Genomic DNA, 144,179 nt, shown 5'->3' on the forward strand with positions numbered 1-144,179 from the left:
TAGATCAGCTGCCAGTTGTCACACAGCACAGTTCAGCTTTCAGTAAGTGTGGTGAAAACCAAATAAATGTTAGACCTTGACACTTATTTTTAACAAGCGTTCTCAGTTCTTCAGTTACATAGTGTTGTAAATGTACAGATTGCTTTACAAAACAGTAAGAGATCCCTCATCATTGGTATTGTACATTATGAAACTGTCACACAACTGAAAATACTCCAGACACTAGATAATCCCAGTTCCATTTAAATTATCTGTTCATATTTCTGAAAGACATTGCATCAGATTTTCAGAGGTGCTGAGTATACACCATTTCAAGAGAAGGCCCCTCCTCCTGCCAAGACTTGTGTGCTTACTTAGCTTTATGTAGTTTCATTGATTTCAAAAAGATTTACTCACTGACCATAAAATTAAGCAGGCATGAAGGCTTTTGCAGGATTGGGGCCAAAAGGCCCAGATCCTCAAATGTATTTAAGCACCAATGGACACTTTTGAGGATCTGGGCCAAAGTCAGTATGAGTTACGGAATTGTTCAGTCTCTGAAAATCAACCCAGTTACGCTTATCACGTACAAAAGATACTTGACTATAATGCAATAATCTGACCCAAAACAAACACTATTCTTCCATTGAGAATATCAAGATACAAACAGGTCAAAAACATCTCTGGAAAAGAAAAATTACACAAGTACACGTTCATATGTGTACATTTTACTATACGATGATAGTTACTTTTCCTATTAAATTACAGTTAATGTAATTTTAAAAAAATCTACTGTCAGATATATTACCTGGTTAGTGTTTCCCAATCAACAGCATATGCCTTAAAAGAAAATATGGAGGTGCTGAAATTAAGATAAAAACTAAAGAAAACAAAAACAAATCCAAGGGGCAAAGTTAAGTTTGTTGTTGAAAATTTTAGTTTAACATTTTTGGTGGTGGTGGTGGTTGTTTTTTTACGGATTTTTTTTCAAAATAAATTAATGTAAAATGTTTCTGTTTACAAATATTTCAGTGCAATTTTTTCAAACTTTTCATTCTCTAGTATTCAAAAGATCATTTTTTGCAATAGTATTTGGGAAATATTTATTAACAAATAAAACTTTACTGAAATGGTTATTAAAGTTTTTCATTTACCAAAAATGTTTTTTGTAAGCAAAGTATGTGAACAACATTTCTAATAATTTATCCAATGAGAATTTTCTTTTTGGTTCCATTTTGAACAAAAAGAGGTTCAAAAAATCCAGAAGTAGCTCTAGTATTTAATAAGAATGTGACTGTGATGATGATGATAGGGTAAGATTTAAGAAATTCTTAACTATTCATTTCTTGCTTTAAAATACTTGTGGTTTGTAAATGAGGCAATAGATAATTCTGTTCCATTCAGGTTTATATACTATACCCATCCCACTATTATCTGAGCATTCAGTTGTCCTTCAACAATCTTAATGGATTTAGAAACTTTTTTCTTCTTTTTTGCACTTTGAAGTTACATTGTCTTCAGTAAAATGATCTTAGAGATAAATTTGGCTTAGCATAACTAGAACTTCCATTTCACAAACTCAAGTGTTTCTTCCACAAAATCAGAAAATAAACTAGGATTTACCAACAAATATCTGTTTAAACTGAAAAATCCAGAATTTCTTCTCTCGCTCAGCTGTTTTAGCTGAATATCTCCTCACTGTAATACTCTACTACTTCTTGTTGTCTTCTTGTGTGGCAAAGCAGACTTACTATGGCAAGTATTACTATGGCAAGACTTACTATTCTTGTGGCATAGCAGACTTACTTCTTGAGTTTATGACCGCGATGCACTGAACTTCATTTCTTGTTCATGACTTAGAGACTCAGACTTTTCCTGGTATTCCTAAAGAATTGTAGATAGAACTTTTAACACTACTTCCAGCTACCCATGAGTAATTCAGCCACTGAAATTTGTGAACATCTTAAAACACCACATCCCCTAGTAGTCTAAGCTGATAGATGTTCCTCATATACCCTCATGCTAATTTACTAGTCCAGTCAGTTAATTAGCTAAATACTGGGATTGTATAAAACCGCAACAGGTAGGCCTTTGCTGTTTTTCCTTTCTTCTTTTCTTAGAAGAACTAGGTTGTGGGTATGAAAGAGGTTGTAGCCTAATTTGAGTGTGGTCTATTGTGAGAAAAATAGCAGAGTGGTTTGAAATTTTAGATGGATTTTAATTGTGCATTTAAGACTTCAGACTTTCGGGGACCTATGACTAAACTGGGAAAATAATGCATATTTTAAATGTGACTTCTTTTTACAATAGGAGAGTGGGGAAGATGTGTGTATTTCTATTCTAGGTGGTGCTTAGTAACATGACGATAGAGATCTCTAATTGTTCAATTTGGGTATGGTTTTTAAAAGTCATTCTCCGGTAGAGAGGGCTCTTTACTGAAGTCCAGGTCTTGGATTGGGAACTGTTACCCCCCAGAATTAGTTTTTGGAGGTCTAACAATGAGCAATTTTGAAGTGGCTTCTACCTAAGTGCAATGATCAGGAAGGGAGGGTCGGCATGATTGAGACTTCCATCGGAAAAGGGGTTCAAATTTAGGATTGTATCTTGGTATCAAGCACTTAACTATATCTTTCTTTAGAGATGAGCTTTCACTCTGGTGCTTAGAGGTGACCTTATTTTATACTCACTGTGATCATCTATTATGAAGGCTTAGTTAACTTTCTTCTAGTGTTCTTGAGTAGCTAGTGTGAGTGTTGCAAATTGGGTTTCAGTATCCTCTGTAAATGCAAGTTTTGTGCTATATCTTCCAGTTATTACTTACTTAAATACCCTTTCCTGGCATTGCAGTGCTGAAACGCTATCCTCCAATTTTTTTCTTTAAAAAGACCTCCTTTGGCAATCCTATTTTGGGGTGTCTACCTAGGGGATGTCATGTCCCTCCCTTTAGCTAGCTAATGTTAAAATGAAGTTTCGAGCTCATACAGAGCTCTTCTGGTCTGGGAAATGTACTCAGAGTGCCCCAGACTCTTCAGTTTCCCAGACCTGAAGAGCTCTGTGTAAGCGCGAAAGCTCAATCTCTCTCCCCTACAGAAGTTGGTCCAATAAAAGATATGACCTCACCCACCTTGTCTCTCTCTAATATCCCAGGACCAACACAGCTACTGCAGTGCATACACATTATTCCATGCTATATTTTCTAATCTAGTTCTAAAAGTTGCAAGTAATAATGCTTGCCTCCCAGCCCTATGCTTTCTCTGTCAGAAAGTTTCCCATCCCGATATTCAGCCTAAACATGCCCTTTCTTAACTTATTCCCATTATTACTAGTTATATCCCTCATGTTTGTGCTGCTGTGTAATATTGTTGCCCCATGGCTGTGCAGAAATGAAGGTTTACCACCTGCTCTGCCTTTCTGAATGCTGTCCAAACCTGTATCAGCTCTTTCTTTTGTCCCTATATCACAATACAAATGTAGTTCTACTTGGCTGTCACCCCCAGATCTCTTTCAGCATTAATAATTCCAGGTGTCTCCCTCCTTTTGAATATGTATGCTGGATTATTTTCCCCAGAAGTAGCTGAGTATATTTTTCCAAGTTGCTTCCTAGATTTTGTTTTCTGCCCATGCATTCTAAGGCCAGACTACCTGCATAATATAGGCCATAGAATTTAATCCAGTACCTCCTACATCAAACTCATAACTGCTCATGAATCTGACGTGTATCTTTCACAAAGACATCCAATCTTGATTTTAAAGACACCAAATGATGGGGAATCCACTATATCTCTTGGTAGATTATATATTAATTCTGTACCTTGCTCCATTTCTTTATCTGTCCTGTCAGGTTTTAGAATCTAGAGGACTCCCAAATTATCATCTGTGAATTTCACTAGTGTGCTGTTCACACCCTTTTCTGGATTATTAGTAAGACATTATATGAGACAGGTTTTAAGATCTAAATCTAAAACCAAATCTGACTTGCTTGGCTTTAATTTTTAAAGCAGTTTCTAAGACTCCTGCTCTTGGCTAAGGACTCTGCAGCTTGTATCAATGAGGTGTGCAAAATATCAGTCTGATATTGCCTGTGTGAACTTACTGATGACGGCATCATTGGTGCTTTTCCTTACCAAGTTAGTATGAATTGGAAGGGTCTTAAAGGTGTCCCACCTTACTTTAAGGAATGTTTTGCTTCCTGAGCACTTGAATGGGTATCTCTAGATGCTGCTGTGTCATGGAGCTCTTGTAACAAATCAATGTTGATCTTTGTATGCCTTTTTCCTCCCTTACACAATGACTTTAAGGGGAATAATTCCAGGAGAGGCCATTAGAAAGCTCCACAGGGAAGTATGTATTCTGTTTCCCTAGTATGCACTTGATTTTTGGTTTGGTTGCAAACTGAAGCACAGCGTCAGAGAGATCCAAAGACTTTTTATCATTTTTCAAGTGATAAAATAGCAAGCGACATCAATCTCTTGTTGGCCATCATCGACCGAATATATGTTTTAATGAGCCTGAGCTTCGAAAAGTAGCGATCACCACTCACGACTGTGACTGGCGGTGTGAGCAGAATCCTCAAAGCTATCCACACATTTGGAAAAGTGTGCTTCAGCTCTGCATCATGAATGAATTGGAGAACCTGGGGTGGAGAGTGCTTCCCGTGTTGCAAAATGTGACAGGTGTTGTTCAGTTCAACGTAGAGATCTTTATCATTGACATCTGAACATTCCATTCCCCATGTGTCCGTGTCTGGTGAAGGTCTGTACAACTGTTCAAGAACGTTACTAAGGTAATACAACCCCCCGCACCTCCACCCCCAGGTCCTTTTGTGGTGCTTCATTTGTCCAAACCTTTCTTCAAGGGACACTAAAGCAGTGTAAACGAGTGAGCAAAAAACCTCCCTCTTGAATTTTTCTTCCGAGCTTCCCATTACCTCATCTCTTCCCTCATAACCAAACTGTCTCTTCTGATGAATACAAGTTTCCTTGAAGACAGGCTCAACTCCTAAGTTTTCCGCCATTTCTTTGGCAGCAGTGATGGCACCTTCAAATCCATTATCTCTGTAGGCCACGATGAAATTAAGTCAGCTTCTCCTTAAAGTAGTAGTGGTCGCAATGTCCATCAACTGAGTTTGTAATGCTTTGCTTACAATGTTTACTTGGAACAGGATATTTGAAGTCAGTGATCTGGTTTTCCAGGCTTTGCACCTTGTGTTGGATTCTGGCCTTGGCTTTACTTGACTACAGCAGTTCCATGAGGGTGTCATAAACCTCAGACACTCGGTATTTCACTGGCCTTTCACTGTCAATGCGGCTCTCCCAGCAAGTGTCACTAGTGGCTTCAGAGTCAGATTTGTAGCATTGTCCATGACCTACAGGATTTTCCACCTGATAGTTGATGCTGAAAACAGGATGTATATCCCTTGCAGTACTTTGAAGAGAGATATTGAATCTAAAGAAGACACTGCATCTGACACAACCAGGTTGAGGGAATGACAACCACAAGGCATGAAGAAAGCTTTTGAATTCAGCATAAGGATTCTTGCCAGGACACCACTGTTTGCTCCCTTCATATTCATGCTGTTATTGTAGCCTTGGCTGCGGCAGTTGTGAAGCTTTATTTTATTCTCATTCAAAACGTTCATGAAGAGTTCTGTTAAGCCTTTTCCAGTAGAGTCATCCACTGACTGGAAACAGATTAAGTGTTCCTTTACTTGGATACAGCCATCCTTGTCATCAGCAAATCTTACTGTAAATGACATCTTTTCCGTGTGACTAATGTTGGGAGTGCAATCCATTATTATGGCATAGTAATTCACTTTTCCAAGCCGCATCAATATGTTATCAAGAACCTTCCTTGCCATAAGGTCAATCAATTTGTTTTGAATTTGTAACCCTTCTGCCAGGTGGAGCCAGCAGCAATCAGGGCGGGGTTCAATATCTAGGGGTTCCTTTTCAACAATACAACACAGAACTGGCTCAAGCCCCCTCCCAGTAACCTGGGAAAATTACACACCACCCCTGGACACCTCTGACAGGCAATACTTTCCCACTTGCAAGCACAGAGTCTGAGTGTAGAAAAGAAACTTTTAATGAAAGGAGGGAACTCACCTGACATTAATTAGGGAAAACGCCACAAGGAGGATTCATAAACATAAACCTGTAAGCAGGATACCCACCCCAGAGTGTGTGGGGCAATTTCTTCTGTCTCATGTTCTTGAGTTCTACAACCAAAACTTCCTTTACTGTGCCACACCTTCCCTTCTCCGCCGCCCCTGCTTCCTCACCATACCCTACTCACAGTGGTTGACCTTGGTCAGTGAGGACCAAGGGTTCAGAGGTGCACCTGTGTGAGTTCACCTCACACCTGGGGAAGAAGGTGATTGCTCCACCATCTGAGTGCTTGCTTTGGCTGGCTGCCTCGCCAGCCACTGTTCCTCGCTGCTTGGCTGCCTGGCCATTCTGCCAGCCGCTATTCCTAGCTGCGTCTCGCTGGCTGCTCCCAATGACAAGCCACCTCCCGCCAGCTGACTGCTCGCCTTCTGCTGCCATCTGCCTCTCTGCTGTGACCTCTGCAGGTCAGTCTCTTAGTGACTGTCAGCTCTTAGGTTTCAGAGTAGCAGCCATGTTAGCCTGTATCCACAAAAAGAAAAGGAGGACTTGTGGCACCTTAGAGACTAACAAATTTATTTGAGCATAAGCTTTCATGAGCTTTCGTGTAGAGCTTTCTTTTTGTCAGCTCTTAGTGATTTTTAGCTCTTAACAGGCTGGGCAGAAACACTGTCCCTGCACAAGTGATGTCAGCTCTTATTGAGCACTTAAAATAACAAAAGGTTCCTAATGGAGCCTATTTAGCTTTATCTTTGAAAAGTGGGGAGGAACAGGTTAAACCAGACCGTGGACCCTTAGGGAGAGTCCACACCTCCTAGCTGGGAAACATGTCTCCTCCTCACCCCTGTTACTTTCATCGGGGTCTGGCGTTCGAGCCCCTGGCTTAACGAGGTCCTTTCAGCTGAGGGTGACCTCCTTATTTGGGACAGGTTAAGCACAGTTTTGCTCCCCTTTACTCATACAATAAAGACAATAACATTAATAGAATCATAGGACTGGAAGGGACCTTGAGAGGTCATCTAATCCAGTCCCCTGCACTCATGGCATTACTAAGTATTATCTAGACCATCGCTGACAGGTGTTTGTCTGACTTGCTCTTAAAAATCTCCAATGATGGAGACTCCACAACCTCCCTAGGCAATGTATTCCAGTGCTTAACCACCCTGACAGTTAGGAAGTTTTTTCTAATGCCCAGCCTAAACCTCCCGTGCTGCAATTTACGCCCATTGCATCTTGTCCTATCCTCAGAGGTTAAGAAGAACAATTTTTCTTCCTCCTCCTTGTAACAACCTTTTACATACTTGAAAACAGTTATCATGTCCCCTCACATTCTTCTCTTTTCCAGACTAAACAAACCCAGTGTTTTCAATCTTCCCTCATAAGTCATGTTTTCTAGACCTTTAATCATTTTTGTCACTTTTCTCTGGACTCTCTCCAATTTGTCCACATTGTCCTTCCTGAAATGTGGTGCCCAGAACTGGACACAATACTCCAGATGAAGCCTAATTAGCACAGAGTAGAGCAAAAGAATTACTTCTCGTGTCTTGCTTATAACACTTCTGCTAATACATCCCAGAATGATGTTTGCTTTTTTGGCAACAGTGTTACGCTGTGGACTCATATTTAGCTTGTGGTCCACTAGGACCTCCAGATCTCTCTTTGCAGTACTCCTTCCTAGGCAGTCATTTTCCATTTTGTATGTGTGCAATTGATTGTTCCTTCCTAAGTGGAGTGCTTTGCATTTGTCCTTATTGAATTTCATCCTATTTACTTCAGACCATTTCTCCAGTTTGTCCAAGTCTCTCCTTTTCCCCAACTAGCTGTCAGGAAAGAACTCATTCAGACCCTGCTTACAAATTGTTTTGCTGTAGTAATGGTCGATAGCTTCTTTACGAACTACTCAATGCAGGTGCTCACGCATGACATTGTCATATTTCCCAAGGAGCGCTACTAAACTGAGGAAATTACCATTATGTTCCGTGAACAACTTATCCAAACCCCAGAAAGGCAAATTATTCTTTGCAGGGAAGAGGGTAATTGAGATCAGAGCTTGAGCACGTTCCTTCAAAGCTGGGTTTCTACATTAATAATGCGCTGGTTTTCTGGATCTACGCATTTATTCAGCTTGAACCTGGACTGGAACGCCATCCATTTGGAGTAGGCCATAAAATGGCCAGATGCCTTTTCATGTTGCTTCAAAGCATCAGCTAAGTTATGCCAGTAATTGTACCCCGAAAGCACAAGCAATCATTTGGCATTCTTGTCAAATATTTTGCAATAAAAACAGAACACGTTGTCTATTGATTCTGAGTAAACTAGTTAATGCCGATTCAGTTTCTTAGCATTCTTGAGCACTCTTTCACAGTGTGACTTTGAGAAGTGTCGCTTCTGCTCATTTACTGGAAACATCATATCCTTGAATTTGCCCAGCCCCTTCAAAATTTTATGATCAGTAGCGGCAGAGTTCAGGATTTCTGGCCATAAAGCAGGACCTGATGTATCGATTTGTGGGGTGTAATTTTTCTCACTGCTGTTTCTGTCATCATGCGAGGCTGATTCTTCTCTATTGTTTCTCTCCTTTTCATGTAAACCAGATTTTTCTTTATCATCACTCTCCTTTACATCGCCAGGAAAACTGGACGATTCTTCATCACTTTCCTCACATTTCTATTCCTTATCAGGTAAATCTGCTAATTCCTTAGTAATAAGACTTCCATAATTTACACTTTGCTCCTCAATTTCTTCTGCACTGGGACGCTCACTATTGCCTAAAGCAGGGGTGGCCAACCTGTGGCTCCAGAGCTGCAAGGCTCCTCAGACGTTAATAGGTGGCTCCTTGCATATGTGCTGACTCCAGGGCTGGAACTACAGTTGCTAACTTTCCACTGCTCAACCCTAGGCCCTGCCCCCACTCCACCCATTCCCCCAAGGCCCCCACACCTTCCCCTGAGCCTGCTCCTCCCACTCCTTCCCCCGTGCCCTTGCTCCTCCCGCTCTATCCCAGAGCCTCCTGTACACTGCGAAACAGCTGATCACGGTGGGCAGGAGGTACGGGGAGGGAGGGAGAGGTGCTGATCGGCAGGGGTGCCAGCGGGCAGGAGGTGCTGGGCCTGGCGGGGTGAGTGTGGGGTCTGCTCCTGTATTACTGTGGCTCTTTGGCAATGTACATTGGTACATTCTGGCTCCTTCTCAGTCTAGCCACCCCTGGCCTAAAGCCCAGTCTGTGTTGTTCTGTTTCAGATATTTTCCCATCAAATTTGCCCCTTGCTTCAAATGAGATCGCAGCTGAACTTTTTGCTTCCTATATTGAGCATGTGAAAGCTTCTTTGGGGTCATCTTTTATTTTCTATGGGGAAAAACAGACCGTATTAGGGAGAACAAAAGTCTATATTCCGCAGTCTTAGAAAGTTATCAAACATTATGTGTTAAGCATGGCAAAAGGAGTAACAGTATTTCTTTTATATTGTTGCTTAGATAAGGGTTCAATAGTTATTTCTGGTGTCTCATTAAATAGTCCTTTATTAGTCTGTATTTACTCTCTTCAAGTCTTAAACCCCAAAGTACTTTCACAATTACACAATATTGCAGCTGGGCTCTCACTTCACTCCGTATCTCACTGACTGACTGGCAGGGTCCTGCCCCTTACGCACCCACGAGGCTCTGGCTGACAAGATTCGAGGCGGTTCAAAGAAAATGTCGATCGCAAAAAATCTGGAAGGTTGCACGAGATACTGCAAAGGTCCGGAACGTTCCGCAGCCGGAACCCCTGAAACATTTTACTTCAAACATTCTGTTTTCCCATGTGTCGCTAACAACACAGAGGGCACCTCCAGCCTGGCCCTGCCTGAGCCTGGCGGCCCTGGACACCCCCCGTGAGCATGGGGCTGCAGAGTTAACTGGTTTGTGTCTAGCCCGTCTCTTTCAGCCCCATCCATCAGGGGCTTGCCAGGGCTGCCCTGCCTTGCCAGAGGGTGATACCAAAGCCCTTCCCATGGGGCCCCAGAGGGAGCTGACAGGTGAGGCTCCGGGTCTCTTCGAGGGGGGGAGAGAAGCGGGACTGGGAAGAGGCTCTGGCTCCCATCCCTCTGGACGGGACCCTAGGTCGGAGGCTCTGGATTACCCCCCGACTCCCCAGAGGAGCGGGGTCTCCCTGGTTCCTTTCCCCATGGGGCCCTGGAAGGAAGGGTTCCGGCTGCTCCCCCATCCCCATGGGGCCCTGGCGGGGGTGGGGGGGGGGCTCGGCCGGCTCCCACTCTTCGGGGGCCGGGCTGGGGGCGGTTCCCGTTCCTGCGGGGCAGGGGGGAGGCGCGGCGGGGGCGGGCCGCCAGGTGGCGCTGCAGGGGCCAGCGGCGGGGTCGCTCTGTGCGCGGCACGGCGCTCGGCGGCAGCCCGGTCCCGGCCGCCGGAAGTGACGCCGCGAGCGGAGCCGAGCGGCCTCCGGTGACATTTTCTCTCGGTGGCGCTCAGGGCGGGGAGCGGGGCAGGCGGCGGCGGCGGCGACCCGGCCTCGGCCCCCCATGTCCGAGCTGCTCCCCCGCGAGGGGGAGGCGAGGAGGAGCCGCAGTGGCGGCGGCGGCGCTGGCACTGGTGAGCGACGCGCGTTCAGCCGCTGGGGGCTCGGGCCAGTCTCGGGGGACCCGCCCGCGCGGCCTGCGCTCTCGGAGGAGCCGGGCTCGCTGCCCCCCCCCCCCGCCCCTCGCGTCAGGCCGGGCTGGGCGGAAGAGGCCCGTACACCCGCCCCCAGCGCGCCGGGACTGGCAGGAGGCGCGGCCTCGGGTGGGATCCGCGTCTCCCCCTCTCCGGGCCGCGGAGGAAGCCCGTGAGGTGAGGCCGGGCCCGGGCCCGGGTCCCGGCGCGCTGCAGCGGGCTGGGCCCCGAAGGGATGCCGGGAGGGGCCTGCGGCCTTAGAGTGCGCAGCGCGGGCTCAGTGCGCGGGCGGGAGGGGCCCGGCTCTGGTGCCAAGGCGCCGGGTGAATTCTGCGTGGGGGTGGGATTCAGGGGTGGTTCCAGCACCCCAGTGCCCGTGTGAAGGCCGGGCCCCCTGGCGGGAGGTCACATCCGCACCCTTGAGCTCCGGGAAATGCAGTTCAGCGCACCAGGGGGTGACTCTTAAAAACTTTATAGCTTCTGGGGCGGCTTTCAGGAGCCCTTAGGTGTATCTCTCTCTCTCCCCCCCTCCCCCGCCCATTCTACCACATGGCGGGAAGTGTGGGAGTGCAGCACCTCACTTCTGGTTTCAAGAGAAGCCCAGTAGAGACCTTTAGTGTGTCGGGATTTGTTCCAGTCCAGGCTGTGGAGTGCCGTTTGAAGTGGGGGCCAATAGAATTTGCTTCTCTGCCTGACCTTTCTCTTTCTCTCAGGCACCCCAGCAGCCTGGTCCTCTGGCCCATGAGTCCCTACACCCATCCTCTCCAAATTTTGAACCAGTGATGCTGCAGTCTGGCATGTGAGGTTGCAGCACCACTCAGGTTTGACCCAGTTGCCCTTCCATCATGATGGAGGGGCAACTGGGCCAAATTGGAGTGGGTGGCATTGTGACCCCGGTGCAAACTTGAGTGCTGCCGCAACCCCGTGTGCCAGGTGGGAATGCCATTCACTCAGATTTGGTTCAGCTGCCCCTCCATCATGACACAGGAGTGTCCTGAGTGGCGTTGCAACCTGGAGTGTGGGGTCAAAGCGCCCTCAGGTTTGGCTCAGTCAAAAAGTGGTCACGTCCTACTCCCCCCCCCACCACTCCAGCTCTGCTGCCTGTCATTCTAGTTATAAACTCTTATGCTCATCCCATCTACCTTTAGGGATCTTACTTACCATGTTTTTTTTTAATTAATATTATTGTGGACAGAAAGAATACATAGGGGTAACTGAAATAATGGTTCCTGGTGTTCAGGTTTACTAGGTTAGTGCCAGTGAGCATTGATGTGATGTTTTGTGTTCATTCATGTCCTGACTTAAAAGCTCAACTCTCAAGTTTTCCAGTTGCCTTTATAGCCCCATAATCTGTTGTAATTTGATTACTCTAGTTCACTGAATCTGTTTTGACAATGCTGGGAAGCACATTTTTGGTTTCTTAACTTAAATAGTTCTAGAAAGAAATTTACATAATCTAATACCATAATATGTTTTGTTTGAAAAGCCCCTGGAGACAAATGTATGCCTAATTTATGTAATAAATAATAGACCTATCTAAATTTATGCAAAAGTTCCAATTCGAGAGTTTATGATGAGTTCAAATTGTGTTTTCCTTACTTAGGCAAATCTCCCATTGACTTTAATAGGAGTTTCTACTGAGTGACAGTAGGACTTGTCACTGAAGCTTTAAGTAGAAAGACCTTTTAAAAATACTGTAAATAAAACTTCACTGTCCTGCTTGGTGTAAGAAAGACACTATGGCCATAAGTGCACACTACTACGTATGCCAGCAATTTATGTCAGTCAGGAGTGTGAAAAATAGCACCCAGAGCGACATAAATTATGCTGGCATAAGTGGTGGTGTGCGCTTCTCCTGCTGACATAGCTACTGCCGCTTGTTGGGGGTGGTTTAATTATGTTGATAGGAGAGCTCTCTCCCCTTGGCATAGAGTGGCTGTATGAGAGATCTTACAGTGGTGCAGCTGCATTGGAACAGCTGTGCCGCTGTAGCTCTCTAGTGTAGACATAGCATAAGCTGTTGAATATATTTCAGATGACATTTTCTAATGTTTGAGCTTTTCTTTTTGGTCCTACTCATTGTTATAAATTCTGGCATTTTTGGACAGACTTTTCCAAAGTTGTCTTCACTCTTATTCAGAATACTGAAGAATCTATTCTTAAATCTATCTGATTCTATGTAACTTAAATATACTTCTGAAATGTTTTTAATCTTTAAAGAAATCAGCCAAATAATTTGTGCTCTGAGAAGTTTACACATTTGCCTTTGTAGTCTTTTTGGGAAGTCATAACTCAAACAGCGTAGTTATAAAGTTTCAAACTTTTGATGATAGCTAGTGTTAATATATAAGTAACACACAGTTTCTGACTTTGTTTCAAAGACGGTTAGAACTCCTGTGTAGAAATGCTAGTGTCAAATGTTTTACTGGAATCAGTGAATCTTGGCTATTAAAGTCAACCAAACATAAATCTTTGCTGAAATACCTAACAGTGTTCCTTTAAATATATCAAATTTCTGTTATCTTCTGAAAAGTTTTGGGTGGCACAGGATTTTCTGTGATTTGGGTATAGCAAGCGCACAACCTTTTTTTTTCTACATGAAGTTTAGATCCATGTATAAGTAAATCGGTATCACCCAATCAGTGAGATGAAATGTGGTGCAATCAACACAGCAACCATTCCTAAGACTCTAATGACATGCTTGATCAACATGTGAGTGCTGTACTCTTGAGCAGTTTATCTGCTTGGTTAATGATCTGGAAGAGTCAGGTGTTTACAAAAGAAACTGATCCAGAGAAGGGTTTTATTACTTGGAGACTTGAATGGCTGGTAAAATATCAGATAATAATGCCAGTGTACTTATATTACCAGTGTTTTGTTAAGTGAATAATGAGGGGGTGAGGGGCAGAAAAGATGCTGGAAAATGATTGCTGAATATAGTAGCTGCATATGAACAGAAAGATTAAGATAACAGTTCAGATTCATTTTTATCTATCTCTATTTATATACACACTTGTATTTTTTAATTATAAGTGCCAGCTATCCCTATCTGCTTTTCAAACTAATCATTAGTTGGCTGACTTCTTATAGGCATCTCAGCAGAAATGTCTCGAGTAGAGATTCGAAAGAGGAAAAGATAGTGACCTTATGTTTACAAAAAGAAAAGGAGTACTTGTGGCACCATAGAGACTAACAAATAAATTGGTTAGTCTCTAAGGTGCCACAAGTACTCCTTTTCTTTTTGCGAATACAGGCTAACACGGCTGTTACTCTGAAACTTGTGTTTACAGTTACTTGTGTTTACTTGTATTGTGGTAGTACCTGGTCTCATACTAAAATAGGCATTGTAAAAAGTGCAGCAAAAAGACTACATGCTCTGAAGAGCTTACAGTTTATAAGATAACAAACAAATGGTACAACAAACAGATGATGAAGGAAATGCAAAGCAACAGCCAGGCAACTAAGAATAGCATGATAGTCAGTGGTCACAGCACATGCCATGTAAATCCTCCTGAATTGTAAAAGAAGACATGGAAGCACCTGTGGGAAGCTGACAGACTGGTAGATAAGGCTACCATCAACAATGCAGAGGACATGGGGGTTAATGAAGTAAGGCTGGACGAACAAAGAATAGAAACAGAATTGTGAATGGCCTTGAAGATTAAGTAGGAAGGAAGGATACAGTGGAGAGATCCAAAAAAGGGTATGGTTTAGTCAAAGCAGCAAGTAACATACCTGCTGTCAACTTCGCCTGTTGCTCTGATCACACCTCTCCTCTTTGAATCCCTTCACTGTCTTCCCAATTATACTGCATCAAGTTCAAGCTTTCTCTGTTTGTTTTTAAAGATCTTCATGGCTCTGTGTTCTTACTTGCCCATTTCCTTTTGTCTTATTGTGACCACTCCCATATCCTTTGCTCCACCGACAATGCAAGTTTCATCACAAAAGCATCTGTGTCCCTTGAACCTGTAGTTTCCGCAGATGTTACAGTATAAAGGAGTGGCTGCAGGTTGTATTTGCTTAAAGAAGGTGGTTAGAACTCCGTTGGCTGTGTTTATCCCCCCCACCCAGTTCCCCCCGTCTACACTGCTAACTGAAGGTTTTTGAAAAATTCTTGTAGATTTTAAAGGAACACAATGAACTTTTATTTCTCTGAACACTTTATTACCTACAGATACTAGTAACCTCTAAGGTTCCTAAAACTGAAAGGTCACAGGAAAAGTGTCTGTATTTTAATAAAAAGAAAAGGAGGACTTGTGGCACCTTAGAGACTAACCAATTTAAATTGGTTAGTCTCTAAGGTGCCACAAGTCCTCCTTTTCTTTTTGCGAATACAGACTAACACGGCTGCTACTCTGAAACCTGTATTTTAATATACTCTTCATTTGACCTCACTGAGTCTGTAACATAATAATATTAAAATGTGACCTAAAACTGCAGATACTGATAGGGGACTGCTGAGCAAGTGTAGTAAGTCTTTTATCTCCGTTAAGACTGACTAGACTTGAAGCTAATGGTGTTCATATTGCAAAACGTGTATCCACATTCAACCCAGAGGGCCTTCAGTTTTGCATTTAACTTTTAGCTGTATTGAAAGCCCTAGGAGTTGCTGAGCTACCACAGCACTAGTGCCTGCTCCAATGAAATAGTGTTATCTCCCTTAGTCTATTTATAGTGATGATGATTTCCATGGTGGACTGACAAACCAAGCTGTTCAGTTCTCACTAATATATGTGTCATTAATCACATGATCTTAAAAGCAAGTCAGTAAAATTAGTATTTTCTTCCCTTAGTTAATTGTACTGTTATAATTGAGAGGAGTATAGGGGTTTGTATAAAAATCCATAACAAAAAATACTTGGTGTGTAGCATTAGATAATCTTCAGTATTGGTAACACCTTCATCATAGAGAATTATTATCCCTATGTTAGGTAAGAAACTGAGCTAGAGAGGTTGCAACTGAACTGGTGGCATAGATGAAGTCCAGGCCAGTGTTATAGCCAGGATTAAAACTAAATAGTTCCTTGCTCCCAGTCCGGTGTTCTCTTAGAATACGTTCCCCTGTTCACACGCATCTGTAATACATTTTTCATAACTGAAGAGGCCAACACAATTGTATTATTGTTACCTTATTTCGCTTAGATTTTTGACGCTTATATAGTAATTTTACTCATTCAAGATTAAAAACTAGGCACAACATCTGAGTTAGTGAGATGTTGCTCTTACTCAATTACAGATGGGTTGCCTGAGGCACAGGAAGGTCAAATAATACGCCCATGGGCATGCAGTGGGTTGAGTTCAGATCCAGGGTGGTCCATTATCCTCTGTTTTCTCTGAATTTAATTGTGTAGCTGCCTTTCAAACAGAATATGCATAACTCACTTAGCATAATATATTTACTTTCACAGATATACTATGCCTCTCTTGATGCTCAATCTTTGTGGAGAAATCTTAAATTGTTATGATGTTTACATCAGGCTACTTTTAATCACAAATAACAGGTATTTATTTAAGGCTAGATGTAGGTATCAGTGTGTGTATTTAAGACACTTTCAAATTTACATTTGCACCACTTTAATTTCAAGAGGTTACTGAAATTATGGCTTTGGGTATTTATGGTGAAATTCTCCTTTTCTAATAGTATCCTATAGACATTGTTTCTCTGTACCTTCTTAAACTTTCCAGAAAGGTGGACATGCGTAACCTGATCACATATGGGAAATTTAACTCCTATCCCAGCCTGCTCCATCAGTGTTTATCAATGGTCTTGAGTTTTAGTCATTGATAAAACTGTACAAGGCTTCCTTTCACAGAAGCTGACATTACTGTTTCCATTTTGGGTAAACTGAGGTGAAGCAGTTAAGTGACTTGCCCAAGTTTACAAAGCGAGTGGCAGAGCTGGAAATATGCCCAAGGAGGCCTGACTCAATCCACTCTAAATGATAGATTACAATTGCTATTGCACTCTTTTTCTAAGTTAGATAATTGTCTATTTTGCTTAAGCAATTATTCCAATATTTAAATGTACCCTATATTAGTTTGTCATAATGCTGATATCCATCTCTGGTAATGCTGGGAAATCAGGCTGACATTCGTTAGCAGGAAAACAGTTTAAGACTACTAGACTTCTCAGTTTTATCTTGGCTTTCTAATCAGTTGTCAGCTTCCAGTCCACCCACTTCACTCTGCCAGTTCTGTCTTTTCTGAGAATGCTTTCCCAGGGAATTCAAGATGACTGTATAGCAAGAACTGGCACAGCCTCTTAGGGAAAGAGGTGGTGAGTACAGGAGGGGGATTGGAGACTGACTACTGATTGCGTATGCTTGTCACTGTGGCTGAAGTTAAAATATTTTAAGTGAGCTCACTTAATGTAATATTTTCTATAAACTGTGTGGAATCTCCCACAGAAAAAATACAGGGCCTCAAAGCAGTTTGATCCAAACTTTCTACTTTATGCAGAGTTTCTCTTCTTCCTCTTTAGATGATCACTGATAAGGACTGTTGACATTGGGCATTGGTACAGGGCAATAATTTAAAAAACCCTAATACTACAAGTTCAGTACAAACAATATGCAAGTTGACTTTCAGTATAAGGCATTTTGGATAAACTCGTAACCTAAAGAGATGGTATGAGTTACCTGTTGAATATATAATACCATTGCTGTTAGATGGACTAGATCTAATAGGTTGCCTCCGTTAACACTTGTAGCCAGTCAGGCACCTTTGACAAGACTAGAGGCATTCAGCAAAATAGCTGCAAAGAGAAGACTTTTCTTTGTCTTTAGTGAAGCAGAAACTGACCTTTGGGGGGAAAAAACATGCTATGACTGACTTTAACATTTGATAAATGAGAAGTATTTAATATCTAAATTAACATATTTGAGAGGAGAGTGAGGTCAAGCACACTGCAGGCTAGTCTGAGGACGCTGACAGTGCCTGTAGCAAACCCTGTCTCCAGACTGTCAAGGTAGCACCTTTCACTAGCACTAGTTCACTTTAATTAAGAGGAAAAGTAAAGGAAGTATTGCAGTTGTTTATTCTCTTCTATAATATTAAAACCTTGGGGGTTAATGATAAAAGCACAGTGTAGCAATGCGTGTTAATTTCACTGAATGAAGCTGCAGCAATATTTTCATGCTAAACTCTGTAGCAGAGCTTGCAGGTACAGCTAGCAAGAAAGTTGGCGCGATTATAGTTGGCTGTTGCTCCCTGTGACAGACTGACAATATTCTGTATTATCCTGAATAAATTTTATGGAATTAAGGTAAAATTTATTGAATTAGGGTTAATATCTCTGAGGTACGTTGTATTAAAAATGCAATTATATATGTGTTGTGGCATTGTATATACCTTCCGTAGTCGGGGATGTTAATATACTTTCTCCTATCAACCTTTTGAAGCCACCCCTCTGGAGAGGTCTGCATATACTAGTTCAAACTGGATTCTCCAGGGCCCAGCGGGCAAAGAAAGGGTTTGTGGATAAATAAGCCTGGTTTTAAACTGGCTCAAGGCCTTCTTCCTCATCCAGCAAATGGACAGGACCCTGATCCATGGAGGGTCCCAATCCTTAGTGGAGGGTTGGAAGGGCCGGGTGCTTGTTCTGAGCTGAAGCTGTGATGAATTGGTAACTGCAAGAACTCCCCTTTGGTTGTGGGCAGGTGGAGAGGGGAAGGGTTTGAAGGACAGTTCCTATTAGAGCTCATTTTAGGGTTATTTTCATTTCAGTAGGTTCTTTCATTGTTTTCTATGTGTTTTCTCTGTAATGCTTTTTACCTTAAGAGGCTTGCATGGGAAGTGCTGTGTGGTGACTTATATCTGTAGCACCTGATAACCTTCTCAAAAGAGAAAGCAAGCAGGTGTCCTCAAACAACCTGACTGTACTGGGAAATATACAGTGAAGTCAGGGAACTGTGCAGCCTGGAAATAAGCTGGTCAGAAGGGAGAGGGATGCGGGTCTCCACCCAAGAGAGGTGGAAGCTGGAAGCCTGAGAAGAATAGGTGCCCTGGCTGGACCACTGAGGAGCAACACGGGTGCAATTGAACTGTGAAACTCCCTGGCCACAGAATACCTGTATTTTTCCAGGATTTACAATACAGTTTGATTAGCAGCATGTAAGCAGAACACCTGATGACAATATTTTTCAAGACATAAGGAAATGGATGCTGTATAATGTGGCTGATACCCTATCTATATCCATGATTTCATCCAATAAAATGTACTATATTTTGAAAACTGACTTATAGCCTTAATTAAAAGCGGTGTGCAGTAGCCCTTTGAAGGCTGTGGGTTGAGCCTGGCTGGATATCAATTCAGCATGGTGTGAGGGAATTCAGGAATGGTAGGTTGCTGCAAAACATGCTAGGACGGAGTGCCATGGAATTCTGGTTAGAGAGGAAGTTTTCACAACCCAATTAAAAAAAAAAAATTCTAGGGCTATATAGATACTATAGAGCCTATATAACTCAATTTTCAAAAATAATTTGAATTTAGAGTAGAGACTTAATTTTGTCACACATGATCAGAAAAGTTTTTTCTTCTGTTTTTCCCAATATGTGTAATAAATCTAATCTTTTTTGTCTATATACTTCTTTGCTGAAGTACGATACTTGGATAAGGGCATGCAATTAAGAGTGAGGGGATTTAAAAATACAAACTAGTGAATGCTGAATTCTTTTAATATTAGGGGTCTACTATAGGAGTGGGTGGTGAGGTTCGGTGGCCTGCAATGTACAGGAGGTCAGACAAATCAGTGGTTTTCAAACTTTTTTTCTGGTGACCCAGTTGAAGAAAATTGTTGATGCCTGTAACTCAACGAAGCTGGGGATGAGGGGCTTGGGGTGCGGGAGGGGGCAGGGGCTTGGGGTGCGGGAGGGGGTCAGGGCTCTGGCCTGGGGGTGCAGGCTCTGGGGTGGGACCGGGAATGAGGGATTTGGGCTGTGGGAGGGAGGCTCCGGGTTTTGCGGGGGGCTAAGGGCTGGGGCAGGGAGTTGGGATGTGGGAGGGGGTCAGGGTTTTGGGCTGGGGGTGCAGGCTCTGGGGTGCGGCCAGGAATGATGAGTTTGGGGTGCGGATTTGGGGCATGGGCTTCTCTCTGGCAGTTCCCGGTCAGTGGCACAATGTGGGTCCTAAGGCAGACTTCCCGCCTGTCCAGGCATCGCGGATTCCGCTGTGCCCTGGAAGTGGCTAGCAGCAGGTCTGGCTCCTAGGCGGAGGCACGCAAGCGACTCTTTGCGGCTCTCGCCCGCAGGCACCGACCCCCATTGGTTCCTGGCCAATGGGAGTGCAGAGCCAGTGCTCAGGGCAGGGGCAGTGTGTGGAGCCCCATGGCCCCCCCTGCCTAGGAGTTGGACCTGCTGGTTGCTGCTTCCGGGGCACAGCATGGTGTCGGAGCTGGTAGGGACTAGCCTGCCTTAGCTGGGCAGCACCGCCAACGGGACTTTTAACTACCTGGTCAATGATTCTGACCAGAGCCGCCATGACTGAGTGCCTTACATTTCGCAACCCAGTACTGGGTCGCAACCCACAGTTTGAAAACCACTGGACTAGGTGATCATGATGGTCCCTTCTGTCCTTAAAGTCTGAGTGAGACTATTTAAAGGGAATAGTGTTGTTCTCTAAACATGCTAGGTTTACCAGCTTCTCTACTCTTTTCTTACAGTGTGAGGGTGATATTACTATATTTCTCCTACTGCCAATTCAGTATTGCCTTATTCTTCTTCAAAAACAAAAAATAATCAATGCAGGTACCAGAGTACTCAGGAGAACAATCCTATGCTAGTGACTAATAAATTTAAAGTGCCTCTTATTTAGAGTTACCAGTAGTACCATTCAGTCCATGATGCTGCTATTACCAGCTGGAGGGGAGAGAGTGGGTTTGATCATGCATCCTAGAGCCTCCTTGAGCCAGAATAGTTGAAGAGCATATTGTCCATTTATGGAACCAAAGTGCGTGTAGTTAAAACGTAACAATCATCTGCTTTCATTCAGCTTTAGTTCTAAAATTCCTCCTCTCCTGCCTTGTCCTCATAACTTATCATAATTTACTACTTATCTACATCAACTGATGGGCAGAATATTATAATACATCTGGTGCTAAATAATCTTGGACTCCCATTAGCATCACAAGAAATTTTATGCAGTCATAAACAGAGCAACTGTGCTAGTGGTCAAAAGAATCTTCACTCCCACACCACCTGCAATATCTCAACCCAGACTGCAGTTGACAGCTTCAGACCAGAGTCGCTCTCATTGTGAAGAGCTCTCATGCCTCCTTTGTTGAAAGGATCAAAATAATTATTTTATTACAGTAGTTCTCGGGTTCTCAAGTCTGGTCAGTGTCCCATTGTTAAGAAGTGTATAAACATGGAATAAAAGACAGTCCCTACCCTGAAAGGTTTATAGTCTAAACTGAGAATTTGAAGTAGTCTTTTATGTGACCCAATTGTACAAATGGGAATTCTTAATCAGAAAGCTGTGATTTATATCAAATGGACTTGTTACCCCGTGGTTGTTGGAGAGTAGTTGGGTCCTCTATTGATCAACATTATCAAAGTTTCTCATTGTGGGCAATCGCACTGATCACGCTAAATTGCACAGTAACCTAGATAGTTCTCGAGCCAACTAGCAACCCCACTTTTGTCCCCAAAATTATCAAGAAAGTGGTTCTGAGAATAGTCCAGCAGAAGCTGATCTCAATCAATGTTCTTAGACACTTTAGTCAGGTTTCAGATGAGGATATGGCACTGGTACCACCTGTACTCACTTTCCAAATGGGTATATATATTCATCCTGCTGGGTTTATAAGAACGGCCATACTGGGTCAGACCAAAGGTCCATCTAGCCCAGTATCTGGTCTTCCGACAGTGGCGAGGTACCCCAGAGGGAACGAACAGAACAGATAATCATCAAGTGATCCATTCCTTGTCGCGCATTCCCAGCTTCTGGCAAACAGAGGCTAGGGAACAACACCATCCCTGCCCGTCCTGGCTACTAGCCATTGATGGACCTATCCTCCATGAATTTATCTAGTTCTTTTTTGAACCCTATTATAGTCTTGACCTTCACAACATCCCCTGGCAAAGAATTCCACAAATTGACTGTGCGTTGTGTGAAAAAACTACTTTTTGTTTGTTTTAAATCTGCTGCCTATGGATTTATATAGAGGCAATATATTTTCTGTCTTATTATCTATCCCTTTCTTAATGATTCCCAATGTTGTTTGCTTGTTTCACTGCCGCTGCACAATTGTGTACATGTTTTCAAAGACTTATCCCCACTGACTCCAAGATCTTTCTTGAGTGGTAACAACTAATTTTAGACCCCATAATTTTATATGTATAGTTGGGATTATGTTTTCCAATTTGCATTACTTTGCATTTATCAACATTGAATTTCAACTGCCGTTTCGTTGCATAGTCACCCAGTTTTGAGAGATCCTTTTGTAGCTCTTTGCAGTTTGCCTGGGACTTCACTATCTTGAGTAGTTTTGTATCATCTTCAAATTTTGCCACCTCACTGTTTACCCCTTTTTCCAGATCATTTATGAATATTCTGATTAGTACTGGTCCCAGTACAGACCCCTGGGGGACACCCCTATTTACCTCTCTCCATTCTGAAAACTAACCATTTAGTCCTACCTTTTATTTCCTATCTTTTAACCAGTTACCGATCAATGAGAGGATCTCCCCTCTTATCCCATGACTGCTTACTTAAGAGCCTTTTGTGAGGGACCTTGTCAAAGGCTTTCTGAAAATCTAAATTCACTATATCCACTGGATCCCCCTTGTCCATGTGTTAGCAGCAGCCTTCAGTTCTGTTTGATCATACTGTGCTGTAGACTTCTATACAAGAGCTAGCAATGATAGATAGACCCAAGTTTGAATCCATGCTCTGCCTGATTTGGAGCAGTGACCTGAACCCAGATGTATTCAAATAGCTGCTCCAAATTATGCAGATCAGTGGTTTGAGGGGTTTTGTGCAGCTCTGGTGAGTGCCCGAACCACTGGGCTATTAGCTATTATGGGGCAGATGTCCGTTGAGAGTGCGTGTATGTGTGAGAGAAAGAAAAAGGGCTGACCTGACTTAGGTGCCTAACTCCAAGAGGTAGTTAGGCACCTAACTACCTTTGACGGATGGTGCTTAGATGCTGCACCTCTCCTTGGAATTATTACTGGCTAGTTTAGGCAGCTCCCCACTCAGTGTGTTGGCTTCTGTGAATCCCTCTTTTAGGAACCTAACTCTCCCCATAAAATGCAGGGGGAGGCTGGGCACTTAACTTGGAGCTGTAAATACTACTGGCTGGCAGGGCACCTGAGTCCCTTTGTGGATCGAGTGTCTTCTGTCTCCATTTTTAGGAACAAGCAGTTTATAAAAATCCATTTCCCTTGAATTCAGAGGGAAGAAGTCTTGTAGATTTGAAAACGCCGGCTACTCACAACAATGGAATATAGACAGCCAGGCACAGTGGAAGGGAAACGCTTAACAAAGCGAACACACCTTAACTTCTGTCCTCTTTTCCTGTATATTTAACTCATGAATTTATTTTAGCAAGGAAAATGAGTTTGCTTGGTTCCCTTTCAGCTGGTGAGTGCGTATAGAGTGCCAAGTGCAGGCTCATGTCCTACAGGTATGTTTTGGATTATCTTGGCTGGTCAGTCTTGACTAGTTTTCTTTAATAGTCTCCCTTTTTCAAGTTCACCTATATTAATATTTTTAAATGGAGGTTTTTTACTCTAAATTCTTGCTTGCTTATACTGGAAAAGGACTTTTTTTTTTTTTTTTTTCTCCCAAGAATGCAGAGGTGTTTCACATACCCTCTCTACTGAGTCTTGGTTGGTTTGTATACACAGTCTGAGGGCTTAATAGAAATAGTTTATTTTTTAACCTCATTTGTTTATGCAAAACCAGTTGAAACAGAGCTTTAGTTTCATCCTTTCATCTCATGTTTCTGTAACCATATTGGTTGGAAAGGATGGAGTGTCCAACCTTTTAGGATTGCTGCTGGGCCTGAGTTATGAATTAACTGGCTAAACAGCCAAGTCCACTCCCCAAAAATGTTCCTTAGGTAGAATGGTGTGCTATTGAATCAGCTTTAGGAGAGCATTTTTCTAAGGACCATCTATATAAAGAAGTACAGTATCCAGAAGGTGGTGGTATAGTGGTGTGAAAAAGGCTAGACACTCTAAAGTAGCCCAGGTTTCAAATTCAAGCAAAGATGACTCCACCATCTTGAGTTAAACCGAGTGCCATGCAGTCTTCTGTTGTTTTATGTATATGGATATGCCTGGCATCTTCTACGAGCAGACAAAAAGATGTGGTGTTGGAGCTTGCAGAGTAAATCTGATCAAGAGCTCAGTAAAAATGACAGACTGTGGTGGGTGGGAAGGAAAACGTCCGTACTTGCACACCTGTCTTGAGGGAGGCTAGTATTTCCAGCAGAGAAAGGACCAATTGAATTGATTTAGTTTTGCTTGTTTTCCTTTGTTTACTTAGATATTTTTGTTGTTGAACATTTATATAAAACTTGAGTTCAGTGTTAGATTATCATTGATGGGCTTCACTGAAGGAGTAAAGAACGGTTTTGAATGGAGAGGGTGGCCTATTGGTACTAAAGGGGAGGGAGGGAGTTCCAAGCATAAAAGATGGCATGAAAATCATGAAGACCTATATATGGGTCTTTTGGATTAAATCTTAAAATTGGAGGGCATTAAAGGTCTCACAATTCTCTTTGTAAGAGTAGGAATTTGCTTCAGTGTCCTTTGCCAAAGCTTCCTCTCTTTGCTTTACTGTGCAGTAGTGCATCCCTGCACTTCAGAGGTGACTGTAATTACATGTGGTGGAGTATTTAGACAGTGTGCGAGCTTGTATACCTAAACATACTTGGGGATCTTTCAGTCTGCTACATAAACGTAAAATATATAGGCAGCAATAATTTTAGGCTGAGATAATGAGAATATAAACTTTCATCATATTCTTTAGAACGCTCTCGGCAGTGAGGAATAACTAGCGCAAGGCCTGGGCCTGTCCCAGAAACACCCCGGGGCCCTACCTTTCCACGAAAGGCAGACCAGGTGTGGGCAGGCTCCACCCAGCAGGATCCAAGTGTGGAGGAGCTTAGTGTGTGGGAGGATCCAGATGTGGGGTGAGAGGATTCTGTGTGGGGCAGTCTGGGTGTAGGCAGCTCAGTGGGGGTCTGGGTGCTGGGGCAATGGGATTCTGTAGGGTGGGGTCTGGGTGATGGTGGTTGGGCCTCAGCAGGGAAGTCGGGGGATGGGGCTCGGCAGGGGAGTCTAGGTGTGGGGGGCTCAGCAGCAGGAGGCTCAGCAGCAGCGTCTGGGTGCTAGGGGATTTGGGCTTGGTGGAGTGGGGGGATGGGTGCAGTTGGTTGGGGGTTGAAGTGTAGGGGGTTCGGGCTTATTGGGGTGGGGGTTGGGGTTCAGGGGACTCAACAGGGGTGATCTGGATGCTAGGGGCTTGGGGCTTGGTGGGGTGGGGGTCTGGGGGGCCTGTTGGAGGGTCGAGGTGTGGGGGTTCCGGCTTATTGTTGTGGGGGTTGGAATTCAGGGGGCTCATCAGGGGTGGTCTGGGTGCAGGGGGTGGGGCTCAGGAGCAGGGATTTGAGAGGAGAGGATCTCTGGATGCAGGGGATGAGGCTCAGCGGGATGGGGGTTTGGGTGTGGGAAGTTCGGTGGGTGGGGTTCTAGGTGTGTGAGGAACTGTCTACGGGGGCATCCAGATGCACAGGGTTGGGCATATGGGGGAGCAGCTCCCTGTCCAGTAGCCCCTCCCCCCATGGCTGAGGCGTGATGTGGGCAGGAAGTGGGGGTGGGGGGCCTGCAGAGATTCCTGCAGCCAGGGGAGTTTTCTGGGGGTGGATTTGACTTGGCCTTGGCTGCTCCTTGCAGGGGAAGAGAAAATCCCATCTCTCTTCCCCCCCCCCCCCCCCCGCAGGGACTAGCAGCTGAACCCGATGCGGGATAGGAGCACTGGCTGAGGCATCCATAGTCCCTACAGTGATTTACCTCTCTGTCGGCTGCTCCAGGTGCCTGAAATGGTGCGCACGTGCTGCTGGGGAGGGGCGCACGACTGTTCTTGCGGCTTCCCTTTGCTTCCCCCATCAGAAAGTCATTTTTCTGTGGGGAAACAAAGAAATCTGCTGGGGACATGAATTCTGCATGTGCGCAGTCGTGCACATTTTCCCCAGGAGTAATAGAGCAGTAGACTGAGAATCATGGCCTCTTGGTTTTATTCTTTCTTCTGTCACTGTCTTGGTGTGGTGTTTGGACAACTTTTTGTGCCTCAGTTTACCCATATGTAAAATGGAAACAGTAATACATGTATTACGGAGATCTTGTGCGGTGTAATTGGATTTCTGAAGTTCTTTAAGAGAACCTGATTAAAGGTTAGAAAGAAATGCTTAGTATTACTATGCCTGCAGTTAATGCATTGAGGCAGAACCCTTGAGTTTCGCAGTCCTTCTGGACCAATGCCTAAATTGTTCACAAGATACACTTTAATTCAAATAAAGGTGCACTATTTGACAGTGTGTAAATTAATATTGCATAAGTTTTTATTGCTTAAGTAGAAGTCAAAATGAGCCTATGAGTTGATTGCTGTGAAAATACTTTCTTCATAAAGATCATGTTAGATATTTAGGAGTATCTGACAGTGCTGTTTTAAAGAACTGTTTTCTTAATCTTCAGACAAACATTTGTTCACTAAGAAAAAGGACAAAATTTTTGTTTTGGCTGAATGGAATTCTTGGACATTGTGTAATTAAATATCCATTTGAGCCTGTGAAGTTTTACAAACTAGTTTTCAGTGCAGTGGTTTTCTGATTTAAGTTGCCTGCTTGGCTTTCTCTTAAGGTTACCTTGAGAACTTATGTAGCATGTTTCCAGGAAAGGGTGGGAGTATTTCAGCATCATCTTTTTGCTTTTCTTTCCTCTTTATATTTCTCAAGTAGAACTAAAATAATATTTCTTAAGATTTGTTTTTCCTTAGCTTCTCCCATTGACATAGCTACTGCCTCTCAGGGATGTAGATTAACTACGCTGACGGGAGAATCTCTCCTGTCATTGTAGGAGCATCTTCACTTAAGCGCTACAGTGGCACAGCTGCAGTACTGTATGTGAAGACATGCTCTAAAGCACCAGTCCTCATGCTTCTAGCTGGAGAATCTTTTTTTTTCTGTGAAGCAGCATTGTGCAGATGTTGATTTCAGAATGGAATCTTTAAAATCATCAATCTGCAAGGGGCATGTAGTGTGATTTCTGGGGTCTAGCGGTGATATGGTGGTAGCAAAATCTTCATGTTCTTCAGTTCAGGGGCAGAGGTGGAAGAATATCCACATACACCTGCAAAGATCAGGCAGCTGAATTTTCACACCTCTGCCTGAGATCTTCCCCAGGGACATAACATTTCTTTGATCCCAGTGAGAGGAAAACGGGGAAAGTTATGGTGCTCAAGAAAGAGTATCATGAAATCCAAAATTTCCATAAACACGATTACAAGATCAAGCTTTGGGATTTACAGTGTATTACCATGTGTGCAGGTAAATAGTGGAGAAGCAGCAGGCATCCGTATCAACGGAGATGAAGCATGACTGCTGAACATCATGAACCATTTGCCCTGTTGACTTCTGTATCCTATGTAAATCTCAAGTTCCCAGAGCTTTCCCTGGCCCAGGCATATACTGCTTCCCTTCTGACTCCCTAGCTCAGAAGGAAAGGAAATCATGGACTTGATCTCCACAAAATTTTCCTTAATTCCCATATGGTATAACTTCTCTAGTTATAGCACTGGAGAAAACTAATGTAGACAAAGCTTGGATGGACTCAAGGTTAAAAATGCCTGAGCCCACATGAGTCTTGTCTACTCTACTGCTTTAACCAGTGTTGCCAACAGAGAACTGCATCCATAGTGAATTACAGACAAAAAAAAATCTAATGTAGACAAAGCCTTGGGATCCATTTCCTGGTATAATACTATTTTTGACCTAGGGCAAGTCACTTAAACTCTCTGTGCCTCTGTTTTTCCATCTGTATAACTGGTATATTAATAATAATGAGATTTGCCAGTGAAGTACATGAAAGTATTCTAGTTTTAGGATGCTTTTACATCTCAGTATATTCGCTTTCCTAGTTATAAGTTTTTTTTTCTTTTTTGATGTACAGTAACACCCCGCTTAATGTCCTCTCGCTTAACGTTGTTTCGATCTTACGTCCCTTCTCAGTTACAGAATATGCTCCATTTAAAGTTGTGCAATGCTTCGCTATAACGTTGTTTGGCTGCCTGCTTTGTCCACAGCTGGCAGCCCTCCACCAGCTCCCCTACACCACCCCCCACAGCACCTCCCACCCGCCGGCAGACCCCACAGATCAGCGCCTTCTCCTTCCTCCCCCCGCTTCCTGCGTGCGGCAATCAGCTGGCTTGCGGCGTTTGGGGGGAGGAGCGAGGACTCGGTGCGCTTCCCCCCTTCCTCCCCTGCCTCCTGCCCATGGCAATCAGCTGGCTTGCGGTGTTCAGGAGGCAGGGGAGGGAGGGGGAGCCTGCACACTGTGTCCTCGCTCCTCCCTCCTGAACACACCACAAGCCAGCTGATTGCTGTGGGCAGGAGGCGGGGGAGGGAGGGGGGAGGAGCGAGGATGCGGTGTGCGGAGTAAAGGGGGGGGAGAAGAGGCGGGTTAAAGGTGGGGGCTTGGGAGAAGGGGTGGAGTGCGCGGGCCGAGGGTTGAGCCCCCCACCCCTGGTGCTTGCAAAGTAGGGGAAGCTGCCGCTGCTGCTGCGCAGTGTGCTTCTCCTAGCCTACAGCACCTTCAGCCTCCTTGCTTGTCTCATTGTCTCCAGTGCAAGTGGGCTGTGCCTGTGTGGGGTAAGGCGGGGGCACCTCCCAACTATAGTACTGTACTGTATGGCAAAAAATTTCCCTGGAAATTAACCCCCCCTATTTACATTCAATCTTAAGGAAAAATTGGATTCACTTAACATTGTTTCACTTAGTCGCATTTTTCAGAAACATAACTACAAAGTTAAGTGAGGAGTTACTAAAAAGAAAAGGAGTACTTGTGGCACCTTAGAGACTAACCAATTTATTTGAGCATAAGCTTTTGTGAGCTACAGCTTACTGTAGTCTGTTGTAACATTTGAAAAGAGGCAGAGAAAGTGGGTCTTATGCAGTTATATATTGTCTATAAGAATTCTCTTTAGAAATTAACAGCTTCAGACGGACCTTCTCCTATTTTGTTTCAAACTAGCTTTGCTCATTTGAAGTACTGTCAGATGCTCTTTATCTATATACATCACCATACTTGCTTCTTTAGCATTTGTAATTGTGATTCCCGCTTAGCAGTTTCCACTTTCTCATTTAGCAAACCTTGATTTGTAATACTTGTGTTTTTCATGGTGCCCAACACTAATATGGCAAGTTTATTTCCTTGTTGAAGTACATTTACTTCAAGTACAATTACTTGTTGAAGTACAATTAATAAATGTCAGCACAACGCTGTGAAAGTTTTGTTAATTTAAACTTTCCTTCCTTCACTGGTCTGACGGAAGTACATTTATGACCCCCCATAACTGTAGTGCCTGACACTCATGACACTTAGGGAGAAGTGAAATATATTTAAAAAAAAAAATCTCAAGATTTAGGAAAAAGAAAAGGAGGACTTGTGGCACCTTAGAGACTAACCAATTTATTAGAGCATGAGCTTTCGTGAGCTACAGCTCACTTCCTCAGATGCATATCGTGGAAACTGCAGCAGGCTTTATATATACACAGAGAATATGAAACAATACCTATTCCCACCCCACTGTCCTGCTGGTAATAGCTTATCTAAAGTGATTTCCAGCACAAATCCAGGTTTTCTCACCCTCCACCCCCCCACACAAATTCACTCTCCTGCTGGTGATAGCAGCAGGATAGTGATTTGTGTGGGGGGGTGGAGGGTGAGAAAACCTGGATTTGTGCTGGAAATCACTTTAGATAAGCTATTACCAGCAGGACAGTGGGGTGGGAATAGGTATTGTTTCATATTCTCTGTGTATATATAAAGCCTGCTGCAGTTTCCACGATATGCATCTGAGGAAGTGAGCTGTAGCTCACGAAAGCTCATGCTCTAATAAATTGGTTAGTCTCTAAGGTGCCACAAGTCCTCCTTTTCTTTTTGCGAATACAGACTAACACGGCTGTTACTCTGAAACCTGTCAAGATTTAGGATTATTCAAGGGATTGGTAACAGAATCTAGACCTTTTCCCAGCACCCTCTGGGGTAAGGAATACTATTATTCCCATTTTACAGAGAGAAACTGAGTAACAGAAGTACCCAACGTCTCATAGGAAGTCTGTAATGGAGCAGGGAATTGAACCTGGATCTCCTGAGTCTAGATTAGCACCTTCCCCATTAGACCATCCTTCCTATGGGGATGGACAAGGATGGTGTCCCTAGCCTCTGTTTACCAGAAGCTGGGAATGGGTGACAGATGAATTGCTTGATGATTAGCTGTTCTGTTCATTCCCTCTGGGGCACGTGGCATTGGCCTCTGTAGGAAGACAGGATACTGGGCTAGCTGGACCTTTGGTCTGACCCAGTATGGCTATTCTTATGTTATACAAGTACTCATTGTCTTTTTCTAGATCCTACAGAAATAGAGCCTTTAAAAAGCCCTCCCACAAATTAGAACATAGCACTGCATATTTTTCAATATAATGAATGTTGACAGTAGTAACTATTAAATTACTTTGTTTAGCACATACCAATTTTTAGGCCTAAACAAATTGTCCCCTTTAACTTACATATAAGTGGGAATGATAATTGAAAGATTTTTGCGTGGTTTTACGGTATGTTGAAGTCAAAATTAAAGTGTGGATGGAAGAAGATCTATGATAAAGGTGGAAGAATTAATGCTATTTTTATTTATAATACTTCGGAGGTGCTCAGACACTACAAAGGTTGGGGACCTACAAGTTAGCAGCTTTCTAGACAGTTTGATTTTAACATTTAAGATGGAACAGTGCTGATCAAACTATAACTTGAAGTAAAAGATGCGATTGAAACTGTGTGTGGATAGAAAGTGTTTCTTGTCAGAAGCTGTACCATCTTATGCTGTTCCCTTGACAGATCTTATCAGCAAAACCAGGTCAGGATGGGTCAATACTCATATCCGAGACCTTCATGGAGCACCTAAATGTTGTATGAAGTATTGTTAGTACTTCACTGTAAATGAACCATCAGTGCCACTTCTCTATGGGCTGGTACTAAACCAGTGCCTCAGCAGATTTAGTGCTACTGGAAGTGGACTGCTAACACTCATTGGGTTCCCACTGGCATGGAAACTGAACAATGTTGTCACCCGTAAAGGTGGCCTCCCCAGGTAGAGGACTTCAGGATTTTGGGGTTTCAGTATGTCACTTTTTACCAATACTGAAGTTTCCTTTAAAGTGTATTAAAAATTACTTCTAGATAAAAGTTCAAAATCTGCTTATATTGTATTAATTTAAACCTTCCAAAGTAAGAGTTTAGAAACTGCAGTTGTTTTTATTTCTGATCTGTTGTGATAACTAGCGCAGATTGAAGTGTATTTTGTACAATGATAGTGCCATCTTTCATTAAGAGGGAAAGCATTAAGCATGTCAGTGTAACAGACTGAGTTAACCAGGAAAAGGCAGAAGCTAAAGAAAAGTACCACAGCCAAAGTTGTAATGTACCTTACTAGCTTTAACTAAATAAAGAAGTGGTCTCACTGTGTGAAATTGTGGACATGACCAAAAAAGTAGAAGTGATTCTGCTATTTGAGTAAATTGTCATTACTGTTCTGTTCTTATGCAGGTTGCTTTGCTGTTGAAAACCTAATCTAGTTCCCCCAGTCCTCTAGACTCCATGCTTTGAGACAAGGAGGAGCTTGGAATTCTGAAATGAAGATGGAGGCAGTGGGAAAAGTAGAAGAACGCATTGACTCAGAAGTCTCACCAAAACTCTCTGAAAAACAAGAGACAGCTCCTGGTGAAGATGGACCTATAGAACTAGACACGTGTGCTCAGAAAGATGGTGTGCCCATTGTAGCAGATTCTATGGTGCTCTCCTCAATGCCGTGCTTACTGATGGAACTGAGACGGGACTCCTCGGAGTCTCAGTTAGCATCAACAGAGAGTGATAAGCCAACAGCAGGCCAAATTTATGAGAGTGACTCTTCTAATCACTGCATGCTTTCCCCTTCTTCCAGTGGGCATTTGGCTGATTCAGATACGCTGTCTTCCGCAGAAGAGAATGAGCCCTGTCAGGCTGAAGCTCCTGTAGAGGGAGACCCTTCTGGAGTTTCTGGGGCTGCAGCTGGGAGAAAATCCAGACGGTCCAGGTCTGAAAGTGAAACATCAACTATGGCTGCCAAGAAAAATCGACAGTCTAGTGATAAGCAGAATGGACGAGTCACCAAGGTAAAAGGTCATCGGAGCCAAAAGCACAAAGAAAGAATCCGGTTATTAAGACAAAAACGGGAGGCAGCTGCTCGCAAGAAATACAATCTGCTGCAGGACAGCAGTACCAGTGATAGTGACCTGACCTGTGACTCAAGCACGAGTTCATCAGAAGATGATGAAGAGGTTTCAGGGAGCAGCAAGACAATCACGGCAGAGATACCAGGTAGAGGATGTTTTTTAAACTGAACTGTAAAGCGCCTGACATCGTTTCTCAGCTGTCATGCTAAATTAGATGAGTGACACTTGAGAAAAACCAGGAGAACTGCAGCTCTGTGTAAATTTGAAGACTGCAGTGTATTAACAAGACATGGCAAATTTTAAACTCTGTTCTGAGGTTTTCAGTTTGCTTTTGCACAACAGCAAATTGTACAGGTAAATTGTAGAAGGGACTATCTTGGAATTTTCAGATTTTTCTTTGTAAACCTATATGAACTCTTATCACTGCTGGTTAGATGGTAATAATCATAACAGCATATTTAGCCAATACATTATTATAAGTGGGCATCCGCACTTTAATATATTACAATAGCATCTCTGCATCTGTGTTTGGAAAAAATATGGCATATCTATTGCCCATTTTACCATAAGGCCTCATTCTCCAGTGTTGCACTTATGCTGTGCTTTCCAGCTCTACATTTCAAATAAGTAGTTTACTTAACCTTTTTGTTCGTTACATTCATGCAAATTGCAGCTGGCCACTTACTTTAGGGCATACATAAAATTATTTGTACGTGCCCCAAATTGTCCCCACTCCTGGTGTTTCAAAATTTTAGGAGTAAGCCAATTCCATCCTTCTCTGTTACATGAATCTATAATTTTTATATTTCTGAATTCTCTGTTATATCCATGTTGACAAGCTGGGTGCAGCAAATTGGGGCATTCTCATGATTTTTATAGCAGAAGAAAGATAACTTCTTAAAGTTTCTCATCGGTTAGACTTCATTATTTAATTGGTGCAAATACCATGGTCAGGATTATGTGTGAACTATTTTTCCAATATACTATACCTCAAAACCTTCATCGTATAGCAACGTTAAAAAATAAAATAAAATTTAAAATAAAGTTTTTGGTTTGCCAGTCTTTCCTGGGTGGATCTGCCTTTTCCCCCTTTCTGCTAACTAAAGAGGATGTTTGGGGGATAAACTGTATGCTAAATAACAGCATATTTCTGTAGTTTAAAGGAAGATTTAAAGGAAAATGGCAGTCTTAATAACTTTGACAGCTAAAATGAATGAATATATAAAAAAGATGAATTTACCTACGATTTTACAAATAGTTGTAACTGTTTCAGCTTATTTTAATAATGGTGAATGGTGCTGGTCTGTCTGTTTGAAAACTGCTATTTTGCTTATACTCTGTAAGGCTGCATCTCTTTGCTAGGATGTAGACTGAACACAGGAAATGCAGTTTATCATTGGAAGGTATGGGAAAGGTACAGACTTCCATAATTATGTGGTTGGTTCTGTTCTTTTTGTTTTTTTAAAAAAAGAGGTTTATTTAATAGTGGTTCAGTAGCTATATTTACCAGTTAAAATAGTACAATGTGACTGATAACTTTGACAGTCACTTGTCTCATTATTTATTATTTTTAGAGTGCCCTCAGCACTTGGGGCCTGATTCAAAGCCCATTGAAGGCTCCCATTGACTTCAGTGGGCTTTGGATCAGGTCCTTCAGAACAAATAAATAGACCAGGCCAGTTTTTCAAAGGTATTTAGCTCCCGAAAGTTGCAGATAAGCCGTAGTGGGGTTTTCAGAAGCACCTACACACCTAGCTCTCATTGATGGCAATGGAAGTCAGGTGCCTAGGAATTTTTGAAAACCTCACTAGACGCTTGGCTGCATCTTTAGGTGCCTACATACCTTTGTAAATCTGGCCCTCAGTCCTGGCCCTGGAGAGCTTGCATTCGAAGGACCTGATCCGGTGCCCACTGAAATCGATGGAAAGACTCTCATTGACTTCAGTGGACATTGCATCAAGGCCTAATTTTACATGTGACACAAGGAGTGAGCACACACAACACTTGGGGACAGCACTGACCTGCATATCTTCTTTCATACCCCAGGTGTTCTGATGGACTCTAAACAGTGGGTTTCTCTTTGACTGTTCTTTTTTTTTTAAAGTGATGTTTAAGACATACTTTGTCTTTTTAATGAATCCTTGCTAATTCTTTCACATTTCAGTTACCCTTTAAATGAGAAGGGTTGTGAGAGAAATGATCCAGAACGATCCTATTGCTCTGTGTAGGCTAGTGAAAATTAATAGATTTAATAGGTGTACTTGAGCCTTGAATCTGACCTGAGTTTCTAGCTCTCCCATTGTAGATGGATCGCTAATGATCTGGCCTGGCTACTTTTACTTAAAATAAATATTTAATTCTGCTTGATCCTTCTTTGAATTGGGTGAACTGGTTGTGTTAAAGTCATAATTATTTGACTTAATAGAGAGCATTGAGAAAGCATAGCAAGTTGACATTAAAAAGAAAAGGCGGACTTGTGGCACCTTAGAGACTAACAAATTTAAATTTGAGACTAAAATAAATTTGTTAGTCTCTGAGGTGCCACAAGTCCTCCTTTTCTTTTTGCGGATACAGACTAACATGGCTGCTACTCTGAAACCAAGTTGACATTGTGTTGTGAATAGGACCCTCAAAAGACTTAAATGAAAGACCACTCAGACACTAGTACAGGGTGGCCCAAAGTGCAGCCTGAAGGCCAAGTTCAGCCATATTTACCCCTATTGGTGATAAAAGGGTGATAAACTGCAGGCTTAATTGCTCCTGAACTTCTCTGCATCTATCAAGGGATATATAAGAACGAGCAAATGTGTTCACTTATTTTGAAAAATTCTGTACCTCTTTATGCAAATGACTTATGACACTAACAAGAAGCCAATGTAACCCTCAGTGTCATAAAGCTTGGATGCTCTTGCACTAATGAGTTAGTTTCAAGATTGGTTCAGCAGCTTACCATAGATGCTGTTTTGCAGACATGTCAAGCATAAGCATGAAAAATAGCTACGCCAGCAAAGATGTTCCAAGATTATAACTTTGCTATAGGTGTTTTTTTAGCACAGATACGAAGAGATGCTGTAAAAAAGAATAAAATATTCCTGCTGTCAAACGTGTAAAATTATTTTAGTTATATGGAAAAAAAAAGTTTGTTTTAAACCTGTGGGTAGTTTGAAAATTAAAGTGATGTACTTGGTAGGATACAATTGGGTCTTTAATGCTAAAGGATTTCACTGGACATCTTCCATTTTAAGAGTGCAGATAAATAATTTTTGAACCCCACAATATGATTGCTTTTGCAATGAGTTTGGGATGATTATTAAGAAGACAAATGTCCCAATAAATGCATAATGATGCCGTAAACATAAACAATCTTACTAACTTTTCTGCTTTCACTCAAACACACGATTTCTGAACCAGACTATTTTGCAATAGAATTTCAATTCTCAGTGCTAATCTGCAAACCTGATAATTTTCATTAAAATATTAGCAGTCTTATTTCACATCTCAGCAAAGGTTGAATAGCAAAATGTTATGATGAGGTTTCATTACTAATACTTCATTACAATTATAACTAGATTAGTGGCATACATGACAAAAGTACATTCTGTGAGGCAGTATTCCTGAATGTTTTATGTTGTTCCTTTACGTGCTATAGGCACTATCCCACACCCATTGAAGTTAGTGAGAACCTTTTCATTTTTCTCAGTGGGCACTGAATTGGGCTCCATCCAGTCCAGTAAACCACAATGGCTTGCTAATTGATGCAAATTAAGATGCCTCTATTGTATTTTAAAGATTGAGCAGCAATATTGGCATACAAGATTCCTAAGCAATCCTTGGATATATGATGGCATTCACTTTGGGCACTGATAAAATATGGTACAGCAGCTTCTACGAGCACTTCTGTTATTGTTTAGGGTTTTGTTCTTTGTTGATTTCTGATTTCACTCTACAGACTGGCTTTGGATGAAGAAAACTTGGCATGCAAAATGATCCTAGGAATCAATATTTGGCTTAAAACAATTTGACACTTCTTAAAGTATAAAATATAATATAATATTGTTATTCCGCACACCATTGTGCTATCCTATAAGTCAAAAACAGTTTTGAATGTTAAAAAGGGCATTAATCCGTGTTTTAGGCTAATATATGGGGGAATATTGTTAAAAGCTGAAATATTAAAGTTGGAAAAGTTACATATGTGAAATGGCAAATTACCTGTATATTAATAAGGATTTTTAATATGTAGGCCTTTCTAACACATGGTGTAGAGGGCCAGCACAAAGCATTTGAACCATTTCAATTTCACCTAGGCTTCGTGCCTAGGTCTTTTGTTGGCCCTCTGCCAAGGAATGAATTTTAACTGAAGAGAATAACTGAGGATGATTATTCAAGAGCAGATATATTTAAAAATCTGTTTGGAAGGATAAAGCTGTAAAGTATACAGTTTTTCTTAAAAGTACTGGGCTAGTGTATCAACAAGTGAGAGACCCACTATTAATAGCTGGGGACAAGATGCAGCATACCATTTTAAACTGATCTTGCCAGATCTCATAAATTAAACAACATTGATCCTAGTTGTTGCTAGGGTGGGAGACCTAAAGAATGCACACAGTAGATTCTGCTTAATAGCAATCCTGATATTAGCAACTTCTGGTTAATAGCAACATATTGCCAGGAACCAGTCCTATCCCATTGTCAGTTTGGATATGTGCAGAGTACCCCCTGCAGGCACGTTTGTGAGGCTGGAAAGGAAGTACTGGGACTTGCCTTCTCTGGTTACAGCCCTGCAAAAATACAGCACATCCTAGCCCTTCCTTCTGGAGCTTCAGCCTCTCAAACTTCACACGGGAGGTATGGAGCTGTGGGCTGAGCAGTAGCAGGAAGAGGGGCTGCAGCCTGTATGCTGGAGCTGTGGTACTTCCCCATGTGCTCTCCAGGCTGTGCCATACCAGGGATCCCACACAGGGAAGGAAGCTCAGGGAGAGATACTGTACAGCTCCATGGGTCCCAGCACTCCTGCTCCTTATGGAAAGCCCTGGTACAGCAACTGATGGGTAACAGCAACTCTTTGCTGGCAACCAAAGGATTGCTAATAAGAGGAATTTGTTGTACATAGACAGTGTTGGTGATTTCAGTAGCTGGTGCTCTAATCTCTTAAATCAGTGTTGAAACCACTGCCCCACTGCTGAGGGATGTTATTCTGCTGGGGCTGCTATGTTTCAGACGAGGCATAGTGTGTATATACTGATCCCTTTATGGTCACTGAAGATTCCAAGGCTGTTTGGTATCCTAGCCAAATTCAAAAGCTATAAAGTTTTCAGTTTACAGACTGCTGAGAGATCTATTAGATAAATGTTATTGTTTTAATATCATGCAAAAAGCACCTTGAAACCAGACTTTATGGCACGGAAAGCTGCCGATAAAATTGAAAGTTTGACTGAGGCATGTTGCAAACAAGCCTCCTGTAAAATTTCATGTACAAAATCATACAACATCTTTTACTTAGAAGTGCAAAAGAAGTATCTCAAACTGTTTGATATATTTGCTGCTACTGTTAAGTTAAAGTGTAATTATACCCTGAATAGTGCCTCTTTAAAAATGATGTAGGATTACATATTTGTGACTCAACAGCTATCATATCAAATTCCTTCAGCAGACCTGTTAAAGAAGCATTTTTTTTCTAGCTTCTAGCCCTGCAAACTCATCCAGAGTTTTGAACATCAATCTGGATTATTTCTTACCCATCATCACCAGTGATAAAAAAGGATTGTGCGATTAGAACTTAGTTAACAAGTTGTTGGGATCTGATCCAAAACCCTTTGAAGTCTCCCATTGGTTTAACTGAACTTTGGATCAAGCCCTTGATGAGCAAGCATAAATAGAGTTCAGCTTACTCTTATTGTATTGGCCTGCAGTAATACTTAGGAGTAAAAAGAAGAAAATGTAAGTTTTGTCAGTAAATAGATTTGCTTCCTGTGTGTATATTCAGGGTCACATCTGTTTGAGCAAGAAGATGCCATTTGTAATTATACTTTCTAATCAAAACCTTGTTTTAAATAAAATGCAGCCAACTCAATTGAGACCAAATATTATCAGGGTATGTCTACACTACGAAATTAGGTCGAATTTATAGAAGTCGTTTTTTTAGAAATCGGTTTTATATATTCGAGCGTGTGTGTCCCCACAGAAAATGCTCTAAGTGCATTAACTTGGCGGAGTGCTTCCACAGTACCGAGGCTAGAGTCGACTTCCGGAGCGTTGCACTGTGGGTAGCTATCACACAGTTCCTGCAGTCTCCGCTGCCCATTGGAATTCTGGGTTGAGATCCCAATGCCTGATGGGGCTAAAACATTGTCGTGGGTGGTTCTGGGTACATATCGTCAGGCCCCCGTTCCCTCCTTCCCTCCGTGAAAGCAAGGGCAGACAATCGTTTCGCACCTTTCTTCCTGAGTTACCTGTGCAGACACCATACCACGGCAAGCATGGAGCCCGCTCAGCTCACTGTCACTGTATGTCTCCTGGGTGCTGGCAGACGTGGTACTGCATTACTACACAGCAGCAGCAACCCATTGTCTTGTGGCAGCAGACGGTGCAATAGGACTGGTAGCAGTCATCGTCATGTCTGAGGTGCTCCTGGTCGCCTCTGTGAGGTAGATCAGGAGCGCCTGGGCAAACATGGGTGCAGGGACTAAATTTGGAGTGACTTGATCAGGTCATTCTCTTTAGTCCTGCAGTCAGTCCTATTGAACCATCTTATGGTGAGCAGGCAGGTGATACGGATTGCTAGCAGTCCTATTGCATCATCTTCTGCTGGGCAGGCAAGAGATGAGGATGGCTAGCAGTCCTATTGTACCATCTTCTGCCGAGCAGCCATGAGATGTGGATGGCATGCAGTCCTTCTGCACCGTCTGCTGCCAGCCAAAGATGTAAAAGATAGATGGAGTGTATCAAAACAAGAAATAGACCAGATTTGTTTTGTACTCATTTGCAAACCCCCACCCGCCCCCCGTCTAGGGGACTCATTCCTCTAGGTCACACTGCAGTCACTCACAGAGAAGTGCAGCGAGGTAAATCTAGCCATGTATCAATCAGAGGCCAGACTAACCTCCTTGTTCCAATAAGAACAATAACTTAGGTGCACCATTTCTTATTGGAACCCTCCGTGAAGCCCTGCCTGAAATACTCCTTGATGTAAAGCCACCTGCTTTGCTGATTTTAACTCCCTGTAAGCCAACCCTGTAAGCCGTGTTGTCAGTCGCCCCTCCCTGCGTCAGAGCAACAGCTAACAATCATGCATCTGAGTTGAGAGTGCAGTCCAGAGCAGTCACAATGGAGCACTGTGGGATAGCTCCCGGAGGCCACTACCGTCGAATTGTGTCCACAGTACCCCAAATTCGACCCAGCAAGGCCGATTTAAGCGCTAATCCACTTGTTGGGGTGGAGTAAGGAAATAGATTTTAAGAGCCCTTTAAGTCGAAATAAAGGGCTTCATCGTGTGGACGGGTGCAGGTTTACATCGATTTAATGCTGCTAAATTCGACCTAAAGTCCTAGTGTAGACCAGGGCTCAAACAGTTTGCTATTGAATAGAGAACTTGAATGCTGAGTTTTAGCCTGTTTAGTATGAAAACAGATAAGTGATAAGCCCTTAAAACCGGGGCTCATAGTGGAAATGCCATGTGACCCTTAACTATAGAGAAAATAAGAACAGAATAATCTTAAATATTGGTAATTATCCAAAATGTAAGGTTTCTTCTACGTGTCTAATTTAAATGGCTCCTCAAAAGGAATGTATTGATTAAATGACACTGTAATTTCCTATAAGAGATAAATCCCCAATAATGTGTTACTACCATATCTCATTATCAGTAAATTCTTGGTCTAGGTCGTCCAGTGATTTCTCTGCATTTTAAGGTATTTTCTGTTGTTCTTAAGATATGATAGCCTATGGATATTGTAAACAACAATGTTTGTTTACTAAGACACCCATACCCTATAGCAAGTCATTAGGTTTGTAAAGAAAATTGTAAACAGCCAAACAGACTCTTCCAGAAATTTAGCTGCATGAAAAAAGCCACTTAATTAAATTTATTTATATATAATTTATTAGTAAATACTAATTTAAATGTAAACTCCATCGGTTAATTACCTGTTTTTAATAGTTTAATGTGATCCTTGTCTAGTTGTGAAAACATCTAAATAAAGTAACTCTTTATGTATTAGAACAACATAACTGTTCTAGGTACACGCTGTTGACTTCCAATCATACAGGTTCAGATCCTCATGTTACTATCTTTTTTTGAGTTGGCATTTTTGAGGAGTTTGAGCACCAAAGCATAGGTTACCACTGCCTTTCTTTTTTGTTTAGAAGCTAAAATAAGCTAGGATGAGCGCCTCTGTTTAGATCAGGGGTGGGCAAACTACAGCCTGCAGGCCACATCCGGCCCACCAGCCAATTTTATCCGGCCCTCAAGCTCCTGCTGGGGAGCAGGATTGGGGCTTGCTGCACGCCAGCCGGGGAGTGGGATCGGGAGGCACTCCGCGCAGCTCCCAGAAGCAGCGGCATGTCCCCCCCTCTGGCTCCTACATGCAGGAGCAGCCAGGGGGCTCCGCATGCTGCCACCACCCCAAGCGCCGCACCCGCAGCTCCCATTGGCTGGGAACTGCGGCCAATGGGAGCTGCAGGTGCGGCACCTGCAGATGGGGCAGTACACAGAACTGATTGGCCGCTCCTCTGCGTTGGAGCTGGAGGAAGGACATGCCGCTGCTTCCGGGAGCTGCTTGAGGTAAGTGCCGCCTGCACCCCGACCCCCTCCCGGGCCCCAACCTTCTGCCCCAGTCCAGAGCCTCCACCTGCACCCTGAACTTCTCATTTCTGGAGCCCACAGCCCCAGACAGAGCCATCACCCCCTCCTGCACCCCAACCCCAATTTCATGAGCATTCATGGCTCACCATACAATTTCCAAACCCAGATGTGTCCCTCAGGCCAAAAAGTTTCCCCACCCCGGCTTAGTTTGTTTCTGATCCTTCCAATGACGGTCATTTTAGCACCTCACTGAGAAAGGAGAGCAAGCAGTTTCCTTCTCACTGGACCCAGGAAAGAGGGTCTCCTAGAAACAAAATGCCATTTTTCTGATACTGTGGAGAATAAGGATCAGGTCTTGCTCACATTTGAGTCAATGGGAGTTTTGCCATTGATATTAATTTGAGCAGGCTTGGGCTTTGCATGGATTACCCCTGTGGTGTGGTTAGTCTTTCCTGCCGTCAGAAACAGAAGCTGTTTTACTCCTCCTTCCCCCATATAGCAGCATGGTGTTACTTACGTACTACGTGCAAGATCAGGGTTTTGTTTGTGACATTTTATTCTTCCTTTAGTGTCCAGTGTTTTAGAAGTAAAGACTAACAGGGCTAAAATTTGGGATTTGCTACTTGAAATAGTACAATTTTAGTATCAATCTCTATCTCTGTTACGTGTACAGTTGTGTGTGTGTTTACCCATCCCTTGGTGGGGAGGGAGGGCACTAACCATTTAAGTAATATGTGTATAATTATTGAGTTTATCCATTAAAATCTATGATATTTTTATATTGCAGTTTAATGGAGGTATTCATTATATCATTAAATATTGTACGATGTTTTGATTTTGAATCAACAGTGAAAGCATCTAAAGTTTCTATGGGGATTGGACTAAATTTGGTTTCCAAAACCTACAAGCACATTGTGACGGAATAGTTACCAGAAAAATCTAGAATGAAATATTTTTAAAGCCAAGAACTTGAAGTAATAACTCTGTGGTGCCTGGTGGGTTTTTACTTTGAAGTAAATGCTTCTGGTTAATTTGGAGGCTACAGATTGGTCTCCCAATATTGTATCCATCTGGCCACAGTTAGAAAAGTTTATACTGTTTTCCTGAGTTAGCATGCCTTAATAAACACTATAATGTTCTTACTTAACGTTGTCTTATCAAATGGCCTCAATGTCTTTAAAGCTGGCTACAGTCGTGCTGGGGGATCTGGAGGAGCGACCAGGGAAATTCCAGGATTGCTTGACAGGGGCACCGTGTGGGATAGGAACTGCATAGGCAATGTCCTGGAAGAGGCCATGAACTGCTTTGCCGAGATGCAGAGGCAGACAGAGGAGAAATTTCGCATGTGGATAGAAAAGCTAACTCGTCTTGACACAGATGAAGAAAGCAAGCAACAACTGGAGCCCAGGGAACCTAAAATGCAACTAGTTGGCCAAAGAATTCCCCCTACCACACAGTCAGGGGCATACACGCAGATGCCTGATAGCCAAGTACTTCCTCAGCAGTCCTTTAATTCTTATGTGAGCTATCAAAATGTTGACACTACATTAGAGTTTCCAGCGACTTTTAATAACAATATTCCAGCTGTGTTTCCAGAGAATGGGAATATTGCAGAGCATGATTTAAATCAATCAAAAACTTAGTCTTTAAAATCTTGACATTACCTTGGATTGTGTTAAGAACAAAATTTGCTTTTCTCCATGCAAGTATTTTTTTTTCCGTGATGGGTTTTTAACATTATGCTGTAAATCTTTTATTTAAAGAAAACTTATGTGGTTTTTTAAAAAACAAAGCAAGCAAAACACACACATAAACACACATGCAAAACTCAAAACAAAAACCTCCTGTCACCAACGTTTGGCAAGATGTAAATTAGAATCCTTGTTACATACCCTTGGAATGGTAGAGCTATGTTTGTTATAGTAGAAGCAATCAGTGTATTCATCTATATGTTCCTCTTGCATGCCAAAATGTTTATATAGGGAAATATAAGTTTAAAGACTTAAGGAATCTTAGTGAACTTGACTACATAATAATAATTAATACATACTTAAATGTCTGTTCATACCTAAATTCTGCAGCTTAAACTTGTCTATATATTGACCCTCCTCCTTTTTTTTGGCAGAAGTCGTAAATAAGCCTACCCTAAAAATTAGCTATATATACTGAATGTGCTCAGTAGTTGATATTCATGTCCCATTTGGTAGTTAATTTTCTCACAAGAGCTTCTATTAATGACATTGCTATATTACATACAACATTCATATTTAGGGGAAGCACCAATTTTGTATGTATGCTTGCATATATATAATTATGTATACACATACACTTTTGTGTGTGCGCGTGACATATGCACACAAATAAAACATTGATACTTTCGTGTGTGTGTGTGTGTATATATATATATGGTCAGGCTATGTCTTTCATGCTGAAATAAAAAGAGCATTGTCAGTTCTGAGATAAGCAAACTTTGTAGGTAGCTTTGAGTCTTGGGCCAAGAACTTAAAACCGAATGTCTGACATTCAGATTGGTAAACACCGTGGTGGACTTAATGCACTGTTTGCTTGTGGGTCTTAAAGCAAGAGCATTTTCTGAGCCACCTCTCTGACTGCCATTGAAATGATTATCTGTGATTGGGAATGCCATAGCATTAGTTTTGTTTAAATAATATAAGAACTGTCTACTGTGTGGGTTTTGTTTTAATTGTTATACTGATAATTAGTTATTCTGAGTAATCAGGCTTGAAACTTTGATGTTTAAATTAGGATTAAGCTATATATTATAGAAATAACTAATTCTCACCATTGCCAGAATACATGTGGTTTTCTGTTGCCTTTACAGTTGGGCCTTCATGAGAGAATAATTTCCCCTTAGTTACCAAAAGTATACATTTATATAGTTTATTTCACCCTTGTATTGGTGAGATGTTTCTAATGCAAATAAAGTCAAAACTGTAATAATGGGAATTAAAAGTCTCTACCTAGATGTCTTTTGAGTAAAGAAAATGGAAGAGGTCTTTTGGGGCTCTTAGAATTTCAGTTTTTAAGCCACGGTGGTTTTATGAATTTTTATTTAGATCATTTCAGTAAAGCTTTTTCTTCCAATTAGAAGTACCATTGTGTATCCTACAGGCCTGATACAAAGCCCGATGAAGTCACTGGGAATCTATCAATTTACATAGCCTTCTGATCAGGCCCTCCATTAATAACTAATATTTTTTACTTGTTTTAAAAATAAAAGTAACCATGATGTGTTTAATATTTTTCCTATACCAGCCAATTTAACAAACTTGTCCTCATCTATTTAAAAGTTAAGATCTTTCAGGGAAAACTGATTGCTGATTTAAAAAAAATCTTTTTAGTATTCATAGATTTTAATATATAATATATACATTTAGAATTCTAATATGAGCAGCATATTTAAAGCATGACAACTCTACAGTTTTCCCCATGCATGCAAAAGCTGCTTCCAGCAGTGACTGGTTACTTTTATATAGAACAGGGTCACTTATTCAGTATGTTAAGCATGCTCTGAAACATTACTATTTTTAAAAAAATGGAGCAATTAGGCATCTGAAAACAAATTGCCTTAAGAATTGAGCAGAATTTGTTCATCTGTTATACAGACTTTTATATACTGATTAGAAATCTCTTGTAACTGGATAATAACTTTGCAATGGTTGTAGTCAATTAAATTTCTCTCTAACTTCTGTGCCTTGTGTAGGTCATAGGAACCTTGAAAAAAAATCTTTGCATTGAAGCTGGATGGGATTTTTTTTATTGAAACTGACCTTTGAAATTTAAGTGTTAATAAACAGCACTCCTAGCTTTGCAACAACAGAAATATACTTTCTGCTTCATAAAACCTTTTCACCACCAATACATTACTTGATTTTATCTTGTAAATTACTGTGAATGTTAACAAATCAGAAAATAATAGTGGTGGAACATACATGTTTTGCTGCATATGGGGATGATGTTTTTTAAGATGGTGCCCTTTTTAGGATAGATTAGTTCAAAGGCAGCCAGTTGATTGTTAGGAAAATGTTTCAGATTAGAGATGTAGAATTTAACAGTATTTCCATATATGAACTACACAATATTGAAAACATATGAATGTGTAAATGGTTTTAGTTTGGTCAGCTGCTCTATCTGCCTCCAAAACATATGGAGTCAGATCTTCTACTGGCACAAGTCAGTATCACTTCTTTGAAGTCAAATCCAATGTCATTTTATACAAGCTGAGGATCTGACCCATTAGCTTGTGTTCTGGTTTCAAGAATTGAATTCCTCCTGGGGGGGGGGGGAATCTCCACTTGCATTGGTTTGGTATAAATATGATATTTGAGACAACGAATGGTCTGTTTTTATGCTCCTGGAAAATATGCAATATTTTGGTTGTACACTTAAACAAAAGTATCTATCTTGCTGCTTTATATTATGTATTTGAATTGTTTATGCCAGCACTTGACATCTTTTTAACTGAATGGAGTTCTGGACTTCGCTTGCATTTCTGAAAAACTGAAAGTGTTTGTATTTTATGGTGGTATATTCATACAGCTACAGTTAAGGTTGTCACAGTTTCAGCTATAAGCTCCTATTTTCAAAGGTTTTGGCTTGAAATTAATATTTCCAGGGAATTAAGATTTGCTCTGAGCTGAAATTTTAGTATATAAGGTCTGGCCCCCACCTTGACATCCTGCTAGTAAAATAGTCTGGCCTTTTTTATTTTAAGAGTACGAGCCTTGTCTTTAAAAATGAAATTTAATTAACTGTTGTGTTTAATGAATACATTTGTGGGAGAGTCCAATGGGAATTCTACATACTGTATATACTCGTTCATTAGCCCGTTCATTTATAAGCCGACCCCCCCCAAGATGGATAGGTAAAAATAGCAAAAACTGTATGACCCTTTCATAAACTGACCCTATATTTCAGGGGTTGGCAAACTTTGGCTCCCGGCCTGTCAGGGCAAGCCGCTGGCAGGTCGGGATGTTTTGTTTACCTGGAGCGTCTGCCGGCATGGAGCCCCTCAGCTCCCTGTGGCCGCAGTTCATGTCTGCAGCCGCTGCAGGTAAACAAAACGAAAATGTATTAGATATTCAATTAAATGATTCCATAGAGTTTAAAATCATCATATTTTGGTGTAGACCCATTTATAAGTCGATCCCTGCTCTTTGATGTCATTTTTTTTACCAAAAATATTCGGCTTATGAACGAGTATATACGGTATGTTGGGGGAACAGCCTATTGGAGTCTAGATTACCTTTGATTGGCCTGTGGTTTTTGCTTCAGAATGGAGTAAAAAAACACTCTAGTTTCTTAAGAAAATATTACTTGCAGTCTTTCAGACTCCTGTGAAAGAATAAATATGGTAGGACAGATTGTCAACTTGTGTAAACTGGTATAGCTCCACTGAAGTCCGTGCCTATTCAAAACCAGATGAGGAATTGGCCATTAAATTTTATATGCTCGTTTATGCAAAATCTTTAATTTAAAAGACACCTAAAATACTGCAGACATTTATGCATGTGAATAATGAAAGTACACGCCTAACTGGAAATTCAGGAACTAGGAATTGGTGCATCTGTGCACTTGAAATACATTTACTTCATTTATGGTTTTTGTAACAAAGTGCAAATGAAACTTAAATCTTTGTACACTCTCTTAATTTAAGTGCCACTGAGGATGTGTGTCAAGCTGATAAATCAGGAAATTCAAAATTCAGATACCGGAACTGGTCTATGTGTAGAACTCCTTTGAAATATGTGGGGATTTGGAGTTCAGTTGATTGCAGGCTCAAGTTTCCCTGTAGGTCCTTATGGAGGCTTGGAGCCACTTCTCTCCCCCAGAAATGGGGTAAGTTAAGAAGGATGTGTTGGTTGTAATTATGCATTTCCTGTCTCTTACTTGTTTGTTACACAAGTCTTTTATTTAAATAAAGAGTTTCTGTTTTACTTAGCATACAAATGATAGTTTGACACTGGTTTAGTGTTTTATAAATTATACATTGTTCACATTAGAGCCCTATTTTAAAAGGTTTATAACTTTAAAATATTTTAGATTTTTTTAAAAATAGTACACAGCAAAACGAAGTGTAGTAAACTCTAACATAACCCAGAGTTATAAAACATAATAGTTGTCTCTAGGACTGAAAAGTATTTTTAAAGCAAGTTAGCCTAATCTTCAATCTCCATAATTTAGCTCTAAACATTTTACTCTGGGCTGAAATTTGTCATACATCAGCTTCAACTGAGGGCAATTTTTTAAACATCTGGTTTAAAAAGTTAATTTTAATACACTTGATAACTTTAGTGCTATTAGTTCCTATTCTTATCTTGCCAAAATAACATTTGATTTCAGAAGTCACATTTGACACAGGATTAATTTGGCTGAGACACTAAAATCTGACATGTGGCCTTGGTTGCTGCAAATTTACAAAACCTAAATTTAAACACAAAACTAATTAAATTGCTATGCATTTTTAACATGCATCCTTTAGAATCATAGAATATCAGGGTTGGAAGGGACCTCAGGAGGTCATCTAGTCCAACCCCCTGCTCAAAAGCAGGACCCATCCCCAATTAAATCATCCCAGCCAAGGCTTTGTCAAGCCTGACCTTAAAAACTTCTAAGGAAGGAGATTCCACCACCTCCCTAGGCAACGCATTCCAGTGTTTCACCACCCTCCTAGTGAAAAAGCTTTTCCTAATATCCAACCTAAACCTCCCCCACTGCAACTTGAGACCATTACTCCTTGTCCTGTCCTCTTCCACCACTGAGAATAGTCTAGAACCATCCTCTCTGGAACTACCTCTCAGGTAGTTGAAAGCAGCTATCAAATCCCCCCTCATTCTTCTCTTTTGCAGACTAAACAATCCCAGTTCCCTCAGCCTCTCCTCATAACTCATGTGTTCCAGACCCCTAATCATTTTTGTTGCCCTTCGCTGGACTCTCTCCAATTTATCCACATCCTTCTTGTAGTGTGGGGCCCAAAACTGGACACAGTACTCCAGATGAGGCCTCACCAATGTCGAATAGAGGAGGACGATCACGTCCCTCGATCTGCTCGCTATGCCCCTACTTATACAGCCCAAAATGCCATTGGCCTTCTTGGCAACAAGGGCACACTGCTGACTCATATCCAGCTTCTCGTCCACTGTCACCCCTAGGTCCTTTTCCGCAGAACTGCTGCCTAGCCATTCGGTCCCTAGTCTGTAGCTGTGCATTGGGTTCTTCCGTCCTAAGTGCAGGACCCTGCACTTATCCTTATTGAACCTCATCAGATTTCTTTTGGCCCAATCCTCCAATTTGTCTAGCCCTCTGTATCCTATCCCTGCTCTCCAGCGTATCTACCACTCCTCCCAGTTTAGTATCATCCGCAAATTTGCTGAGAGTGCAATCCACACCATCCTCCAGATCATTTATGAAGATATTGAACAAAACCGGCCCCAGGACCGACCGCTGGGGCACTCCACTTGACACCGGCTGCCAACTAGACATGGAGCCATTGATCACTACCCGTTGAGCCCGACAATCTAGCCAACTTTCTACCCACCTTATAGTGCATTCATCCAGCCCATACTTCCTTAACTTGCTGACAAGAATACTGTGGGAGACCGTGTCAAAAGCTTTGCTAAAGTCAAGATACAATACATCCACTGCTTTCCCTTCATCCACAGAACCAGTAATCTCATCATAGAAGGCGATTAGATTAGTCAGGCATGACCTTCCCTTGGTGAATCCATGCTGACTGTTCCTGATCACTTTCCTCTCATGTAAGTGCTTCAGGATTGATTCTTTGAGGACCTGCTCCATGATTTTTCCGGGGACTGAAGTGAGGCTTACTGGCCTGTAGTTCCCAGGATCCTCCTTCTTCCCTTTTTTAAAGATTGGCACTACATTAGCCTTTTTCCAGTCATCTGGGACTTCCCCCGTTCGCCACGAGTTTTCAAAGATAATGGCCAATGGCTCTGCAATCACAGCCGCCAGTTCCTTTAGCACTCTCGCATGCAACTCGTCCGGCCCCATGGACTTGTGCACGTCCAGTTTTTCTAAATAGTCCCTAACCACCTCTTTCTCCACAGAGGGCTGGCCATCTATTCCCCATGTTGTGATGCCCAGCGCAGCAGTCTGGGAGCTGACCTTGTTCGTGAAGACAGAGGCAAAAAAAGCATTGAGTACATTAGCTTTTTCCACATCCTCTGTCACTAGGTTGCCTCCCTCATTCATTAAGGGGCCCACACTTTCCTTGGCCGCCTTCTTGTTGCCAACATACCTGAAGAAACCCTTCTTGTTACTCTTAACATCTGTCGCTAGCTGCAGCTCCAGGTGCGATTTGGCCCTCCTAATTTCATTCCTACATGCCCGAGCAATATTTTTATACTCTTCCCTGGTCATATGTCCAACCTTCCACTTCTTGTAAGCTTCTTTTTTATGCTTAAGATCCGCTAGGATTTCACCGTTAAGCCAAGCTGGTCGCCTGCCATATTTACTATTCTTTCGACACATCGGGATGGTTTGTCCCATTCTCAACAGGGATTCTTTGAAATACAGCCAGCTCTCCTGGACTCCTTTCCCCTTCATGTTAGTCCCCCAGGGGATCCTACCCATCCGTTCCCTGAGGGAGTCGAAGTCTGCTTTCCTGAAGTCCAGGGTCCGTATCCTGCTGCTTACCTTTCTTCCCTGTGTCAGGATCCTGAACTCAACCAACTCATGGTCACTGCCTCCCAGATTCCCATCCACTTTTGCTTCCCCCACTAATTCTTCCCTGTTTGTGAGCAGCAGGTCAAGAAAAGCTCCCCCCCTAGTTGGCTCCTCTAGCACTTGCACCAGGAAATTGTCCCCTATGCCTTCCAAAAACTTCCTGGATTGTCTATGCACCACTGTATTGCTCTCCCAGCAGATATCAGGAAATTAAAGTCACCCATAAGAACCAGGGCATGCGATCTAGTAGCTTCCGCGAGCTGCCGAAAGAAAGCCTCATCCCCCTGGTCCAGTGGTCTATAGCAGACTCCCACCACTACATCACTCTTGTTGCTCACACTTCTAAACTTAATCCAGAGACACTCAGGTTTTTCTGCAGTTTCGTACCGGAGCTCTGAGCAGTCATACTGCTCCCTTACATACAGTGCTACTCCCCCACCTTTTCTGCCCTGCCTGTCCTTCCTGAACAGTTTATAACCATCCATGACAGTACTCCAGTCATGTGAGTTATCCCACCAAGTCTCTGTTATTCCAATCACGTCATAATTCCTTGACATCACCAGGACCTCCAGTTCTCCCTGCTTGTTTCCAAGACTTTGTGCATTCGTATATAAGCACTTGAGATAACCTGCTGATCGCCCCTCATTCTCAGTGTGAGGCAGGAGCCCTCCCCTCACAGACATTCCTGCCTGTGCTTCCTCCCGGTATCCCGCTTTCCCACTTACCTCAGGGCTTTGGTCTCCTTCCCCCGGTGAACCTAGTTTAAAGCCCTCCTCACTAGGTTAGCCAGCCTGCTCGCAAAGATGCTCTTCCTTCTCTTCGTAAGGTGGAGCCCGTCTCTGCCCAGCACTCCTCCTTCATGGAACACCGTCCCATGGTCAAAGAATCCAAAGCCTTCTCTCTGACACCACCTGCGTAGCCATTCGTTGACTTCCACTATTCGACGGTCCCTACCCAGGCCTTTTCCTTCCACGGGGAGGATGGACGAGAACACCACTTGCGCCTCAAACTCCTTTATCCTTCTTCCCAGAGCCACGTAGTCCGCAGTGATCCGCTCAAGGTCCTTCTTGGCAGTATCATTGGTGCCCACGTGGAGAAGCAGGAAGGGGTAGCGATCCGGTCCTGCAGATCTGATCTGTGTGAACAGACTCTTACCCCCATGTAGAGTCCCAGGAGGCATCTTGATATACTGATCATAGGCACATTTAAGAAATGGTTGACATGCCCAATGATACTACTGAGATATCTCTTGTGATTTCATGTGATGCATTGAATTCTGATACTTTTGCGTGGCTCTAATTGAAGTTAATAGAAGTCCATGCATCCATCCAAGGCCTGAATCTGCCTCTTTGTTCATAAAGTACCAGTAAACATTCCTAAACATACATTTACTTGAGCTGAATGCCTTCGGAAGAGTTCTTCTAGTATTTTAACTAACAGGTATTTTATTAGAGAGATGTCATCAACTTGAAAACTAGCCATTTAAAAAGAGACGCTGATAGTTTCAGATATTGCACCTGGCCAGAGTTCTTCTGTGAGTTTTGTGTTTTTCTATAACATATTTCTATTTATTTTAATAAAAAAATTCTCTCACGTGTTGCCTTGTGACTACACAAACAGAAAACTGACTGGCTATTGGGACTATACAGGTGAAAGCATGAAACTGAGTACACAAAATGCTGTCAGATTCACAAAGTAAAGAAATTGATGTCTGGTCTACACTAGAAAATTAGCTTGATCTAGATGCATCACTCAGGGATGTGAAAAATCCATATCCCTGAGAGTTAAGCCGACCTAAGTCTCTTTGTAGACTGCGCTAGGTTGATGGAAGAATTCTTCCATCAGCCTAGCTACCACCTCTTGTAGAAGTGGATTAGTTAAAGTAACAGGAGAACCCCTCCCATTGGTGTAGGTATTGCCTATACTGAAGCGCTATGCTGTAGCATTTCAAGTGTAGACAAGCCCTGAGAAAATAGAGGAAAAATATTTTGCTCAATACCTTTTACTTACACTGATCCTCAATGTGACTTGTAATAATGGTAGGTAAAAAAATGATTGTCAGAAATATCATTTTTTTGTCTATTATTATTTAATGTCTATGAAAGGAATATTTTGGTTATTTTTCAGAGCTGCTAAAGCTAAGGATGGATTATCAATCTGAATCTAACATTTTCTGGGATTATTTGTGGCAGTTGTTACAACCTTAAATGTATTTAAATGATTTTGTTGTTGAAGATATATATTGTCTTTTCCTGTATCACATACTGTATGTCTCTATAGGCCATTTTAACACAGAGTGTAATCCTGGTTTCATGGAAGTCAGTGGAAAAAAGTCAATTTCCATGGAACCAGTATTCAAACCTTATTTTTAATTATGATGGAGCTAATCCTGTAGTTCTTACTCAAGGATAACTCCCATTGTCCTTAATGGGGCATTTGCATGAATAAGGTCTGCAGGTCAGGCCCTGTAAGTGGATGCTTGATTAGATTCAGCATAACACAGGGCTGCAACATGACACTACAGTTGCAAGAAATCATTAGAATGAGAGTGCTGTGTGATATGTACTGTATAAGATAAATATTCAGGCTGATTGATAACGGTGGACAGTACCTAGCAAAAAGTGAAGTCACAAACCCACTTCAGTGTGTGTGGGTGTTAGGTGTTTTTTTTTTTTTTTTACAAATTTGATTAATCCCATGTAGTATTAGCTTGGGAAAATGAGGGCACATGGAAAATAGTTTCGTTGGCTGAAAGGGACTCAAAAGGTCAGGTGGAAGTTTACAGACTGGCCAACTAGAGTGCCTGGATATTCAGTTTTTGTAATGTTTAGCTCACAATTCAATAACAGTAGAAACAGAACATACCATCAGAAGATAAACATGCACTGTAAAACAATATGCACCACTTCCTAGAATCTTCAGGACATAGCCATGTTCCATGTGCCTTTATTCAGAGCACAACTCAGTGACTTTATCGCTTGTGTATTATCCAAAAAACAAAGCTATTTTCCATCTAGCCATCAAATAGCCTGAAAGTATGAATGTTGATCTACAAAGCTTTAACATCTGTGCATAGTATCTTAAAATGAGCTTGAATCTTAGCTCGGAACAGATACTCATCTACTTTTCTTCTGATTTTATTGCCATGGTGTAAATTAAATTAAGTATCTTGTTGAATGAAGGAAAAATATGAAAAACACTAATCTCAATAGTAATTTTTGTTCACTTTATGATTTTAGGGAGAATGTAGTTTCACTGTTTTTATTGTATACACAGTGTGTATCTTTTGCCTAACACTGTAAATTTTGAAATGTAACTACTGTAACCTAGAGTGAATAAATATAAATAGTAATAAAATGTTTCTTGTTAATAAATTCTAGACAATGGGCAAGATTTTTTTTCTTCTCATTTGGGAATCATTTTAGAGCTCAGCTAGTCTGGTTCAATGCCACTTGAACCATGCATGTGTTATGAAACTGTTGCTCTTACTCATGTCTTGAATAATATCAAGCTTGTATTGTGCTTTTTAAATCAAAAAAAGTATCCAGTCCAAACTCCTTCTAAAAAAAAAAATCCTTCTATGGAGTCAGAGGCATTAGTAGTATATATTGTCTAAAATAAATTTTGCAAGTCATGAAGGGCCATATTCTTAAGCATAACCTATGTTATGTGTTCTTTGGCCTATGTTATACAGGATGATTCTAATGACCTTTTGGTCTTAAAAACTATAAATCTATGAAATGCTACTTTTTAAAATTTGGTGTAACTCCACTGATGTAAACTAAGTTACCTTGGATTTATACCAGATATAAATGAGGCCAGAATCTGACCTTTTATTCTTGTGGGTTTTTTCTTTTAAATTTTTTAATATTCTCCTCACATGATAGATACAAAAAATTAAACTTCTCTGTTGTGGGGTAATGCAGTTCAAATACTACAAAGCATTATCAATACCCATAAATAAGATCCAAAAGTATTGTTGTATTGCAAGAATAAAGGAAGCCTTATCTTTATTGGTTTGCCATTAACAAAGTGCCTCTCCCAGTTCTTTGTCACCCTTTTTAATTTTTGTTTCAAGAAAATACTCTGAAGCTAATTTTTTTAACCATTAGTAATTTACTGTTCGGAACTGTCCCAGCATCCTGATTGGAGCGCTGGGCTAGAACTTGGGAAACTTCCTATTTCCAGCTTGGCTGCTGGTTGACTTTGGGCAAGTCACGGCTGTGTGCCTCAGTTCTCCAATCTATAAGATGGAGATCATGATGCTTACATCCTTTGTAAAGCGATTTGAGATCTTCTGATGAAAAGCACTTTGAGAGATTGTTTGTAATACCTGTTTTATATATGAAAATGTAGTGGCTAAATTTTCCCTATCGCGTTAGTTAGAGTTGTTTGCTTCCTGTCCTAAACTCCACTGAATGCATCCGATGAAGTGAGCTGTAGCTCACGAAAGCTTATGCTCAAATAAATTGGTTAGTCTCTAAGGTGCCACAAGTCCTCCTTTTCTTTTTGCAGTATTATAGTGTATCAATAAACAGCTGTTGGGTTTCATCACAAAGAGGCTGAATTTTATATACAACAATCATCATACACCTAGCTAAATCTGGCCCAAAGTGTTTTGGGATCCAGCAGGGAGAGAGGCACTGTGATTAGTAAACACGTAAGTGGTTAGTAAACATGAGTGAGATAGTGAACTAACTATATTGCAAACTTAAAAATATAAAAAATTGACAATTGAGGCCTGAGTCTGATTTTACACTGGTTGAAATTCCATTGACACTGGTGGAGACCATTCTGATTTACATCAGTGTAGGTGAGAACGGAATCAGACCCTTGATATTTTTATGCCAAGATGGCCTCTGCCTTTCAAAGGAAAAAATTGTCTGTTTTTTGCAGTTTTCAGAGTAGCAGCTGTGTTAGTCTGTATTCGTAAAAAGAAAAGGAGTACATGTGGCACCTTTAGAGACTAACAAATTTATTTGAGCTCAAATAAATGTGTTAGTCTGTAAGGTGCCACAAGTACTCCTTTTAATTTTTTGCAGTATTAATGTTAAATGTCAATAGCTGTATTTTGCTGCTGATGTATGTTAACTTTCAGACTTGTCTTTTCCCATGTGTTTGTTGCATTAATCATGGATTTAAGCTTTCCACCAATGAAGCTTTTTAAGCATTTCTCCTAAATCAAGTCTCAATAGGTCTGACTTTTTAAAAGAGAAAAAAATTGTTTAGCTTTTGTCAGCTGACTAAAAAACTTCCTGTTTTCTCTCATGTGGAATATCATTTTTGATTTTGCCAGAGTCTGCTTTAATAACTCTCTTTTGAATTCCTTTTACTCAATCCACTCCTTCAAAAGAGTAGCCTAATTCTTGTGAAAAAACTGGAAAAAGTAAGTGTTGAATTTTTTTTCATCCTTTTCAAAAGGATATTTGTAATGAAAACAATTTTTCTTCAGTAAAGTTCATTCTTATTCCCTACCTAGAGTCAGTGATCCTGATCTTTCTGGTGCTATGTGTTAGTTTTGCATTGCACCACCAGTGTAAACTGGCCCTAAAGCTGGCATAACTGGCTTGTAAGGAGGAGGCGGGGGGAATCCACCAATGGTATGGAGCCAGCATGTGAATCCATGTTGGTCCCAAGATATTAGAGAGACAAAGTGGGTGAGGTAATACCTTTTATTGGACCAATTTCTGTTGGTGAAAGAGAAGGTTTCAAGTTACACAGCGTTCTTCTTTGGTCATTGAAATCAGTGGGAGTTAGGAGCTTAAATACCTTTGAGGACCTGGGCCTCAGCCCTCAAAATAAAGTGTGAGGGGGATTTAAATAGTGCATAGGTCTTTTGTCCCTTTGCAGAGGGTGCACTAATGTCATCATTTGTGCTTATCAGCTGCACTGCAGGATCTAGCGCATAACTTTTTCTTTATCCAGATTGTGATGGCAGATGCCAAGAGAATTCTTTTTATCTGTTCGAAAGAAGTACTGACAGTAGCATTGTTAGCTTCCCCATGCTGCCCTGTTCCTTGCCATGTGTGAGGGCACGGAGTTCATCAAGGTTGCCATCAAGGATTCCATTTGTAATGGTGGCTTTGGTCATGTGTATGTCTGTCTCCTAGGAAATTGGACTGAAAACACCAGCTCTTTTAACATAGGCCACTGACAGCTATCAGATTTGCAACAACTTTCAGTCTGTACCAATATGAGCTGGATTTAAAACGGCTACCGAGACGGGAAATGCTATGTATCGCTGTACAAATCTTCTAAGTGCTCTAGTCCTTCTAGAGTTGTTTTTAATGAGAAAATCTTGGGTTGATTGTTTTTGGTTTTTTTAAAGGGGCATCACAGCTTTTCAATAGGGTGTATATTCTAGCTTTACGCATGCTGACAGTCTCAGGGTTTTGCTCCAGTCTTGTAGTCATTAAGTTGGCATAATCAGTCATTCACTGATGACGGGTTTAGATAGCCCTGATATTCACGGCACATTTTGTTTCCAAATCTGATTTTGAAAGACAAGGCTGAGAAAAGCAAAAATCTCTCTCCTTTTTGTGGATGGTTTGTAAATAGTCTGCTTGTGATTATGTGGATTTTAAAGATCCTTTAATGGTGGCTGTCAAATTGACCAAATTACTGTACAATAATGTAAATTACATTGAAGATATTTGTCTGTTTGATGTATACTAAATTTAAGCTAAGTTATAAGGTGTGCTGTTTGGAAGTGTGGAAGATACAAGAGTGGAGCTACAGATAACAAGTTTATGCTTGTATTTCCTACTGATGAAGACTTTCACACAAGTTATTTCTATGGGTAGGTGAAGAGAATATCACTCTGCATGTATATACATTTATTATACATTTTTGCATGATTATACATGTAGGAGTGGTACAATTTTGACTTGAGACTTTTGATGCCATTTTCCAACTATAATTTGACTCATGTAGACATGCCGACTTAATTTAAATTTGGCGTCTGCTCTTAGAAAGATTAGTAATAACCAAAAGAGAAACCAAACAATGAAGGAATTATACACAGCTCCTTAAATTTTAGATAACATCCTTACTGAAAACATGGTCAAATAGTCAATATTGTACTTGACCCTCGTATCTTCTGCACTCAAGTATTTATTTTTATAGATCACACAATATATTGATACCATATCACACTGAACTCTGATGATAAGACTGTGAAAACATGCCTTTGGATCATTAATTATATTGTAAATTCTACATGTAATTTAGTCCAAAATGTGCAAAAAAAAACCCCTCAAAAACAACCAATTTAATCATAAAGTTGGTAATCTTGTACTTTGGATTTGCCTTTTTAAAAGAAAACAGTTGTCTTTCCACTGGTCATAAGGATTTTTTTCCCAGTAATAATCATCAGTATTTCATGTTGTGACATATTTGCTCTCTTATACATTGGCATTTAACTACCCATTTATTTTTACGTTGGGTCTGTTCTGAATTTGTAATATAACAACATTGTTTTATGAAACTGATGTTGGGGGAGTTCTGACTTGAAATGGTTTGTGAATTTTTTCATGTCAGGTTGCAGAACTGATCTTCAGCACAGTTTAAGCAAGATTCCTTCATAATGTTGTGCTTTAGTGAAGTGAGTTGCTAACTGCAGAATAAGAATTCCTTAAAATTGTTGTGTTGGATTATTTTCTGAAGGATTAAGTAAAAACAAAACAAGCTCTGGTGGAATCAGCCGTGACCCAAGTTTTAAGCTTTAATTATACATTGATCTTTTTTTCTTCAGTGCCAAACACTTTTCATGTTATGCCCCTAAAGAAGCCAGAGTTTCCTGAAACAAATGTTTTTTAGAGAACTGCTTTTTTATTTGTATTTTAGTTGTTTTATAATTTAGATGGTTCTATACAACAAAAGTAGTAGTAGCCTTGTCAATGTATCCTATTCCTAGTGCAAATAAAAGCTATGCTATGCTGACATCAGCCGAGTCTTGGTCCAGAATATTCAGATATTTTTATATGTGCCACTCAAAGGTATGATTCCTTTGGAGGAAATCTTGGCCCTGTTGAAGTCAGTGGAAGTTTTACAGTTGATTTCAGTGGAGAGAGGATTTCATCCTTTAAAATGTCTTCCAAACTATCTAGATCAGTTAGAGCTATTAAGGGACGCAGCCTTTTTTTAATGAAAATGAGGACTTTCATAATGATATTTATTAATTATTCTTCTGCTTCCAAATGACCCTTTTAATTGAATTTGATTTTATTTTGAGGATGGGCTGCTTCTGGTACCCCATCAAACTATACGTTATTTTCATCTCTCAAGGATGAAAGAAAACGAAGGAAAGAAAAACACCGCCCCCCCCAAAAAAAAACTCTTGTAGTTGTTTTTCAATAATAGGCTGCAAAAAACTGAAGGTTTACATCTCTTCTCCCCCCCCCCCAATCCCCCCACCCCTTGGTGGTGGTAGACTCATACTGTGAAAACACTGCTAAAGGCATACATGTCGCTATGCTTTGCTTTCAACAGAAAACTCTGCCTGAAAGGGTATTATTCGCTTGTATATTTTTACATTTTTTTTTTTTGCACTTGTATATGAAAAAAAGCCACTGCAGTTTTGATAAATGCCAGTGTCCTTGGCAGGTGGATTTTATGTAAGGAAACTTGCCTGGTGTTAAATGTATTGTGTTTGGATCCATTACACACAAAAAAATAGTAGTTTTATCCAAATCAACCCCTAAAAAATGTAAGTTGTCATTTGAATTAGGTACAATTCCATAAACATTTTCTCTTGCCTTACTTAATGTCCCGTCATTCAGAATATTATTTCTTTCCTTAAACTGAAACGTATTTGTTTTAGTGTTATAAATGTAACATTGTTAAATATGTAGAATTTTCTGGGTTAATGTAAAGGATAATATGTAAATATCAGATATGAGAGGGCAAGCTTACATGGCTGGGTACTCTATATCTTTTCTATTTATGCAAAACTTAAAATGCCTCTGGTGTCAGACTTCCTTCCTCCAGTTGAAGTTTAATCATTAACGTACGTGCCTCTGACTGTTCCTTGAGGACATACTTAGGAAGATGTGGTGATCCTAGAGCTAGAGATTTATGTTTTAAAAGTGTCTGTCTTTCAAAACATGCATTCATCTTTTGTCCATTGCTTTTCCTTTCCTCCTCAGATGGACCTCCGGTTGTAGCTCATTATGATATATCGGACACAAACTCTGACTCTGAAGTGGTAAATGTGGACAATCTATTGGCGGCTGCAGTAGTTCAAGAGCACAATAATTCTGTAGGAAACCAGGACACAGGAGCTACCTGGAGGACCAGAGGTCTGCTAGAGGAACTGAATACTGATACAGGTTTGTCTACATTAACCTCCTTCTCTGATGCTGTAGCATGTATATGGCCTGACACCAGTTATAAAAAGTGTAGAATAGTACAGATCAGGTATAAAGGGTCATGTTGAAGAAACGTGTGTCCTGAATGTACTTTGTTTCTTGTTTAGGGACATATTCTCCCATTCTCTCTCATGCTGAGTAGTCTGTTACTCTGTGACTTGTTCCATTGAAATCAATGGACTCATCACAGAGTAAGGGACTGCCCATGCCTGGTCTGTACAACCAAATTACATTGACGTAAATCACCTTGCACCAACCTATTTGTGCATGTTTCTATGCTCAAATTTGCCTCTGGCTGACGTAAGCGCCTTGTTACAGTAACACAATAAAACCACCTCCAGGAATCCAAAAGTTGTGCAGCCACTGCTTGTCATCCCATACCCGCATTACAATGCGATCCCACTTGTCAATGCTCCTTTCTAGGGCCCAGAAGGCAGCGCTCCACTGTCTGCAGCTGCTCTGTGAATGCTACCATCAACCTTGAGTTGTTTTTTGCTGTGTCCCTCAGCAAACCATCCTTGGAGACAACCTCATGTCCCCAGTTGTTGTGGTGCTTCCTGCGGGTCTGCAAGTACAGGAGAATTATGCATCCTGTATTTTCAATGTTCATGAGAGTAGTGCAGAGCTCTGCAGGCTCCATGCTTCTGTCAGAAGTAGCAGAGACGGAAAAATGCCACACGGGTTTGTGGGATTTTAAAAAGTGTGAAAATTATGGGATATGGATGATTATGGGATGGAGAAAGTTGCATACTGGGAACTTACCCAGGGATCTAGGAGCTAGGGATTATGTCATTTTTAATCCCACCAACCCATTGCAAAAATTTCCCAAAAGGCTCTGCACTCGATGGTGGCACATGGCACACTGGGATATTTACCTGTGATGCACTGAACTTTACAGCCACACAAGCACTCCTAATGAGTAAGATGCAAGCTGGCAAGTGTGCACACACATGAGCAATGTACAAACTTAGGCAGAGAGATGCTGACATCATCATGCTTTGACCACAGATTGTAGCTTGAAAATGGCCTACCGACATAGGATGTGATCCGCTACAAATTAAGACAGCTGGAATCAGTTTCCGGGGGAAACTGAATCAGGCCTGTGAGTACTATGTTAGATATACTCCACACTATCTGCAACCATAAAGTTCAGATCCCAGCAGAGTCAAACTCAACCCTTCAATCTTCCAAAGTAAATAAAATAACTCCGATGAAATTTATTATGTGTAGGTCTTTTGGATGATACTTCTGAAAGCTAAGTACTCGAGTCTACAAGATGCTGAACACCTTTGTCCCAATCTAGCCAAGCACTTAAACATGTACTTAGCTTTAAGTACTTAAGTAGTCCTTTTAAAACCAATAGACTAATCATGTGATTAAAGTTAAGTATATGCTTAAGTGCTTGGCTGGTTCAGAGCCAGAGTGCCCAGCACCTTGAAAGGCTCAAGCCCTAAGTGATCAATTTTGAAAACACTTTTACTCCTACTTTGATTTTAAGAATTGGTCTACTCATGGTACTTATGCACTATAATTAGTCGTAAGAGTTTTCAGGTTTGGGTCCTAACAACCATGAATGCAGTGGAAGTTAGGTACCTAAATATCTTTTGCAGGTCTGGGCCTTAGATCCTGTGTGTGCTACATGGACACTAAAGATCCTAAAAGTTTGCCCCTATGTTTTTAAGCCAAAATTCCCCCTCCCCTCCCCTTACAATTCACCAAAGACCTGGTGGGAGCTTGGATGGAAGATGCTATGGAAATGCAACATCTATACCTTCTTTTCAGTCACAAGGAAAAATTTATTTATACTTATGAAAAATGTCTGACTCTGATTTATCTCATTGCAAAACTGCTGGGAATCTGTTCCCTTCCCTCTGCCCCAAACCACTGCTTGGAACCTTAAAACTGAAGTCAGCTTTTTCTGACATCCTGCTTGCAGACTAGCCTTTTTATTGAAGGGTTGGCTGTGTTGAGCTGTGACTTTTTTTCTCCTAAAAACACCAGTCAGCCAACGCAACATTGAATCATCTCAAGAATTGCATGGATCTTGCAAACAGGTGGAAGGTCATGGGGGAGTCAGGTTTTGGACCTACTCCTCTTATTGTCCCCTTAATATCAAAATTACTTATTCCCTCTTATCGCCCACCTTTCCAAACACATCACGGAGAATGGGTCACATCCACTTCAAGTAAGAGTGGGAAGTGTTGTTGGATGGGATGATAGACGTGAATGGCTCCCATTTCACCTCAATGGGCAGTTGACACAGGAACCTAATGATAATTTAAATGTCACCATTTACTGTTTCACTGCAGATCATTTTAGCAGAAGCAAGCTAATGCTTATCCATTGTTGTTGGATGTAGTGGTAGATATTTAGTCAGAGAGCTTACGGCCAGAAGGGACCACTGGATCGTCTAGTCTGTACATCACCACCCCCCCCCCCCCAGCACCCACACATTAAACCCAGCAACTGAAATTAGACCAAAATATTATAGCCCACAGGAGACTAGAAGAGATGTGCCACAGGGAGAGAATAGGAAGGAACTGAGGTGCATGAAAGGCAGAGGCCCTTGCAGTGGCAAGGACATGATTAAGTGGGATATACTCAGCTAATCCGGGCAAGTGACCTGCGCCCACATGCTTTAGAGGAAGGTGGAAAACCTCCAACGTCACTGCCCCCACATATAGCATTGTTAGATCCTGAACATGTGAGCAAGAACCAGCCAGCTTCGTGCCACCTCAGAGCCTTGGCCCACCCTGGCCATTTATGTTTCTGACACAATGCAGTCAGGCAGTTAGTTGCTGTCAGTATTTGCTGGAGAAGGTAATAAGTAATTCAAACATCCCTTTCTCTAAGTTGAAAGTCACCACTGCTTTTGCCTAAAAGGGGGATGGAAAGAAGAGGAGTATTCCTTCCTCAGTCCCAGAAACCTTAACTGCTTCCTGGGGACAGCTCCAAAATGTCCCAAGTTCCCATAGCCAACTGTCTCCTATCTAATTACTGCTAATTACCTCCAGCTTTTTCCCAGGCAAATTCAGTGATGAAGTTATCTTTGTCAACAAAAAATCTGCAGCACATTGAACATTTAGGGGCAGCATAATGTGGACTGAATTGACTATAAAAATAAATAATACAAGATGTAGTGGATTGGACTTGGGGTGTGCAGAGGGGAAAAACAGAGAAGGAAGAGGGTTTGGCGTAGGTAGTATGGCATAAATTCAGAATCCTTACTGCATATTTACGTCTTTAGCTGCACAGGACATGGGGACTTGGCTGTACTGATAGTATGAGAGTCTGAAGCTTTGGCCTTCCTTATGCAGTGATTTTAAAATGTATCGTCAAGGCAGATGAATACAAATGGTCAGTCTCTCAGCGCACAGTAGTGCAAATATTGTTCACAGATCCACCCATGAAGATGAAGCCAGTGAAAACTAGAAAATGTTGAAGTGATGTTGTCTGAATTCTGGTGGAAACATCCTATAAAAGCAATCTATTTTTTGTATTTAAAAAGTTGAAGATATTTTTGGACTAATCTGGGCTGACCGTCAAGGGCTTTCTTTTCTTTGTCCTAATAATATTTGTAAAACCAGCCACCTGAAGCATTTCCATCTTCTTGTGAGTCCTGAGCTACTCTGTAGTGTGTCTAAGGCTCCGGGAAAGGCAGCTGCTTGAAACTTCTCCAAAGAAGCAGGACTAACACAAGTGCATAAAATATAAGTTTATTCAAGTTGCAGTGGGGGAGGTTCAAGTTGCAGTGGGGGAGGTTTAGATTGGATATTAGGAAAAACTTTTTCACTAAGAGGGTGGTGAAACACCGGAATGCGTTACCTAGGGAGGTGGTAGAATCTCCTTCCTTAGAGGTTTTTAAGGTCAGGCTTGACAAAGCCCTGGCTGGGATGATTTAACTGGGAATTGGTCCTGCTTTGAGCAGGGGGTTGGACTAGATGACCTTCTGGGGTCCCTTCCAACCCTGATATTCTATGATTCTATGATTCTATGATAAGTTGGTTAACGTACACTCGTGATTAACTTAAGTTAGCGATGTCCACTAAAGCCCTTGAAGATGAGAAGACCGGTGTGTGAATCAATTTGACATTCTTTTCACTGAACTCAGTGGCTGGGTATCAAGCCCTTCATCTTCTTCTGGCATTAGTCTCAATTTTATGGGGTTGGCTCTTCAAGTCTGTCTTCTCCATTCCAGTCCATGTTGAAGCAGTTCCTTGGAAACGCCACAGCACGGCTGGCCTTACGTAGGGGCAAACTGGGCTTTGTCATATTGTGCTTTGTCATTCATCATTTAAAGTGGTACAATCAAATAATAGTATCCGTCTAGAATGTAACCTTAGCTTGTACTAATCTAAGCAATGCCAGTTTAAAAAACATTAGCTAAATGCATAACTTTAGACACAGGACAGATGAAGGTTGCTTGTTTTCAAATTGTATTTTTAGTTATATCTGTAAAAAACTTAAAATTTGCATGAAAGTAAATGATACCAATAGCAATGATGGAATCAAATGTTAGTGAGTCACATACATGACTCTGATTGGTAAACATAAATGCCAAAATAATTAGAAAAATTAATTCCCTTTCTTAATAAAAGAGAGAGAGAAAAAAACATTAATCACATGTTAAAATTATGTTTTTAGTGAAAAAAATGGACTAAAATAGAGTAGATAATGGCAGTAACACAGATTTTAAGCAGATTTTATTATTTTTTGTGTGTCCCTAATAAAGATAGCGTACAAAGTATCAAACGTGTTTCTGATATCTGTGTTAAAGCTCTAGAACTGATACCTCAAGGTTTGGGATTCGGAATATCTTGCTGTATTATCTCCTGATTGATCTAAATTTACGTATACATTTTAAACGTGTCTTTTGCTGGAGTTTGTATATATTTTTTCTTTCTTTATATAATAATTAGATACAGTTCTCCTGTCAGCTAATTCCTAAGTTATTTGCAAAACCTTAGAGTTTTCAGGTGCAGAAGTAGTCCCTGGAATCATGGTTAAAGTTTACTTCCTTGGTGTACTCCAACTCTTTCTAGAAACTTTTCACTTCTAACTGTGGTAACAGCACCTTCATACATGTCCTGGACAAGTGTGATGTAGTCTTCAGGTATCTGTTTCGTTTTCATACACTACCAGATGATTTCTCTTGGAATGTGGTCACAAGCTTTCTCAAGATTGATTAGTACTATGTGCAGGGTTTTTCGCTTTTCTCTGTATTTTTCCACGCACAATCTTAATGCAAAGATAGCATCCACTGGTGACTTGGCATGACACCACACTGATTGTCATACACCTTGACTTGTCTAGGGGTATGTCTACACAACGAAATTAGGTTGATTTTATAGAAGTCGATTTTTAGAAATCGATTTTATACAGTCGATTGTGTGTGTCCCCACTAAGCACATTAAATCGGCGGAGTGCGTCCTTACTACCGTGGCTAGCATCGACTCATGGAGCAGTGCACTGTGGGTAGCTATCCAACAGTTCCCACAGTCTCCGCATTGGAATTCTGTGTTACGCCCCCAATGCCTGATGGGGCAAAAACATTGTGGGTAGTTCTGGGTACATGTCGTCATTCTCCCCTCTATCCCTCCTCCCTCTCTCCCTCCATGAAAGCAACTGAAGACAAACATTTTGCACCTTTTTTCCTGGGTTACCTGTGCAGGTGCCATAGCATGGCAAGCATGGAGTCTGCTCAGCTCACCACTGCTGTTGCGAGCATTGTAAACACCTCGTGCATTATACTACAGTATGTGCAGAACCTGGCTGAGAGATGCCAGCACAAGGACGATTGTGATGAGGACATGGACACAGACGTTCCTGAAAGCACGGGCTGTGGCAGTTGGGACATCATGGCGGCAGTGGGGATGGTTGATACAGTGGAACGCTGATTCTGGGCCCGGCAAACAAGCACAAGACAACAGTCCAGCAAATTACTGTTGGGGATGTTGAAATGCCAATAGTTATCCTTGGAGACCCAGCCTACCCCTTGCTTCCATGGCTCGTGAAGCCATACACAGGCAGCCTGGACAGTAGTAAGGAGCAGTTCAACTATAGGCTGAGGAAGTGCAGAATGGTGGTAGAATGTGCCTTTGGACGTTTAAAAGCTCGCTGGCGCTGTTTGCTGACTAGGTTAGACCTCAGCGCAACCGATATTCCCATTGTTATTACTGCTTGCTGTGTGCTCCATAATATCTGTGAGAGTAAGGGGAGACGTTTATGACAGGATGGGAGGTTAAGGCAAATCACCTGGCTGCCAATTTTGAACAGCCAGACACCAGGGCGATTAGAAGAGCACAGGTAGGTGCGCTGCGCATCAGAGAGGCTTTGAAAACTAGTTTCATGACTGGCCAGGCTACGGTGTGACAGTTGTGTATGTTTCTCCTTGATGCAAACCTGCCCCCTTTCTTGATTTTAATTCCCTGTAAGCCAACCACGCTCCTGCTTCGATCACAGCTGGCAAAGGAAATAAAGTCACTATTGTTTTGAAACCATGCATTCTTTATTAATTTTTAAAAAAAGGGAGATAACTAATAAGGTAGCCCGGGTGGGGTGGGGGAGGAGGGAAGGACAAGGCCACATTGCTTACTGTAGCCACATTACAAATCAAAACTGTTTGTTTGAATGACAGCCTTCTGTTGCTTGGGTCGTCGTCTGGAGTGCAGTGGCTGGGTGACAAGAGCTGCTCCCCCCCCCCCCACACACACACACTCTTTGTTCTTGAGCATCTGTGTGAGGAGGCTTTGGAACTTGGGGAGGAGGGCAGGTGGTTGTACAGTGGATGCAGCGGCAGTCTGTGCTCTTGTTGGCTTTCCTGCAGCTCCACCAGATGGCTGAGCATGTCCATTTGCTCCCCCATTAGCCTCAGCATAGCATCCTGCCTCTTCTCATTGCGCTCACTTAATGCTTTCCTGGCCTTTGCCACTGAATGCCTCCATGCATTCAGCTGTGCCCTATCAGTGTGGGAGGACTGCATGAGCTCGGAAAACATGTCATCGCAAGTGCGTTTTTTTTCGCCTTCTCATCTGCGATAACCTCAGGGATGGAGATGATAGGGGGAGCATAGAAAAATTGCACCTGCAGGGGGAAAAAAAGGGAGGTTTAAAATTTAAGATGGTACATTTAAGATACATTTCAGAGAAAAAAAGGGAGACTCTTTCACAGTGAATCAAGCAATTCACAGCAGACAGCACATGTGCTTTAGGTACAAGGTTGCATTTTGCCTTTTATGTTGAGCGACTGCCAGTATGGTGACACATGACCCATGGCTGGGCAACAGATTTTGGTTTCCAGGCAGCCATGGTAAGCCAAAGGGTATGCGGTTTTGGCTTCTAATGCCTTCATAACATGTGGGAATGTTTTCAAACTGAAGCACCCTCCTTTCCGATGGCAAGCAATGCCGGTTGGGTTTGCCATTTAAAAGGAGGAGCTGCGGTTTTCAGGTGGGAAACCCCTCTGTGTGGCTATTTGAGATGATCCCTTCACCCCTCCCCCCGCCGCATGGCAATGGGATGATCCCTTTTAGCCAAACGCAAACAGCTCAGCATGAACGGGATCCTTTTACTGTTCCATTACAAAAATTCCGCTATTTCAACCAGGTGACCATGAATGATATCGCTCTCCTGAGGCTAACACAGAAAGATATAGACCGAATGTTGCTTGAATGCGACCAAAACCCAGGACCATTCGCTGCCATGCTTTGTGCTGCAATGATTCCAGACTACGTGCTACTAGCTTGGCGTGGTAGAGTGTCCTACTGTGGAGGACAAAATAAGGCAGCCCTCCCCAGAAACCTTCTGCAAAGGCTTTCAGAGTACCTCCAGGAGAGCTTCATGGAGATGTCCCTGGAGGATTCCCTCTCTATCCCCAGACACGTTAACAGACTTTCCCAGTAGCTGTACTGGCTGCAAATGCATCCCAAGTCTTCAGGGCAAATCAAACACTATTGCTTTTAAACCCTGTACCGTAGTTACAAATGTGCACTTGCCAGAGGTTCCTTCTCCGCCTTCAGGGTCGGGGATCCTGCTTTGGGTGGGTATTGGTTCCAGGGTGATGAAAAGGTCCTGCCTGCCGGGGAGAACGGATTCATTGCTTGCCTGCTGCGCGTTCTCCTTCTCCTCCTCCACCTCCTCTTCCTCATCCCCAAAATCCTCCTCTGTGTTGCGTGAGACGCCCCCCTTGCAGGTGTTCATGGACAGTGGTGGGGCAGAGATAGGGTCCCCCCCCTAGAATAAGCGGCATGTATGGGGCTCTGACCCAGAGCGACTGTTTGCCTCCTTTGTCTTTTGGTAGGCTTGCCTGAGCTCCTTGACTTTCACGCGGCACTGTGGTGTGTCCTTGTTGTAGCCTCTCTCCACCATGCACTGTGTGATTTTGGCATATATATTAGCATTTCTTCTTTTTGACTGGAGTTCTGCCTGCACAGATTCTTCTCCCCATACAGCAATCAGATGCAGTGTCTCCCTTTTGGTCGATGCTGGAGCTCGTTTGTGATTCTGGGGGGACTGCATGGTCACCTGTGCTGATGAGGTTGCTACGCTGACCAAACAGGAAATGCAATTCAAAAGTTCCCGTGGCTTTTCCTGTGTACCTGGCTAGTGCATCGGAGTTGAAAGCGCTGTCCAGAGCGGTCACATTGGAGCACTCTGGGATAGCTCCCGGAGGCCAATAACGTCGATTTGCATCCGTACTACCCCAAATTAGACCCAGCAAGGTCTATTTTAGCGCTATTCCCCTTGCTGGGGAGGAGTACAGAAGTTGATTTTAAGAGCCCTTTAGGTCAACGGAATGGGGTTGCTTGTATAGACGCATTCATTATAAAATCGACCTAATGCAGCTGAATTCGACCTAACCCTGTAGTGTAGACCAGGGCTTCAAAGTCTCTTATCAATAACTTGTCTCCCATATCTTTTTGTGGCTCAAGAGTTTAATGTCCCAGTAGTTACCACAGTCTTGTATGTTTCCTTTTCTTTTAAATATTGGTATTAATATTTTTTCACTAGGCATCTTCTCAGTCCTCATGATGAAATTAATTAATTCTGTCAATATGTTCATGTCTAATTGCTGCAGGCACTTCCATACTTTTGCAGGTATGCCGTAGGGGCTGGGAACTTTATTTTTCATGTTTCTCAGTGCTTCTGTAAAAGCATCTCTTAAGACTGGTGCCATGAGACGTTACTTGGTTTTATCATATGTCTCAGTTCTCTTGGATTCTCTTAATTCATAAGCCTTCCAAAGTAATTTTTTCACCATTCCTTAATCTGGTTTTCACTGATTAACGTATGCCCGTTTTTAATAACTTTGATCTCACCAGTGTCTTTAATTCTTTTATCGTGGGTCTTTGTCAATCTATATATTTCTTTCACATTCTCCTTTGTTTCAAGATGGGCATATAAGCCTTCTCTGGCTTTAGGCTTGGTGGCTGACACCTCTTACTTTGCTATCTTTTTTGGCTTTTTTTAATACTCCTGAAAATCCTGCTGTTGGAGCATTGTTTGCTGAAGTTTAAAACACTTAGTTTTTCTTCAGAGCCTCTCAAGCTTTCTCATTCTACCATGAGGTCTCATTGGGGAAGAAGACTTTTGCTTTTGTTTCACCAAGCAGGCTTTTTGCACATTCTAGAATGTAGCTTGCAATATGATTCCACCATTGATTTGTATTTTCTCTTACCCCTTCTAAAGGGATCTTCTGCAACATTTTTATTTTAAACTCCTTGTTAACTTCATTAAGCTTCCACCACTTGGTTTCCTGTACTGTTTTGGACCATTTTCTTCTCATATGCAATATGTCTCCATAGTCAAGAACCAGCATATGTTGAGTTGTAGTGCTTTCCCCTGAGATAACCTTACAGTTTTTTGTGTTCTTCTGCTTGGCTTGGATTATCAGGAAGTAATTTATCTGTACACTCATACTACCATTCCTATCCACAACAACTACACATCCCTGCATCACTTTCTCTAAAACTATACCAAGTCCATTTCTCTTATTCAACGTCCATAGTATAGTAGCATATAGCCTTCCTCAATATCTCTTGTCTTGTCTTCAAGAGACTTTCCACTTGGTCTCTTGAAAGCAGGAAATCTGTATTTTCCTTTTCATCAATGTCTGTACCAGCTCTGTATTTTTTTCCAGTTAATGTCCCAATGTTCAGGATATCAGTCGTCTTTTCTGGACTCTCTTCTTTGACTGCATCCAACAGGAATGATGCAGTATTCCTTTCAGTAGCAGAAGGGTACTCTGCTTCACTTTGGAGAAAAGCCCTAGTCATATAGGGCATATAAAAGACTCTTTTCTTGGATTTATTTGGTGTTCCAAGCCCCAAACATTTTGTAAGCTGGTTGTGTTCCAAACTCAGTGGTCTCTCTTTACTGTGCTCCAAGATTGGGAATTTGGAACACAGTCTTTTCTCCCCTAACTGGCTTTCATCTTCGTCCAACCCCCTCTTTATCTGAGGCCTTGTGTACACTACGGGGGTAAGTCGACGTAAGTTATGCAATTCCAACTACGTGAATAACATAACTGGAGTCGACGTAGCTTAGGTCGACGGGAGACACAGTCCCGTTGACTAACCTTGCACTTCTTTTTCTGGTGGAGTACTGGAGTCGACGGGAGAACTATCTGCAGTCAATTTAGCGGGTCTTCGCTAGACCCGCTAGCATGATCCCCAGTGCATCGATCGCCTCAACATCTATCCCTGGTAAGTATAGACATACCCTAAAGGCTTTGGATTTCTTTGGTTAAATACTTGCACCGTGCTTGCCAAAAAACCTAGATCCTCCATTGAAGAGAGTCCGAGTCCAGCAGATCATACATTGTGGGGTTATATGAGAAACTTTCTTTGTGTTTAAGTGGAAAATGTCTTCTAGGGAGTGGTAACAACTCTTTGATGGGGATGCAAATACTTTGGGTTGTTCTGCAAGTGTTGATCTTGGAGGGTAAACAAAATACCTTCTCTGTGTGTGTGTGTGTGTTTGTGAAAGTGAGAAACTTAACAGCCTAGATATGACATTTGTGTCTTTAAGCATTTGCATACTCAAGTCTGCCTCTGCACTTCAACTCTCACCTGTACCAAGCTTCTCATTGTAGTGTATTCTTGTATTTGCTGTGCTAATCATGCTTTCTCGGGTGAATTGCTGAGGCATGGTAATATATAGCCCTATTCTTTAGCACTTCCATTTCATGCTTCACAGTGTGCTCTGCCACTTTATTACATACGAAATATATATAACAAAATATTTGGAAGTTCTGACAGCCTGATAACAATTGTCAAGAGTTATTCAGTTGAACTTGAATTGTCAAAGTAGTTGGCCTTATCTATTACTCATTTAAAGTTTAACTGACAAGTCATCTTTCTTTTATAGTCATATTTTACTTGTGAGGTGGCAGGACCCACCCCACGTCTGAGCCCAGCACTTTCATACCTCTTCTGACCCTGATCAGAGGCTGTGCCAAGGCGGCAGCCCTCTCTTCCCAAAAGCAGTGATCAAGAAGGTTGGATCAGACTGAGTGGGTATGGTAAGGTGGACATTCATAGAATCATAGAATATCAGGGTTGGAAGGGACCTCAGGAGGTCATCTAGTCCAACCCCCTGCTCAAAAGCAGGACCCATACCCAATTAAATCATCCCAGCCAGGGCTTTGTCAAGCCTGACCTTAAAAACTTCTAAGGAAGGAGATTCCACCACCTCCCTAGGCAACGCATTCCAGTGTTTCACCACCCTCCTAGTGAAAAAGTTTTTCCTAATGTCCAACCTAAACCTCCCCCACTGCAACTTGAGACCATTACTCCTTGTCCTGTCCTCTTCCACCACTGAGAATAGTCTAGAACCATCCTCTCTGGAACTACCTCTCAGGTAGTTGAAAGCAGCTATCAAATCCCCCCTCATTCTTCTCTTCTGCAGACTAAACAATCCCAGTTCCCTCAGCCTCTCCTCATAACTCATGTGTTCCAGACCCCTAATCATTTTTGTTGCCCTTCGCTGGACTCTCTCCAATTTATCCACATCCTTCTTGTAGTGTGGGGCCCAAAACTGGACACAGTACTCCAGATGAGGCCTCAACCAATGTCGAATAGAGGGGGACGATCACGTCCCTCGATCTGCTCGCTATGCCCCTACTTATACATCCCAAAATGCCATTGGCCTTCTTGGCAGCAAGGGCACACTGCTGACTCATATCCAGCTTCTCGTCCGCTGTCACCCCTAGGTCCTTTTCCGCAGAACTGCTGCCTAGCCATTCGGTCCCTAGTCTGTAGCTGTGCATTGGGTTCTTCCATCCTAAGTGCAGGACCCTGCACTTATCCTTATTGAACCTCATCAGATTTCTTTTGGCCCAATCCTCCAATTTGTCTAGGTCCCTCTGTATCCTATCCCTGCCCTCCAGCGTATCTACCACTCCTCCCAGTTTAGTATCATCCGCAGATTTGTTGAGAGTGCAATCCACACCATCCTCCAGATCATTTATGAAGATATTGAACAAAACCGGCCCCAGGACCGACCGCTGGGGCACTCCACTTGATACCGGCTGCCAACTAGACATGGAGCCATTGATCACTACCCGTTGAGCCCGACAATCTAGCCAACTTTCTACCCACCTTATAGTGCATTCATCCAGCCCATACTTCCTTAACTTGCTGACAAGAATACTGTGGGAGACGATATCAAAAGCTTTGCTAAAGTCAAGATACAATACATCCACTGCTTTCCCTTCATCCACAGAACCAGTAATCTCATCATAGAAGGTGATTAGATTAGTCAGGCATGACCTTCCCTTGGTGAATCCATGCTGACTGTTCCTGATCACTTTCCTCTCATGTAAGTGCTTCAGGATTGATTCTTTGAGGACCTGCTCCATGATTTTTCCGGGGACTGAAGTGAGGCTTACTGGCCTGTAGTTCCCAGAATCCTCCTTCTTCCCTTTTTTAAAGATTGGCACTACATTAGCCTTTTTCCAGTCATCCGGGACTTCCCCCTTTCGCCACGAGTTTTCAAAGATAATGGCCAATGGCTCTGCAATCACAGCCGCCAGTTCCTTTAGCACTCTCGGATGCAACTCGTCCGGCCCCATGGACTTGTGCACGTCCAGTTTTTCTAAATAGTCCCTAACCACCTCTTTCTCCACAGAGGGCTGGCCATCTATTCCCCATGTTGTGATGCCCAGCACAGCAGTCTGGGAGCTGACCTTGTTCGTGAAGACAGAGGCAAAAAAAACATTGAGTACATTAGCTTTTTCCACATCCTCCGTCGCTAGGTTGCCTCCCTCATTCATTAACATTAACCTGTAATCTCAACAGGGATTCCTTGAAATATAGCCAGCTCTCCTGGACTCCTTTCCCCTTCATGTTAGTCCCCCAGGGGATCCTACCCATCCGTTCCCTGAGGGAGTCGAAGTCTGCTTTCCTGAAGTCCAGGGTTCGTATCCTGCTGCTTACCTTTCTTCCCTGTGTCAGGATCCTGAACTCAACCAACTCATGGTCACTGCCTCCCAGATTCCCATCCACTTTTGCTTCCCCTACTAATTCTTCCCGGTTTGTGAGCAGCAGGTCAAGAAAAGCTCCCCCCCTAGTTGGCTCCTCTAGCACTTGCACCAGGAAATTGTCCCCTACACTTTCCAAAAACTTCCTGGATTGTCTATGCACCGCTGTACTGCTTCAAATAATATCATAGAAGTTGGAGATGGAAGACTGATTAAGTCATTTAGTCAGTCCTGTTCCCAGTGCAGCGTTGTTTTCTACAGTGTATTCTCCGCTGTTGTGCTTTGTCTAGAACAGCTTTAAATATCTCAAGTGATATTGCTTCCAGTGCTTCCCCAAGGGGTCATTCCAGTATCTAATAGAACTCTTTACAATTAATAAAAACAATGAGGAGTCCTTGTGGCATGTTAGAGACTAGCAGATTTATTTGGGCATAAGCTTTCGTGAGCTAAAACCCACTTCATCAGATGCATGGAGTGGAAGATAAGGTAGGGAGGTATAAATGCACAGCATATGAAAAGATGGGAGTTGCCTTACCAAGTTGGGGGTCAGTGCTAATGAGCCAATTCAATTAAGTTGGAAGTGGGCTATTCTCAACAGTTGACAAGAAGGGGTGGAAATCACTTTTGTAGTGCTAATGAGGCCAATGTAAACAAGGTGGCCCATTTCAAACAGTTGACAAGAAGGTGTGAGTATCAGCAGGGGGAAATTAGTTTTTGTAGTGACCCACCTCTCCCAGTCTTTATTCGGCTTAATATGATGGTGTCCAGTTTGCAAATTAATTCCGTTTCTGCAGTTTCTCGTTGGAGTCTGTTTTTGAAGTTTTTTTGTTGAAGAATTGCCACTTTTAAGTCTGTTATTGAGTGTCCAGCGAGGTTGAAGTGTTCTCCTGTTTTTGAATGTTATAATTCCTGATGTCAGATTTGTGTCCGTTTATTCTTTTGTGTAGCAACTGTCCAGACTCCAACAAGAAACTGCACAACTGGAATAAATTTGTTGGTCTCCAAGGTGCCAGAAGGACTTCTCGTTGTTTTTGCTGATCCAGACTAACACGGATACCACTCTGAAACCTTTACAATTAATAGAATCCCATTAGAAAGTTTTTCTAGTATCCAGCCTAAACCCGCTCTTCCTAATTATCCTTTCCTTGTATCGGCCTAATGTGTAACCGTTTCTCAAGATCTTTTCAAATACTAGAGGTTATCATGTCCCTTCCTCCTCCTCTGTCTGTTTAGCGGGTGTTCAGCCAAGCTACATGTATACACACCCCTCCCTTCTTATCTGAGCGCTTTCCCTCTGGATGAGTGACTCTCCCACTGTGTAGTGCAGCTGTACTAGCTGTTTCCTCAGGCAGTTGGAAGAGCAAGCAGTCTCCTTCAAGGCTGCCCAACCTCTCCCGTCTCACCACTGTGCACTAAAAAGAGATATAGGTTTTAACTTTCCTTGGAGCGCTGGTAGTAGTTGACTTTTCTAGAGAACTTATCACCAGAGCACCTGAGTGCTTTTTTGGTCTGGTATCTATTTTAGGTGTGTTTTGTGGTTCTCTACACATCTTCACTAAAATATGCTAAAGATTTAGTGTTTTCCAATTCAAAGCTAGGACTTTACCTACTGTGTCATGGTAATGTGGTGTCTGGCACAGTATGTAAAACAGCTTTTAAAAACATCCTTATTGTTTGGTGAACCACTCAAGTGAATGTCCAGTGAATGATACTATTTAAAGAACAACTTTTCTGTACGCACCTGCAGATCTTTTCATGAATGTTTTTTCAAAAAGATTCCCTGATAGAGTATGTTTGTAGGCAGGAGATGCATTTCAGGAGAGTCCACTGACAATTCTGTATTTTTCAGACTATATTTTGTGTTCTTGGGGGCATCTGTAATTTAAATATCTGAATTTTGTAACTTGAAATTTATAACTACCATGTATTATCATTAACAACAACTACTGCCTCTTGTATTTAGCATCATGTTTCCTCTCAAATCCTTTCCCAATTAATTCAGTGCTAAGGACAAGGTACCCTTTCAACCAAAATTCTCATCATCCACATAGCTGATACAGAGGTAATCGCAGTGAACATTTGTCCACACTTCCAATCCCTCTGCTTTGACTCTGTTTGAAAGAGACCACCTCTGTGGGCAAGAGAGTAGTTCAGTTTTCATGTCCATTCTCTCTGCTGACACTAATAAAGGCCAGTTGTGGTGATGGTTTTTATGATGCAGTCAGTGGGAGTTAGAGACAGAGATCACCAACTCACTTCCTAAACCATTAGACAGCCTCATGTGGAACAAGCCTCTGCTGACCTTGGCTGGGTTTCGCTGACAGCCAAGAGGTGGCAGAATGTATCCTGTTCTCCAGCCCTTTCACTCATCAGTCACCAGAAAAACTATTTATACTGAAAACTGCCTGTTAGTCTGTGACAGTGAACAGACCATTTGGCATGCCCTGGAAGAGGGCCTTTTGCCATAACACATACCTCTCCAGCAGTCTCCTGGGGGAAGTCCTGTCCAGCAAGACAATGTCATGGGGCTCTGGGATGGAATCCTAGTAGGGGTTTCAGAGTCCCATCTAAGAGGTCCTCACTGATCTGAGGTACTGGCAATCAGCTTGTAGAGAAGAGCTAGGCTAGTTTCATGTGAGAGAGAAATTTGTTTTCTAGAATCCGATAGAGAACACTCTGCAGAGAGAAGAACTACACTACTTTATATTGGTTGCTTTATGTACATGTTGGAGTTTAAGGGTTTAAACTGCATGAAGAAGGGACTGATGGTTTGTATTGATTTCTGATTGCATGATTTCCTGCCCCCCTTCCCTGACTTTTAAAAAATAAGCCTGAAACACCACAGAAGATTTTTATTCTGCTTAACCTGTGACTCTTGATTTATTCACAGTAATGTTTCCTTTTCTGAGTGATGGGAGAGCTTGGGTTTATGACTATGGCACTGCTAATTCCTTGTCTAGTGATTTTCATACATTCATTGCTGGTGCTGGAAGTTACATACAAAAATAGTTCCTAGAGTAAATGGCTTAATCTTAAGAAAAGGTACAATAAAAACAATTGTTGTAAATTTCCATCTTGCTACTTCAGTAACTGACTGGAAGGAACTTTCTTTTGTCTAGGATGAGGCATAATTTGGCCTTCATATGACTTTTTCTCAGGGTTGGTCAGGAGCAGTCTGATTCTTAAGGCAATTCTGAAGTACTACAGGTGAAGAATCTAATTATTTCTAGAGTTGGAAAGCTCTCATAACAGTAATTGGGTACGACCTTTTGTGCGACAGCCCTATCACTTGAGCCATTCAAAACAAGATTGGACAAATCACTTCAATATACAGTATCTACCAGTCCTGCAGTAGGAGGGGGTTGCATGAGGTGATCTAATAGATTATCTCAAATTCATTGATCGTTTGTGGTTAGTTTGATGGGAAGTAACTTTCAGCATTGGTTTTCTGAGTTCTTTAGGCTCAGGTTGTGTTTGCATTTTTTCTTCTATGCAGGTCATTTGGATCCAGGTTTCCTAGCAAGTGAGAGAACCTCGTCTGGCAATGCACAGATCAATGAAGAAATTAATATTGCCTCTTCTGACAGTGAAGTGGAGATTGTGGGAGTTCAAGAACATGCAAGGTACTTATTATATTTTTTGCTTTATATTTTAATTTTGAATTCTTCATTTTATCCAAACTCTTAAATAGCCAAAATAAATTAAAAAGAAAAATGCTGACTGACTTCTGATGTTACAGTTCAGCCATGACCAGTGCCAAATATGCAAAATATATACTGTTTTATTAGGTTCTTATACTCTGCCTATCTTTTTTAGCCTATTAATGTTTTCAGATGTACACAGATTAAGCATGTGATTTCTATATCAAATATATTGATAGGCAAGGTATACTTGATACTGATGTGATGTGTTTATTCAGTGTACAACTGAACATACTAATAGGGTTACACAAAAATAGGTGTGTTTAAGGTATCCCACTGTGTGTGTACACAGTGCCCTTAAAAATGTGCACTTATTTCATTTAAGTATTGAAATGGTTTCTTGGATATTTAATTCCCCATTTTAAGAACATTGACCGTTAAATACTTGCATGGTCAATGTGATAAATGTAAGGATGCCCACTATGACACTCTGCACTCCATATTCACCATAGTGATCTGATTATGATATGGTTATAATAGAATTATGATGCATCTTGTACAAAATGTCATGTGAGGGGTCAATGGAAAAGTTATGGTTTGCTGAATATGATTATTCTATTTGTATGCATGTATCATTTTTGTATCTGGAGTTGACTGTGCATCTGTATTTCAAATGTGTTTGCTCCTGGGTAAAACCCACAAAGTTTGGTTACATCCAGTCTAGCCAGCACATAGTGAAGGGGCTATCCAAGGTAATGGCTCATCAGCGAAGACAGTGGGCCATGGGAAAAGCTTGGCCTTGCCTGATAAGCTTTGTGTGGATGCTTCAGCCAAAATATAGGTAATGGCTGCCATTACTCATCCAAGCATGCTAGGGCATGTGACTAGATCATGTGATACTGAACTTCATCTCATTGCTTGTACTTTTTCACAAATTGTGCTTGGGGGCTTGGCTTGAAACAAAAGTTGCCTCCACGTGGAAGAAGCTATAAAAGGGGGAGGTGACATGACTACTAGGCCTCCCTCCCCATAGAAGACAACACCTGGAAACAGCTAAGAAACTATGACTGAACTGGGGAAGGGAGGTCTCAGGCGGGAAAGAAGAAAGCCTGCCTGTGTATGGAAGCTTGGTGGACTGTTTGTACTATCTAACAGGGTGAGATTCAAATCCTATCCAGTTTAGAGAATTTAGACTGCATTTTTGTTTTATTTCTTATGATAATCTACTGTACGTTATTATAATCACTTAAATCTATCTTTTGATAGTTAATAAATTTGTTTTATATTTTTACCTAAAACAGTGTGTTTTGCTTTAAGTGCTTGGGGAATCTCAGGAACGGGGACTGGTGCATTGTCTTCTCCACATTGAGGGAGGGGTAGACTGGGTGGTATTCTTTACTGGTCAGGTTTTTGACCAGGGCAAGATGGTACAGCTCTGGGTTCCTAGGCTGTGGAGTTGGGCTGGGGAGGGGGAGGTTACTGGCTGTAGCCTCTCTATTGTTAGTTCATGAATGGCCGAGGAGAAGTGTTCATGTAACTGCAGCTGGGTGTGTCCCTGTCTGTGTAAGTGCAAGTCCTGGAGGGGACTGTAGCTTGTCACAGCGTCACAGTGTGACTGAGAGCCCAGGCCGGGGAGACAGATGGCACAGTGATATCCCAGTTCCAGGTTGCATCCCAGACGGGCCCATCACACCCACTGTAGCTTAAGAATTAGCCAATATGTTTTTACGAGTCGTAATTTGATTTCAGAACATTTCATGTGCTCAACCTGAGATGAGAATTGGGGAACAAAATCCTAATAGGTGGCAGGCCCACCATGTTTTAATTTATAATCTTTAAGCCTTACATATTTCTTGCATTGAATGCTGTCAAGGTTCCTCCCCCGCTCTGAACTCTAGGGTACAGATGTGGGGACCTGCATGAAAAACCTCCTAAGCTTATCTTTACCAGCTTAGGTCAAAACTTCCCCAAGGTACAAAATATTCCATCCTTTGTCCTTGGATTGGCCGCTACCACCACCAAACTAATACTGGTTACTGGGGAAGAGCTGTTTGGACACGTCTTTCCCCCAAAATACTTCCCAAAACCTTGCACCCCACTTCCTGGACAAGGTTTGGTAAAAAGCCTCACCAATTTGCCTAGGTTTCTACAGACCCAGACCCTTGGATCTTAAGAACAGTGAACAATCCTCCCAACACTTGCACCCCCCCTTTCCTGGGAAATGTTGGATAAAAAGTCTCACCAATTTGCATAGGTGACCACAGACCCAAACCCTTGGATCTGAGAACAATGAAAAAGCATTCAGTTTTCTTACAAGAAGACTTTTAATAAAAATAGAAGTAAATAGAAATAAAGAAATCCCCCCTGTAAAATCAGGATGGTAGATACCTTACAGGGTAATTAGATTCAAAACACAGAGAACCCCTCAAGGCAAAACCTTAAGTTACAAAAAAGATACACAGACAGAAATAGTTATTCTATTCAGCACAGTTCTTTTCTCAGCCATTTAAAGAAATCATAATCTAACACGTACCTAGCTAGATTACTTACTAAAAGTTCTAAGACTCCATTCCTGGTCTATCCCCGACAAAGACAAACTATAGACAGACACACAGACCCTTTGTTTCTCTCCCTCCTCCCAGCTTTTGAAAGTATCTTGTCTCCTCATTGGTCATTTTGGTCAGGTGCCAGCGAGGTTACCTTTAGCTTCTTAACCCTTTACAGGTGAGAGGAGCTTTCCCCTGGCAGGAGGGATTTCAAAGGGGTTTACCCTTCCCTTTATATTTATGACAAATGCCTTCTCATATCTATCTTTGGACCGAGGTATTATGAAGTAATTAACAGATTGAGGCCCACATAGAGACTTTTTTTCTACATTCTGGGAAACTAAATTGGAAAAAAAATCAGTCGTTATTGTCCACACAAAGCTACATTTGAAACATGCACAGCTCTGCTTGCTGATGTTGGGCGTGGGGAGATAGAACCCTGGCTCCACCTACTCTTCACCCTCTTTGCTCCTTCACCACTTATGGGCTGGTGGGAGGAGGGACGTATGAAGTACGCAGCACCCAAGATCTCAATCCTTTGTAGTCACACAGAAGGCCTTACTCAGTCTGACGCCATAGGATCCTGGCACAACCTAGACCTGTGGGATTTTTGGGGCGGGGACAGACAGACAGACAGATGGATGACATTTTGTGTGCAGATTGAGCCTTATCTTATGAAACATTGATAATTCTTTTAAAGACGATCTCACTTGGAATACGTGGTTTCTATATCCTGCAGATCTACTATTTAGAAGACCTTTCTCATTGTAAATTCTAGTTTGTGTAGATGCTAATACTAATCACATTCATGTTTCATCCCTTTCTTTCTTTTTTAAACTTTTTAAGTTGTTTGCCTCAGTAATACTTAAAATGTAAATCTTTCTAAATTCAATGCACAATTGCTAGTGAAAGTTAGTTTTAGTGGACATAGGCTTGCTAATGTGGAAATATTTCCTGCACTTCAAAAAGGAAGGAGAGAGAAGGTTGTTTTTCCAGCACATTTTTCTTAAGTCATCCTCAGCTGTGTTTTCCTTTGTGCTTATAACTATTTTGCCATCTTTGGGGAGGCCATCTCTCATCAGTTCTGTTTTGAAACTTGCACCTTTTGGTTGTTTGTTTCCTATTTAGAATTTTATTTCTCTTGCAGGTCTAGGCTTGCAGTTATGAAGTATTGATGGGCTTCTGGCAGGGTTGTCATGTTGAAAAGGTTTTAGGTTTTTGATCAGTATTTTTTTGCATGCTTAGTTTGTATGATTGTATTCAGTTCGCACTATATTTCTCTGCTCCATATTCTGTAGTGTTGCTGGATTGGTGTGGGCTGTGAAACTTGAGTTTGTCTTTTTTCATTTGTGGTTGTTTAGATTCTAGTGATTTGATGACATTTTTCATCATTAGAAATGATTTGGTATTTACTTAAAGCACTGAATCCTTTTGGTAGTTATTGGCTGTTTTTTGTTTGTTGAGTGGATTTCCTACCATGCATGTATTTAAAAATAAATCTTCCTCTGTTTCTCCTTTTCTGTTTTGGGTTTGTTGCATTTACCATGATGACGTATTGACCTCATGCTCAGGTTGTCAAGCATGTTTCCTGAGCTAATGTTTGATTTAACCTTCTGCAGTTGGCTGCCTTGTGTGATTTGTTCAAGGATATGAATTTTTGTTAGGCATCATTTCGACGTAGTAATTAATAGCTAGATTTTTTTCATCTTCAGGGTGAAAAGTTACCTTTAGTTTTGCCTAGGTCCCAAAGGCCAGGTCTACATTGGCGCTTAAGTTGATGTAAGGTACGTAGCTCTGGAGTGTGAAAAAATCACGCACAGCCCGAGCGATCTAGCTTACATCGACCTAACACAGTGTCTACACTACGCTATGTCAATGGGAGACGCTCTCCTGCTGACTTCACCTCCCCAAGAGGCAAAAGGTAAGTACTGAAGTTGACAGGAGAGCACTCTCCCGCTGACTCATTGTTTCTTCACCAGACCCTCTAAATCGACACCGCTGCATCAATTGCAACGGCGCCGATTTAGCACGCAGTGTAGACAAGCCCAAAGAGACTGTCATTTTACACTGGAACAATGCACTCTAACTATCATGTTCTTGTGGACTCAAGCATCATGAGATACTTCTGCTTTGGCCACTGTCTTGTCTTGTTAATTATTATTAAAGGCTTTTTTTTTTTAAAGAAAGAAATTTTAGTAGATCTATAGAACTCCAAAAGATTTGAGAAAACTGATGGAAAAGCCACCTTGAACTTTACATCTAAGGTTAAATAGCAGGCCGCAGGCAGAATAGGAAACATGAATGCAGTACTTTTAAAGAGCAGTAAAAGAAACATTAAAAAAACCAGCTTGGACAAGGAAGAGTTTTTCATCAAATAGAATTAGAAAATCCTCAGTCTCCCATCACAGAGAAATGTGGGGAATGTAACCTGAATAGATCTGGGAAAATTCATTTAGCTTTCATCATACAGAATTTTAAAAAATAAATTTGGAACACATGGAGTGGTTTGAAAGATTTACTAGCACTTATTTTAAGAAGGTTATCAGTGGCAAGAGATGTGACAATCCTAAATCAGTGCCAGTAAAGACCTTTTTACCACTCCATTTTGTAGCAAAATACATCTGTATATTTTTGCTTTTTGTTTTGTTTCTTCCTAAATATTACCAGGTACTTTATTTTGTCTGTCAGTAAGGCAGTATAACAATTAGAAGTATGTTGTAAGGTAACATATTTATGCCTCAGTTTAACAAAGCACTCAAGCATGTGCTTAACTTCAAGTCCATGCTGAAATCCCATTGTCTTTAATCAATACAAGTTTAATTGTTTTGCTGAATTAGTGCCTTATATTTGGACAGTTACAATATCTCAGTATTCACACATATGCAGGTAGTCTTGAGTTAATATAGTAGCCTGATCTATAGATTATGAATAAGAATTCCCAGTTATCACCTTAAGGTTAGACAGGTTCTTGTCTCAAGGTCAAGCCCCATATTATTACAATTATTTTATAATTGGGAATCCTGATGTGCACAGGTGCAACGCTCACACGATAGGAACTCTTTTATATTTACAAATAAGTCTATTAATACATTTAGCAAAATCACACACACTCTAACTCAGTAAGGTAAATAAAGATAATATAGAAAGTACATCTGAACATCCATACTCTCACCATCCCTTGCAGAACAGCCTGAAATGTTAGCCATTATCTTCCTCATCACCGTCATCTTCCTCATCTTCACCAGGGGCCATCATTCTGGCCCCTCCCAAGGGCTACATCTCTCTCCAACTGACCACATGCTGGGATGCCACTTCTATAATATGTTACACTGACGTTACCATGTCTAATGCGTATTCAACAGGGGTTTCTTCCTTCTTCCTTATTTGTATTTCCTCCCCTTACCAATGTTAACATGTCCTTCTATAGGTTACTATATTCATGATTTTAACTCATCATATATGTCAGTTCGTTGCCATGGCACTCTTGCAGTTGGCTATTCTGTTCAGAACCTTCCAGAAGCTGGTGTTCGTTCATGTTCCTGTGGTTGGCTCAATATTGCCCCCTACACTGTACTTCCAGTTCCCCAAAATGTATGAGTTACCTCAGTTTATCTATGCTAAAGTTCGTAGGCTTCAATCCTCCTGCTAACTGCTGAAGCCAATATCTTACAGGATACAAGCCTGTAGGTTCCTTGCATTACTGCTGAATACAATAAAGCAGAATGTAATACGAAGCAGTGAATATAATAGAGGTAAGTATGGCCCATTGGCATACAGACACCCTTCCCTTGTTAGGGTAATCGTTAATGAAGCTTATCACATACATTTAGGGCCTTACTGTATGCTTAAAACCTGTGCTTTACATAACCCAATAGATGATTGATAAAAGAGAAGTGCCTGCCCAGTTAGTATATGTGTATAAGTGCCTGTGGGGTGCAACAAAAATATAAACCTGTGACTTTGCACTCCAATTGACCATAAGAATATCTTGATATTCGGTCATTACCATACTGGCTATCTCCACTATACGTCACCCTTCTTATACATGCTACTCACTTGGTTAACCTGATAGGCTACCAACAACAATGACGACAAATTCTGTTGGTACCCTCCTTCTGGCCACGCAGCTGTATGTCCACCTTAAACATCTTGCATCCGCCAATTTACGGATACCCCCTACCCAGAGCAACAGGCTATCACTGGAATTTCCCATGTTGGGTGATATGCTACCAGAGCAGGTACATTGATGCATTTAATGTTGACGTTATTTTCAAGATGACCTACTGAGTGGATAGCTGCAAAGTGACCGAACACATCCTCATCTGGATTGAACAGAGGCAAGGAGGTGCCGTGATGTAATCTTAGTTAAATAAGACTCTTAATTAGGGTGCAGTGTCACAGACCCCATATCTGAGTTGTTCTCAATGGCACTTTTAAATAAGAATTAAAGCAAATGGCTCTTCCTGTTCCATATTTAAAAACAGTTTCAACAATATAATTTAGCAACTGCTAATCCTTGATTAAATGTGGGGCCTTTTCCAATTCTAAATTGTGCTATATGTGTGTACTGTATGCAGAAATTGATATAACAATTGTATCCATTACTACTCCTGGCATAAGTGTAGCCACCTACCACCCTGGCGTTATTGATTAGAGGGCAGACCTTTTTCCAGGTTACTAAAGGTGACATGGCTACATTTATTAGTGTATAGTTAAGGTTTGCCCTTTTACCTGGTATGCCCTTTACAATAGGCCCATTTTAGATACATATTGTTTTCTAGTACATATATACATTGATACCATCAGTTCAGGCAATAAATTCAATACTGTCCATGATAATTAGTCGTCCTTGAGTTCGGTATACTGCCATTTGGGGACAAAATCATATGACTTCAAAGATAGCAGTGCACCAAAGAGTAGGCTGCTGCCATTGATTCCAGACCACAGTTACTTCAGCCTTAGAGGTCATCATTTGGAGGTTTACTACAAAGTCTGTTTTCTTTGCTTCCTTCACATGGTACACGTACTGGAGCTTGAGAGTCTGCATGTAATTGGCCAGGTGCTTCCCTGAACAAACTGTCAGGACAGCAAGAGTGCTGCATTGTAGCTGTAATATAGCTATGAAACCTACATTAATATGATGGTGGTTTGCTCAGTGAACTTCTGAATTTTAATCTGGGTTCTGCCAAACTGGCCACATGGCTTGACAAACTCTAAATCAAAATTTTGTGTGTGTGTTATATACACATCGATTAGTTAGGTTTGTTTCAATTAATAATTTAATTTTAACTATCTTTGATTTCTGCAAAGATTGAACCACCCTAGCTGTAATATAGGGACACACCCATTGTAATTAGATTTTAATTATAATACTGAAATAGTGTGGTACCACAAAGAAAAATGTTTTACTAGTAATAATTTTATTATTTACATCTTTGCGCACAAAAAGATTGTTGCAATAAAAACAAAAGTATGAAAAATCCTAAACTAGTTACGTGACACAAAACATAAAAATAAATCCAAACAAGTAATCCCAACATACCACAAACTATACCACCAATGGATTAAATATTGCTGCTCAGAGCAAGTCCAGGAAACCTAAGGGTTGAAATTATTAAATGTCCTGGGTTTACAACCTTGGTTTATCTATAAAAGAAGTTTAATGATTTAGTCAGGAGCTTGCTTTTCTTTAATCTTTAAATCCTAGATTAAAACAGAAATGGGCAAAAAAAAAATAACACTTTCTTTATTTAGGAAATATAAAGGGAAAATTGCAATTAGATAGATTCAATGTTTTATTTTCATGAACTAGGACCTATAATAATAAACATGATTTATATTGTGGTAGCAAAGTTTTCTACCTGTCGCTTGTGAGAGGCGTCAATAGTTCCTTAAAAGAATAATTCCTGTGTGAAGCAGAAAGATTATATGTTGCTGACTTCCTTTACCATGTTGGGTAAGTCTGGAATTGCAACTAACATGATACCTATTTTTGGAATAATAATGCACAACCAATTAGTTAAATTAGGAATATATCTAATACAAACATGCAAGTAACAAAAAAATATAAATACTTAATGCTTGACTATTCCCTAAGGCCGTTACCTCACTCCTTTTTCTACTTTTTCTCATGGAGGATAGGTCCATCAATGGCTATTAGCCAGGATGGGCAGGGATGGTGTCCCTAGCCTCCGTTTGCCAGAAGCTGAGAATGGGTGACAGGGATGGATCATTTGATGATTACCTGTTCTGTTCATTCCCTCTGGTGCACCTGGCATTAGCCACCGTTGGAAGACAGGATACTGGGTTAGATGGACCCTTGGTCTGACCCAGTATGGCCGTTTTTGTGTTCTTATGCACTGCTTCCCCTACCACTTACAAGTTAGAGGAGTAGTAAACAGAGTTTGCTTTATCTTGTACATGCACATTTAGACAAGGTTATGTCTAGTCTGTCTAAAAGATGCTGAACCTTCTCTCTTAATTTATGGGATATGTTTTTAAAATATATATAAGATGTTTTATGGGTCCCTACTCTTTAATAATATGCTGCCAAATTCAAGTTAGAAGCAATTTTCTTTGCCTACTTCCCCTTTTCCTCCTAAGCACAGAGTGCAAAAGTACTTCCCCTTTCAGTAACATGTTAGTTGCTGGTCAAAGGCTAAGTGATTTTGCTGCTGAGGATTACTTAAAAATTACAAGCTAAAAGCACAGAGCCTGTTGTCTTGGTGGATTACAGGGTATGGGCTAAATGCATAGTTACAAGGTCTCTAAAATGAAGCTTTTGGTACTTTCTGGTAAGTAAGGGTTTTTCCCTTGTTCCTTTGATACTTTTTATTCAACCATTCCTTTATATTACCGTTTAATTTAGTCTCCTGGGATTTTAACACCCTGGTTTGGTGAAAATTGGATTTATACTAACAGCTGTGCTTAGACAGTCTTGTTGCTTCTCATTTCTCCATTTGAGTCTTTAACCACTGATGAGCATTAGTTGTTACGTTACATTAGACATATGATCATATGAACAAACCCACAAGTTAGGTTTCAGAGTAACAGCCGTGTTAGTCTGTATTCGCAAAAAGAAAAGGAGTACTTGTGGCACCTTAGAGACTAACCAATTTATTTGAGCATGAGCTTTCGTGAGCTACAGCTCACTTCATCGGATGCATACTGTGGAAACTGCAGCAGACTTTATATATACACAGAGAATATGAAACAATACCTCCTCCCACCCCACTGTCCTGCTGGTAATAGCTTATCTAAAGTGATCATCAGGTTGGGCCATTTCCAGCACAAATCCAGGTTTTCTCACCCTCCACCCCCCCACACAAATTCAAGTTAGGGCGATTAAAAATTAGTCCATGTTGCATTTGTATGAAACCTCCTCCATAATCTTTAATATGTTTGTATGCTATGTTTTGGTCGACCACAACCAGAATTCTGAGCAGATTCTACTCCACTTACCTCCAACTCCTACTTCAAATGAGCTCAATTAAATCTTACTAGCTAGCTGCATTCTAAATCTGCGCAATAAGCACTTAACACTGTACATATGTAGACGTGTCCCTCCTTAAATAATTAACCCCTTAACCAGTTTCAACAATTACTTGAACAAGTCTCAAGAAAAGCAGAGGGGATGGGGTTCTGCTCCCCCTCTCTTCCCTCGATGGCTAATGTGCTCTTATCCGATGGAGAATAATTACCCCGTCGGGACCTACAGAGCAGCAAAGGGGAGGCTGCTGATAGATGGATCTGGGCTCAGCCCGGGAGAGCTGAGGGGACTGAAATAAAGTATCCTGGACCGTACAAGTTCTGAGCCGCTGCGGCCTCTTGGCACCACCTCAAAGTGTGGGTCATTGGGCCAAATGCGACTGCCATAGTAACTCTTATAGGTACCTCAAAATTACAACCAGTTTACAAAGCCCCCTTAACATGTGTATAAAGGAATCCCCTCCTTGCGTGATTCTAAACACCAGTGACTAGTCGATAATACCCAATGAGGAGTGCAGTCAGGCTGAAGTCCCACATCACTCACTTGCATCCCTTATGTGGTTATAATTTCCTTGAGCATCTAATGGTGGGAGACAGGTGGTTACCCACGAGGGTCCCACCCTGCCTCTGGCATGCCAAGTGAATCTGATAGTCAAGAAATCAAGTGCTCCTCTGTTTGATGTGGGTCTGTGTTACTACTGTCCTCCAGGGGGGCATACCCTCCCCCTCTTGCTAAGAAAAAGCAGAAATAGTAGACTAGAGGCAAAGAACTAGAAAAGAGGAACAATAGCAGAGGGGGAAAGAGCAAGTCCCTGGTGAGTTACAGTGAGTGTTTCTGACAGGAACTAAATTCTGACTAAGAGTTTACCTGGATTTTAATTTAGATTTTACCAGAGGTGAGTTTACCTATCCCGGGTAGGGAGATTACCGCGGTATGCCCTCAGGGTCACTGTTCAGGCACCAATCTGTAGCCTGATCTATAGATTATGAATAAGAATACCCAGTTATCACCTTAAGGTTAGACAGGTTCTTGTCCCAAGATCAAGCCCTGTATTATTACAATTATTATATAATTGGGAACCCCGATGTGCACAGGTGCAACGCTCACACTATAGGAACTCTTTTAAATTTACAAATAAATAATCTGTTAATACATTTAGCAAAGTCACACACACTCTAACTCAGTAAGGTAAATAAAGATAATACATAAAGTATATCTGAATATCCATACTCTCACCATCCCTTGCAGAACAACCTGAAATGTTAGCCATTATCTTCCTCATCACCGTCACCTTCCTCATCTTCACCAGGGGCCATTATTCTGGCCCCTCCCAAGGGCTACATCTCTCTCCCTCTCCCTCTCCCTCTACAAGTGACCACACACTGGGATGCAAATTTTATAATATTACTCTGATGTTACGTGTCTAATGTATATTCAGTAGGGGTTTTCCCCCTCTTCCTTATTTGTATTTCCTCCCCTTACCAATGTTAGGTTGTATAGGTTAGTAAATTTATGATTTTAACTCATCATGTAGGTCAGTTCGTTGCCATGGCACTCTTACGGTTGGATGTTCCGTCCAGAACCTTCCAGAAGTTGGTGTGTGTTCATGTTTCTATTGTTGGCTGATGTCATTATAGACAAAATTCCCCGCTAAGCTCTACTTCCAGTTCCCCAAAACTTGTGTTACGTAAATTTATCTATGCCAAAGAGCATGAGGATTGAGGCCTATGAAAACTGCTGCAGCCAGTGTCTTACAGGATACAAGCCTGTAAGTTCCTTGCATTACTGTTGAATATAATAAATATATATTGTTGAATATATATATATACTGTTGAATATAATGAATCAGAATATGATACAAAGCAGTGAATATAATACAAGTAAATATAATACCCCACTGGGCTACAAAGGCAATAAAGGATAATGGCTTATTTTTTAAAAAAATAATTGTACAAAACATAGGTATGTCTACTATAATCGTTGCAAGGCATGTATCATCTCTGGTAATGGGAATCTGGTCTTGTGTGTGTGTATGTATATATGTGTGTGTGTGTATATATATATGTATATATACACAAAAAATATATATATAAAAATGTAGTAAGTCATGTTGGCAGACCTTCATGGACTCCACAAATGGAAAAGGCACGAGCAAATTTTGCATAGAGACCTGTTAATTGGATGCAAATTAACACCTTGAAATATTGCAATGAAGGATTTTATATGGAGAGTTGACAATAGTGTTAATGCTTTTGCTCTTCGCTTTGTTGCAGGTGTGCCCATCCTAGGGGAGGTGTGATTCAGAGTGTGTCTTCCTGGAAACATGGCTCAGGCTCACAGTACATTAGCACTCGGCAAACACAGTCATGGACAGCGGTGGCCCCCCAGCAGAATTGGGCTTCACCCCCAGAAGTAGTTGATCTCACTTTGGACGAGGATACCAGACGCAAATATCTACTGTAAAGCAATGTCACTGTGTTTTTGCCCCCACCATCCCTTCCCCTCTTTATGGCACGGAAGTTCATTGTTGTAGCTTCAGCTTCAGAAGCCCTGTTCTTAGCGTTATGGACTTAAAACTCCTGGAGAATTTCCTTTTCCATCAGAATGCAGTGTCATTTTAATATCGCTTCAAATATATTACCTTCTCAAAGGAGGATTTTTCCTAGTATGAAAACTTGATAGCACTGAATTTAAATGACACCTATGGTTATGCATTGTGTGTGTTAATCTAAAGAAATAATTGTGCAGACAGATACACGCTCCCATCCTCTCCCACCACTGATATCAAAATGATTTTAATTTACCAGTAAATTGATTTTGTTGCTAGAAGCTAGTGTTTTTGCTTTGTGAGCATCAGAGACAGTGATGGCCTGATTTTGAGAGGTGCTGAGCCCCCTTCCATTGATTTCAGTGGAACTGCAAGTGCTCAGCCCTTCTGAAAATTGGACCAACAGTATTTACCCAATTTGATTTGGTTTCTTCACCAGCAGGACTGTCGTTTTATAGAAAGGCCCATAACATGCACTGGACAACTTTTTAATTCAAGGATTGTCATTTTCTGTTGTAATTTATAGTTTACATTCTGTTCAGTGCTGTCTTCTGTCTTTCTTGGCTATGGTGTTTTATTGGTCATTTGCCACAGATGTTACATTTCCCCCCTCTTCCCCCCCAAATAACAATGACTTAATAGCAGCTGATCAGCACAAAAGCATAAGAAAATAGTCACAAAAAGACCCGCATTCCTGCCCATTTTAAAGGGATCTGAATCCCTTGCATTTTAGGATCCTGATTTTTTTTAACCATGCCTCTCAATCTTCTTCCTTCTGAAAGGTTCCTTTTGTATTTTACCTCTTTCCTTCAATCATCTTCTCCAGAAAACTTACTCTATCAGGCCCCATTCCAGCACAGCACTTAAGCAGATGTGTAATTTTAAGCACCAGCGTAGCCCCATTGAAATCAATGGGGCTACTCAAATGCTTAAAACTGTCAATGTGCTTTAGTACTTTGCAGGATCAGGGCCTACACTTATCCTTTGGTTTTAAGTAGTTCTGCCCATTTACCTATCTTAGGTCATGTTTTCTATCCTAGTGTTTGAACCTCTCTTAGGGTCTGATCCTGCAAACACTTACCTACCAAAGCTGGGTGTTTACTACAGTGAAATCAATTGGACTAGACACTCTAGTAAGCATTAGTCCCTATAGTAAGTATTGAAGTAGCCCTTAATCACTCACACTGGCTCCTGTTCAAGGTAAAAACCAAAGACTAAACTTCAAAACAAGAGGATGTTCACTTTAAATATCTATTGTGCAATTGAAATGTGTCCTTTTGTATTCAAAATGCTTTTAATGGGATTTTTCTACAGTTCCGACACAGAATTTTTACCAGCTAGGGTTATGCAGCAAGTAGAAAGGACACCGCGAGTCCTGATCTGGTTGATTTGGTGTCAGTTTGCAAGAGCACAGGGTGGCTTCCAAAAATTTGCTGTATGGACAAGCATTTTGCCTTTGGTAGCATAGATTTGTTTAAAAAAAAATTATTCTAGTATTGTTAATAGTAAACAGTTTGCTTTGCTTCAAAAAGTGGAAAGGTTGTGACTGCACTTTAAAGAGCAACTAGGAAAAGGATTTATATTCTGTTTTAAAAGTTTCTAAAACAGTAAATGGTGATCAGCGTGTTGCATGACCATAACCTGTAAGATGTATTTGGTGCTTCTAGTAATTGGTCTTTGTTTGGGGGTGGGAGGGAGTGTAGTGAATGGAATCCATACTCATTGCAGTAGAGAACTGTCCTGTAATATTGGTTCACTATATTAATAGTGACTATTGATCTTTTTTCCTAATTGGTTAATTACATAACTTATCCATCATTTTAGCAGATTAGCACCATGCTGTAGGTTAACTGGGAAAGATGATTTAGTGTGGCTGCTTTTTACTGTTTCATGAAGTTGTCTTTAAAAGATCAGTTTCTAAGAAAGCTGCAGGGACCCATTTGTAGTCCTTCCATTTAAAAAATTGCAAACAGACTTTCTGTTTCTCAGTTTGTATATGATGTGACTTCCATGTATATATAAAAATGACTGCATCCTAACCAAACTTCCTTCAATTGTGCACTGTGTTTGTTTTAAACAAATCATGTATTTTAGTCTGATGCTGGTTTTCTTTTCTTTTATTTAAAACACTACATATTTCTTTTATTCTTTTAACAAATTTTAAAGGGTAGTGATCTAAAAACCACAATCACTGGATAGCTAGGAAGTATTTCTTTTTTTGTTTTGGGGGATTTTTTTTAAGAGAGCAAAAGGTGCCTGGACAATTTTGCTCTTCTCAACAGGAAAGTGAAATGTTAGCCATTGTATGGCGAACAACCAATGCACTTGGGGCCTGATCCCAAAGCCCACTGAAGGCAATCGGAGGCTTTCCATTGACTTCAGTGGGCACTGTCTTAAGCCCTTTATGGTTCAGCAGTTCCTCTATTGCTAGCGTTTGAACTTGGAATCTTCTGCAGTGGAGACAAATCATTGCTTAGAATTTAATGTTTAAAATGTGCAACTCTAGTTAAAAATTTGGTTCTTCTTGACACTCATTATTTAGTTCTCATTTTCCATCTAGTATTTAATGGTCTTTGGAGGAAAAAAATAATAAGAGTGTTATATATATATATATATATATATATAAAAAAAAATAAATATATATATATTTTTGGTGCAAGATGAGACCTTCTGTTTTTTGAAACAAGTCTGTAGCATAAAGGTTAAACTATTTTAAGACAAAATAAAATAGAGTGTATTATTTAAACAATATTACCGTGTGTGGGAGTTTTTTTTCCACTTCCATTTAATACTGTGATATTTGGAGTGCCTCCAAAATAAAGCCTTTAAGCTCTGAGAGTGGGTTATATACTTTTAGAATTCAGTACTATTCCCTTCTCTGACATTCAGTTAGATGCCTAGAATGTTAAATGTTTTATTTCCTCACCACAAAAGCTTTCCTTTATCCAGCATGTCAAAGACTTGGTCCAGCACAACAATTTTGGATTATGGTACTGATGGGAGGTGACAACTGGTGACAATGAATAGTGGATTCCTATATTTATTTATAGGACCTAGGTACACCATGGGTACCAGCAAGACAGGTTTCTACAAACCATTCCCACCATGTGCCTTAAACCTTACCGGCAGGGACCACAAGTAGGGATGAGAATACCATGTCCAATTCAGTCTCAGTCCTGATACTCAAAGCCTTCCATAGGATTCGCCCCAGCTACCTGGGATCACAACTCTTCCTCTGTGACCACCCATGTCAGCCAAGTTCTATTGGAACCATGAAACTGACCAATAGGGGGAGACGTCTGAATGTGGGAGACAAAACTTCCCCTGGAGTTGGATCTAGACTATGGAACTCACTCCTGCAATAGATAAGAATGACATGGGCCTCTCCACATTCAGAATTAAATGCCAAGTTCCTTACTTTGACTTAACTTTCCCATTACTTTTCAGTCTGCTTATGCATAGGAGGGAAGCAAAGGGAAAGAAAAGAAATCTACTACCTTTCAAGCTATTCCTGCAGGAGAAGAGGGTAGAGGAAGAGTTTTGTTTAGTATCAGTCTTTTTGTTAGATGAGGACGCAAGCTGGTACTACACTAAGTGCCATATATACTAAATACAAAGATAAATAGGGAGAGGTGCTGAGGGTAGTTCACTCTTCATACCCATTCACTCCTTAGTATTGAAATTACAAATTGTGGTGGTGATGTGTTGTGGACATTGGTACAGGACTCCAACTAATGTCACATCGGGCATCAGAAGAGAGGTTGACACTTTAGAGTTTGATGCAAAGTTTGGTGCACCTCCCAGTCATTCAGCTCCTGATTTGATATTGATGCTCATTTTGAAAGATTGCAGTAACAGGCTGGATATGTTTCTAACCATTTTTCTATCATTTATATTTTCAAAATCTGCTTTCTTCACACCCAGAAGGGTACCATAAACTAAGCCTTCATAAATTGAAATATAGAGCATCTGAAGTTCTACCCCAACCACCTACCTCTTTCCTCCTGGCTCAGGCTGATTCACTTCGTATTGCCACTTTTCTTTATGAAAATCATGATTCCTGGGACAACGCAAGAGCTGGCAAGAGCTAATAAGTCCTGATTTTTCTTCCCTTCCTCACCCCCCCACACCCCATAAGATCTTCTGGATGCGAATTAATTTCTTGGCTGAAAAGCTGTTTCATCTGCTTTGAAATGGGAATTGAAAGTAAATGGATTGAAAGGTGGTCCACTTTCACAGTAGCATTTGTAAATACCTCTGTATCCTTTGGTGAAATGCTGTTCCCACCGTTCCGCCTTCTTAGGGCCATAGTCTGAATGACCATTGCTATCGCGCCCTGTTTCCCAGAGTATCAATGAATTACGACTACAGTTTACACTGGGAAAAGAGCAGCACTCCACCAAAGTTCTAATCCAAAGGCGGGGTTACCACCAACAGGTCCTGCATTTAAAGTGCTCTGGAACAGGTAAAAATAAGAATAGTCTCCACCTAATATTGAAATGAGATGGAAAAGTCCAGGAGTTCAGATCCCTGAGTCTTTCTTGATACCAGGGTTGAGCAAAACTCTCATGTCCCTGAGCAGATGGGTGTGTTCTGTACAGACTCGATGAGAACACTGATGTGTAGAGAACACCCCTACGCACCCTGGCTGCTTTCTCTTGGAGATGGTTGTTCAGCTGTATTTACAATTCCGCTTAAAATTGGCTGCCAGCTGCTGATAGGGGGGATGGCATTTTTCAAAGGGTAAATCTAAGGGGGTGAAATGGGCAGGGGTAAACCTGATGAACTCATTAACCCCCGATAAACCTCCTGTGTTATTGCCTTGATTTGCCAATTTAGGGATCGCATGTGAGAAATTGGCAAGAGGCAAGTGAGAAAACATGCCGGAGATGGAAGGGCAAAAGAACTAGAACATGTAGTGTTTTTCCCAAGTTGCTGATGAAAAATCTTAAGTGTTTGATATGCTATTGCTTCCAGTGAGAAGCCCTGATTAGGCTGAATGTTTAGAAAGCAAAGTTCTGCAGAACACTAAGAAAGGGAGAATCACAGCGCGCCCTTCATCAGGGAATTACTACAGGGTCCTTACCTACTGAAGATCCTGTCCTTTCCATCATGTTAAAACTGCGGCCCTCCCGGGACCTTTATTTTATTATACTGACTAAAGATTTTATTTAAAGGTGTTTCTTGTGTGTTCAGTGGCTAGGGAAAGGTAATTGGATATGGAGCCTATTACCTAGGATTCTTGTTTGAATTCCACTAAGGCGGTAGTAACTGAAAGTCATTTTGCTGGTTGTTGAATGGCCAATGTGAAGGAAGTTATGGTCTCCATCTAGTTCCCTAAGTGATGTGTCTGCATCACAACTGGCACCTTTGTTGGTATGAAATTATCTTCTCATTCTTTGCGGTGGGTCCCTCCAGCTCAGGGTTGAGACATGTTTTGGAGAGGGGAGGGGCAGTGCAAGGAAGCCAGCAGTATCTCTTCTGTAGCTAAATAAAGGAGTTCCATCTGCAGGGCTGTCAAATGGATACCTCTTATGAGCACTGTCTGAGACAATAAACTGAAAACATACATTCAAGAGCTAACATAGCTGCTGAAGGCCATGATGGAAAAAAGCATTAGCCCTGTTTAAAACTGAGGCATGTGTTAATATATACACACACAGTGCCTGCTGGAAAATGGAGTTTATTATACATGACTGTTCAAACCTGCTACTTTCTCCCTAAGACTGCCTCATCCTCAATCTCACACAGACCTGCTGAAGTCCCACTTTGGTTTTTTTAAACCATAATCCTCAAGTGAAAATGCAGAAAATTACAGCACCTGTTTCCACGCTTAGTTTATAGTTGTGTGTCAGTGCTCACATATTCCAGTTAGGTATTCAAGTACTATGGTCATGAATGTAATGTAGAAACCTAGATAGCTTCCTGGTCAGCATGTAGCTTTTCACTCCTTTGGCCTTCACCTTATTAAAGCAAGTATGGCAAGCCCTCTGACTTAGTTAAAAGAAAAGGAGGACTTGTGGCACCTTAGAGACTAACCAATTACTCTGCTAGTCTGAAACCTGACTTAGTTAGTTACCACTAGTTGAAAGAGGTGGCAAAGGCCTAACTTGTCATCTGGTATGTCCCTTGCCCATTGCAAGTTTATTCTCTCTTATTTAAATACTAGACTAATCCTGGGTTTACTCTGTGTGTTGTTTGGGGAAATGGACTAGATAACGTAATAGAACTTTCCCCTCTAGTTTGGACGATGATGATTTGTATTACTGTGGTTGTCTAAAGGCTTCATTCAGTATCAGGGCCCCTTTGTGCTAGATATTGCACATACACGCAAGGGAGACCGTCCATGCCCCAAAGTGTTTACATGACAGATGGAGACCTGAGATCTAGAAAAATGAAGTGACTTGCCCAAGATCACACAGGTGGTCTTTGGTGGAGCCACAAATTTGTACCCAGACCCCCTGAATCCCAGTCCAGCGTCCTAATCACAAAACCATTGTTCCTCTCAGGATGTGTTGTCAGGCATGTTTTAAATGTTAAGCAATAGTCTTCCTGCCATTTTCTTTGGAAGCGCTTTCAGATTTTAACGATAGCCTTAAATAGCCCAATTTCATCCCAATACTCATAATAACCCTTTAGAACACCCTAAAGCTCTGCAAACCTCCAGGGTAAGGCTGAGGACTAACTGACTTTGCCCTGGTCTACACTACGAGTTTAGGTCAAATTTAGCAGCGTTAGGTCGATTTAACCCTACACCCGTCCACATGACGAAGCTATTTTTGTCGACTTAAAGGGCTCTTAAAATCGATTTTGGCACTCCTCCCCAACAAGGGGATTAGCGCTAAAATCGACATCGCTGGGTCGAATTTGGGGTAGTGTAAATGCAATTCAATGGTATTGGCCTCCGGAAGCTATCCCAGAGTGCTCCATTGTGACAACTCTGGACAGCACTTTCAACTCAGATGCACTAGTCAGGTACACAGGAAAAGCCCTGGAAGCTTTTGAATTTCATTTCCTGTTTGGCCAGCATGGCGAGCTCATCAGCACAGGTGACCATGCAGTCCCCCAAAAGCGGGGGGAACTGGATCTGATCGCTGTATGGGGAGACGAATCTGCGCTGTCAGAACTCCGTTCCAAAAGACGTAATGCCAATATATATGCCAAAATCTCCAAGGGCAATTGTGAAGTGTTTACAATGCTCACAACTGCAGTGGTGAGCAGAGCGGGCTCCTGCTTGCAGTGCTATGGCGTATGCGCGGGCAATCCAGGAAAAAGGGCAAGTAATGATTGTCTGCCGTTGCTTTCATGGAGGGAGGGAGCGAGGGAATGGTCACTGACGACACGTACCCAAAACCACTGGCGGTTTCCTTGTCTGTTATCTCAATTTTTTTTAATTAATAAAGAATGCATGGTTTCAAAACAATAGTTACTTGATTTTGAAGTGGGGAGGGTGTTTGGCTTACAGGGAATTAACAAATCAACAAAGGGGGCTGGTTTGCATCAAGGAGAAACACGCACAACTGTCACACCGTAGCCTGGCCAGTCATGAAACTAGCTTTCAAAGTCTCTTGTGATGCGCAGTGTGCCTTGCTGTGCTCTTCTAATCAGTGTCTGGCTGCTCAAAATCGGACACCAGGCAATTTGCCTCAACCTCCCACCCCGCCATAAACGTCCCCCTCTCCCCTTACTCTCCTAGATATTATGGAGCACACAGCAAGCAGAAATAACAATGGGAATGTTGGTTGCGCTGAGGTCTGACCAACAATGCCAGCGAGCTTTTAAACATAAAGGCACATTCTACCACCATTCTGCACTTGCTCAGCCTATAGTTAAACTGCTCCTTACTACTGTCCAGGCTTCATGAGCCATGGGAGCAAGGGGTAGGCTTGGGTAGGTGAAACTGCACGGTGCTGCTGGCTGGGAGAGCAGCCTGAGGCAGAAGCCTCCAGCTCGCAGGAGATCAAGATAGCAGAGTTGCAGCGGAAGCGGTGGAGCGAGCAAAACACCATGGAGGAGGACGGCTCGCAGCCCTACTGCACCATCTGCTGCAGAGTTGCAGCGGAAGCAGTGGAGCCGTTCACCATTGATGCGAAGGCACCCAGGAGCTGCTGCTGCGAGGCCGAGGCAAAAGAGCAGGAGCCCTGGAGCTGTTTCCTGTGGAATGTGCGCCTGCAAGACTTCTTCACCAGCAACAAAGGACAGGAATATGATGCACCTAAAATCTAAAAAGGCCCGCACATTTCCCAGAGTCACTACCCTTGATAACAGAATGTCAATGATTGCATTGGCTACTTGAATCACAGCAGCCCCCACAGCAGACTTGCCCACAACAGCAGTGGTGACAGTGAGCTGAGTGGGCTCCCGCTTGCAGTGCTATGGCGTCTGTGCGGTTAACCCAGGAAAAAAGCTGCGAAACGATTGTCTGCCGTTGCTTTCATGGAGGAAGGGAGAGAGAGGGAGGGGCGACTGACATGTACCCCAAACCACCCGCGACAACGTTTTTGCCCCATCAGGCATTGGGAGCTCAACCCAGAATTCCAATGGGCAATGAAGACTGCGGGAACTGTGGGATAGGTACCCACAGTGCATTGCTCCGAAAGTCGACGCTAGCCACGGTACTGTGGACGCACTCCGCCGACTTAATGCGCTTAGTGGGGACGCACGCAATCGACTGCATAAAACCGCTTCCGAAAAATCGACTTCTATAAAATCGACCTAATTTCATAGTGTAGACATACCCTTTGTAACAGCAGGTATACAATTTAAATTCTCCAACGGGAGTATATCGGGATGTGTTTCTGTTATCTTTTGTATTCTGCTCTGGTGATGGCCTCATTATTATATGAACCCAAAGGGGAGTGTTAGTGTCAGAGATATTTGGCTTGGAGTTATGCTTTTCAGAGCCTGATGAGCAATGTGTTGCTATTATACTGCTTTATGAGATGTGCTCTTACTCTAAGCTCATCTCACCTGCTCGAGTGGATGTGCAGGATATGACAGGAATTCATGAAAGGATAATTGTATTGCTTTTCCACATGATTACATTTCCCATTTGGGGCCATTTGTTAACACTCTCCCGGGGGTGTATGTGACAAAAACACCTAATAAAAATATCCTTTGACAGGATATGAGCAGCCAGCTACAAATCACAAGCTAAACACAGGCGGTCTATTTTCAGACATCTTAGTAACACCTTGGTCCTGCCAACATTTTATAGCTTTAATGGGTTCTGTAACCTGCACAAATAGCCAAAAAGGAGCCCTGTATAACAATGCAGAGAACTGGCTGACTATTCATTACAAGGTATTTTCTTTGTGGGCTTTTCTTCTGGTTGTGCATTGCCCCTGAATAGATTGACTTTTTCCTTATTTGTTCATTATTCAGAATAGATGGACATATTTGGGAAAACAGTTCATAGTGGGAACTCTTCTGAGTATTTGGGGTTAGATATTGAGCTGTGTGATTGGTAATTTAAATCACATGATCCATAGACATTAAGGCTGGAAGGGACCATTATGTTCATCTAATCTGACCTCCTGAATAATGCAAGCCAAAGAAACTCACCCAGTAATTCCTGCGTCAAGCCCATAACTTCCCTTTGAGCTATAATATATCATTTAGAAAGACATCCAGTCTTGATTTAAAGACTACAAGTGATGGACCACCATGGTACTATCCCACTATGTGCCTAAGCAAGTTGTTCTAGTGATTAATGACCCTCACTCATTTAAAAAAAAATTGCACCTTATTTCTAGTCTGAATTCGTCAAGCTTCAGTTAGGTTCTGGTTTCTGTTCTTTAATTGGATGACTTAGCCTTTATACACAGGAGGAGTGCCTGTAAATATCATTGGAGTGTTAAAAGAGGAGATGCAGGACACAACTGCATCCTCTCAGAGCTTCGTGACTGTGTCCTACTTGTGGATTATCAACAGGGCTTATGCACAGAGGGAGGGGCAGTTCACCCTGATTTAGGATGGCAAAACTGGGATTTTAGCATTAAAAATAGTATTTGAAGTCATCTGTATGTGATGAAGCTGAATTAAATAAGCAAAGGAGAAAAAGAAAACAGCTCTCTGTGTTTTTTGTCAAGTCACTCGTCTTTTAACACCTTTCTTCAGTGTATCAAGGTCTTGGCTCTGGGCTGCTAGTGTGAGCTTTTCCAATCCTAGAATGAATATTAAATATTGGGGAGACATAGGGTGGTCAGATTTTCAAAGTGAAACACCAGGAAAGCTTTTCAAAGTGAAGGAAGGAAAAGGGAATCTAGAGGAGTGTGCTCAGGTGTTGCAGGGATGGCATAAAACCCAAGATGAAGAATAAAAAATGTATATGGAAAAAATGTATATTTTTAACACAGGTTAACTAACAGGTGTTTAAATCCTCATGCGGACAAGGACAGTTGTCATTTTAACATGTGTTAGCTGGTCCAGGTAAATCCGCAGTGTTAGGATATAGATATTCAGGCCTGTCTGCAAAGGCCTGTACTCTAAGAATTTAGGTGTATTCTTATCACTTGGCTAGTTCTAGAGGTATAAAAGAAAGAATCAAAATCACTGTCTGCTGGTGTAAGGGCCTTCTCTTACTGTGACAGTCTGAGGCCCTGTTTGTCATTATAGTTCCCACTTTGCTGTTGTTTGTCTGTATAATCTCTGTCTGGTTCTGTGATTGTTCCTGTCTGCTGTATAATTAATTTTGCTGGGTGTAAACTAATTGAGGTGGTGGGATATAATTGGTTACATAATCATGTTACAATATGTTAGGATTGGTTAGTTAAATTTCAGGAAAATGATTGGTTAAGGTATAGCTAAGCAGAACTCAAGTTTTACTATATAATCTGTAGTCAATGAGGAAGTGACGGGGTGGGGGTGTGGGTGGGGGTGGGCATGGGCATGGGGGTGTGTGAGATGGGAACAGGGAATGGGGGTAAGAAAATTGGAATCATGTTTTGCTAAAGGGGGAGATGGGAACAGGGAATGGGGATAAGAAAATTGGAATCATGTTTTGCTAAAGGGGGAAATGGGAACAGGGAATGGGAGTAAGGAAGTTGGAATCATGTTTGGCTAAGGGTAGGAATGGGAACAGGGACACAGGTGTAAGGCTCTGTGGTGTCAGAGCTGGGAAGGAGGATACTAAGGAAGGAAACTGGAATCATGCTTGCTGGAAGTTCACCCCAATGAACATCGAATTGTTTGCACCTTTGGACTTTGGGTATTGTTGCTCTCTGTTCATGCGAGAAGGACCAGGGAAGTAAGTGGGTGAAGGAATAAGCCCCCTAACATCTTGGTGCCGGTGACTCGGATGCATCGCATTGGATAGGTGAGTGGCAGCCTGTAAGTCCCCCTCCCCAACAGTCCGCGCAGCTGCTTGGAGGGGGTATCGCGAACTCTCGTGATGGTAGTTGCGGGTTCTGGCAAGCCAGGGTAAAGGATTTTTTGGATAAATGGATAAGGGAGGACCAGGGCCCATACCAGGTACAGGGGTCAACCTGGGATAAGATTAAAAAGGAAATGGAGGAAGTGTTAGGGGACCCAGAGGTATGGGGGGTGGCTGAGGAGCCCACCCTCCTTGGTATATGGGTAGGGGAAGAAGGTCCCTGCCCATGGGGACTGAATGCCTCCCAGGGAAAAGAGGCACTTCAGTCTGCTTGAGAGGTTTGAAGTAAGGGCAGCATTATGGGAAGCTGCCAGTAATCTTTCAAGTTTGGTGCTGCTTCAGCAAGGGCTGCTGAAGGGTTGTAAATTAGTTAGGGGTAGTGAAAGATGATTTGGCACAAAAGGGTTTAAGGTCAAAAGCAGAGTTAACAGACCACCTTTAGAGACTGGATCTGAGACTTGGTCCTGGGGGAGTAGAGGGGAAAAAAAAAAAAGTTTCAAAGTGCAACCTGCCTTTCCAAACTCTCTTGTTTTTCTGAAGTTTTAATGGAGGGTACTTTGGATACTTATGTGAGATGTCAAGAAGGAAGTTTTTGTTTAATGATAAAACCCAGTTATATAAATGTAACTGTATGTGCAACTCTGTGCAGTCACATTGGATGGAAGCTTGGTCATTAAATTTTCCAAGGGGGTCAGGTAGAGTGGCTACTATCACCACTACGCTTCTGTCCCCAGAAGCCTTTATGGCTATTCTGAGGGAAAATGGGCCCTTTTCCCACAGAAATGGTCTATAGGGGACTGCTGCAGGCAGCAGGCAGAGAGAGAATCTGAGCAAAATTATTTGACTATTGGGTAATGTAATCAAAATCACTAAAGGATGGAAGACGTTTCTTTTGGAACTTAACTTGGCTGCCCCTAGTTGTGTCTAGTTGTACAAGATGGAAGTGTAATCGGGGTACAGTTGTGTAAAAAGAGTAATTACAGTGCAAGGGATGTTAGGCAAAACAGAATTTTGTGTGTATGTGTGCACAGGTAAAAGAAAAGGAAAAGGGGAGGAATGATGGGAACACTGAACCTTGGGATGGCTCTGGGGGATCAGATTGTTGCTTTGGTGGGTTCTGCATGAAAACTCTGTAGGCATGGGGGAGGCAGTTATACCTTGTGTAAAATTAATTTGGCTAATATGATGTTATGGAGGTTAAACTATATGGAAGGAATTTGCATTTTCCCAGGACATGTGCAGTGTATATTGGAAAAGGAGTAAAAGAAATGCAAATAAAACATGGTACTTCATTAAAATCCTAATAGGGCTCCAAAAGGAGCCACAATAGGTTGTGCTTTCTTTTCCAGGTCGCTGTGTTTTGGAGCAGGAGATGAAAGTGGAAAGTAATCAGAACTCTGGTGGAAGTAAAATGCTTCCCTTTTAAGACAGTGTCTGAGCTGCTAACAGCTTTGGATCCAAAAGCAAGCTAGTAAGCCTCTGTGTGTAAATGCAAATTACCTAGCTGATGGGCACAAAGGAGCTGCAAATAACAAATACATCCGGTCAGCAAACAAGCTACTAGAAGACTCAGATTATGGCCCTTCAGGAAAGGGAGGTGAAAAAAAAAAAAAAACAAGTTAAGCCTGAAAATAAGGGGGACAGGTTAACCTTAAGGGGTGTGTGTGTGTGTGTGTGTACAGTGCTAAAATCTGAAGCTGTGTCTCAGCTATTACCTGAGAATAAACTTAAAGCTTGGTACAGCAGAGAAACTATTGCAAACTTGGTCTGTTGTACAAGAGGGGAAACTGAGGTACACCATCTCATAAATTTCATAAATGACCAGTGAGTGAGGTAATTCACTAGCCTGACTATAGAACAAAATAAGGACAGTCTGGAGGTAATTCTTCTGTTTTTCCTGCAAGTAGCAAGGACATTTGTAAAAGAAAGTGGTATTATTATTAAGCAATAATCTGTCCCCACCATGGGGAAGGAAATTGTTTCTTTTGTTTTTCAGACACTCTACAAGCAAGCTGGTGCCAGCGGGAAAAATAACCCAGAATACCATGGATCTATGTTTTGTGTTGTTTGTCTGTGGTGTTTGTCTTGTTGCTAGCATTGTTGTGTTTTAATGAACAGAAAACCTCATGATGTGGGTGGGGGATGGCTTCCAAAGGCTGGCCTTGGGGGGGAAGATGTGTATGGGAATGCAAATTCTCAACTAGGAGGCCAGCACCTGTGTAATAGCTACCGTGGTACCTGGAAATGGAATGGCAACTAAGGTGGCCCCCACAAGCCCTATGGAAATAATGAAAAGGGGAGGAGCTCACTGGGAAATCAATGGGGGTGTGTGTAAAATAGTGTAAATTAATAGAAGATGTTTGGATGTGCCCCTCTCTTATGACTATAGAGGAGCGGGATCAATGGCCTATGCAAGGGGTGGACAATTGGGTGTACTGTGTATAAGGTGTTTTGCTAGGAATGTACATATTACTGGGGGCACAATTACACCAGCCCATAACCAAACTATACCCATCTACATGCTGCTATATGGACTTTGGTGCACAAATGGATCTGTGAATCTTATTGTGTGAATAAGCCAGGGCTTACTGCCTGATTCCATACCAAGTGGTCAAGCTGGTTTGGACAATATCCCATTTCTCTGTGAACATTCAATGGACTTGTGATATGGACAAAAGCATACAAAACTTGAAGGAGCAGCTTGTTGCAACTGCCAGCAACTGGACACAAGATCGTGACCCCATCGAAGGAGGAGAGGCAGTATTTTGGGGGTGTCTCGGACGTTGGACCATACTGCAGTGGTCAGGACTCGGTGTTGCTGTGGATTTTGTATTGTTAACTGTACTTGTGTTACGTTGCACAGGGAGATAACCTATTAGGAATGTAATAAGCCCTCCAAACCCTGCAGTGTACTAGACAACCCGGACCCAACCTTCTCAGGCCCACTCTAATGGGAAGTCTGGAACACTAATTGGAATAGGTGTGGTATGCCCGTATGAGAGAAGGTGCAGGGCACAATACTACACAAGGGGCCGTGGGACAAATGGAATATCGACACCTTCCACCTTGATGCCTGGCCCTATCAGGAAATGTGTCGCCATATGTCCTATGCTTTTCCAGGGATACCTGGGCAGGAGGATCCCAAAAGAAAAAGAAAAAAAAAGGGGTGGAGTGTTAGGATATAGATATTCAGGCCTGTCTGCAAAGGCCTGTACTCTAAGAATTTAGGTGTATTCTTATCACTTGGCTAGTGATAGAGGTATAAAAGAAAGAATCAAGATCACTGTCTGCTGGTGTAAGGGCCTTCTCTTACTGTGACAGTCTGAGGCCCTGTTCTTAGGCTAAGGCCTTTGGCTAAGCAGCAGAGGCAGCCATAAACTGGGAAGTGAACGGTCACATCCTCACATTCCAAACTAGTCACATTGAAATAAGGTGCTATTGGGCTGTTAGGCACTATCAGGACAGGATTGTATTCCTATCACCTCCAGAGAAAGGGAAGTGCCTAGAAAATGTAAAAGGAAACTTAGTTTGATAGCATCCTGTCTGGCAAGAACTCACTTATCAATAGCTGGGATGTGAAATCCTCACTTCTGTATTGTTTTGTCATTATAGTTCCCACTTTGCTGTTGTTTGTCTGTATAATCTCTGTCTGGTTCTGTGATTGTTCCTGTCTGCTGTATAATTAATTTTGCTGGGTGTAAACTAATTGAGGTGGTGGGATATAATTGGTTACATAATCATGTTACAATATGTTAGGATTGGTTAGTTAAATTTCAGGAAAATGATTGGTTAAGGTATAGCTAAGCAGAACTCAAGTTTTACTATATAATCTGTAGTCAATGAGGAAGTGACGGGGTGCGGGTGGGGGTGTGGGTGGGGGTGGGCATGGGCATGGGGGTGTGTGAGATGGGAACAGGGAATGGGGGTAAGAAAATTGGAATCATGTTTTGCTAAAGGGGGAGATGGGAACAGGGAATGGGAGTAAGGAAGTTGGAATCATGTTTGGCTAAGGGTAGGAATGGGAACAGGGACACAGGTGTAAGGCTCTGTGGTGTCAGAGCTGGGAAGGAGGATACTAAGGAAGGAAACTGGAATCATGCTTGCTGGAAGTTCACCCCAATAAACATCGAATTGTTTGCACCTTTGGACTTCGGGTATTGTTGCTCTCTGTTCATGCGAAAAGGACCAGGGAAGTAAGTGGGTGAAGGAATAAGCCCCCTAACACGCAGTGGAAGCCAAGGGTTTACCAGCTAACCAGTGTTGAAATACATTTTTTGTTCCCAGTGAAAACAAGGCCTTAGAGAAAGTTTTGACTAGGGGGGGTCAGGACAGTACCTGTAGGAAACTTTTCAGAGCAGATTTTCAAAAGATCTCAGCTCCCACTTAGGAACATAAGAATGACCATACTGTGTCAGACCAAAGGTCAGTCTAGCTCAGTATCCTGTCTTCTGACAGTGGCCAAAGCCGGGTGCCCCAGAGGGAATGAACAGAACAGGTAATCATCCAGTGATCCATCCCCTGTCACCCATTCCCAGTTTCTGGCAAACTGAGGTTAGGGACACCATCCCTGCCCATCCTGGCTAATAGCCATTGATGGACCTATCCTCCATGTATTCATCTAGTTCGTTTTTGAATCTATTATAGTCTTGGCCTTCACAACATTCTCTTGCAAAGAGTTCTACAGGTTGACTGTGCGTTGTGTGAAGAAATACTTGGTTTGTTTTCTTTTAAACCTGCTGCCTATTCATTGCATTTGGTGACTCCCTAGTTCTTGTGTTCTGAGAAGGAGTAAATAACACTTTCTTATTTACTTTCTCCACACCAGTCATAATTGTATAGACCTCTCTCATATCCCCCCCGCCCAGTCATCTCTTTTCCAAGCTGAAAAATCCCAATTTTATTAATCTCGCCTCATACGGAAGCTGTTCCATACCCCTAATCATTTTTGTTGTTCTTTTCTGAACCTTTTCCAATTCCAATATATATATATATATTTGGATAGGGCGACCACAACTGCACGCAGTATTCAAGATGTGGGCATACCATGGATTCATATAGAGGCAGTATGATATTTTCTGTCTTATTATCTATCTCTTTCTTAATGATTCCAAACATTGTTAGCTTTTTTGACTACCGCTGAACATTGAATGGATATTTTCAGAGAACTATCCACAATGACTCCAAGATCTCTTTCTTGAGTGGTTATAGCTAATTTAGACCCCATCATTTTATATGTATAGTTGGGATTATGTTTTCCAATGCGCATTACTTTGCATTTATCAACATTGAATTTCATCTGCCATTTTGTTGCCCAGTCACCCAGTTTTGAGAGATCCCTTTGTAACTCTTCACTGCTTTAGACTTCACTATCTCTAGTAGTTTTGTATCATCTGCAAAATTTTGCCACCTCACTGTTTACCCCTTTTTCCAGATCATTTATGCATATTCTGATTAGTACTGGTCCTAGTTCAGACCCCTGGGGGATACCACTATTTATTTACCTCTCTTCATTCTGAAAACTGACCATTTATTCCTACCCTTTGTTTCCTATCTTTCAGTTGGTTACTGATCCATGAGAGGACCTTCCTTCTTGTCCCATGACAGCTTACTTTGCTTAAAAGCCTTTGGTGAGGGACCTTTTGTCAAAGGCTTTCTTAAAATCTAAGTACCACTATATCCATTGGATCACCTTTGTCCACATACTTGTTGCCCCCTCAAAGAATTCTAGTAGATTGGTGAGGCATGATTTCCCTTTACAAAAAACATGTTGACTCTTCCTCAACAAATCATGTTCATCAATGTGTCTGGTTGAAACTATAGAACAGAACAAAATGATCAGTTTGCCTAGAACTGAAGTAAGTCTTACTGGCCTGTAATTGCTGGGATTGCCTCTGGAGCCTTATTTTTAAATTGACATCACATTAGCTATCCTCCAGTCATCTAGTACAGAAGCTGATTTAAATGATAGGCTACATACCACAGTTAGCAGTTCTGAAAATTTCACATTAGAGTTCCCTCAGAACTCTTGGGTGAATACCATCTGGTCCTGGTGATTTATTACAGATTAGTTTATACATTTGTTCCAAAACCACCTCTAATGGCATCTCAATCTGGGACAGTTCCTCAGATTTATCACCTAAAAAGAATGGCTCAGGTTTGGGAATCTCTGTCACATCCTCAGCCATGAAGACTGATGCAAAGAATTAATTTAGTTTCTCTGCAACGGCCTTATCGTCCTTGAGTGCTCCTTTAGCATCTCGATTGTCCAGTGGCCCCACTGGTTGTTTATCAGGCTTCCTGCTTCTGATGTACTTATATTTTTTTTTGCTATTACTTTTTGAAGCTAGCTGTTCTTCAAATTCTTTTTTGGCCTTCCTAAATTTTTACACTTCATTTGCCAGAGTTTATGCTCCTTCTTTATTTTCCTCACTAGGATTTAACTTCCACTTTTTAAAGGATGCCTTTTTGCTTCTCACTGCTTCTTTTACTTTGTTGTTTAGCCACGGTGGCTCTTTTTTGGTTCTCTTACTATGTTTTTTAATTTGGGGTATACATTTAAGTTGAGCCTCTATTACAGTTTCTTTAAAGTTTCCATGCAGTTTGCAGGGATTTCTCTTTTGGCGCTGTACCTTTTAATTTCTGTTTAACTAACCTCCTCATTTTTGTATTGTCCCCCTTTCAGAAATTAAATGTTAACATGGTGGGCTGCTGTGGTGTTTTCCCCACCACAGGGATGTTAAGTTTAATTATATTATGGTCACTATTACCAAGCGGTTCAGTTATATTCACCTCTTGGACCTGATCCTGTGCTCTATTTAGGACTAAATCCAGAATTACCTCTCCTCTTGTGGGTTCCAGGACTAGCTGCTCCAAGAAGCAGTCATTTAAGGTGTGAAGAAACTTTATCTCTGCACCCTGTCCTGAGGTGACATGTACCCAGTCAATATGGGAATAGTTGAAATCCCCCCACTAGTATTGAGTTTTTTATTTTTATAGCCTCTTTAATCTCCCTGAGCCTTTCACAGTCACTATCACCATCCTGTTCAGGGGGTCGGTAATATATCCCTACTCCTATATTCTTATTATTCAAGCACGGAACTACTATCCGTAGAGATTCTATGGTACAGTTTAGTTCATTTAAGACTTTTACTTTTTTTGACTCTAGGTTTTCTTTCACATGTAGTGCCACTCCCTCACCAGCATGATCTGTTCTGGTCCTTCTATTCTGTACCCTGGTATTACTGAGTTCCTTTGATTATCCTCATTCCACCAAGCTTCTGTGATGCCTAATATATCAATATCCTCATTTAATACGAGGCACTCTAGTTCACCTCTCTTATTATTTAGACTTCTAGAATTTGTATACAAGCACTTAAAAAAATTGTCACTTTTTAGCCATCAGCCACTACGTGATGTAATTGAATGGGACTTTTTTTTCATTTGACTCTTTCTCATCAGATCCTACCTGTATTTTATCTTCCATCCTCTCCTCCTTACTAGGACATAGAGAATCTCCATTAATAGATCCTCCCCTAAGGAATGTCTCTGTCCAAACCACGTGCTCCTCCGCACCTGTCAGCTTTCCCCCAACCCTTCGTTTAAAAACAGCTCTACAGCCTTTCCCAAAGGTTGACCCCAGTTCCTAATAAATCTAAACCCCTCCTCCCAACACCATCATCTGATCCATGCATTGAGACCCTGCAGTTCTTTACTTAGGGTAAATTTACCCTGCAGTTGGTGTGTGTGTGTGAGTGTGTGTGTGTGAGAGAGAGCGAGAGTGATTGAAGTACATGTAGACATATCTGAGCTAGCTTTAATCTAGCTATGTTGGGTACTAATAACGGTGAAGCTCTGGCAGCCCAGATTTCAGCACCAGCTTGCTGTCCGAGCATGTACTCATGGGCCCAAGCTTGCAGACTCTATATGCTGAAGCCCATGCTTTGCTGCTATTGGTACCCAGCAGTACCTACCTTAAAGCTAGCTCTCACCCACCCACCCACACCAATTGCAGTGTAGAAGTTATCTTAGGCACAAAAATAAAATGGCCAAGTTGTCGCTGGGAATATTGAGCTGTTTTTTCATGTTCTCTCTGTGTGTGCATGTGTATATCTATCTATCTATCTTCCTACTGTATTTTCCACTGCATGCATCTGATGAAGTGGGCTTTAGCCCATGAAAATTTATGCTCAAATAAATTTGTTAGTCTCTAAGGTGCCACAAGTCCTCCTCGTTCTTTAAAATGTAAAGAGTGATGCTGAGGGACAACTTTGTTTGTTTGGACAATAAACATGCCTAAAAGAGACTGTGGGAGTGGGAGTGACTCCTTAGCAAGCTCCTTAGCAACCTGCCTTGTCATGGTGAGTTTCTAGGCCTCGCCATTGTGGAGAGTAGCCTTAAGACTTGGCCCGAGCACTCCAAAAAGGCTCAGAATCAGAAGGCAAAGAAAAAGAACCCAACTGTTCTGTTTCAAAATCTCATGATTTTGCAGGGCCTGACTCTTGATTTTGGAACCTCTGGAGCTGGCAATGCTGGAATATATTAAATAAATAGAGACAGTACTCCTTGCACAGAGAGACAGCATTGCCTGGTAACTCACTTTAACAGAGTCCTTTGCCTTAACAAATAAATACATAAATACAAAGCCTCGAGCTTTTTGGTGTGTGCTGGCTTGGAAGAGCGTGTGTGCTGCTCAAATGATCATGTACTACTGAAACTGAAGAGAGTAAATAGATGCCGTCTCCTCAATAATTGAAGAAGCAATGTCCTTTCCCTATGGCCTATGCTCTGCAGAGTAACTCAAAAGACTTTTGCACAGTTCCTCATAGAACAGTTCAGCATAAATTCATATTTAAGCTGAGGAATTTAGCCCTTTCCCCCCCCAGCCAAAACGTGTAACATACATTCATACGCTGTGGAAATGTTTCAATGTCTTATTCCAACCCAAATAAGAACAGCTATAATGAGTCAGACCAATGGCCAATTTAGTCCAGATTCCTATCTCTGACAGCATCCAGTGCTAGATGTTTCAGAGGGAATGAAAAGCACACGGTGATTTCAACTGATCCATCCCCAGTTGTCCAATTCCAGCTTTGGGCAGTTGGAGGTTTAGGGACATCCGGATCATGGGGTTAAATCACTGACCATCTTGGCTAATAGCCATTGAACTTATCTAATCCTTTTTTTAACTCAGTTATACTTTTGGCTTTACATCCCCTGGCAATGAGTTCCATAGGTTGACACTACATTGTGTGAAGAAGTACTTCATTTTGTTTGTCTGAAATTTGTGAAGTGCAGTTCAGAAGCGATCATGCCATTAAGCATATATGTAAAATCCCTGTGATGGGACATGCATACCCCGCACTAGGCAAGGAAGGGTTAATCTCACATTATGGGCGGTGGAAATCCCATCCCTTAGGCCAGACTGGAAATGCTCCAAATGCTGCACTAGTGTAAAGAAGAGCAGCCCAGCTTATTCCGGGCTGACTGCCAGAGAAGAAGGACACTCGGTCCAGGCTCCAGCCTGGGAGCTGCTTCAGCTCCTGACTGCAGGAACCAGAGAGCGCGAGGCCCAGATCGGAGACCAGTTGCCCACAGCCAGTCAACAGGAGTCAGAGTCCCAACAAGCTACCTGCGCCAAGGAGCTTGGAGACCCCGATGACGAATGGTTTCAGGACTCATGATAGGAAGTGGCCCAGGGGGTGGAGTGAGTGGTACCTCACACCCGATGAAAGTCAGCATGTTGCGGAAGGATCCCTGCTGACTGGGTGATGACCATGCTCACTACTGGGCGCCCCTCCCACCGCCCGCCGCCTCCCACCCTAGGTGACAGCCTACTTCTCTGACTCTGGCCACTAGGTCACACGGCCCCGACCTTGAGGGCAACTGTACTGACTCTGGCCACTAGGTCACACGGCCCCGACCTTGAGGGCAACTGTACTGACTCTGGCCGCTAGGCTGCATGGCCCTGAATTCAATGGTTGCGGTACTGAGGCTGACCACTAGGCCTCACTGCCTTGAACCCAAGGGCTGGCCTTTTGAATCTGACCATTGTGCCTTATCGTGGTAAGGCCCGGAACAGTCAGGTAGACTGTAGCCGCGGTGTCAGCACACCCATTGTCCTCTTCAACAGGAGAAGGGACGTGCGTTTACTGCCACAAATCCACTAACATTACAAATGATGGAAATCTCAAGACAACAATGCTGACACCAACCTTAAAACCCAGTTCATCCACGCAGACCATTAAACAGAAATATTAAGAACATAGGAACCTCCTGGGTCATCAGTCCAGTCCCCTGCCACCACAGGGCACCCCATTCATAAACTTATCCAACTCCCTCTTAAAACTAGTTAGGTTGTTTGTCCCCATCACTCCTATAAGAAGGCTGTTCCAGAACCTCAATGACCAGCACCCAGTCAGTCTTAACTCTCCCCCAGATTTGTGTTACTGGACTGATCTGAACCTGCAGCCCCTGGGTTTTCCTTCGGAGATCTACTGCAAGTTCTATCCAAGGGTCAGCCATGCTAACATTGTGAGGCATGATTAAATCACACCAGAGGTGTTCTGTGTGCAGCACAATCGTGCGTTAATGTCTTTACAGTCACCCAGTAGTAGAGATGGGTTCAAACCCATCTGGATTCACATACCCCGGAGATTCTCAGGTTTGGCCCATTATCAAAATTAAGGGGGCTAGCGATAAAGTGGGGAGCTGGATCTAAGTTTGGATTTTGATCACTCTCCCAAGTGTAGGGGTGAGTTGGATCCAGGCTTTTGGGTTGGGTCCATCTTCCTGGAACAGAGCTGTCCTCGTTGATGTAGGCCAGGTCTATTCTAAAAAAGTCCCAGTACAGTAATATCAGTTGGGGGCGTGTGTGATTTTTTTATGACATTTCTATAGCAGCAAAAACCCTCCTGCGAATATAGTGACACCAGCCAAAAAAGTGCTTTTGTCAGTATTATTATTATTTTTTTTTTACATTCAGGGAATCAGTACAAACGATAGCAGCCCAAGCACTCTGCCTGGTATAGGCCGTGTCTCTGCTAGGAGGGCTTGCCAGCATAGCTGTGGTCTATTCCACAGACTGCTGGAGGTGTAGCCATGTCAGCTGGGGGCTTGATGAGCTGCGATCCCTGACTAACATGCTGAGCTGGCAGAAGACCCTAGTGGAAATGCAGTGACGCTGGAAAAACGGCACTTTTGCAGGTAGCTTCTTTCGTTCATGGCGTCCTGGTCCACACTACAAAGGCCAACTAGCTGCGTGCGTGTGTGTGTGTGAAAAGCCCCAAACTACTCCCTCAGTCCACATAGCAATGGCGACGAAAACCTCAGCATAGATGCAACTGTGCCGACGGAAGAGCGCTTCTGTCGGCGGAGCTAACGTCACTTGTTCAGGTGGCGTGACTCTGCCAGCAGCAAACCTGCCGCTGGCATTCAGTCGCCTACGCTAGTGAGCCCTACTGGCATAGGCTCGGTAGGTGAGACCGGGCAGGGGTGGTTTGACTGTCCTAGTATGAAGTGCAGCTTTGTCAGCATAGCTGTGTCTGCGGGAGGAGCTCTTTTCTGGTGTAGTGTCTTCCCGGTGCTGGGGGCGGGAGGGTGTGAGGGGTGTTCCACACAGCCTCCCTGCCTTCAAGTAGTCCATATTTTCCTTCTTCAAACCAGAGTTCCCCCCAGCTCTCCTTCTGGGACAGAGGTGGTGTCTCAGCCCTCTCACCTTTGGGTGGTCAGTATGTCCATCCTTTAAACAGGCGCCCCCCAGCCATCCCTGTTCTCTGGAGCTGGGCTTGTAGCTTATGCCAGTTGCAAGGCTCTGGCCAGTTCCCTTCAGCTGAGCACCCCCTCCGGTTAGTCCCTTGGTTTGGGAGTCAGCTCTGACAGACAGTCTGTCCTGCCGATGTCTGGCCTCCTGCTGCAAGGGAGGAGGCAGCCTTTATATGGCCCCTTTCTCCTTGTTCTTCCCCCCACCGGTTGCCTCACTCACTCCACCAGGCTTCTGGTCCCAGGCCCTTAAAGAAACAGTTCCTGTCTCTCCCCAAACCACAGCTTATTTGTGGGATGGCTTCCGCTCTATCCATATCCCCTCTTAGGTCCCTGTATACCTTTATTGGCCCTTTCCAAATCCTCGAAAGTTTGTCTCTCTCACGAACAGAAGTTGGTCCAGTAGAAGATATTACCTCACCCACCTTGTCTCAGTAATATCCTGGGACTGACATGGCTACAACAACACTTCTTATACCACCCAGGGTGGCATTGATAATAGTGGGCTACAGCTAGGCTTGGAAGGATTAGACTTTTGCTGGTAATTGTTGATGTCACTGAACACAGACAAATCGACGAAAAAAACGTGTCCATTGATGAGGATGGAAATTTACAGCTCGGCAAAGTAAGCAGAATGCAGCTTGAGAACTCAGCGGTGTTTACTTTCAGGGGATTTACTTTGTCTCTTTTGACAGGTGATGTTGACGATTTGTGTTTTAACCATTGTTGAGCTTTAACTTTTAAAAACTCAGTGGCTGTTATTCAATAACTATTGCCTGACCCCTCCATTGTCTGCCCACCCCCTCCTACCCCATTTCCCACAAGCTTGAAAATTTAAATAAATAAAAATTTAAAAAATCCTTAAAACCCAGAACTTTGCACAACTGTGAAAATTTAAATGGATCCAAATAGAAAAATGAATGATATTAGTAAAAATTACATATAAAAATAATCAAACCTGACGTCTGCAAAGCCTAGCTACAGCACAGGAAAATGTCCAACACAACAAAACAGAATGAGATCGTTAACATTAAAAATGTGAAGCAATGATTTCATGTGAGCATGCTTTGCTTTTGAAGAAAGAGAATCAATTCTCAGGTCATAAGTGTACCACACCCAAGGCAGCACCAGCAAATGTCCCACTGAAGGCCAGAGCTGTAATATACTGGCTAGTGTATCTATACAGTAGTGTCCTCTGTTGACTAACATGTCGGATTGTCCAAGGGTATGTGTAAGTGTGTTTCCCGCTAGCGGTCATCCCAGAGCCTTCATACTGGCACACCTAACAGGGATTCTGCTTTACATCGTGGTAGAGTTTGCTGGTGAATGGGAACTCTTTCAGTGCCACAGAATTGTTTCTCAATGATTTGCAATTGGAGAAGAGAACTTTACGCAAACTACTTTCCTCAGTGTAATATATTCGTGATGCAACTTCCCTCCTGCCCACAAGTCATCTGAGTAGTTCCAGTTCTGGAATCTGTGCATGACAGAGACATGGCTGTTATCGGTGCTGTCTGATGACAAGAGAACTAGCCGGCTGGGGTTATGTAGCCTAGGAGTTTGGGAACAGTCCATGATCACTGGTTCCACCACTCATTTAGTTTAACTTCCCAGCCTAAGGGTTACTACATCTCCTTCCTGAACGCATCATCAAGAAATTCTGACTCGGCTCACAACAGCTTTGTGCTCCCGATATTTCTGCTCAAAGAGTCTCCAGCTAGACTAACACGGCTGCGACTCTGCAAATAGAAATAGACCTTGGAAAGTCACTAGATGGCGCCAATTAGCTACATTTTTTGGATGCAGTTCAAAACCACACCCAATAAACATGCATTGCAGACATTTCCAGAGGGGTTCCGGGGTCACGCCTCTGGTCTAGAGATGGATAGGTGGGATAAGCTGCTGATTGAATGACAGGTGTTGTTGAGTTCTGAACAGTGCTAGAAAGTGCAATGAGACTTGAGCTGCAGCACCATGAAAACATTTCCCCTGAAGAATGCTGTTGTAATCCTAACACTGCTGGCTAAATAGGAAGGCCAGGTGCAAATTTTCCTGTGCAATTTACAAAGTAAGATGCAGTCTTGGCCAGTCCTGTCAGCGGCTCTTAAAGCAAACGGCATGTACAGTGCTGACTTCATAGCATGCAACTGACAGTGCTTTGTTAATGTGCTGGGATTTTTCCTAACGTTTTGCTGGCTACATCCCTGCCCATCATCTGCTCTGCTGTGTAGCATGGCAATAACTGTAACAAATGCCAGGTTCCAGAGTCCAATCTGGAGACTCCCCTTTGACATCTGCAGCTAAATAAGGAATCCATCTGCTGCCGAAAGTAAGCCTGGGTATTGACTAGATGAATCTCCAAGGGAGCTGGGATTAGCATCCAGGTCTTTAATGCAGGTCTCTATCACATGAGCACACTTTACCCCTAGACAGAGTCTTTCTTCCCATCAACCCATCCAGCTTTTCTCTGCTCCTATCTTCCCATCAACCTATCTGCTCTCCTCTGCTCCTTTCTGAGTCTCTTTTTTGGCTGCATGCTTCCTGTGTTATGCACTCCTGGGTCTCTTCCACCTCATCCTTCAGCCATGTAGGCCTCCAGCCCACCACATTCCCTGTGTCCCACCTCCCACAACTCTAAGCAGGTGTCCTGTGCCCTCCTGTCCACAACCAGGTGTGACCAAGTGGGAATTTTTCTGTAAGATTTTTATGAAGCCTATGTGTGCCTCAGTTTCCCTGATATTTTGCATGGCTACAGTGGTGGTGGGGGGAAGGAGTAAGTTGGCTCCCACAGTAGGCTGAGACATGGAGGAGAGGGTGTCACCTAGCTCTCTGAGCCTGAATGGGTCATTAAAAAGGACTTGCCTAGGGGGACCCCGAATAAATGGAAAATTGGAGAAGAAAATGGAAACCCCAGTCTCCAGGACATTGACACTGACATAGAGGGTGATGGATTTCCCTGCCTGCCAGTAGGGAAGCTGAGCAAAGACCTCAGCTCAGGAACAAAGGACTGGAAGATGTGCAGAGGGGGATAAGTGCTGGCTTCTGCAGGACGCTGGGAGCTCTCTCACCTGGGAACTGACTAAGGAGGTCGGATTGAGAGAGAGACACACAGCCTGAACATGGTGTTCTCCACAGCTTGGCTGGGGCTCTGGGCTCACCAGAATGGACTATGCTTTAACCTTCAGTTCTCTCTGCTCACCTAAGGACTTCCCAGGCTGTGTTCCAGTGTACTAATAAACCCGACTGTTTTGACAGCGCGGTTGGAGTGTCCCTGCAACTCGGGGGTCGGGTGCATTAATCTGTGAGGCGTGTGCAAGTCTCTACCAGGAGCTGGCTTTAGTTGGACTCGCTGAACGGAGCTCACGGTGTGAAGCAGGAGAGCTGAGGCCCAAAGGTTCCGTCGTGGGACTCAGTGAGGCCGTGTGGCCTGCCCGAAGAAAGGGCGAGAACCCTTGCAGGTTCGGCACATCAAAGGGGCTCCGCCAAGAGCTTGTTGCAAAGCTGGGGGTGTGGCACTAATCCTGTGGATCCATGACACCAGGTCTTTTGGGTCCTGCTGCTGCCAGGGATAGGTGCTTGGAAGGGGACACTGACAAGCCTGCTCTCTCGTGCTCTCACGCACACTGACATCTGTTCCTTTGAACGCAAAGCTATGTTTTGCAAGTGGCTTTGTGATGGGCCAAACCCAAACCCTGCATTGCTGCCTGCCAAGGGTCCCTCACAGTCACACAGTGATCTCTGCTGTCACTCACGCTCTCTCATGCCAACTTAAATGCAGGCAGGGAGCAAGACTTTGCCATTAGCTTCTCTTCTTGGCTATGAGAGGCTACTCCTGCGGCTTCCTCGCAGGCAACCAGACCATATTCCCCCTTGTCCCACAGCTCAGTGCTTCTCAGTGCAGCCCTACCTCCCCCTGGCCCTGAGCAGCAGCCCAGCCACACTAGCCAGCCATGTTATGAGGGAAATGGGTGCCAAGGGAATTGAGGGAGAGAGCAGCCTGCGTGGGAGACAGGACAACTGAGAAAAGAGGAGCCAGTGGGAAAAGGCGAGGAGAAAGGCCCAAGGAGGGGCGAAGAGAGAGACTGGGAGTGAGAAGGGGGAAAGGGAACACAGCGGGAACAAAGATGGGGAGGGTGCACAGGACTGGAGGTCAGGACTCCTGGCTTCCAAACCCGGCTCTACTGCTGACTCATTTATGACCTGGAGAAAGGCACGTCACTCTCCGGTGCCTCAGTTTCCCCGTTGGTGACACGGGGATAACAATCCTCTAAGGTATTATCTCACCTTAGTAATAATAATACCTGGCTTTCACACAGTGCTGCTCACCCGTAAATCTTAAAGCGCTTCACAATTTTTAATGTATTTATCTCCACTACACCCCTGTGAGGTAGGGAAGTGCTGTTTCCCCTTTTTTGCAGATGGGGAACTGAGACTCAGAGCAGCTAAGTGCCTTGCCCAAGGTTACACAGGAAGTTTAGGATGCAAGTGTTAGCAGTAATGTCTTACTAGAAGATAGGGGAGTCAGAAATCTTGTTCCCTTCACAGCCCACGTGCTCAAAAAGGTCACCCGAGGAGCTCCCCGAACAGCTGTATCAAAGGTTTCAGAGTAACAGCCGTGTTAGTCTGTATTCGCAAAAAGAAAAGGAGTACTCAAATAAATTGGTTAGTCTCTAAGGTGCCACAAGTACTCTTTTTCTTCTAGCTGTATCAAAGTATCTAAACAGCTGCAGCCGTGTGGTGTTGGGAATCTGGCCCTAGACCCAAATGTTAGAGCATAGGCATGTCTTGTTCAACTGCCAACCAAACCAAAAAAGCATATTTAAATAGAAAACTCGACACATTATTGATCAAGTAACGTTCCTTACTCGGATAGTAATTTCAGAACCTCCCTCTCCCCCCCAATATGTTTTTATACAGATTTGGAGTAGGAGAGTTTATGATATGTAAAATAGCTATAAAAGGAGGGAAATAACCTTGCCCAGCCAACTCTGACAGTGACATGAAATGATTCTGCTGTGATCCCAAAATAACTACAGTTGAGGCAAAATCAGGATCATTACTTGGTTCCAGCAGCCCTGGACTTTCGCAGCTGAGATAAATTGGGACAAGACACTCTGGTATTTCAAAAGCCAAACAGCCCCAACGAGGCTTTGCAAAACCAAAACCACCTTGAGTTTGTGCATCTTTGAACTAACCACTGAGATCGCGGTAATTAGCAAATGAAACATAGACTTCAATTCCTGAAGCTGTTTAAATCCTGGTGCAGGAACAGGAGTTTCCAGTAGGGGGTTCTCTCTTTGTTTCTATCAAAAGAAATGAAAACCGCTTAAAGGCCAGCCCTGGTAGTGATCATTTTCAAAAGCAACTGTTTAAAGCACAGAGGGGCGGAAAAGAGCCATATTTATGGCCTGTACAACAGCAATGAGCTTGTAGAAAAATACTGACCAATTTAATGCAGCTGTTTGCCTCACCCTGTTGCAGGGATTTTGCTGCGTCATTGTAAAAGCCTTTTTGCATTTAGTGCCCAAACGGGGAGCTGTAGTGCAAAATGAGAGCTAACAATACTATAGTGTGTGTAGCAGGGTGGTCCGTGGTTAGGGCACTGGTGTGGGACTCCGGAAGGCTGGGATCTGTTGTTGGCTCTGCCACTGAGCTGTTTTGGGGCCACGGGCAAGTCCCTTAACTCTCCGTGTCTCTGTTTCCATTGTGTCTTGTCTATTTAGATGATAGCTCTTTGAGGCAGGGACTGTCACTTGTGTTTGTTTGATGCAAACACAAAGGGGTCCCCATCAAGGGATTATTCACATGCTTAAAGTTAAACCTACCTGTGACAGAGTGCACTCACCCCCCAATGGCCGGGGAAGGGTTAACTCCGCATTGTGGGCTGAGGAAGCCACACCCCCTCAACCCTACTGGGCAAGCTCCAAGTGTAGCTGTAGTATAAAAGGGAGCCGGAGAAGGCACAGGAAGGTATAGGCTCCAGCCTGGGAAGTGCTAGAAGCTCTGACAGCAGAAACCAATCACATTACAGCCCTGGCAGAGACCCAGAAATCAGCAGAGGTCTGTGAGAATCCAGGGTCACTGGGAGCCATCCATGCTGAATAGACTGGAAACGCCCGGTGCTTGACTACAAGGGATAAGGTACAAAGTAGCCCAGTGGGAGGAGGCAGCTACATACCTGGGAACAGTCAGTGTGTTTTGGTCTGGATCCCTGCTGACTCAGTGGCAGAGACTCTTGCCACTGATAGGGCCCTGGGCTGGGACTTGGTGGAGCAGGGGGGCTCAGGTCCCCCTACCCTGGCTGTCACCCACCCCTAGATGGTGTTCCACTTCCCAGACTGGCTGCTGGACCACTCAGCCCTGAGAAAGGGGGCAGCCATATTGATTCTGGCCATCAGGCCATACAACCCTGAGAGCAAAGGTGACTCTATTTATGCTGGCTGTAAGCCTTACAGCCCTGAGGCCAAGGACTTTCCAGGAGACTTATTCATGGGGTGCACGCACCATGTACCCCACCCTGTCATACTAACTAAAATCCCATGGTAACCCATCAGGAGACCAACAGATGGGATGGGGATGATTAGCCATGAGATATTATTGGGCAGAGTGGAACAAACATTTCCATACTGCAGCTACTGCCTGGTGATAAGGCTTAGTGAGATGAAGAAGCTGCACTGGTTAAGCTAAAGTGGTATGTGTGTGTGTATACATCCCCAGGCTCACACTGATGCATTTAGTGATGTAAATAAGGGAAGAAACAGTGGTGAGCATACACTGTTCTTGTTTTCGCTCTGTGTGCCTTCAAACTTTGTGTAGCTAGGTGAGGCAACTCTGCTGGATGGGCCAGAATCCTCCAGAACTTGAGTGTGGCAGGCACTAGGCATGCTCATTGGCTGTTTGAAGTTACTTGGGTGATTTCCATTGTGGGCAAGCAGCTGGGCAGGACCTGCTCAAAGTCACTCTGAGAGTGAAACCAATGGGAACTCAAGGGGAGGGGCAGGAGTTTATAAATAGAAGTGGGAGCCCAACTGAAGAACTCAGTGGTAGAACAGCACAAAGTCCAGGGCCGGATTTCCAATTAGGAACAGTAGGCACATGCCATGGGACACCTAGAAGTTAAACATGGATTAAAAGTTTCATTTTTTACGGAAAACATGAAGGTGAGCTGTAGGCATGGGGGGGGGAGGGGACTGAAGACGCTGTGCACAGGGGCACATCAGGGGTAAATCTGGCCGTGACAAGATCCAGGCAAGTCCACGGTAAGGATTGTGTTCCAGGGACTCTGCTGATTCTGTTGGCTTTAGACTGCAGGTTGCATCACTCCCCTGCAGAAGAAGAGGACTAGAATGGACTGCAGGCTGTGCAAATTGTAGACTGATATTGCAAAGTCTTATGGGGAATTTGAAGGAGATTGTGTGCCTATCACTACTTTCCCACCTTTAAGGAGCTGATGTGCCATACAGAGGGTTTGGACACCATTCCTCAGACTGAGCAGGGTGAATCCTCCCAGAGAAGAGGAAGTGTATATATGTACATGCATAGTTATAGGTTCCATTTGAACTTGCAATAGTAAGTACTAAAAATTGGGGAGGGTGGAGGGGGAAATCCCCTGAAAGTATTGATTTTTTTTTTTTGTAGAGTTGTTACTGACAATATTTATAGTTTCTTGGTTTACAAGTATACTGTCATGTGCTCACATGGATCAAGAGAGATTTAGTAAATATTTTCCTTTTGGGGTTTGGTCACTCTCCTGCTGACAGAGATTTCTGTCTAATATAGAGAGATCTATTCCGCAAACTCCCCAAAACACCAGACTGTTCTGCACCCCAGCAGAGAGGTAAGCTGAGATACAGGAAGGGGAAAGAAATACTATACCCATACCTGCCATAACCTGTTGCCTTTGCCAGACTGGCTATATGTGCTCAAACTTCACTTCCATCTCATGAAAGCAAGGCCTTAAACCACAGGGAAAGGGCCCACATGCAAAGCACCACTGCTTTAACTAAATCAGTGCAACATCACCTCTCTTAAACTGGTGCAACCTTGTGTGGACCCTAGGCCTTAGGGCAGTGGTTCCCAAACCGTGGGGCAGGCCCGCCTAGGGGTCTTGTGGGAATGTTTGGGGGGGGTGCCCAGCTGGGTCCAGGCCAACCCCCAGTTCAGCTCTGCCTCGAGCCACAGTTCCTCCCTCATCCCCCAGAACCGCCTTCAGCTCAAGCTCCTCTGCTGAGCCAACTGCACAGCAATGGAGGGGGGATGTGGACAAATTCCATTACTGGTAAGGGGTCGGGGGTGGCATGACAAGACAGTGGTGCCCAAACGGCTCCTAAGGTGTCACTGGGAGACCCTGGGATACTACAAACTACCCAGAAGTGCGGAGATGGGCGTTCGTCACTGCCAAGAGAATCGGTGGGATGCTCTGCACTCCAGCACCTATGTTGCTGAGGGATGGTCTACGTTACAAAGTTAGGTTGGCTTAACAACATCACTCAGGGCTGTGAAAAAGCCTCGCTCTGTGTGATGTAATTAAGCTGACCTAAGTCCTGGCATAGACACCTTAAGGCCATGGTAAAATGCTTCCATCAACCTAACTATCGCCTCTTGGAGAGGTGGGTTTGCTACAACATGGAGGAACCCCTTCCGTCACCGTAGTAAGTGTCTATGACTAGGACACAACAGACACCTGCAGGACTCTACAGGATATGTCCTCTCAGTTTGACAGCAAATCATTGATAACTACTCTTTTGAATACAGATTTTCAACCAGTTGTGCACCCACCTTATAGTATTTTCATGTAGACCACATTTCCCTAGTTTGCTTATGAGAATGTCCCGTTGGACTGTGTCAAAAGCCTTACTACAAATCAAGATAAATCGCATCTACTGCTTCCCCCCCCATGCATTTGGCCAGTAACCCTGTCAAACAAGGAAATTAGGTTGGTCTGGCATGACTTGTTCTTGTCAGAGCCATGCTGGCTATTCCTTATTACTCTTATCCTCTAGGTGCTTACAAATTGATTGTTTAATAATTTGTTCCAGAATCCTTCCAGTGTTGAAGTCAGGCTCTGTAATTCCCCAGATCCTCTTGTTAGGATATAGATATTCAGGCCTGTTGGTAAAGGCCTGTACTCAAAGAATTTAGGTGTATTCTTATCACTTGGCTAGTTATAGAGGTATAAAAGAAAGAATCAAAGTCACTGTCTGCTGGTGTAAGAGCCTTCTCTTACTGGGACAATCTGAGGCCCTGTTCTTAGGCTAAGACCTTTGGCTAAGCAGCAGAGGCAGCCATAAGCTGGGAAGCGAACGGTCACATCCTCACATTCTAAACTAGTCACATTGAAATAAGGTGCTATTGGGCTGTTAGGAATACAATCCCATCTTGATAATGCCTGTCACCTCCAGAGAAAGGAAAGTGCCTAGAAAATGTAAAAGGAAACTTAGTTTGATAGCATCCTGTCTGGCAAGAACTAGCTTATCAATAGCTGGGATGTGAAATCCTCACTTCTGTATTGTCTTGTCATTATAGTTCCCACTTTGCTATTGTTTGTCTGTATAATCTCTGTCTGGTTCTGTGATTGTTCCTGTCTGCTGTATAATTAATTTTGCTGGGTGTAAACTAATTAAGGTGGTGGGATATAATTGGTTACATAATCATGTTACAATATGTTAGGATTGGTTAGTTAAATTTCAGAAAGATGATTGGTTAAAGTATAGCTAAGCAGAACTCAAGTTTTACTATATAGTCTGCAGTCAATCAGGAAGTGAGTGGGTGTGGGTGGGGGAAATTGGAATAATGTTTTGCTAAAGGGGGAAATGGGAACAGAGAGTAGGGGTAAGGAAATTGGAATATTGTTTTGCTAAGGGCAGGAATGGGAACAGGGACACAGGTGTAAGGCTCTGTGGTATCAGAGCTGGGAAGGAGGATACTAAGGAAGGAAACTAGAATCATGCTTGCTGGAAGTTCACCCCAATAAACATCGAATTGTTCGCACCTTTGGACTTTGGGTATTGTCGCTCTGGTCATGCGAGAATGACCAGGGAAGTAAGTGGGTGAAGGAATAAGCCCCCTAACACCTCTTTATTCCCCTTTTTAAAGGTAGATACTATAATTGCCCTTCAGTGTTCTGGGACTTCACCCATCCTCCATGAGCTTTCAAAGATAATTGGTAATGGTTCCAAGATTGCTTCAGCGCTAGTTTCTTAAGTACCCTAGGTGGATTTTATCAGGCCCTGCCAACTTGAATACAAACATCTAACTTACCCAAATATTCTTTACCCTGTTCTTTCCCTCTTCTGGTTTGTGTTCCTTTCTTTAATATTGTCAGAGATAATTATACTTTTCAGTGAGGACTGAAGCAAAATAGGCATTAAACACTTCAGCCTTCTTGATGTTCTCTGTTATTAGCTCTGCTTCCCAAGTAAGTAGTGGACCTACACTTTCCTTCATCTTTCTCTTTCTCCTACTGCATTTATAGAACCTCTTCCTGTGTTTTGGGTATTTCTATTATGTTACAATGGTTAAATTGTTTCCTGAATGCTCGAGTGTCGCTGCTACCTTGAATGCTGCAAATCGTTTTTATGGTTATTTTGATTACCATGGCACCTAGGAGCCTTAGTCGGCATGGACCAGGACCTCACTGTGGTGAGTGCTGGACAAACACAGAACAAAAAGATGGAGCCTGCCCCCAAAGAACTTACAATGTAAACATAAAATGAGACAACAGATGGATACAGGCAGACCAGTGGGAGCATAGAAGGAAACAATGAGACAATAGTTTCTGAAATACTGAGTTGACTCCACAGGAAAAGTAACCAAAATGTATGTTGGGTGTAGTAAGTATTACCCCACAGTTTGCACTTTTATAAGGAAAGAACAGTATGATAGTTAAAACAGCAGCAAACTTTTAGAGCCTGAGTCTCCTCTCACATCAGCAGTCTTGCCAACTCTTGCAATTTTGAGTCGTCTGATATCTGGTGTTTTTCTTTAAAGCCACAACTCCTGGAGTCAAGTGATTATGTGTAAGGCTACGTTTTAGTCATGGGTTTTTAGTAAAAGTTATGGCCAGGTCACAAGCAGTGTTTAAAAAAAAAAAAAATCACAGCCTGTAACCGGTCTGACTTACTAAAAATACCCCTAACTAAAACTGGGGCCAGGACCCCCCTGGGTGTTGGAGAGGGCAGGCGGCAGGGCTGGCAGGCTCCCTACCCATCTCCGACTGTCCTGTTCCTGCAGCTCCTAGGGGGAGGGATGGCGGCGGGGCTCTGCATGCTGCTCCTGCCACAAGCACCAGCTCTGCAGCTCCCATTGGCCAGGAACAGCAGCGCATGGAGCCCCCTGGCCCCTCTGCCTAGGAGCTGCAGGAAGATGCTGGTGGGAGCTGGGGACCCCCCCAGGTAAGCACCCCCCAACTCCCTGAACCAGCCATGAGCCCACTCCCACACACCCAAACTGCTGCTGGCCCAGGGGCTGCCCAGCTCAGACAGCCCCTGAGCCAGCACCAGACACTGCAGAAGTCACTGAGGTCATGGAAAGTCACAGAATCCATGACCAACACATGGCCTCGATTACCTGGGAATCGCAGCTTTCTATTTTTTGAAAAGTAAGTTTCCAGACTTCTGTGAAAGGTTGAAAACATGAACCCTGGAGTCTAAAATAAAAAGGCAAATAAAAGAACCCCGAATGCATCTTTTAAAAAAAAAACAAAACCTCATGATTTTAAAGCTGCTCTCATGAACTTGGGGGGGCCCTGACTCATGATTTTTGAATGCTTGGGGATGGAAATAGTGTCAGCTTTCTGTGTTTGCAGCTCGATCCCTGTAATTCAGGCTATATCTACACTATGAACTAGAGGCATGATTCCATTGTTCGCGTACATGTTCTCACAGTACATAAGAACAGCCCGACTGGGTCAGACCAAAGGTCCATCTAGCCCAGTATCCTGTCTTCCAACAGTGGCCAGTGCCAGGTGCCCCAGAGGGAATGAACAGAACAGGTAATCAAGTGATCCATGCCCTGTCACCCATTCCCAGCTTCTGGCAAACAGAGGCTAGGGACGCCACTCCTGCTCATCCTGGCTAATAGCCATTGATGGACCTATCCTCCATGAAGGACCTATCCTCCATGAATGTATCTAGTTCTTTTGAATCCTGTTATGGTTTTGGCCTTCACAACATCCTCTGGCAAGGAGTTCCACAGATTGACTGTGTGTTGTGTAAAGAAATACTTCCCTTTATTTGTTTTTAAACCTGCTGCCTAGTAATTTCATTTGGTGACCTTAGTTCTTGTGGTGTTTACTCCTTCTCCTAACACTTCCTTATCTATTTTCTCTACACCGGTCATGATTTTACAGTAGCTTGTTGAGAGCTAGTACCAAAGTAAATAGCAGGGCAGCCATGGTAGCCCAGGCAGTTGCTGCACACTTGAGCCATGCTGAGTATGTAACCACCTTTTTCAAGAGTTTGTACCTGACCCGCTGAGCCATGCTGCTACTATTCCATCACTGAGATACCGTGAGTATGGCTATGCATGCTGGGGATTCATGTTCATAGTATATAGCTCATAAAGGGTCGTTACAAGGAGGAGGGAGAAAAAATTATTCTCCTAAACACCCGAGAATAGGACAAGAAGCAATGGGCTTAAATTGCAGCAAGGGTGGTTTAGGTTGGACATTAGGAAAAACTTCCTAACTGTCAGGGTGGTTAAGCATGGGAATAAATTGCCCAGGGAGGTTGTGGAATCTCCCTCACTGGAGGTTTTTTCTAAGAGCAGGTTAGACAAACACCCGTCAGGGATGGTCTGAGTATTGCCACACATACAGGGGATGGGAGTAGATGATCTCCTGAGGTCCCTTCCAGTTCTACAATTCTACTGCCATAGCCTCAGGTAAATTGTGGTGGAGCATAGCTATGGTTATGAGCCGGGTGAGATCTTGTTAAGGTTGTGTTAAGACCTTGCTCAAGCTGATTTGTGAATGAGTTTAAGAGAAGGGTGAGGGCCACACCTAAAACAGAGCCTACAGAGTCTGCCCAGAAACCAGCACCAGCAGAGGTTTGACTGGGTATTGTGACCAGGTGTGTGAGAGTGATTTAGTAGGGGATCGGCCCTGCTTTGAGCAGGGGGTTGGACTAGATAGATGACCTCCTGATGTCCCTTCCAATCCTGATATTCTATGATTCTAGAACACCCAGAAACTGGGAACAGACCAGAAAAGCCAAGCAGGAGCCTGTAAGACAGAGTGAGGGTTTGGGTTTGGTGTTGGCTAAAGAGGCAGGGGGCTACCTGCAAGCTAAGAAACAGCTCCTTTTGTTCTTGATTCCTTCGGCCTGCGGACACAGGGCTTTGTAAGTAAACAAAGCTGTGTCAAAGAAATGCCTGATGGTCACCAATTAATGCTTCCACCTGGAACATCTCCAGGCTCCCCAGACTTTGACTAGCTGCTTGGGTCAAAAGCAGCAATGCTGTACACGACACATTTGTTGAGTCTTTCCTGTCTACACAGCATTAAGAATATGAGGCAACCTCAAGGACATCGCTAAGTTCCAAATGATTGTATTTACTAACTAGCTTCTGCAGTTAGTCCCACTAGAGGGCTCCCAAGGTATTTAAAGGGATACTCTCCAATTCCTGTGCACTACATCAATCATATTTTCTATGATTAAGAAACAGTAAAATCACAATTATATGTAAAGGTGAAGAACACGCAAAATCCAGCTACTAATTGGATGTCAGTCTAAATCTTCATTTATTCCATACCATGCCATTTAGCAACAGAACACATATTTTAAATGATTTCTGTTAATGCAAGACAAGGACGGTCTGCTGCAATGCCGTCTCAGTTCTTTTGGTCTGATCCTAGAGAGGCTGACATGATCAAAAAAGGTGAAACAAGGGCAAGCCATTACATTACATTATTACAAAGGAAAAAAGGCTCAGAACAAGAAAACATACACTGAACCTTCCATGCTAACAACTGCTTGAGATCTTGCCAGTTTGAAGATGCAGTGACAGTGGGCTTTGAATCCCCTTAAACGCCGCCGCTTATGAGGCGATATCCTCATTCAAGCATACAAAGGCTGCACAAGGGCACATAAACCACCATGTGTGCACACCCAGGCCTCAGACTGGCACGTTCTAGCCTGAAAAGTCAGTGGGCGAGATCCAGATTATTCACCCTGGATTGATGGTGGTGTAACACAGATCAGAATCTCACCCCTGCCACTTCCTTTTATTAATGTAAGGAGATTACATGCAAAGATTGGTCTCTGCTCTAAAGGACTGAAATATCTTTACAAAACCAGGACAGCTGCAGATATCCTAGTATAACAATGAACCTGCAAACCATTGTAGATTTGCCAGCTTCCCTCTTTCCCTTCACACCCATTTTCTTCCAACACTTCATACTTTTTTCCTCTGCTAAATAACCTCTACATACCCTGATCTGACCTACTGCTTACCATCTTGTCTGTTGTTTGTTTAATGCACCTATCTTAGATTGCACCAGGAATGTGCTTTGATGGCAGTAAATGATCAAGCCACACCAATGCACAGAACTGGGGGCAGAATCTCTATAATAAGCCCAAATTCCTGAATCCTAGCTCCATTGGAATGCTGGTAAAATTCAGGGTCCGATCTGATTTGAGATGGGACTGAGCCTCGCAATGTAAAATGAGATGCTTGTCTCTCCTACCCTGCTCTATTGCTGCCACGGAATCATAGAATATTAGGGTTGGAAGAGACCTCAGGAGGTCATTTAGTCCAACCCCTACTCAAAGCAGGACCAATCCCAACTAAATCATCCCAGCCACGGCTTTGTCAAGCCGGGTCTTAAAAACATCTAAAGATGGAGATTCCACCACCTCCCTAGGTAACCCATTCCAGTGCTTAACCACCCTCCTAGTGAAATAGCTTTTCCTAATATCTAACCTAGACCTCCCCCACTTCAACTTGAGACCATTGCTTTTTGTTCTGTTATCTGCCACCATTGAGAACAGCCAAGCTCCATCCTCTTTGGAACCCCCTTTCAGGTAGTTGAAGGCTGCTATCAAATCCCCCCCTCATTCTTCTCTTCTGCAGACTAAATAATCCCAGTTCCCTCAGCCTCTCCTCATAAGTCATGTGCCCCAGCCCCCTGATCATTTTCGTTGCCCTCTGCTGGACTCTCTCCAATTTGCCCACATCCTTTCTGTAGCGGGGGGGCAAAACTGGATGTAGTATTCCAGATGTGGCCTCACCAGTGCCAAACAGAGAGGAATAATCACTTCCCTTGTACTGCTGGCAATGCTCCTACTAATGCAGCCTAATATGCCATTAGCCTTCTTAGCAACAAGGGCACACTGTTGACTCATCCAGCTTCTCATCCACTGTAATCTCCAGGTCCTTTTTCTGCAGAACTGCTGCTTAGCCAGCTGGTCCCTAGTCTGTAGCGGTGCATTGGATTCTTCCATCCTACGTGCAGGACTCTGCCCTCCAGCATATCTACCGCTTTCCCCCCCCCCCCATTTTAGTGTAATCTGCAGACTTGCTGCGGGTGCAATCCATCCCATCATCCAGATCATTAATAAAGATGTTGAACAAAACCGGCCCCAGGACTGACTTCTGGGGCACTCTGCTTGATACCGGCTGCCAACTAGACATCGAGCCGTTGATCACTACTCATTGAGCCTGATGATCTAGCCAGCTTTCTATCCACTTTACAGTCCATTCATCCAATCCATATGTTTTTAACTTGCTGGCAAGAATACTGTGGGAGACCGTATCAAAAGCTTTGCTAAAGTCAGGATATATCACGTCCACCACTTTCCTCCAATCCACAGAGCCAGTTATCTCATTATAGAAGGTAATCAGGTTGGTCAGGCATGACTTGTCCTTGGTGAATCCATGTTGACTGTTCCTGATCATCTTCCTCTCCTCCAAGTGCTTCAAAACAGATTCCTTGAGGACCTGCTCCATGATTTTTCTGATAGGGTGGGCTGATTCATGATTTTTGAATGGTTGGGAGCAGCAATATTAGTTCAGTAAAGGCTGAGAAAGTGGTGAAATAAACATCTAAGCCTTCCAAAAAGACAGCTAGCAAAACCAGGCTAGACCAGACATGACCTCCTGATATTTCTAAGGGCTTGTATAGATGAGGGAAATTTGCACTGGTGTAACTACGTTGAGGAAGCTACACTAGAGCAAACTCCTAATGGAGATGTACTGTTTAGACTAAAACATAGCTTCCCCCACACTAAGGATGTGTCTACACTGCAATGGGAGGTGTGGCCGCAACACTGGTTGAGGTACCTGAGCTATCTTTGATCTAGATGTTTACACCCACTGACCTGTCATGTCTCTGATTGCAGTGAAAACTTGCATGCCCCAACAAGTGGTACTGGTAGGAGCCTCAGCAGTGCCTCTCATCTATATTGGAGTTTGCATCAGTGTAGCTACCGGTATAAAAAGAGTCAACAGCATCGCCCCAATAAACTAGGCCTAAGGTTTAAAAAACAAAACAAACAAGCAGGAAAATAAACAAACCCTTGTCAGGTCAACCTCCGTATGTCATAAAGAAGGAACAAACCCAATTTCCCCACCCCCACCACACCACACACTTTGTGGGGATGTTTACAGGCCAAATCTTGATCCCTTTGAAATCAATAGCAATACCCTGGCCCTATGTACATGCAAAGCGCCCTCTGCTTTATCTGTCCCAAGATATCAAGGAGGAGGAAATAACCTTTTAAGTCTCCTCCCTTCCCCTCACCTCTTTTTAAAAACAAAACAATGAGCCTATCTGGAACTCCCTTATTATTTAGTCCATTAACAGCCTCTGAGTATTCCGGCTGCCTCTCTTGTTTCTGGGCTGAGTTCTATTGTCCTCTTTTGCTTTGCATGGTCTCTTAAATCTTTGTTTATCCAGCCACTTGTGAATCATTTGCACTTTGAGCAGTTGACTCAGTCATGTATTGGGGCTGATTTTTTTTCAGAGGCTGTCTCAGAACTAGCTTGATCTCTTTCGTGAAATGTGTACCCTGGTTCCACATCTTTTTCTTTCTCTCTAATATTTGCAAAGCTTGTTGCTCAGGTTTGATTTCACTCTGTTTGTGATTCTTATGTAGATATGCTAGGGTGAACTGCTCCGTCCCTGGCTTACCTAGGAACACCAGAAATCAGACTGGGACTCTAATGAATTTTGCAGCAGTTAGAAATGGTTCTGAAAGCCTTAGCTTTACCCCTGGGAAACTCGTTAATTCCTGGGTGGCTGTCATCTGGGAACTGGCTACACTTCCTAGGGGGCTTGAAATTTGCTAGAGAACACTACACTGGGGAGGAGGGAAAGTTTCTGGCAGAAATGGATACATAGCACAAGGTTCTGGTCCAGATACAAAGCTCTGGGATATTTGGATCCAGGTTTTTGGCTAGTTAGAACTGGAGATATCTGTCAAGTTCAGATCCTACTTTGAACTCCTCAAGGCTTGGGAGTGGTCTGGTTTGGGAGTTCGTCTTGGGCCTCATCTCTAGTTTCTGGTTGCTGGAAGGGAGGGTCACTGTGGACATTTTTTGCTTGAAGTGAATCCCTCTCCATTCCTGGGCCTATGATCTAGACACCACATGTCTCCTGTAATTGGTCCTACATTGAAGCCAAACACCTGCTGGCAAGAGCAGACTCCGCTGGGAGCAAGGCCAGCAATAACCTTCCCATGGAAACTTCAACTCAGGTCCCAGAAGTAGTGGATTCTCATGCATGCTTTAAGATGTATTGGTCAGATGTTACACACACGTAAAGCCATACAACTTTTGGGTATAGACCAGCCTTATTGCTACCCTGTGCAAGCTGGTTTTTGCTGGGCGTGGTACCAGAACATGGTTGGAAAAAAGAAAAGTGTGGATCTGCTGACAGACATCCAGGGGGACTGGGACTAGGTGAAGATGAGCAACATATCAACCCCAGGCAGAAACTGATCGACTGGAGGGGCATTCGGTAGATCAGTCCAACCCTGACTCTGGGTCTTGCTGGCCACAGATCCTGGGAACCCTAGTCTAAAGGCTGCTCTAACTCATGCTCCATTGCCCATGATTCCATAAGGCTGTTATGGGAGCTGAGAGCATCTGGGATGCAGTTGTGCTCCTACCAGGCTCCTGGCCCCTCTGGCCACGTCCTTGGCATGCCCCAATGCCAGAGGCTTTTAAAGGGGATGGTGCTGAGCCAGCCCTAGGCCATCCAGGGAAAGCCCCTCTGTTAGGAATATTCCCATGTGAGCAGATCTGCTGCCAGAGCAGTGTAACAGGGCCATAAAACAACAGACTCAAGCCCTTGATCTCTTTGCTTACAGAGACTTTTCTCCTACCTGGCTGGGTCCTCTAGGTGCTTCTGTCTGTAATGTAACAAACTAACAACAATAACTAAGTGCTGGGTGGTGGTCTTGTGACTAAGGCACTGCAGTTGGATCTAGCAAATCTGGATTCAGATCCCACCCTCTACAACAGATATAGACCCCAATCCTGCAAAGATTCACACGGGTGCTTAACTTGATTACTGTAGGTTGTTCCACTGATTTCAGTGGGACAGCTTGCAATAGGAAAGTTCGCAAAAAGAAAAAGGAGGACTTGTGGCACCTTAGAGACTAACCAATTTATTTGAGCATAAGCTTTCGTGAGCTACAGCTCACTTCATCGGCATCCAATTGGTTAGTCTCTAAGGTGCCACAAGTACTCCTTTTTCTTTTTGCAAATACAGACTAACAGGGCTGTTACTCTGAAATAGGAAAGTTAAGCACTTGCATTAAGTCTTTGCAGGATTGACGGCGGGAGGCTTTGCTATGTGTTCTTGGGCCAGTCACTTAATTTCTTTGTGCTTCAGTTTCCCATCTGTAAAATGATCGGTCAGTGAGACAGCTGTACTCAAAAAGGTGCTGTGAGGGGACTCCATTAATAATAATGAGGTACCCAGCTATTAGGGTGATGCGGACCTTATAAGGAGAAAGATATACAGCCCCGTCTGCTTTATTTAAAAAGACGGTGGAGTTATACTATTAAGATCTTTGCTTGGGGAACTGTTGGATTTGGCTGATTCCAGCTCACTTGCCAGAATGAATTACTCGACATGTGCTGCAGTTTGTTTCACCATTGTTCTGTTTCACACACGTTAAATACAAAATTGACTCTTTTTGTCTCCTCACCAGAGAAACCCCTTTCCCTCCCCCCCCCCACAAATATTTTGATCACAAAACTAAGAGTGGGTGCTGAAGTCTGATTTCTGCTAGTTGAATCTAGTTTATTTTTAATCTGGGGACAGTCTGCAAAAGAAGCCATTTATTATAAGCAATTACAAAGCCAGCATTCAAAAAAGAACGATGAGACGGTGAATAGTCCCCTCAAAGACAGCTGCAAGCTCACTAACATATCCCAGTGTTCAGGGAACATAAAGAAATGAGATTCCGAGTTGTGAGAGAGTGCTGGGCAATCTATTGGAAATCTGTTCCAACAAAGTATCCACTTTCAGCCATAAAGAGAGCCTCTCTGTGCAGGCTGTCTATTTACTCTTTGTCTTCAGCTGGAGAGACCAGTTCCTACAGGATGGATCCCTTTGGTGTGTCATACAATCTCCCCCTTCCCCTTCCTCCCCCCTTCCTTCATTACCCAACCAAAGGCTAAGAGTGTGGGGTTTTGGGGTTTTTTTTCTTCCCTCCCCCCTTTCATAAATGGGCAGACAGAGTCAATGGCTCCTTGAATTCATGCTGCCGGTTTCCCTTTCCAGCCTGGAACAGGTGGGGAGCTTCCAAGAGAGAAGGGGGAGAATCATGTGAAATAGCAGGGAAGAGTCTTGTTTCCTTCATGCTCAGTTAGGCAGGGAATGCAGCTTCCCTGGCATTGCTCGGAGGAAGCTGCTGCCTTTTTTTTCTTCTTCTTCTGTGAAAGGGTTTTCCCTGGGATCCTTCTCCCTTTCCCAGGTTTCTGTCCCCCTTCCCCACCACATACATTTCTTCTCTTGCTTTTGATTTACATAAACCCATGCAGAAGGGGGGGTGGGAATCTGCTGAAATCTGGAGGTTGGCTTCTTCCTGGTGGGTCTTATGATCTTCCCTGCACCAAGAGCCCTGCTGTATTTTCAGGGTGTCATTTACACCAGACCCCTGGCTGGGGTTAGTATTGAGCTAGAGCACCCCAGGAGGAGCCCTGGGGGGAGATGATTGTGTTGCAGGCAGGAGTGGTCTCTCCAAATGCTGCTCCCTGTGCAACCTGCAGCTTGCTTCCCTCCTTGCACTGCCCCCACGCTACAAGCTGAGGGGGAAGAGGGGAGGGGTTGTGACCATGCCTTTCCACACACACCCTTTTTGGGGACTTGCTACCAAGGAGGTGGGGGTGGGGGCCGAGATAAAGCCGTTCATATGCTTCACAGGGTTGCTATTGCAGGAATTCCCTGCTAGGCCACACAGGGAGCTGATGGCACAGCTGAGCAAGGCCCATCAGGGGTCCATACCTGGGCCTGACTGGAGCTTTTATTTCAGATCAAGGGAATGCCCCTGGGGAGAGCACAGTGTGTGCATCTCTTCAGGAGCAGACTGCTTGAGAACGGCAGCTGCTTTTATAGGAGGATGGGGAGAGATGCTCTTCCAGCAGTTCAGGGGCCCTGCTCCTCTCTGCCCCCATCTCCATGAAGCAGAGAGGGGCTCCTAGGAAGGAAGCTGCTGGTGCCAGCTGAGGTTTTTGTGAGCAGGGCTAGGAGGCTGGGCCACTACTTTATTCCCAGCTGGAGTCTGGGGGCTACAGCCAGCCCTGAGCTGCTGGACTTTTCATAGACTGGGAGGCTCCCACTGCCTGCTTCTCCATCTCACCTGCTCCCATGCCAGGGAAAGCAATGGGCATCTTGTCTCCCTCTCCCTGCCCTCCTAGGGGAATAGGGCAGAGCCTCGAAGAGCCCAGAGCTGCCGCAGCAAGGCCGGTGGAGCCCTGCAGAGTTGTCAGGCTGCAGGGGAGGGACTGAATTAACTGTGTGGAGGAGAAATGGAGAGGTCTGGCCGGAGTAGGGTCAGCCTATCTTGGTTGCATAGTGAGGGGAACACTGAGCCCAGAGATCACCCCTCTTGCCAGATCCCTCCTCCCCATAGCACCCTGAGAAACTCTAGGTGGGAACCTCTCCCCAGACCCACCAATCCCAGAGCAAACAGAGCAGGGACCCCTCCCAGGTACTACCCCTCTGTAACAGGTTACCCAAGAGCTGTATTTAATTGACCCAGTGATGAAATGCTCTTAAAAGCAGGTTTTCTGGTTTTTAAAAAAATAGTGCATCGAACCATGGGTGTTCTGCATTTAGCGCTCACACTATGATGTATCCCACTGGCAGGTTTGAAGGTCGAGAGGTCTGGTGCCTGATGCAGAGTGTAATCCAAGTGTGCGGTCGGAGATGGGTTGAGGAGGCATGTGTGGGAGGATGCACCTTCAGGGTGCTGGAGTGAGAGGCAGCTTCAGGGTGCAAAGTCTGCTGCTGCCAAAATCTCGCAAGCTGTTCTCCCAAGCTTGCAGTGGGTCCCACACCTAGTGGGGAACCAGAACTGAAACCAGGTCTCCGGCTAGGGTTGCCAACTGTCCAGTTTTGTAAAAGTGGACACACTATCCCCTCCCCCCCCCAAGTTGTTTGCTCTCCCTGCACTCATGAGTTGCCTGCAGAGCTGGCCTGGGAGGAGCTGATGCGGAGCCTGTCAGCCTGCGGAACTGGGTCATGGCAGGGCAGAGGAAGGGTCAGTCCCTGAAGCCTGGGGCTGGAGAGAGCCAAGGCCCCGGGAGACTGAGAAGCTAGGATGGGCGGTGAGCCCGGCCACCGTCCCTGCTCCTCAGATGCTGTGTGCTGTCAGGATGCCGCCTCCTCCTCCAGCAGCAGCTGCTCTTTCCGCCCTCCTGGCGGTGGAGGCTGATTGCGGTTACTCTGGCAACCGGACTTCTGGTGTTCGGTCAGCAGTACTGACTGGACACTGCACAGGTCCCCTTTTGACTGGACTTTCTGGTCAAAAACCAGACACCTGGCAACCCTAGTGTCCTCGAACCAGCCAACCTGTCCGATCTCAAAAGCAAGGCTGGGGTGACGCTGTCCTCGCAAGGGCAACCTCCCAGGGAAAGCGCAGGAGGGCGCTGGAGGAAGTGGTGGTGTTGGTGGTGCAGTAGAAAGCCCCCTCCCAAGGGTCGCTCTGACAGGATGTAAAACGGATGCTCTGGTCAGGTTCATTTCAGTCAAAGAGCCCCTTGCACTATTCTCAGGAGCAGCTATAGGTGCTAACCCTAATGTTTTGGGTAACAGCATGCTCACTGTCTTTCCCCATATAGCTTCCACTGGTTACAGGCCTGCTTCTGCAAGATGCTCAGCGCCTCCTGGGAGGTGCTGAGTGCCCCGACAACTGATGAAGTCAACGGGAGTTGAGGGGAGTCATCATCACGTTGCAGCATAGACTTAGCGCCTTATGGTATGGAGCCTTAGGGTGCTACTTCTTCTCCTGAACTGGTGCAGTGTGTCCTGTAGGAACCCCTCTGGTGGCCTGATGGCAATTTGGAGTTGGTGTGGCTTTGTGGAACCTCCCCAGAATGCAGCAGTGCAAACGCTGTTGCCCTCCTGAGCTGGTGAATCCCACGTGGGTACAGCTGCCCTGGCTGGCAGAGAGGGGTATAAATTCCACCCCTCTGTTCTAGCAGGGGCAGGCCCATCCCCATAGTTTGTATAGCACCGTGGGAACTGGTTGGCTGAAAGATATTGCAACATTTTTGTTCCACTTTATTTTGTAGCTCTTGACTGAGAGCTAAGAACTTTGCATGAACTTATTCTGGACTTCTACAAGGCAAGTAATAGCTAGCATGGCAGGAATGTATATCTTGGATATCACTCTCCGTTTGTGATTTTTACTTTTCTGACTGACTTGTGCTAGACATGGAACGGATCCGAGCATGAGCTCATCTAGAAGCTATGTTGAAATGACAGTAAGATCATCATAACGTGATTTTTAGAAACCCCTGATCCAGTCCCTGGGGGGATAACTGCTGAGGCAAAATATTGAGTAATATATTATAAAATTTTATAACCATACAAAATAATGGTTCCTCTTTGGGAACCATATATTGCCCTAGAAAAGCAGCATGGGGTACTTTTTCTCTCAGCTATTTGGCCTTTTAACAGTAGATTTAATAAAGTGCATGATAATGCAGGTCACTGGAAGAGTGAAAGCAGGGTGTGTGAGGGCTCGGGGACAACATCAGTCTCACAGGATCTTAAGAGTCAAAAAATATGATATGTACCAAATTAAAATTTTAAATGGCTATTTCTCCTCTAGGCTGCAGAGTCATGACATGGATTCATCAGTGCATGGTTGAAACTTGTGGGGCTTGAGATGTAGATCCTCTTGGGGGTTCTCAGAACTAGTTCCCGGTCATTGGCTTTTTCCCCTTGTAATTAAAATCTGTTTTATCTTCCACTAGGGTGATTCAACAACAGGTTTTTTTCAAGTTAATGAGAAACCAGGGAGGCGTAGAAGGGATAGAATAAAACAACCCAAAGCAAGATTGTTGGCATAGTGTTGCTATTGTATATAAGAGCTGATTTGAAATTTTTTAGGGCAACAATTTTTTTCACTAAAAAATGGCCTTTTTTGAATAGGAAATTCTCACCAAAAATGTTTGGTTTTTTTCAGAATTTTCCACGAAACTGGAAAATGAAGTTTAGTCTTGAGCGTATTGTTGCTCCTCTTCTGCCTTCTCCCCCTCCTCCTTTTCAGTGGCAAAATGGAGGAAGAAAGAAAAAAGAGGGAATAGAGGGAGAAAGGGAAAATGAAATTAAAAGAAGTAGAAGTGAATATTGTTGCAAAAAATCAAATACAAAATCATTCATTTTTTAAATGAGTGGAACAAAAATTTCTTCAAACTCTTCCCTAAAATGTCTTCCGCATTTGTTTTTTGATCATCTCTGCATTCATGGCGCTGCTGCATTTATTTGTTTGGTGATTCCCACCCTCCACCCCCTTTGCCATCAGTCTTCTCTCATTTTTTCACTCCATTCTCTCCTCAATTTTCCAGCCAAATTTTTCATGGTATAATAATTCCTCTCCCTCTCTGGTATTTATCCCTCTGATATATTTATAGAGAGCAATCATATCTCCCCTCAACCTTCTTTTGGTTAGGCTAAACAAGCCAAGATCCTCACCATAAAATTATCATGAAAACATAAGGAGATGGGATGCTGTGCCTGTTAACAGTGACATCGTCATGTGCTATTGAAGAATTTGTTGTTTAGAGAGTAGTTCAATAGTGGAGGATAATCAAACATTAGCCAGTTATCTAGCAGGAAGGGAAAGTGTGTCATTCATGTATCTCTCATGTGTAGTAACCATAAGCATTTCAAACAAAATGTCCCACTCAAACGTCCCATGACTTTAAGCTATTTTTTTCTCAGACAAGGACAAAGGAACACGTCACGTTAAAGATCTACCAACCAAGCTGAGTTTGAACAAAATTGGCCCAGCTAGTTTTGAGTCATGCCTGAATGGAACATATGAGAAATGAGTCGGCTGATTTTGCTCAAACTTTTGAAAACCATTCTCTACTAATTTGACAAAACAGAATTTCAGCCTCAAATAAATGTCCAGAACTTTCTCAAAGACAGTTGGGGGAATGAAGGTTGGTGTCACAACCAGGATTCGGGTAGTTGGACCTAGTCGTCAGACCAGGAATCAAGCTGGGGGTCAGAGCCAGAGTCAGAATTGGGAGTTGAGCCAAGGGTCTGAGTTGGGAGACATGGGGCAGGGATCAGGAACAAGTCAGGAAAGCAGGGCTCAGGAGTCAAGTGGGAAGGCAGTGTCCAATGTGCCAGCCAGCCAGGAATTCACCTGGCTGCATGGACAACTTCTGGCTTAAATAGCACCGGTCGGCCTGTTGGTGGGGCTGGGTGCTGTTTCAGTCTGAACTTCCGTGGGTGGTGCCTCTGGTAGGGCTCAGATTCCTTTAGCCACTCAAAGCATGTCTGCGCTACAAAATTAAATTGAGGTAACTTACGTCGGCATACAGCTGCTGCAGTAATTGCATGCTTGTGCGTGTCTAAGCTTTGCTCCTTGTGTTGGCAGTGCGTGTCCTCACCAGGAGCACTTGCTCCAATTAAGCTGTCAGTGTGGGGCATTGTGGGACAGCTTCTGAAAGTCCGCATTAGTTGATGTCAGAAACGCAGTGTCTACACTGACACTGTGTCAACCTAACTACATCGACATTGGCTCTCTGCCTCTCACAGAAGTCGGTGTAGTGGGCGCGTTATGTCGGTGGCAGCGAAATTTTAGTGTAGACACTTACTCTGTTAGGGATTTATAATTACTCAGTGTCCTGTTGTTAGGACTTTGCGGTTATATAGAGTCTTATCATATCGAGGCACTTTATGAAACATCTACAACAATTGAGTAATGCCATGCACAAGTGCCTGTTAGCAATTGAAATCTTCCCTTTGAAATCAGAGTTAAAGAGCAGTAGCACAGTAACATTTTATGGCTCGGCTGCCCATTGAGAAATTGCTAAATGAAAGCACTGGTTATCTAATGTGGCCTCCCTTGGTACCGGTGAAACATGTAAACCAAAATCACGTCACTGCCGCTGGAGTTTAGGGTTGTAATAGAGTGACCAGATCAGAGAGAGCTCAGATTAAGATTTCAAAGATGGGTCTGGAAGCTAATTTGGAATGAAACTGGCAACCAGCATAACAGAGCCAAATGTGGATATGCAGGTATGTGTGAGATCAGGCATCATGGACGCGTTATACATGGCTACATTATAAATATACAGTGGCTGGTGCCCCTATCACATACACCAGAGTAACTTGAAGTCAATGGAGTTTTGGAGGAAAGTGAGAGCAGATTCAGGTCTATAGCTAGATAGCGCCATTGGGAATTCAGCAAGTAGCAATTTGTACCAGGTATGGAAGAAAGAAACACTGGTCTCAACATTAGAAAGAGGGAGGAGGCGGCAAGATCTGGCAGTGTTCTTTAAATGGTCAAGAGCAGACTTCATCTCATGCAGTTCAACTCTTGAACCATAACCCAACTGAACACTGGACGCATTTAACTGTGGGGTAAGAGGCAAGCGATCGTAGCTGCTGTTGAGATGCCAAAGCCTTGATATTGACTAGGCACGTAGACTGCATAGAGGTTGCAGAAGGAATATTATGGCTAATTTTAACGTAAATCTGTGCCTTTGGCATCTGAATGAAATGTAAAGCTATGTCGATAGATCAAATTGCAGAGGGAAAGCATGTGCAGATTAAAAGCAGGGGACTGAGGACAGACCCTGTGAAATACCCAAGACAACTGATTCACCAGAGGAGATGAAGTTGTTGAGAGACACATGAACTGCTTGTGATTGGCCTGCAAGAAAGAAAGCGTTCCACTCAAGCCAACAGATGTCATCAAGCATTTGAGGAGAATCACATGTTGAGATGTGTCAAATGCAGCTGTGAAGGATGACAAGAAAGACAAATGTAAAAGGCAGCTCGCTAGCAGTAGTTAGAAAGAGGCTGTTGACAATCTGAACCAGGGCACTCCTGGGGATTTTGCTGGGCTCTCCAGCCAGTCCAGAAACATGTAACCAGGCTGTTAAGTGATTGTAGAAGATGAGTATTATTTATGTTCTGTTAGCACCTACAGGTCCCTGCTGAGACTGGGGTTCCATCATGCTATGCACTGTGCACACAGTGAGTGACAGTCCTTGTCCCAAAGTCCACACTCTCTAAATAAACAAGGCAATCAAAAGGTGGGATGGGAAACTGAGGCACAGAGAGGGAAGTGACTTTTGCAAGGTCACACAGCATATTGCTGCTAGAGCTGGGAATGGAACCCAGCCTCGTGAGTACCTGTCCACTGGGAAACCCTGCTTCTCAAGCAGACGGGGCTTTAGCCAGAAAGGGGAGATAGGAGTCTCATTCACCACTGTGTAAGCTGGTAAATCTCCATTGATTTCAATGGACCTGTCCCCACTAAAACCACCTATGGATCAACTGACCTTCCAGCATGGCAGAAACCTGAAAATATTGGAAATCTCATAAAAGGGCTAACCTCATGAAATTTTCAGCATATTGCAGACTAAGAAGGCTCAGCTAATGATGAGTGAATCTGATGTAACCATATGCATTTTCAGATTCTTCTCTCTGGTTGGTTGTGTGTGAACTTCTTACTTTTAAAGCATCCACTGAATGCATCCGATGAAGTGAGCTGTAGCTCACGAAAGCTCATGCTCTAATAAATTGGTTAGTCTCTAAGGTGCCACAAGTCCTCCTTTTCTTTTCACTTAAGTTAGTGTCCCTGTGGCATGTTTAACATAGAGATCAAATTCCAAGGGAAACAGTGACTGCCCCTCTGTTAAGTAATGAACTCACTGATCAAGGTGTAATAAGCTAGCCTCACCTAGTTGGAATGAATTACTTGCATTTCTAATCAGTTTTCAGCTTGCTGCTGAACCAGGATTACCCCACAGAAAGGGCTTCATTGTGGTAAGAGTTAATCGAGTTGAGCTCCCCTTCTAAAATGCTAAAGATAGTAGTGGTAGTACTCCAGGATCCTGCAGAACAGTGGCTCTCAACCTTTCCAGATTACTGGACCCCTTTCAGGAATCTGATATGTCTTGCATACCCCAAGTTTCACCTCACTTTAAAACGACTTGCTTACAAAATCAGACATAACTACCAGTGTCCAGCACACTATGACTGAAAAATTGCTGACTTTCTCATTTTTACCATATAATTATAAATCAAATGGAATATTAATATCGTACTTCTGTCAGTGTATAGTCTATAGAGCAGTATAAACAAGTCATTGTCTGTATGAAATTTTAGTTTGTACTGACTTTGCTAGTGCTTTTTATGTAGCTTGTTGTAAAAGTAGGCAAATATCTAGATCTCTGCGTACCCCAGGGGTACATGTACACCTTGTTGAGAATCACTGCTGCCGAACACTAGAATATTATTACAAACCTGCAGCCATCAAGGAACTTTAGGGTCGTCTTTATGCTGCACACTTTGGTCACTCAGAACTTCACAGCAAAAGATCTCCAGCTATCCACGCAATCTTCTAGGAAACACAAGGAAATGCAAAAAAAACCCAACAAAAAAACAAACAAAAAAAATGCAGAAATAACTTCAGTGAGTTAGGTGGGGTTAATTTGTTCTTTGTTTTTTTTTAAAAGCCCCTCCTCAGCTCCTCCTTGTACTTCAGAAAACAACTTTTGTCTTTATGTATCACAAAAAGGGGACAAACTTCATTTTAATTTCCTGTTCCGTTCACCTTTAACATACAGGGTTTGAAAGGAAAACTCACCCTGGCAACTATAAACCAGTACGCAGTATGTGAGATGCTGACTGCTGCCATGCTAGGTTCCCTAGTGCTGTGCTTCTCTGCCCAGAAATTGGGTGAAAACTTTAAAAGCAGAATCAACCTCCCTCTCTCTGAATTTAACAGCCATAAAATGGCAAACAAGGGCTTGCAAACAGTCATCTCTGCAGTAGTCAGATCAGCTTAATCCATGTCATGCTGGGAGATGGCATCTGCGTTAGTGCTAACCTCCAGCATGCTGGTGCTGCATAGCAGGGTTCAAAAGAGTTAAAAAGGAGTTTGTAACTAGAATCTGATTTTCTTTCAGATCAGAAAAATTAAATAATCCAGATTAATAGTACATATATATTCTGAGACTGACTGCTTAAATTTTTCAGATGTATCCAGATGTATGCTATGGATAAATTAAGCATGGATTAAAGAGGCCTCCAACTGTTGTAAAAACCAGGGTCTTGGTGCAAGTTAGGACAAAGCAAATCCTAGAAAACAATATAGCAAAAAACCCAACAACAATGGCCTGATGAAGGTAAAGAATTGAAAGTAAAGTAAATAGGAACAGAAAAGCTCCTTATTTTGTCATTCATGCAAACTGTAACCCAGAATGCTTTACAGAGCTAAATAACACAAAGCCTGAATTAATAATAAACACAGTAATTACTGCCTAGGAACCCCAGTCCTGGCCCAGGACCCTGCTGTGTGAGGTGCTGTACAAACACAGAACGAAAGACGGTCGGTCCCCACTGAGGTGATACAGGCTGGCAGTGCTGGCAGAGAGGTCAGGTGGCTCAATGGCGCAATAAGGTATTTGAGCTGAAAGGTTGGGCAGAGCCAACCCACAAAGGGCCTCTAATATAAAGACAAATAGTTTGTGTTTATGGGGGAGAAGGGGAATCAGTGGCTGGACATAAAGAGTGGTGACTGGCACTGGGCCAGACCCACAGCCCCTCTGCGCATTGGTGCTGCTGCAAGATGAGAGGACTGCACCGTTTGCTCTGCCTCACATGCGGGACAAATGTTTCCTCCCAGGGCAAACTCTTTGTTTACTAATCTTACAGTGCCCCAAAGTGCACCAGACACCTCCCACTGCAATCGAGAAGACACAGTCCCCACCCCAAAGCCCAGTCATTCTAGCTTAACCATGATAGAGGGCATGTCTACACTACACAATAAGGCTCTGACTCTGGTTTGAGCCCAAGCTCTGTTTCCGTCCACACACAAATCAATCTGACTCGGGTCAGCAAGCACTCAGGACCTGGGTCCTAGGACCTTCCTAGAGGGATGGATCAGAGCCCCAATCCCACTGTGACTCCATTCCAAGCCCTGTGATTTTGCAGTGTGGACATAAGTCAAGCTGCAGATCTGAGTCGGAAGGTCTGCGTAGTGCAGTATGGACATGTTAGCATGGTCGTGAGACCCAGGTCCAGCTGATGCAAGCCCAGGTTTACAATGCAGTGTGGACGCTCAAGTGTGGGTTTGGAAACATCGAGTCCACAATCCCGTGTCCCACAGACGTAGGTTTACAATGCAGAATAGATTTACCCACCGTGAATGTGGGCAACAAAATGGAAGGACAGAATGAGGGAGAAAGGCTGGAGTTAGGGCATTAGGATTGCCGGGATGCACCAGCAGAAGCTAGTGCATAGCAAAATGGAGCAAAATCTTTTTTTTGTACTTTGCAGCCAAATGCAAATGAGGAGGAGGATTTATTTAATTTGTATTACCATAGTGCCTAGGAGCCCCAGATATAGCCCAAGACCCCGTTATGCTAGGTGCTGTACAAACATAAGATTAAAAGAGAGTCCCTCTCCCAAAGAGGAGAGGAGCAGATGCAAATAAAGACATGTATGCTCATGTGGGAAGCTGCACCACTATGGGTCATGAAGCATGGTCTCCAAAGGGCAAGGAGAGGTAGCAGGAGCCTTGCATGTCGGTGTCCCTGTCAGAACCTTTTGCTTGATTCTTTCTCTCCCTTCTCATACGCAGTAGGGTGACCTGGGAAGAGCAGCATCCTCTGGTATCCCATTATCTCTGTGTCCCCTCTCCCAGCAGGGTCTGCCTCATGGTGGAACTTCATCCCTTTGTTCTTTTCCCCCTGGAACCCTGCGGTGTCTGATCCCCCAGGGTATTGTCTCTAATCCACATTCTTGAGGCATGTCTGAACTTTTCCCTCCTGGGGTTTCCTCCTCTGGGAATCTGCCTGTATAAGAAATCTGCCCTTTCCCATTACAGTGACCTCCTAGCAGACTTTGTGAGGCTACAAACACATAAACAATGACAACTAATGTGGTCAGATGTGTTCTCCAGTCACACCTCTAAGCCAGCGTAAACAGGAGCAGAGCTACAGCATGGCAGATAGACTGAAGCATTTAGCTGTATAGCTAATAACAAAGGGCTATAGATAGATCAAAATGAAATTGGAAAAAGAGCCGGCAGCAGAGGAATACAGGAAGGATGATCCAGATGGCCGGACCTGCAGAGGGATGGGACTCTTGCAGCAATGGTGGGACGGCTGTGTGACTTAAGCCTTTTCTACCTGGGAAGGTTTTACCAGTTTTACGGCTGTAGTTATACTGACATAACCCCCCTTATGGACACTTAGCCAGTACAATAGTAGCTTTTTTGGCATAGCTTAAACCCTTTCCCAGAAGACATAAGCTAAACCAGAATAAAGTCACTCTTAGCTTTGGTCTACACTTAAAAAAAAATTAGGTCAGCCCAGCTATGTCGCTCAGGGGTGTGTAAAACTGACCCCTCCGCCATAGTTAAACCTACCTAACCCTTGGTATAGACAGCGCTAGGCCGATTAAAGCATTCTTCTGTCACTGTAGCTACCGCCTCTCTGGGAGGTGGATTACCTACGCCGAGGACGTGGGAGAACCCCTCCTGTCAGCATAGCTAGTGTCTACACACCGAAACGCTGCAGCTGTGCCTCTGTAGCATCTCAAATGTGGACCAGCCCTGATTCCGCCGCTGTTCCACTGGTGAACCCTATGCCGTGTGCACAGACCTGAGCCCAGCCTCACTGCAGATTGCAGCACCACAGAGGGCAGGCATCAGGGCACAGGACAGGTCATCGGAGAGAGATGGGCTAGGCAGTTCTGTTCCTGCAGAGTGCTTCTGTGCTTTCCCTAGATGCATTAGGGGATGCGCAGGCTGCTTCCTCCGTGAGGAAATAGGACAAGGTCACTTTTCATTCTCTTCAATCCCCCCTTGCATCTCTTCAGTGACCAGCTCAGCCTGGAGAGGGCTTGGGGTGGGGAAGAGAAGGCAAATAGATTTGGCCTTTTATGGCCATCATATTCTCTCTTATTACAAACCTCCTGTTTTCTAGGGTAAAAAATTATCTGAGAAAATGCTGAGTAAACAAGGAAAATCTCTGCCAAAGATGCCAAACTGTCCAGATCATGAGTCTGAAAGTAACAATCCCCAAAAACCCGACAGCCCAGAACAGTAGCCCTGTTTGTAAGATACTACTTAGGAGCGTTCCCACCCACCCACTTACACAAGTTACAAAGCTACTAATTAAATGAGGGTAGATTGGGTTTTGTTCCCCCCTTCCCCCCCACCCCCCTGCTGCTTTGAAACTGAAAACAAATCAACTGAGTTGGTTCATTATGAATTCCTGGGTGCTCCTATGATGTGTTCTTACGGAAATTTCAGCTTGTTTTTTTTGCATCTGGGATAGACTGGAACTATTTCAGGTCAATGATATGCCAATTAATAAGTCCTCAAAGTATGTAGGGCATCAACACAATAGATCATAATTGTGTATTGTGTTAAGAATTCATGCTGGTTTTTTTTTGTTTTTTTTTTAAAAAAACCTCCACCCTCTTTAGGGCTTGATCTAGCTCTCACTGAAGTCTGTGACAGTACTCCCATTGTCTTCCACGAGGACAGGATCAGAGCCTTCATTATATATATTTTTTCCAGTTTT

The 144,179-nt window shown here is 42.9% G+C and overlaps 1 protein-coding gene across 1 annotated transcript; it reads left to right on the forward strand.

The window, feature by feature from the left end:
* Window positions 1-10,509: 10,509 nt before the first annotated feature.
* Window positions 10,510-91,374, forward strand: ARK2N (arkadia (RNF111) N-terminal like PKA signaling regulator 2N). Its single transcript, XM_084628957.1, has 5 exons — window positions 10,510-10,670; window positions 31,557-32,366; window positions 58,877-59,059; window positions 76,074-76,200; window positions 88,527-91,374. Exons 2-5 carry the CDS (start codon window positions 31,643-31,645, stop codon window positions 88,714-88,716), a joined length of 1,224 nt encoding a protein of 407 aa, XP_084485083.1. The 5' UTR covers window positions 10,510-10,670; window positions 31,557-31,642; the 3' UTR covers window positions 88,717-91,374.
* Window positions 91,375-144,179: the final 52,805 nt, after the last annotated feature.

This window comes from Lepidochelys olivacea, assembly GCF_965140295.1.
Source record: "Lepidochelys olivacea isolate rLepOli2 genome assembly, chromosome: 5".
Classification (NCBI taxonomy): Eukaryota; Metazoa; Chordata; order Testudines; family Cheloniidae; genus Lepidochelys; species Lepidochelys olivacea.

What these genes read in the sequence shown, in the direction of transcription:
- ARK2N (XM_084628957.1), top strand. Translation starts at nt 31,643, where the DNA reads ATGAAGATGGAGGCAGTGGGAAAAGTAGAAGAACGCATTGACTCAGAA. An exon ending in AATCACGGCAGAGATACCAG is followed by an intron (nt 32,367 to 58,876) that starts GTAGAGGATGTT and finishes TTTCCTCCTCAG; the next exon opens with ATGGACCTCCGGTTGTAGCT. An exon ending in GGAGTTCAAGAACATGCAAG is followed by an intron (nt 76,201 to 88,526) that starts GTACTTATTATA and finishes GCTTTGTTGCAG; the next exon opens with GTGTGCCCATCCTAGGGGAG.